The sequence below is a fragment of the Populus nigra genome, chromosome 17 (genome assembly GCF_951802175.1).
Source record: "Populus nigra chromosome 17, ddPopNigr1.1, whole genome shotgun sequence".
NCBI lineage: Eukaryota > Viridiplantae > Streptophyta > Magnoliopsida > Malpighiales > Salicaceae > Populus > Populus nigra.
The window spans coordinates 12,736,534-12,872,314 of NC_084868.1; the positions used below are offsets into that span (position 1 = coordinate 12,736,534).

Genomic DNA, 135,781 nt, shown 5'->3' on the forward strand with positions numbered 1-135,781 from the left:
GATTACAACAGTAATCCACGGTGTATTCCTTTTTTCTTTTCTTTTTTTCCTTTTTTTTTCATTTTTTTGTCACTTTTTCATTTTTTTACTTTTTTGTTGCACTTTTTTCTTCCCTTTTTTTTCATTTTGTTTTCCCAAAATTATTTTTGTTAATTTTAATTTTTTAATATTGAGCTGGTTAAAAATTTCGCTTTGTAATTTTTTTTCTTTAAAATACTGTGGATTGCTACGGTGTTTTTCCAATAGGTTTTTCTATTTTATTTTTTTATTTTCCAAATTATATTTTTTGATTATATTTTTTTAATATTTAGTTGATTGAGAATTTAGTTTTATAATTTTTTTTCTTTAAATCATTGTTAATTGTTACAGTGTTTCTTCACATAGTTTTTTTTATGATTTCCTCTAAAATTATCTTTTTCAATTTTATTTTTTAATATTGAGCTGGTTAAGAATTACAATTACAATATGTAAGGGAAGCACTGTAGCTTTTCCTTACAAATTACTGTGGACTGCTATAGTGTTTTTTCCACATAGTTTTTTTTTTGTTTTTTTACATTTTTTTTCTAAAATTATCTTTGTAAATTTTATTTTTTTAATATTAAACTAGTTAAAAATTATAATTACAAGTAAATACAAGTAAGGCTAAATCATGTGGGGAAAACACCGTAACTTTCCTCACAAAACACTATGGAGTGATACAATTTTTTCTCACATGATTTTTTTCCAGTTTCTTTTTTTGTAATATTTTTTTTAAAATTATCTTTGTCGATGTTATTTTTTTAATATTGAGCTGGTTAGAATTTAACTTTGTAATAAAGCTTAATCATGTGAAGAAAGCACTGTAACTTTCATCACAAAACACTATGGATTGCTACAGTGTCTCTCCACATATTTTTTTTTCTTTTGATTTTTCTAAAATTATTTTTTTTAATTTTATTTTTTTTAATATTGAGCTGGTTGAGAATTACAATTATAAGCCATTACATAAGGCTAAATCATGTGGGGAAATACTGTAGCTTTCATCACAAAATACTATGAATTGCTACAGTATTTCCAGCATGGTTTTTTGTCCCTTTTTTTTGTGTTTTTTTTTAAAAAATTGTCTCTGTCGATTTTATTTTTTTAATATTGAGCTAATTGAGAATTTAGCTTTGTAATTTTTTTTCTTTAAAACTTTGTGAATTGCTGCAGGATTTTCTCACATGATTTGTTTTATGATTTTTTTTCTAAAATTATCTTTGTCGATTTTTTTTTAATATTAAGTTGGTTAAAAATTATAATTACAATAAAATTAAATCATATGGGAAAAGCGTTGTTTTTTCCTCACCAAACACTGTATATTGCTACAGTATTTCTCTAAATGATTTTTTTTTATGATTCTTTCTAAAATTATCTTTGTCGATTGTATTGGGGAAAACAATGTAGTTTTCCTCATAAAACATTGACAATTGCTATAATATTTTTTCTCATGGGTTTTTTTTTCCTTCCAAAATTATCTTTGTCAATTTTTTGTAATATTACGTTGATAGAAAATTTAGCTTTGTATTTTTTTTTTGCTTTTTCTTAACAAAAAAGCTAAATCATGTTGCGAAAACACTGTATCTTTCCTCACAGAACACTGTGGATTGCTACAAATCATTTTGTTCAGTCTCTAAGCTTTTTTTTTTTTATCAAATATTGGCTCCATCATACATTTAGTTTCTATTACTTATCTAGCACTGGTTCATAATTATAACATTATTAAGTACATTTATTTTATAAATCCATAGCAGCGCGCGAGTATGCTATCTCGTATTAACTTAAACTTAAAGTCATTTAGTATAGTTGTGATTCCGACTCAAGGAGAAAGTTTGAAATTAGTTGTAAATCCTATTAATTCTAATAAAAAGAATTTTGGTCTTTTAATCCATGCTAAAAACGAACCATGGTTGGAAGATGCACCAGACTCAAGGTTTGGGATGTGAATTCAGCATGTTAATTTTTGGGTTAATAGATTAATTTTAGTTTTATTTATAAAAAAAACCTAAAACAACGTAATTTTATAAGTTCTTAAAAAAAAACTAAAATAATATTATTTTAATATAAAAAATAATTTGATACAAAACTCAGCTAAAACCAGACCTCGAGACAATAAGCCATTAAGTTTACTCACAAAATCCAAGTCAGGCCACACTTTGCAAGCATGAATTGAATCACTCTTATGTGTTTTTTTTACGAGTGTTTGAGAATGTAATAGTATTTATTTATTTTATTTTTTTATTTAAAAATATATTAAAATAATATGTTTTTTTTAAATTATTTTTGATATCAACACATCAAAACAATAAAATATATATATATATAAAAAATTAACTTTTAAGTTAAAAATATTAAAATTTATCCAACTTTTATTTGAATACAATACCAGACAAGTGCCAATGTAAAGCATGAGCTGAGAAATGGCCAGATAAGAATGGCTACAAAAGAACCCAACCAATTGTACCACAACCTCAGTTACGCATAATTTACATATGTTAAAGCACTAAAAATACTCGCAATGTGAAAGAATTCATATAGTCTAGGTTAAATAAAAAACTAGCAATTCTCACCTAAAATATCAGTCGATTTTTTTATTAAATTATAATATTTTTAAATTGTTATAAAGAAAAAAATCCAGAAAATTTTATTTATTACATTTTAGATATTTAATTTTAATCCTTTTTATTCTAAAAAATATATTTTTAGATTAATAAAAGCATAAGTGTTAGACTTTATATGATGATTAGCTCAGGAAAGAGCATGAGCTACTAAATCACTGGATTAACCCACAGGTTTTTGGGTCAATCATTTTAATTAAAACGACAATTTTTTTTTTGTTCTAGCTATTGACCCGACCTAGTTCGATTAAGTAAATCAAATAACTAAGAACCTAACTGGATCAAACAGATTTCACAAGTTAATATTTTGTTTGTTGAGTTAAAAAACCTAAATTTGAGATTGTGATGTTAAATGTTTTTTAAAATATTATATACTTAAAAATATATCAAAATAATATTATATATATATATATATACACCAACACTGTATCAAAATGATTAAAATATATTAATTTGATTTTTTTAAAATAAAAAACTAAAAAAAATGGCACTCACAGGCAGGAAAGGAACAACTAAACATGTCTTCTTTTACCGTAAATAATCGAGGAAAAAATCAACAGTAGGAACCTGATTCATAAATCATATTATGCACTGTAGATTTTGCAGTCAGGCCCAGCACTGTAAGGCTCAAGACTAGAGACAGGCCTTCGAGGATTAGTGGTCAAAAAACTATTTGGAGCTTCTATCACCAAACTAGTACTGTCAGAAAGTACTGAAAACACTTTATTGGGTTTTGAATTTCAGACCCAAACAAAAGGACTAATGAAAGAAGACAAAGTAAAACAAAAAGGTCCAAGCTTTAGAGTTGTTTTGGGTTCTGTTTTTGGTCCTTGTAAGAAATTCAACTGATGTTCATTCAAAACAGCAGAACCTAAGATTTCAGGTAATGATATTATTAGCTTGGATCCTTTGTTTGTTACATCAGATTCTGTCTTAATTTTAATTTACAAGGTTTATTATTGTCTGTGATATGCTAATAAAGAATCTTCCTTCCTTTTTTTGTCTAAAAAAAATTCCTCTTTCTTAAAAGGGGTAAGCTTGTTTTGTCTACTGATTTCATTTTCAAACCCTTTAAGGTGAAGATTTGAACTTGATCTGTTCTAGCTCAATCTCTAGAAAAATGGAAAACCGGGTCACTTTCAATTTCATGTTTTTGTGCTGTTTTATGTGCGAGTCTGTTGAGTCCGTGTTCACTGTTTTTTGGATACCAAATATTAACCCTTTTGTTTTAGGGTTTTTTAGTGAATTGTTGTTTGTGTTGGTTGTCTCTAACTTGGTGCATGTGCTTGCATTCTGCAGAAATATAAAGGTTTAGCAACTTTTGCAACATTTCTGTGGAGATCTTGCAGTTTTTTGGCATGGAAGTTTGTGTCATTTGAATCATTTTCATTCTGCAACAAAATCCTGTTCTCTTTGTAGCATAGGTAATTCCATCAGATTTTTCTGCAAGTTTTGGTTATTGTTTATGAAGTGAAAGATATGGAAGAAGGGAAGCCATGTATGCGGAGAGAGTTGTGATTCACAGTGGGGTTTGTGTTAAGCTAAAACTGTGATTTTGCGTATTCAGAAGTAATTTTAATGGAAGAATCACCAGGTGAAGGCTCGATAGATAAGTCCAGGGTTTTGAATGTAAAGCCCTTGCGGACTCTTACTCCAGTATTCTCCGCACCACCAAACTCCAATTCTTTTCCTCAAGGTTCTCCACCTTTCGTTTGTGTTCCACCAGCAGGTCCTTTCCCACCTGGAGTTTCTCCTTTCTTTCCATTTTCCGGTATACCAAATCAATCTGTCCCTTCTGGTGACCACACCCCAATATCATCAGCAGTTCCAATCAATTCATTTCGGTCACCTGAGCCTCCATCTGCAAGGGCAGCAAACGGAAATGCTGGGTCATCAAGGAGGGCTAACAGAAACAACAGGGTTGTGGAAGAAGATGGGTACGGTGACAACCAAACTTGGAGTTCACAGAGTATATCTCAGAAGAGGACAAGAGGCAAAAAGGACAAAATTGTCTCTCCTGATGTTGACATGGATGTGATGGTAGAAAATATTTACCAATCATATAACCTCGTGGAATTTGAAGAAGCACGACGATATAATGGTGATAAAGATTCTGTAGGATGTGTACTCCTGGTTTTCAATCTGCTCCGAAGACAAATCGTACAGCTTGAAGATTCAAAGGAAGCCACTGCAGGACAATCAAGGCGCCCTGACTTAAAAGCAGGCAATGTTTTGATGACCAAAGGAGTTCGGACTAATGCCAAGAAGAGAGTTGGAGCTGTACCCGGTGTTGAAATTGGAGATATTTTCTTTTTTAGAATGGAATTGTGCACCATTGGACTGCATGCTCCGATCATGGCTGGAATAGATTACATGTCTGTCAAGGTCAGTCAAGATGAAGAACCAATAGCTGTTAGCATTGTTTCATCTGGGGGATACGAGGATGATGTTGAGGAAGATGATGGCTTGATTTACTCTGGCCAGGGCAAAGAAATGGATCAGAAGCTTGAAAGGGGTAACCTTGCACTGGAGAAAAGCTTGCATCGTGGTAATGACATTAGAGTAACCAGGGGTATAAAGGATGTGGGAAATCCAACCGGAAAGGTATATGTGTATGACGGTCTATATAGAATCCAGGAGTCATGGGTGGAGAAAGGAAAGTCTGGTTCCAATGTTTTTAGATATAAGTTGGGCAGGTTACCTGGCCAGCCTGATGCATACAAAATGTGGAAAAAAATTCAGCAGTGGAAGGATGGTATTATTCCTAGGATGGGGATTATACTACCTGATCTTACTTCTGGGGCCGAAACTTTACCAGTTTCTCTTGTGAATGATGTTGATCATGAAAAGGGGCCTGCCTATTTCAATTATTCTCCAACCCTAAAGTATTCAAAACCAGTATCGAGGGATCCTTTTGTTGGCTGTGCTTGCAATGGTGCTTGTCTTCCAGGAAACGAGAATTGTGATTGTGTTCAGAAAAATGGAGGCTATCTTCCTCATATTGTGAATGGGGTTATTGTGAGTCAAAAATCTGTGATATATGAGTGTGGTCCTCCCTGCCAGTGCCCTCCAACTTGCCGCAATCGTGTGTCCCAGGGTGGTCTAAGAGTTCGTTTGGAGGTGTTTAAAACTAAGGATAGAGGTTGGGGCTTAAGATCCTGGGACCCCATACGAGCTGGAGCATTTATATGTGTATATGCAGGAGAAGCTGTCGATGATTCTGAGGCACAAGAGCTTGCAGGTGAAAACGAAGATGATCACATTTTTGATGGTACCCGCATTTATCAGCCAGTGGAAGTTTTGCCTGGTGATTTAAATAATGCTCCAAACCTTCAATTTCCTCTTGTAATAAATGCCAGAAATGCTGGGAATGTAGCTCGTTTTATAAATCACAGCTGCTCTCCAAATCTGTTCTGGCAGCCAGTTTTACGGGGAAATAGCAAGGAGTTTGATCTCCATATTGCATTTTATGCTATCAGACACGTTCCTCCTATGACAGAGTTGACATATAGTTATGGAATGGTACCACCTGAAAAAGCAGATCGTGGGAAGAAAAAATGCTTCTGTGGATCACCAAAGTGCAGAGGTTTTTTCTATTGATGGTCCATTTACTGGAGCATTTGGATAAGGATAGTCCTTGCTAACTCATGCTTCCAGAAGAAGGTTTGTATTCCAACTTCATCACTCAGTTTTTGCTCGCTGGGGGAAAAATATTTATTTTTTCCTTGTTTTTCCTCAAATGCTCATAAATTTACTGGACTGTTTCAATGCATAACAAAGTGCTATGTGGCGGATTTTTAAGTTATTTACAAAATGAATATGACTGATTATCCCAAGTGCACTAAATATTCATGTTTCTTTCTTCCCTTCATCTTGCAGCCAGTTTTATTCATACCTGTAACATGTTTTCCAATCTGGATGCTTCACACTTTGGAAATCATGCATTTTCTTTATATATGCACTTGATTAAATGTAGACCTTGTTTGAATTTATTTTGGTAAAAATTCTTTCAAAATATCCCATGAAGTGATGTTTTAATACGGGAAAGTGGTTTATAGAACTGCAAGGTCATTTGTATGGCTATAACTCTTAAACAACTCTTTTTTTTTTCACTCATGAAGATGTCTGAAGCAGGCCTCCACAAGGCCATCAAAGGGGGACTCTTTTAATGATCCTCATATGTATGCGTTTGAAAGAAGGTAGAGCACTAGATTCATCCTGCAATGGGCTAGAGAACAGCAAATCCTGCATCTTACTGCCATTCATGGTTTAAGAAATCTTAAGATTTTGAATTTCCAAGTATCAAATCTCATATTTGTGTTCATGATTGGAGAAGATTAGATACTGGATCACACAAGTTATATACTCTGGTCCAATTGTAGATTCAGTTAGAACATTTTGAAAATATATCAGAATTGCTTTGCTGCTTCTATGTATGAATGTGTGCTTTCTTATGTACATGAGAATTTTGGTGTCCATACTTACCTTTTGAAACTGAAGACTCACTTCTGCTTTTCCCTTTTCCACCATCAGCTATTTTTGCAGTCCGTGGCGAGAAAAGCACCAGGATGTCTCAGTAAATGCCTGTATTTCCAGCAGCTGTTGGTGGTAATTCGGTCATTGTAATATGAAATATTAGGATGCAGACTTGTAACTTGGTTTAGTTGTTATCCCATCGAGTAGTTCTCGCCTAGTTTGTGAAGTTCACTCGTATTTAATAATGATTGATGTGCCCAGAAGTTTTCCTAGTTGCACTCATTTTTTCAGTCATTTTATACGCGCGTAGTTGCATTCATTTTTGTTTGAATAGGAAAAGGAGTGATTTGTAGTTGAATACGAAGTGAAGCTTAGGTTTTGATGGCTGTTGTTCTAAGACCCCCGACCATTTTTGCAGCAAAGAGGTTTGCTGTGGTGAGAAAATGGAGGGTTTTTTTTTTTTTTTTGAAATTAACACAATGGTTAAAAAACTTAGCCAAAATAACTCAGCTGGAAACTTATTTGTGAAAATAGCAGAGTCACAGATCTCACATGTGTGACTTTAAAATTGCATGGCAGAGGCATTTTTCTAGCCTTTCAACTCACAATTGGTCATGCTTGTGAGACTATGTGTCTTGTGTTATTTTTATGGATAAGTTTTCGGCACTGCTATTTCGATAATTTTTTTCTCACTGTGCTAAGGTTTATTTAAAAAAAAAAAAAACTGGAGAGGTCCTCCAAGAACACGTGCAACTAAATAAGTTGAAAGCAAGAGATCTGCATTTGCAGTTCAAAGTAGCTGGAGGGTTTTTTTTTGTTACAAAGACTGCTTTATCAATAAGATTCAATCACATGAAAAGAAAAAATTAGTGAAGCAACTCATTCTATTTAACAATGGTATTTAGAAGGAAATCTGAGGCTACTTTATGGTTGGAACTATTTCATTTCAGAGGGCATTAGATTTGGCAAATTAACCTTTCATCACTGATTTTAGTAGCCCAAAAATAGCTGGCTGCTACCAAAAACATGGCCAGCATCTCTTTTTGCAAGAGACAAGTATCACAAGCATGATATGTTATTAAACTTTGAAACTATTTGGCTGGGAAGTGGATGTGTTCTCTACCTCTATCCAAGAATGGCACCTCAGTGTCAGATAAATAATGCTTAACACAGAGAGATAAGAGATCGTCTGGTCTTGAAACTTTAGTGAACTTAGGGGTGTCCAAAGTCTCAAAGTTTGGACAGAGACAATCTTAAAAAAACAAAAACCAGGGGCTTTATTCTAAAATTGGACCTTATTTTAACTACTTTAGCCCGCGAAAAAACCGTTGGAAATCGTTGTTTGGTGGGAAAAGTTGACAGCAAAGGTTGCAAGAGAGAGAGACAGAGATTGGTAATAGGATTGGTGTGCGTGATCTGGGAGGTTTTTGTCATTTTTTTTTCTTGAAGAGAGAAGAATGTGACAAAAAAAACCCACTTTTCTTCTGATTTCAATCCAAAAGAAACATTTTTTTTCAAAAAGTTTTTTTTTTTTGGATTGATTTCATGTGGGTTTGATTTTGAAGGAGCTTTTGTTGCTTAATATTTGTCAATAGAAAAGGAACAGGTATAAGAGTTGGAGATCTTCTTGTAATAAGGGAACAGCGATGGACCCTCCTTCCACACCAAAATCAAGGAGGCTCTATCAAATTTGGAAGGGAAACAATGTAATCCTTTTTTCTCACCTTCTGCATATCATCATTCTCTCTACTATGAATCTATTGATTTCTTTGCTTACTGGTTTGTTACTAATGATACTTTAAAGGGATCTAATCAATGTGCCTTAAACCAATGTTTCTTTATAAAATCAAGGGATGTGCCTTAATCAAATGTTTCTTTATAAAATATCAGCCGCAACTATTAGTACGACTTTAGTTAATCAGAGGAAAGAGTCCCAGAATTATAATCGGTAAATGTGTTTCGAAATGAGTGTTGCTGGCTCGTTATTGACACGACAATCTATGAGTATTTTGCAGTAGTTAGAGATGGATTTGATGAATTTGATGGGAAACTGCAGTTACAGATTGTTATGTTCTCTAATTTCTGGACCAGGACTAACAAGCTTCTTGTTCTGATATCAGAAATTTCTTTGTGGTGGGAGAGCAGTCTTTGGTCCTGATGCATCATCTCTATTCTTGACAACATTTTTAATTGGAGGTCCTGCAATAGCTTTCTGCATAAAGATGCTGCTGCTGATAATCAGAAATGATGATCCACAGTATGACTATCCAGTACTAGTCGGGGGAATGGTCCTCGCTATTATGGTTGGTAAATTGAAGTTTCTTGGTAATGATAGACCTCGTGCAGCCAATAATTTTTTAGTCTGACCTGATAAAATATCACGCAGGACTTCTTATTTCTCTTCTTGACGTCAGGTAGAGATCCAGGAATAATACCTAGAAATTCTGAGCCACCTGAATCAGATGAATCGGTTGGCATTGCTACCCAATCTATGGAGTGGGTTAATAACAAAATTGCCGACTTGAAATTGCATCGTACAAAGGATGTAGTTGTTAATGGCCACAGTATTAAATTGAAGTTCTGTGACACTTGTCTGTTATATCGTCCGCCACGAGCTTCACATTGCTCCATCTGCAACAATTGTATTCAGAAGTTTGATCATCATTGTCCATGGGTGGGTCAGTGCATTGGACTGGTAAGTTACTTCCTGGTATTCTTTAGGATTTGAAGATCTCTTGAATATTTGAATGTTCTGTGCTATCTGAAACCTGTGGACGTTTCTGATAATGTATGAACACATTTTTTAACTTGGACTATATACAATCAAACCATCTCTTCTTTAGGTTATAGAAGTTGATTGAGGTTATGTACATTTATATGATTGGTTTTGCGCATTTGAAAGTTTTACAGACAGACTTCATGGAGTGTAAAAGTTATTGATAATCCTTCATGTTATTATGGCACTCCAAGCCAGAGAAAGTTGCATTTTGGACTTCGCTCATGATTTATCATGCACTCTATTGAATCATTCCTGCTCATGTTTTGAAATTCTGAAATTTGCTGTTCCTGCTTCAGAGAGCCTGCAGAGTTTTTTTTTTTTTTGACAGGCACTAACCAGCTTCTTCCGTGTTGATGCCCATTTGCAGCGCAACTACCCATATTTCATAGGCTTTATATCCACATCAACCACTTTGTGCATATATGTGTTCGTGTTTTCTTGGTTCAATGTTCTCCGGCAACAGGGAACTTTGTGGAGCATTATGTCTCATGACGTTCTATCTGTTGTTCTCATTGCGTACTGCTTTGTAGCTGTCTGGTTTGTTGGTGGGCTTACGCTTTTCCACCTCTACCTGATTAGCACCAACCAGGTATGGCATTTACAAATGATTAACAGAATCTAATGTTTGTGCTGCCGCTTTCTTTTTTATCTCACAAGGTGAACAAGGCAATTCAATCAATTTTATTTGCAGCGAATATACTTTCTTAGCATTCAACTTCTGTTTTGGCCTTTCATCATATGCTTACCTCTAGCTACAATCCGTGCGTTGTTCGCCACTCTTGTATCTAATTCTGTTGCCTCTCATTCATCACAGACCACTTATGAAAATTTCCGGTACCGCTATGATAAGAAGGAAAACCCCTTCACCAGAGGGATACTAAAGAACTTTAAACAAGTATTCTTCTCGAAGATCCCAGCTTCAGCAATCAATTTCCGAGAATGGGTGTCAGAAGATGATGATTCTTTAATGGGTAGTTCAGACATAAATGGAAACTTCATTGGGAAAGGGAAATTTGACATCGAAATGGGAGGTAAATTTGGCAAAGATGGGGCCATACATCTTCCAACTGTTTTGCAGAATTTGGATTATGGCAGTCTTAATGATAATTTGAAGAAAAAGGGAGAAGGAAAAGCCGCATTTGACCCCTTTTTCTTTCCTGCTGATCAAGAACAAACAAATTCACCACAGACCTCCAGGGATAAAAGCAGTGCTGCTGAAGATAAAAGGAAGCAATAGCTTTTATGATAGCTAGACGTTCATCCAAGGTAAATGTAGTTCTTTTAACCTGTCCATGACGTATGCACTGATGCTTTTATGAAAGAATAATGTGATCCAGAACACTAAAATCATAGATAATCCAGTAAACCAATTCTGCATAGAACTCAAACACCTTGGCAGCTTTGAAACAGTGCATCGACGTCGCATAGCAGTTGACAGATTAATGAACTTAAGTTTGGTGAAGATACCAAGTAAAATGAAAGCTTGTTGTTGTTTCAAATGCTGTATAGAAACAATGAAGTAAACAATTTCTTTTTGTTGAATTGAAATTCAATCTATTCCATGTGTACAAAAACAAAAAGTTGAAATGGAGGTGTTTTTCGGCAAGTCGGATGGCTTAGAACATAGAAGAACTGAACAGCAATTTGCTTGATTTTTTGTTGTTTTATTTTTCAGACTCAATTTTTGAGATGTTTTTATATCTGGTGTACAAATTGTTCTTATGAATAAAGTAGATTAGAGTGTAAATAGTGAACTGGGCAGTCATTATGGGAAGAGTAGAGGTTGGTCCATGAATATACTCTGCATTAGACTTTGCAAATGCTACAATGGCTGGTTTAGATTATTGTTGGAAATTCACTTCAAAACTGTCATTAAAACAAAATTATTTTATGTTTCTGTCTCTGTCCTAATACACTAACCAAAAGCAACTGTTAACCAATGCAAGATGTGGATCAAACCAAACACATTAGCAGAACTCATTGGAGCAATCACTAATAAATCAAGATCCACCGCATCAACCAACCAGACAGTTTTCGTTCACGCTAATATGACTTATGTAGTGATTTTCCAACAAATCTTTCTGTTCAATTGTGATAAACTTACGCATAATCTTACGAGTTCTATATACATATAAAATCTTTGTTAATTGTTACAAAACAAATGTGGGGATAAACACTTGACAGTGATTTTGCCAGCTCTATTCTAGACACACATAGCAACAAAAAGAAGGGCTGGCTAAGATTTAAAGCCAGATGGTAGCATCGGTATATCTCGATGATAAGCACTAAAGCTGGAACCCTAGAATGGCAGGTTTTGTCTGGCCTGTTTGAGCCCATGAGAGGCTTGTTGAAAGAAATTGCCTCACGGCATTATCAACGATAAGCTGACAAACAAACCCTGTTGATGCCTTGTTTCGGCTTGTGCCGACAAGTCTAAACAGAAGCCTTCCATTTGTCTTCTTAGTAATTTCTAGGCTCTTTAAAATGTGTATCCCTCCTCGGCAAGGCTAACAGTCTTGCCAAAAGTCAAGTGTTGTAATTTTTTATTTTTTTGTATTTTTCTTGTTATTATTTTTTAAAGTATTTTTATTTGAAAATATTTTAAAATAATATTTTTTATTTAATAAATTTAAACATAGAAAATCAAGAAATATGATAATATATTTTTAATCATTAATATTTGATCTAACAATAAAATCACCGGGAATGAGTTTCCAATTCATAAATTCTTAACACGTTGTTTGTTGCACGATTTGGATAAACAAACCTATCCTTGCCTTGCTAAATTACGTGCCAACTGCTACCATTTTAATAAATTTATTAAAACAGAACGAAAGATCGAACTCAATCAACAACAAAACATTCAATAAAAAGTTAAATTAAAGGCAAACATTAAAAACAAAAAATAATAACAAATAAATTATTAAGGTCTATCTTAATTGGTCAGATTCTAAATTTGTTTTTTAAAGATTATCAGTTTAAATTCTATAAATCTCGAGTCAATAAAGATTTACAAGTTCATTAATTTCAGAACTCGTAAAATTAATTGAGGTACATGTAAATTATCTAAATATTCATGTTAATAATAATAATAATAATAATAACAACAACAACAACAACAACGAATGAATAAAAGGAAATGCGACAGAGACAAACAAAGGAATGCGTGTAGACCACTTCAAATTTGCAAGAAGATGTTGTGCCATCACGATGGTTGACGTTGAACATGGCTGGACACTCCTCTTGCTGGCCTATCAAATTCTTTTTTTATTAGATTATTCAATAATAATAATAATTGAAATAAAATCTAATTATTTTATTGATAATATTTTTTCTTAGCTGAAAACCAATATTAAATAAAAGGGTTACGAAAGGAATTCTTTTATTATTTATGTTGGATATGGTGAGTCAATTCATTCAGTTTAATAGATAGCCAACCTTCATCTTTTCTTTTTTTTTTTAAAAAAGAGAAAATTAAGTTACTAAAATTTAAGATTTATGAAAATAATTTTCCTTTTTATTATTAGGCATGAGTCTTACCTCAATATTTAAAAACAAAAAGCAATCTTAAAGGGTATAACTCAATTAATTAAATTCTAAATTTGCTTTTTAAAAATCATTAATTTGAGTTTCACAAATCTCATGAGTCATAACTACTGGAGGCTTACATGGTTGTTAACTTCAGGACTGTTAGAATTTGTCGAGGTACATACAAGCTGACCCGAATTAATATGAAAAAACATACTTTTTTATTAATTAAGTCAATTTCTAATAATTTTACCACACATAACCTGTTTTTAATGGATTCATTTTATGAATTTAGCTGTGATACATAAAAGCAGTATGAAAATATTTTTAAATATGAACTTTAAAAATAATAATTTTAATATATTAAAATGAAAAATTATTAAATGGCTTAGAAAATCTTAGAATCACAGAATCAACTTAAGCAAATATAATATAATTTTAAACATATTTGTTTATTATTATACATATATTTTCAATCATAAATAAATTTTATTTTTACGCTCTATATACCTTCCACGTGATTTATTTATAGATTTTATGGTTAAAAAGAAAAGGAAAAAGGTACATTTCCCGGCATACTCTATAATTCCTCCATTAAAACTAGTCCTCGTATTGTTTTTTTTTTTTAAAAAAAATATATAAAATGACGAGCATAAAAATTAATTTGAATAAGAAAAGAAAATAATAATAAGGCGTAAACGTATAATAAATAAATAAACAATAATACAGGCGGAAAAGCCGCGAGAAATTGAAACATCCGCCCCGAACTCATCGTTGCCAGCAGCTCTCTCTCCCATCCTCTATCTGTAACAGAGTCTTGTCTAGACAGACAAAGAATCAAACAAACCCAAATAGTGTTAAACTAAAGTTTTAATCTTTACAAGAATTAATAAGAGAATCTTTGTCTTGGTATAATCACCCCCCCCCCCCCTCAAAAAAAAAAAGAAACCGAAAAGAAAAAAAAGAATAACACAGAGAGAGAGAGAGAGAAACTCTTGGTTATGCAAGAAGAAGCACCTGGTTTTTGATCCAAAAACCTCTCCACCTTCCTTTTCTCTCTCCCTCTTTCACATTTCTACTCCATTAATATTTGCAAATCTTGGGTTTCTATTACATTTCCAAGAAGGAAAGAAAGATTGGATCTTTGTCGCTGTGACATGTGTGGATAGATAAAAAGAAGGGAGTGTGTGTGTGTGTGTTTAGAGGTTGGTTAATATGAATCCAAACTTGGGTTCTTCTTCTTCTACTGGTGCTTCTCCTGCTAGAGGAGAAGGACGAGGAGGCGGCGGGGGAAATGGAGGGATGGACAGGGGTTATAAGCCGAAGAGGTTATATCAAGTTTGGAAAGGAAGCAATGTTAGTGTTTCTCTCTCTTTCTTTGTCAAGTTTGTTTTTTGATTTGTGTAATGGGGTTGTTTGATCATTCGCTGAATTGGGTTTTGATTATTCTCTTTGTTTTGGATGTGTGTCTTGGAAATTTGGATTTTTACTATCAATTTGATTTTGTTGATCGTGGATGGAGGTTGACTTAGTTGTGTTCAATACTTCAATGTGGAAATGAATGCCTTTGATCTTAATTGTTATGTTTGATGAAATGTTTAGATGCATTCTGGACTGGTAAATTTTGAAGCTGTAAAAACTTTTAATTTTGTTTGGTCATAATTGAAATTGGTTCATGAAGTCGTTTCTTGTTGTGTTGAACTTGGTTAGATTTTGTAAATAATTTCACCCTGCAATTTTGATGCGTGATTAGCGGCAAGAAGTTTGTTCGGTTTCTGTTAGAGTTCTCCAACATTCCGACTTTTTTTAATCAATTTAAGAAAATCCGCCTCTGGTTCATTGTTCTTTATCAGTGTATCAGTGTATCAGTTAGTTACTTAGTTTGGTCTTGGATTCCTTTTGAAGTTTCAGCTGACCATTTCTTGATTCACTTGATCAACTTGCGAATTTGCTGAGTATTTATCATGTTGCATTTGAAATGCACACATCCTCGTGGCACTTTTTATAAAAAAAATTCTTGAATATTGTTTCCTTTTATGGAATTGTAGCATTGATGAGCTCTAGTTGTTTTTTGTCTTGGTTTCATCAGAGATTTTTCTGTGGCGGGAGATTGATCTTTGGTCCTGATGTGGCATCGATTTTTCTATCAATGCTTCTTATTGCTGCCCCTGCTATTGGTTTTTGTATAAAAGTCTATAACAAGATTTTGGACAAAGGTACCAAAAATCCAGCTCGGTGGTATCCTGTATTTTTCGTGGGCTCGATCCTTACTGTATTAGTAAGTATTTCATTTTCAATTTGGCTTCAAGCAGTGCTAACAATAGGCAGAGTTGCAATTTACTTGTTCTTAAGGAAGCACAGCAATTGAATGAAATGCAATTATTATGGGATTTGGCTGTTTGTTTTAGCTTCTTTATGGGATTTTTCTTTTGCAGCTTATGATGTGAGTTTTTCAACTTACTAAAAATTTTCTGAAAGATTTGTTGTTAAATGACTAGCAAGTGAAAGTTGTCTGACATTATAGTTTCCATTAGTAGATCTGCAGTCAAATTTTCTGACAAGTGTTTCAGTAATTTCTGTGCAAAACCACCTCTTCTTGCAAATAATGAAAAATTTAATAATAAAGTAAACTTTTTCTGTAGGATTTATTGTTTCTCTTCTTAACATCTTCTCGGGATCCTGGAATAGTCCGTAGAAACACAAGGCCTCCTGAGTCAGATGAAACAGGTGACGTAACCCCATCAATGGAATGGGTCAATGGGAGAACCCCCTATTTGAGATTACCTCGGACAAAAGATGTGATGGTAAATGGCCACGCAGTTAAAGTTAAGTACTGTGACACCTGTTTGCTTTATCGTCCTCCCCGTGCTTCTCATTGTTCAATTTGCAACAACTGTGTTCAGAGATTTGATCATCACTGTCCATGGGTTGGTCAGTGTATTGGAATAGTAAGTTCAAGTTCCTTGTGAAGCAATTTTTTTTTTCCAAGCAAATAAATTTAGATAACACTGTTTTTTTGTGGGACGAGCAACAAATGCAACTTTTTTGGAGATAGCCTGCATGTTCTGGAAAGAAGATTTATTAAGCATTGAATAATAATTTGAAAATTTTCCTCTTTGTTTCAATTAAACTGATATGTCATGGAGATCATTACCAAGTACAGTTATGGGAATACTATCATGGGAATGAATAACATATCTTGTCATTCTCATTGCTTGTTTGCTTTTCATCAGATACTGGATCCTTTTCTATTGAACTTGGTGCTCCCTGATTGCCCAAATAACTCTATTAACACTGCATCTAGACCTTTCCTATAATTTTAGTGCCAAAATTTGGATGTGCTCAAATCTGGTCTTATTGCATCCATTTGCAACCTGTTGTAAGATGTCTACTTAAAAGGGTAGGCATATCTGGTCACCAAAAAGTTGTGTGAATTTTAGCTGCTTTAAATTTTGTGATGTTTTCATGATTTCTTCTATGGATATTTGCTCTCATCCAAATTATGCTGCATTTACTTTCAAATAGTAGTTTGATGTCATTCTTTTTCTCCTTTTATTGGAAAGAAAGAAATAAAGATCCTTGATGTACACTCTTACATCAATTGAATTCTTGATACCATAATTTCTTATTTAATACTGATCACTGTTTTGGACTATTTAGGCAAAGTTTGGTCTCTTATTCTGGAAAAGTTTTGGGCGTTGAAATGTTAGGAATGACATGATTTATTGTTGGTATTCATATCATGCATGTTGCCAATTCTGTGGCATTTTAGCAGTATTCTTGCAAAAATCACACTTACAGCTTACCAATTAAAATCCTGACTTCACTAAGTTAAAGTACAATTGAGAGGCATGAATGTCCTTTACACTTTTGGGCTATATGTTTTCAATGGAGAAATGGCGCAGACTTCAATTAGTAAGCCAAGGAAGAAAAACAAGATTAATTATTTGTGATCTCAATTTCTGTGAATAAGTAAAACAACCCTCATCGATTCATACAGTTCATAATATGATTGTATCACACACTGTTACCTTTCTGTGGGGAACTTACTGTATTATCATGTCTTGATCTGGTTTGCAGCGTAACTATCGGTTCTTCTTCATGTTTATATCGACAGCAACCATCTTGTGCTTATATGTTTTCGGGTTTAGTTGGATCTTCATTCTTGAAGGGAAGCCAAATGTATGGAAAGCTATATCACATGATGTACTCGCTGATTTTCTCATAGTCTACTGCTTCATAGCTGTCTGGTTTGTTGGTGGCCTCACAGCTTTCCATTCCTATCTGATTAGCACAAACCAGGTGACATTTTTATCCAAAAATAAACTGGGCCAACTAGTTACTCTTTAAAATCTTATTTGACTTTTCTGGTCTTTTTCCTTATACAGACTACGTATGAGAATTTCCGCTACAGGTATGATAAGAAGGAGAATCCATATAATAGGGGAGTAATAAGAAATATTAGAGAAATCTTTTTCTCCAAGATTCCACCTTCAATGAATAAATTTCGATCATTTGTGGATGAAGATGAATTTATGGCAGTCGGCTCTCTGACGCTAAATCTTGGAGATAATTTGGTTAGCTCAAAGGAGAAAATCGATATTGAATTGGGAGCTAAGGTTGCAGGAGCTAGTAACTATTCCCTTCCAGAAATTTTGCGAAATTTAGATTACGATGATGATTCTGATGATAATTTAAAGATGGAGGAAGATGGAACGCCAGGCATGGACCTATTCTCTCACGATGAACTAGATTTGAAAGGATCGGTGCAAACCTCTATTGTTGGAGATGGATCAATAGAATCTGTACAAGGTCCAGATGCCTTGGATGGAGTGAGGGAATCTGCTAGAAGTTCAAGAGAATCAATTCAAATTTCCATTGCTGAAGATGGAGCTGGAGAACCTGCTCAAAGTTCCATTGCTGATAACGGAGTGGTAGAATCTTTGCAAAGCTCCATTGCTGAAGATGGAGTATTAATCAAGAAATCTATCGTTGAAGATGGGACAAACCTAGCCAAGGGAACTAATGACAATCACAATTCTCATCAAACCACAGCATCAGATCTTCAAGTATAGAGGTTTGTGTCTGACCCTTTTTGCCACCGGTGCATTGAAATGAACCGATTGAACTTTAGCGGGATATCCATCATGATTGTGCACTTATCTGAATGAAGTAATTCATCATCGTCATATCATATACAGAAGATTGGATTTGATAATGATTTGTGTGCATCCACATTATAACTTGATTCACAAAAGAATTATTCCAAATTCCGTGTGGGAAATTGGGTGAAGGAAATTTAAACTTCTTAGATTCTTTCTATTCTTCTTTCCTCTACCAACGACATTACTTGTTCTTCTACAGGTTTTGCTGCAGAATATCTTTTGCTTAAATATTTTGAATCATATACGAGGATAGCTTGTTCCTGTGATTGCACTAGTTGGTAGCTGCGGGGCTTCGAAGGGCTGTAATTTCAAAGGTTGAATGCTAGCTTATCAATGCTGCTTTTGCTGGAAAAAAGAACAGAAACTGATAGTACACTTTCATCTGTTCGTTAAAAAAATGCCGACTTAAGTGTTGTTGCAAGTTGTAAAGGTGACATTTTGTAATAATCCAGATACCTACAGACGAGCGAGGTATCTGTGAAGGTAAAATTGTTAAAGATCTTTTTTTTTTCTTGATAGGCTTGTTCTCTCTCTTTTCATTTTACGAGCTGTAGTATGATTCCTTCACTTTTCACTCTCCTCTTCCTCTCTTCGTGAGCACGAGCCCTGCATGTCTGAACTAAAGAAGCTGAGATCATAGTAGTAATTTTAATCCTAGTTATAAGACACGATCTGGTTTAATACTAGGTTGCGAGTTGGGTTTAAAATTAGATCATGAGTTGGATGAGTTAAAATCAAAACGAGGGGCGGGGAATAAGATTTCAGTTTCTCATTTGATTTCACATTTTCCCAACTTGAAAATGCATTATAAAAGATTCCAAAGCTACCGCATTGCCAAAAGCAAAAGCAAAAGCAAGCAAACCAATAATCGGCCTAGAGCTTGGTTGATTACTGTTTAACTGCCAAGTAAACATAAAGGTAAGAGGAAAAAAAATCAATGGAACTCGTTAATAAGAATTTTATGTGGTGAAATACAGACCACAAGCCATGGTACAAATGGCATTATCACAATTATCATAACCACTCAAACAGGCCTATAAGAATATGAAACGTGTCAAGTTCCCATCTAGATTCATAGATTTCGTTGGATGAGATTGAATCTCCTGTCAACCAATTAGAAATCACATGTCCTATCCTTGTTCTTCTAGTCTCTGCTTCCCCCGCTTGAAAGCTCGTTGCTTTCCACCACCATTGCCACTTCAAAGCAAGAACCTTTCTCCAAGAAAAAATGGCTGCAGAGATGGCTTTAGTAAAACCTATCTCCAAATTTAGCTCCACACCGAAATTTGGAAACCCAAGAAGTTTCTCATACCCCAAATTCAGTACCATCAAGATGTCAGCTACTGCACAAACAACAAGAAGTCCAAAGCCAAAGAAGAAAGGTAACAAAGGTGAAATCAAAGAGACCCTTTTGGCACCTAGGTTCTACACCACTGATTTTGATGAAATGGAGACCCTTTTCAATACTGAGATTAACAAGAACTTGAACCAGTCTGAGTTTGAAGCACTTCTGCAAGAATTCAAGACTGACTACAACCAAACTCACTTTGTGAGAAACAAGGAGTTCAAGGAAGCAGCTGACAAGATGCAAGGACCATTGAGACAGATTTTTGTTGAGTTCTTGGAGAGGTCTTGCACTGCTGAGTTCTCTGGCTTCCTTCTCTACAAAGAGCTTGGAAGGAGACTCAAGGTATTCCTCTAAGATCACTTTAAGTTATTGCTTGTTTTCTTGTGTTTAGTGAAATTTAATTCCTTGTTTTCTATCATTAACTAACTATTCTTAACAATTGATGTTGTAGAAAACCAATCCAGTGGTAGCAGAGATTTTCTCCCTCATGTCCAGGGATGAAGCCAGGCATGCTGGGTGTGTGAAAATATTGGCCTGCTTTTTCTCACATGTGAATCACTTTTCAAGAATGATTGAACCTTTGTATATACAATTGACTTTTTTTGGTGTTGCATGCAGATTTTTGAACAAGGGTTTGTCTGATTTCAATCTGGCCTTGGACTTGGGGTTCCTAACAAAGGCTAGGAAATACACATTTTTCAAGCCAAAGTTCATTTTCTATGCTACATATTTGTCTGAGAAAATTGGGTACTGGAGATACATAACAATTTACAGACATCTCCAGGAAAATCCTGATTACCAGTGTTATCCCATTTTCAAGTACTTTGAGAACTGGTGCCAGGATGAGAACAGACATGGTGATTTCTTCTCTGCATTGATGAAAGCACAGCCTCAATTCCTCAACGATTGGAAGGCAAAGCTGTGGTCACGTTTCTTCTGCCTATCGGTAACTTTCTTACACCAGATGCATTTTCACACCATATTTAGATTATCTGTAATGTTTCTGTAAATGCTTATGCGTGTACAATGAACCATTGGTCACTAGATATTCTTGAAAAATCTTATCCAATTACAATCAGGCAATCCCATCTAGTGTGCCTGCAATTGTTTTAGGTTTAATAATTGGGTTGCTTGTTAACCATTCAACCAAAGTACTGGCCTTGAAACTTAAGACTAATGCAAGGATTATCTCATGTCTATTTCCTCTCTTCTTACATCTTAGAGAATTTATTTTGCAGGTATATGTGACAATGTACCTTAACGATTGCCAGCGAACTGCTTTCTATGAAGGCATTGGGCTCAATACCAAAGAATTTGACATGCATGTGATTATTGAGGTGAGGCTAATGGTTTTTCCTGTCTGCTTTGCACATAGTTCTAATCTGAGTATTTTTTGTCATCTACTTCCATATCTATACTGAATTATTGATGATATGCAATCTTCCTTCGAATGGTATCGTATCGCTTGGCTTGGTTCCCTCATACCCCAATGTTATGTTTCATTTGATGCAATGTTAATTCTCCTTCTGCTTGCCTAGATGACCTTGAGAAGGGGATAACGAATTTATAGCCCAGACTAATGGATATGCGCTTGTGACTCTAACGTCCTAGATTTTCAATAATCATTGCATTGTTTCTCATTATACAGACAAACCGCACAACAGCTAGAATCTTCCCAGCTGTGCTGGATGTTGAGAACCCAGAGTTCAAGAGGAAGTTGGACAGAATGGTGGAAATTAACCAGAAGCTGATAGCTGTTAGTGAGAGCCAAGACAATTCCTTTGTCAAGAACTTCAAGAGAATTCCCCTTATTGCAGCATTAGCTTCTGAGCTCTTGGCTGCATATCTAATGCCACCAATCGAGTCTGGATCTGTTGATTTCGCAGAGTTTGAACCACAACTTGTTTACTAATAAGTTTTGTCTGAGTTTCATTTACCCCCTTTCATGCCCAGCTTTGGTAGTCTTGATGCACTATGTCTAGATTTACAGTATGTAACTAAGGAAACATTCATATAAAATGGTGTCCTTTCGTAATGTAAATTAACATAATTTTAGTCCCCTCACCTCCATTTCTCCTTTCACACCATGTTGCTGAGCAGATATGGGTTGCAAAACTTGTAATACACGAAGTTTGCAAGCGAATTGAGCACTAGATTCCACTAACGGAGGAATAATACTAAACAACCGAAGGTGGATTTTGTGCTTGTGACTTGGAATGACCGATTACAAGTGATATTTTGGAACCAATTTCTTAGGGCAAGGAAACATCAAATCAAAGTTATTAAAACCTGTCCGTGTTAATCCAAAACAATATAATTTTATTTAAACAAAAAAACTATGTTTTGTTCGAAAGGATTAAATCACACCTATTTAACTCTTGTATAATTTAAAAACTCTCTTCTTGTTTAATTTAAAAAGTTGCTCATGGGTCTCCCGGTCAACCTACGGACCTGTTTTCAATAACAATCATTAAACTTATTTGATAATTATTATCCGTATTTGTCTAGAACATCCATTTTATTTGCCATATCTCAAGCTGCGGTGTGTTGATGTCTACGTCGCAGAAAGCAGGAAAAAATTTGCTGCTGAACAGTGTTAATGCCATTTATCAACTTTTGAAATTAAAGGTTCAAAATAGTTCACGGTGAATAAACCTGGATGCTGTGACTAGCAAGTTAGAGAGAAGACAGTAATGGAGCAGATATTTCACAGACAAAAGCAGCAGATATTTCACATATAATGAAATGTAGTTACACTGAATTCCTTCAGCGAGACTTTCTTCGAATTTACATGCATTCCCCCCCTTTGGGGCTTGCAGGTGAGATCGTACAACACAATTTTAGCTGAAAAGTTCAGGGGCGTTTCTTCATTCTGTTTTGCCCTTTAACTTTTCTTTCTCATCTTGTTTTTGTGGACGAAATAGCAACTTAAATGTCCATACTGCCAGCAGAGTTCCCTCTATTGGGGCAAGCCAATATACGAGTATATGCTCCTTGGTTATATGATCTCCACGGGCATAAGCCCATCCCATCACCTACAGAGTTTAAAAAGGTTCAGGTCATCTCTATCCAACCTTCTTGAAGCTAAACAAACTTAAGATACATGCATTATGTTGTAACTAGAAGATGAGAACATGACTTACAGAGGCTGGGTTCATACAACCACCCGTTAGATCAGAGCCAAGTATGTGAAGAGATAACTTCGAGACACTTGAGATCCAAGTCTTCATGAAGAAACTTCCAGGGATCTTTCTTGCAAGCCCAAGAGAGATAGTAACAATTGCAAATGTCAGCAATCCTTCTGTGAGAGCTCCTTTATGGATGTCAACAGTCAAACGTGGTCCAAGTCCTATCTCAGGAAACGTATCAATAAAGAGCCTAACCCCGGTGATAGATCCAATTACCTAGAGAAAGAATTCCAATCAAAAGACATTATATTCCAAATAAGATGTCTTCAAGACCTTCAAATCGGAAATTTGATCAACAAAACCAGATAAATAAATGATAGATTAGTGCTTGTTTGAAGTGTAGTAGTGGTTACGTTTCAGAGTGTTTTTCACTTGAAAATGTATCTAAATAATATTTTTTTATTTTTTAAAATTTATTTTTGACATCAGCACATCAAATGATCAAAAAACACCAAAAATAAAATTTAAAAAATAGTGAAACAACAGTTCAACCGCAACGCCAAAAAAACTTTAAGAATAGCAAGCAAAGAATTTCCAGTAAAACAATCAAGTTACTTCTGAGCACTGTTGCTAAATGCTCAGACCAGTGGTAACTGATATCGGGTTTTTCTTGTCCAGTCAGTCTGTCTTCTAAGCCACAACATCTCCACGTTTGCTTAAGCAAACACTGTTCTACAAAAATGCATGCACCGTCGCCTTAAACAGGGCACAATGGCAGGGTAAGGGTGGTTTGCTTAATGCTCACGTGAATGAACTAAATGCAGAATCTTCTAAAGGCATCAATTCATTTCTTTTCCAAACGGATGGTAAGTTGCTAGGAGCCAAAGAAATGCATCTTTGGTGATTGATCACACCCAAATCCCGTGCTTTCACCAATCATTCATGAGCCACAAACATTATGCTTTCTTTAAAATTGAAAATCAGCACCAAGATCAGACCAATTTGAGATGATAATGATAATAGTTATAATATTAGAATTTAGAAATACCGAGACAAAATGCAGTGAAGGGGAAAACATTTCACTGGTCATATGTCACCATAATCAAGATCCCACCAGCATCCAAACACAATTTCAGCTATCTCATTCAAAGAATACACCAACCCATTCAAGGAACAGGATAACAGCTTTAATGAATTACCCAACCCAACATACTTTGTCAGTGTTGTTACCATATATTCAACAGGTGAGTAAATATCATATCCTTTATTGAAAAAGTCATGAAAAGCAATGCGAAGCAGCCATCACAAATTCTGCTCATAAGTTAATCAAAATACAAAGTTGCTTAACAAAACCCCAATTTGAGTTCATGTTGGTTGGCACCATGTTCTTCCCAATAGTATATTGACCTTTCTTTTTAAAATAAATCACAGGCCAAAAAATCTTGCAGTAATTGTTTAAGCTGAACCCCTTATTTGAATCCAAACACAAACAAGAACACAATAAAATATACAAACTACAATACAACCCATTTTCCTCGCATTTCAAGCAAACGAAACAAACCCAATTCACATCTAGATGAAACAAAACTAAGTCACACCTTACAGAGAGAGAAAATCTAACCTGAGCAGGGATTCTAGCCCCAATGGTGAAGAGAAACTGACTGAAATCCCCAGAAATAGCAGAAGACAAAATAGTAAGAGGATTATAAGCCCCTCCTTTAGTAACCTTACCCAAGAACGCAAAAAGAAACATGTTCATAATTGACAAAGAATTCTTCAAAAATTCACCTCTTGAATCATGCCCCATTCCCAAAACCTTGAACACAAAAATCTTTATCAAAGAACCTGACCATACCCACATAAGAGAAACTACAAAATCTGACAGAATTAAACGAGTCTTGGAAACCATTTTGAAAAAAGATTGAGACTTTGAGGTGGGTTTTTGTTTTTGGAGATGGGTTCTTAAGGTTTTTTATCCGGGATAATTGTTTGTGCATGCATGGCTATGGAAATTGCTCGGGCAATTTCTTGGGCGTTAATTGTGGTTGACCATGTTCCTTCCTAGTGGTTAATCTTTGTTGTCTTTCTTTGTCATATATCAATATCATATTATTAATCAAGACAATGACAAGGCCCGTTGATTTTTTGGAGGGAATGAGATGATAAGCCCATTGATTTTTCAGGGTTTCTAATTCAATGGATCATGTGTTTAATTTGACTAGTCTAAAGATAATCAAATGACAGATGAATTCATGTTTTGGATTGTTTTAGTGAAATCCATTTTCTAATTTCTTCGAATGTCTTTCTTTGACGGCAAAGAAATAGTTTTTAAATCAGGCATATAAAAATTAAACGTTTTACATGCATGTTCACTTACCCAGAACATTTTCACATTTATTGTCTTCCCCACTAAAATTTTTTAATTTGACTGGTTTTTTAAAATGATACAGTTTTGAAAATAATTAAAATGATATTATTTTAAAAAATAAAAATTAATTAAATTAATGGATATGAGTTGATTATGTAAACTCTCAAATGGTTTAAATTTAACATTATTGGAGCTATAGTTTTTAATATCTACATTATCCTTTAAAAATATAATAGTAATTGTTTTTAATTAAAAATTATATTAAAATAATATTTTATTTATTTTTAAAACTTTATATATATATATATATATATATATATATATATATAAGAGATAGGTGGTCCATCCCCTCGTTTTTCAGTCTTCACACCACAGTTTTACATTTTATTTTATTTTATTGCATTTCAGTCACTCAACTCTGTTTTACTTTACACTTTGGTTGCTAAACTTTTTTCTTTTCAATTTCATCATAGAAGGTTTTGTTGGCATGGTCATTTGTGATATAATATGCTTTGATTTGCATGATCTAGTGTGTCCCGTATTTTATATAATTTTTTGGTATTAAATTAAAGATTAATTTTATGAAATGGAATTTTAGGTTATTGTAAAAAAAAATTGAACAAACAAGGACCAAATTTAACAAAAAAAAAAAACAAAGTTGTTTTTAAGTTTCACTATTCAAAAGGCATATAAAACTTTAATTTTGATCCCTTAAGTTTTAAGATATTATGACTTATTATCCTCTCAAATAAATAAATAAATAAATAAATAAAACAACACGAGCATACGATGGTTTTAGACAGTCAGTTGAAAATCCTATTTGAATGGACAACTGCTATAAACGAATCACTCCCAATCTAATTTCTTGCCAGAACCATAAGCGTAGGGCTAGCTGCTGCTTCTTTATTCCCTTTAATATACATTTTAAAAGTCTTTTTTAAAAAATTAAAATTTTTTATTTTAAATTAAATTTTTTTTGATATTTTTATATTATTTTGATATACTGATATAAAAAATAATTTTTAAAAAATTAAAAATATATTATTATTTTAATATATTTTTAAATAAAAAATATTTTAAAAATCAACTATTATCCACTTTAAAAACTAATAAAAAGCAAGTTCTTATAATCAATGCATCGCCTTCTTGAATAAGCATAAAAAAACGCAAATAATTCAAGTATGCAGAGATATGATGATGAGATCCAACACATCTTATGCAGCAGAAGCAATCTAGCCTAATATGCCACATCCCGTAAGAATAATAATTTTTTTATTATTAATTTTTAAGGGATATAATTTAATTGATCGGGTTCTAAGTTTACTATCTAAAAATCATCAATTTTTTTTCATGGTCGTTAACTTCATGACGCATATGAATAGTCGAGATGCATGCAAGTTGGTCTGAACACCCACGTTAATAATAAAAATAATAATATTTTTTATTTTTAATATTAGCACATTAAAAATCATCAAAAAAATATAAAAAAATCATTAATTCAATATTTTTTCTAATTAAAAATTAATTTTAAAAAATAAACTAAAAAACAGGAGTGCCAAACACGTACTTCATCTTGTTTTTTCATTTTGTGCTGTTGCTATTTATAGGTTCTCTGTGTCGCTTCCTGGATCTTGAAGCAAAAAGATAAATGCAATGAATGAGCATGGGGTGAGAGTAAAGGTGTCGTGGTGGCGTTTTTTTGCAGAATTGAAGGGTCCTGAGTCCCATTTCGTGGTTAGGTTCGGACGCTGCAAGAGCACCTCTTCCAATTAATTGCATTTTCACTTACACTAAATAGAGAAATAAAATTACATTCCAATAACAAAAAGAATGAAGTCAGCTCCAATTGCCTGAATCATAGCTCTTAAACTGACTTGAAAAACTTAGAATTGAAAGCTTGAATCAAATAATAATTGAAAGGTGAATTAAGTTTAATAATTGATGGGTGAATTGAGTTTTGGTTTAAAATCTGGATTATCAGAAAGGTTGATCTAAAACTCGGTTAATCTAGGGTTTTGAATGATTTAGAAAGAAGAAAAAATCCTGCTAATTTATTAAAAAACATGGTTTGATTTATTGATCCGAGCTTAATTCAGGCAAAATCCAACCATTAACTTGTTAATTTTTTTTGAAAATTTGTTTTTATTAAAACAACATTATTTTAATTATTTTTAAAAAATTATTAGCATAAATCAACCCCTTCGATCTATGATAAATACCATAGCTTTCACGGTCATGTTATTATTATATTAAAACCAAAGTTTGTATCTTAAGATTAAACTATTTATTTGATCCAATTAAAGATAAATCATCCATATTTATTTAAAAGGAGGAGAATTAAATATCATTTAAATACTCGACCAAATTTAGTGGAATGGTTGAATAATTAATGTGCCTTCCAAGCAAACTTAGCCTTGATGATGATGATGATTGACGATAATTCCCTTCATCCAAAGCATCAACATTAAAAAATAATAATAATAATAATAACGAGACTAAGGTAAAGCTTTTGATTATTTGCTGGGAACCCACTGTGTAAAGATTAAATAAAAGGTTAAATATAAACCCGACCCGAGAGATATAATTTAACTGGTCAGGTTTTGAGTTTGCTTCACAGCGGTCATCAATTCGAGTTCCATAAACCTCAAGGCCACTGAAGATTTACATGGTCGTTAACTTCAGGACCCATGGAATTAGTCGAGATATGCACAAGCTGATTCATACACCCACGTTAATTTAAAAAAATAAAAAGTTAAATATATTTTTTTTATATCTAAAATGGCTTTAGATTACTTATTTTAAAAAATAAATTAATAATTTGAGTTTTAGAAAAAAAAATTATAAAACCCCAAACAAAAATAAACCAAAATGAAACAGCAAAATTGATGCTGTTAATCTACGAAAAAGATTAATCATGATAACTTTTTAATATATATATTTTTAATTTCTTGAGTTCTTTTCCAATTAAATTACCGTGTTTAAATAAAAAAAATAGGATATTTTAATTAAAAAATAATTTTCTATTAAATTCTTAAACTTTTTTTTGGATGGTGACTGTATTCTACAAGACCTCCACGTAGGATTAACACAACCATCTTGGAATTTTACACATGGCTTGATTTGAGCATGAATTTGGAATGCAACCAGATTTAATGGCATATTTTATCCCTAAACTATTAAGTTATGGCAAAATAAGGTCTTGATTATCAACTTGATTTATCATATCCTCGAAACTATTATTTATTAAGAAAATTAAGGTTTTTCATTGAATTTGACAATTAATTTTAATAATCAAACTTTAAACATTAGTCTATATGTTATAAACAATATCGTTTTAAAGTAATTAATTTTTTTTATAGGTAAAAAATATTAAAAAAATAATCAAAGCAATTATTGAGGATGCATGCATCATTCAATATTCTCTATTTAACAATCAGAATAGGGAAAATAAATATCATCAATTTTAAAATGGCAATACTAAATAATATTTTATTCAATATTTGTTTTTTCTATTTGTAAGAAAATCAAATTGTTTTGAATTATTTTAAAATTATATCGTTTTATAGTATTAGATGATCAAAACAAAATTTACTCATTAGTTTTAACGGTTAAATTTGACAATATGTCGAATAAATAATAATTTAAAAATAAAATAAATTATATTTAGTATTGCAGTATAAGATATTTTTATTTTTAAAAATTATTTAAAAATATATTAAAATAATTTTATTTTAAATTCTTATGACACTGACAAATCAAAATCATAGAAAAGCAATAAAAAATTAATTTGGTATTTTCATAAGATAAATATATTTTCAAAAAACAGAAGTTACCAACAAATATTAAATAATTCAAGTCGTATTTGCTTACCTATGCCTTCCTAAACACCATTCATGTCTCGAGAATGCATGTCCATTCACCTAAAATAGATAAATTTTTTAAATTTAAATAATTGATTTCGGAGGACATACCAGAAAGAGAGAAGAGCACACTGTAGATGAAGCTGGCACTGCTGCTAACGGCTAGTCTGGGACGATGACAGTCTAACGGTCACATACGCGTACCAGCCTCGTAAAGCCTCGGCAGCTGAGGCTGAAAATAATTCAAATTAAAATAAATAAATATATTATTTATTATTATTATTCAAATGTGGGACCCGCACTCGACAAGTTACCTAACCTCGAATTTCAAAAAAGGTCCTCTTTAATTTCGGCTTTTACACGTCATGTGACTGAATTGCCCATTCTTTTCCTTTTAAACTACTTGTTCTGCCATTCTGTTTGAAACATTTTTTATGAAGCATTTTTTTTAAAACCATAATTAATAAAAATAAAAATAAAAAACTTACCATCAACACATTCCAATTTCAAAAGCTTGAAAAAAGATTTTAGTCAAACAAAGCATGGCGCTATATTCTCTCTACCAACAAATATTTATTTCAGTAATATTCAATTTCATATATTAAAAAATTTAAATCTAAATCCTACACTAATTTAATAATCAATGAATTTATCTATTATATCATTAATGTTTTAAATTGTAAATAACTGTAAAAAAATATTATTTTTTATGTTTTCTTAATGTCGCTAATATCACGATTAACTACTCAGATAAACAAATCTAAAAAGAAAATATCCATCAAAGCATAGCATTTTTTTCAACTCATTTCAATTCCATCAAACCAATGAGCTAATATTTTCAATAATTTACTCAAGTAATTAAGGAGGAAGAAATTAATTATTAGAGTCACGATAATAATTATTTCTTTTGTGGGAGGCTAGATATGTGATTCCGTTTTTCCACTCACACCAAGAAAATATAAATAAAATCAAAATTACGAATCTATTAGTAATGTTAGATTTTACCTCTCTCCACTCGCAGATTAAAACATCTTATAACACGCGCGGGCTCTGCCGGTATTTCTCCTCAAAAAGAGAACCACACACGGAAACCAGAGCGTGGGATTGAATCTCCATCTAACGTCTGTATATCCTCTGTATCTTGTCTAGCGACACGTTATTACAAATAATTAAATTTTCAAAACAAATTGTTTTTATTTTTGTATTTCTTTTCACCAATCAATCATTGGTTCCAAGGAGAGATCTTTCTCTCACTGTACTTAAACATAAAGTACTCCAGCCTCTCTCTTTCTCTCTTGAAGAAGAAGGAGAAGGAGAAGGAGAAGATAAGGTAAATTACCCATCTGGGTTTGCTGTTTTTTGAACTTTAATCGATTCCTTTTCTTCTTGAAGCTTGATTGACTCGTTGGTTTCTAAAGTGAATATGATTAGTTTTAGATAATTCTTGTTGATCAGACAGTTGTATAAAAAAATATGCTAGACGCGCACAATTGGGTGAAATTTAAAGTTTTGTTCTTTATTTGGTTAGTAACTTGATTCTTTACTTCTTTGCTAATTTTTCTTTTCATAAATTTGATTGTTTTCTTGTAATGTGAGAGATTCTTTGGAGAGTAATGAGGGTTTTGGGTTCTGTTTTCTGACATGGGTTTTTGTTGTTTTGTTTTGTTTTGCATTTATAAGGTTGTTTTCTTTGGGTTATATCCAATGCTTGACTTTTAAAGTTTAAGGTTTCAGTTTTTATGCATTTTGTTTGATTTGGATAAGGGGGTAAGTTCTTGATTGGGTTGTGGATGGTCGTCTTTCTTGGGGTTTAGGGTTTTCATCGAATGGGTTTATTTTGCTTCAGTTATTCTGAGTTTTTTCTTGTTTAGGGGTTTTCCTTTCCCTGAATGGATTCAACACTTTAACTCATAATTGATGTAGTTGCTCTATTGTTTGATGCAAATCTTTAAACTTGGCCCCATTATTTTCGAAGTTCATAAGAAGATCAAGGTGTGGGAAATCACTTTTGTGCAACTGTTAGATTTTGGAGGAATGATTTTTTGAAAGCACAGTTCATGCATGTACAGATTATAGCTGATTAGGATTAGCTTATGTAGGATAGAGTTTTATGGGTTTGTAATTTATTGCAGCCGGTTATTTGAACCGCTGGCTTTTGTAGATTCAAATAGGAATCGAGGAGCTATGGTTGAAACCTTCTTTTCTTTTTAGATTTCTTTGTGTCTCTTAATTAAGCTAAGAGTGCAATTATTGGTTATCTGGGTTCTTTTTGCACTGAAAAGGTGGTGATAAATCATGGGCTTCCAAACAGGTCTCCATGAAACTGGGTTACTGGAAGTTGTTGAATTGTAGGAGCTCTGAATCCTAATTCTTTGATGTATAGGCCTGCAAGTGGGAATATGAGTTTCATATTTTAAACAGGCACACCTTTTATTGGCTTAGTTTTTTGCCACAATAGGAACCCTGAGACTTTAAACAATGCAAGTTATTAGAAATTCAGGGCGTTCAAAAGGGTCTGCAGGTTTCCATGACTTAGAAGATTTTTAGACACACGTGTTTACAACTTGTTTCTCGCATTTTCATTGAAGTGTAGCTGCTCTGAAACCTAATTCTTTGACATGTAGGTCCACAACTGGGATATGAGTTATATTTTCATTTGAAGTATTTTTTCTTTTTTTAGTTTTCTGTTGTTTCTTCCATGATATGAACTTTCAAAGTTTAGACCATGTAGGTAGTTGGTGTTTTGTTGGGCCTGTAAGTAGTTACTGTGGTACTTTCAATTGTCTGAAGGAGTAGTCTTTTTTTTGCAAGCAAAAAGTTCTTGAGTGGTGCCTTGGTTTGCATCTAAGGATCACATGTTCAGTTTTTTGGAATTAACTAGGCTCACCACATGGATATGAGTTTAGGAGCTGCCTATCGAAGTGCTAAATGTCATTGCTACAGGTTTTATTTTTGTTTGTGAGCACATATGCACACCCTTGGTCTTTGATTCTTCTTCCATGGAAATAAATGCGAGGGCTGAACTGCATTTGATTTTTTTTCTGAAAATTACCTGTGATGATTTTATTTACAGGTCATATCCGATTCGTTACTGTCAGCAGCAACTTTGGATAAGATTGTCATTTTTGAAATTTTGATTTCATACAAGCAAGAGCCACAAGCATCCTTGCAAGCATCCCTTTTAAATGGCCATGGTAAATCTATCTTTACTAATGCTACCCCCCCACCCACCCAAACCATCACTCACCTCACTCTTTTTTTCCATGATTTTGTAGAAAGTAAATTGTGCTTGATAAGATAAAAACTACTGTTTCCCTTTTTTTAAAGAAATACACCGGTAAAAGATAGGGTCATGATACCAATAAAACCAGAAAAAAACATAGCTGTTTGTGAAGGTGAGTTAACTGTTTTTGAAGAATTAACAAAGTAGAAATATTTGCTATGATGCCTTAAGAGTGATAATGGATCATGGATGGTGGAAACATGTTGTTGCTTTGAATTTTGATGAGCACTCAGCAATTTCTAGGTTAATGAAAATAGTGGTTTGCATTGAGTCAGTCCATGAAGCTTCTCTAAACCCTTTAAGATAATTATAATGTTTTCCCTCTACCTTACTGTTTTGTATTTTTTTCTTAAAAGGCAACCAATGAAAATCTTCCACCCAATGTAATCAAACAACTTGCAAAGGAACTGAAGAATCTTGATGAATCACCACCTGAAGGAATTCAAGTAGGAGTAAATGATGATGATTTTTCGATCATATATGCTGATATTGAAGGCCCAGGCATGAAACGTTTCCCTTCAAATTTACTTTCTTTAAGATATTCTTTTGGGGTTTATAATCAAGTTTAATTTTGGCCTTGCAGCTGGGACTCCATATGAAAATGGCGTTTTCCGCATGAAGCTGTTACTATCTCATGATTTTCCACACTCTCCTCCTAAAGGTTTGTGGATTCACATTGTTAGTTTGACTTAAAAAAAAATTTGATATGCAATTATTTCAATTCAAGGGCTTACTTCCTGTAGTGTAGAGGAAACTCAGGGATGCCTTTCTTCATGTTGCATTCCAGATATAATTTCTTGAGCTATTTTCTTTTGTCAGCTTGTGAATCCTTTAAACATTTATGTAATAGGTTACTTCCTGACTAGGATTTTCCATCCCAATATTGCTTCGAATGGTGAGATTTGTGTTAATACGCTTAAGAAGGACTGGAATCCAAGTCTTGGGTTACGCCATGTTCTCACTGTAAGTTCCATTGGCACTGTTATGGGGACTTTCATTTTCACCTCTTATTGGGTTTTATTGATATTCAAAGCTTGGTGATATCAGGTCGTGAGGTGTTTATTAATTGAACCATTTCCAGAGTCAGCTTTGAATGAACAGGCTGGCAAGATGCTCCTCGAAAATTATGAAGAGTATGCCAGACATGCCAGGTGAGCCATCCCTCCCCTCCACCTAGACTTTCATGTGGTGGTAGATGGAAGCAGGAGAACCTTATTCAATTCATCAAATATCATGGCATTTATTAATGGTTAGGACAGACCTGACAGTGGATCTAGTTATACAAATAAAGCAGGTGCCGTGGGACCTTTGGAAGTATTTAGAGCATTATGAAGATGGCAATCTCTTCAGTGTTAATAGACCACAACTTCTGAAACTCCTAGTTCACATGCTATTTCAAAAATTTATCCCGTGGTTTTGCACTAATGTGGAAATGATCAATAAGTACATATTTCTTCATTAAATTTCATTAGACTGGTCACACAAACAAAGAAACTTTGGAATATGTTTTAGAATTTGAAAGAAAATGCATCATGCTAAATATAAAAGAAACCTTTTTTTTCTTATTGCACACTGCTTATAGTTTTTCATTGCGACATGTCAAGATTAGAAAGTGTCCAAGTCACATGGGTTCCATATTGGAATGAAAACTATACTGTTAATGGCTAACATGTGTTTGCTAACTTGTTTTCAGGATATATACTGGTATCCATGCGAAGCCGAAACCTAAGTTCAAGACTGGAGCCATTTCAGAATCAACTACGGCTCTGAATGTTGACCAAAGCATTGGTGACCAAAAGAGTGTAGCTGTTGGTGCTGTCGTACCGTTGCAATCCCCACTGGCCCCTTGTACAACAGCGAGCAAAGGAGGAAATAGTCAGGATCAGCCAGCTGCTGTAGGTCCAACGCACGAGACAGGAATGAGTGGATCTGTGGCTGCACCAACACCCAGTACCCTGAAAAAAGATGTTGGACTTACAAAAGTTCAGGCAGGCAAGAAGAAAATGGATGCAAGAAAAAAGAGCTTAAAGAGATTATGATGTCAAACTGCCATGATGGATATGTGTCCAGCTTCTGTTGTTTATTGATGAACGGGCCCAATGGGAGTATATGATGGTGTGAGAAATATTTTCTTTGAGGGGACAAGTGATGGATTTTAATCAACTTGATCTCTTTGTTTGACTTGCATTATGATCTCTTTCTTTGTGATTGAACACTTCAATGCATCCCTTGAAGAATCCGGGTGTGCTCAGAAATTGCCAAGACCTCTATTTGATTTTTCCTTTTCCTTTTCTTTTGGTATGGTGTACAGTTAATTTTGAACCTGTGTATGTAAATGCAAACAGTTCATTTGCAGAGGGGTGGCTTGGTAGATACCGCTTTGCACACAGCCAAAGAGAAATGAGCAAACAGGGTGGAAATCTTTGCAATTACAAGTTATAAATCTACACGGGAATTACGAATAGCTTATGGAAACGATTCGATCTCCAGAAGATTTTATATTCTTTGACCTTTCCATGGATAACACCTTCATCTTCGCTTCTTCGGTTCACAAATGTTTTGATTGACTGTCCTTGAGACTGGTAAAAAGGAATTTATGCTATATTAAACTTTTTGACTAATCATGGACCAGGACCAGGACCAGACTATTCTTCGTAGCCTTTTCTTTTGCATTGAAAAGAGCCTCCTCCTATAGCAGCCATAAAGAAACAAGCAGCGAAGACAGAATGTTTGGCAGGTTGTCCAAAAAGACATGAGCCGGCGGAGCATGGACTTTTTGTATGTTAATCCTCCGACGACCTGCCAAGATTATCATTATCATATTCCAATGCTACGCTTCAAATAAGATTCGCCGACCTGTGCAAGATGCATAACCACAAGAGACACAATAACAAGAACTGTGCAATAGGGACTGATAGAATGGGTCATCCATCCAACAGGTTGCATTGAATCACTCCCATGTAGTTCAAGTTTACAAGAGATCAAACTAACAGAACGGGTCATCCATCCACAAGATAGGCATCGAATCATCCCAAGTAGTTCAAGTTTACAAAAGGATCAAAAAGGCAAATTATAAACTGGCAAAGACAACCAAGTTTCACAAGACAAATTAAAGGAAGAGTGAACATTCCAACAAAACCACCTGGATAAACCACCAACACCACTTCCTAAGAGCCTTGGTTTAAGAAACCATCGAATAAAAATTGTAAACAAGGAAAACTAGAAATCCCATTATATTAGCCACAACCCTGTTATCCCCTCCTAATTTAAATTTATAAAAATAAATTTCGGGTGGGGAAGGGGTTATCACTTAGCCATCATAACCTTGACAAATTCCTCGTAATTTATCTGGCCATCGCCATCCACATCGGCTTCCCTTATCATCTCATCGACCTCTTCATCGGTAAGCTTCTCACCAAGGTTAGTCATCACATGACGAAGCTCAGCTGCGGAGATGAAACCATTCTGATCCTTGTCAAAAACCCTGAATGCCTCTTTGAGCTCCTCCTCGGAGTCGGTATCCTTCATCTTCCTTGCCATGAGGTTCAGGAACTCGGGAAAATCAATTGTACCATTTCCATCAGCATCAACCTCGTTGATCATGTCCTGGAGTTCAGCCTCAGTCGGGTTCTGTCCTAGAGATCTCATCACAGTCCCCAATTCCTTGGTGGTGATGCAACCTGAAGAACACAAGACATGTGAAAAACCAATTAACCAATTGTTTGAATGTTCTCAACACACACCAGCACACACAGAATCCAATCTCCCATTCATATTATAATTTGTTTCTATGAATGTCGCAAGCAAAATGCAGTAAGATGAAGGAACTGAAGGGCCTTTCTGCTTCGGTATTCTTAGTATAGTTTTTGTTTTTCACAGGGAAAGCTTAATCCCATTTACCACTTGCATAAGTATCTCATAAAGTTTAAGAACCACCAAATTACCAAAACAATCCAATCACAAACATTCAAGAACCTAAGATACAAATAAACCCGACAGACAAAAACAAGCTGAACATAAAAACTGCTAATTTGATTGAAGACAACCATTTGCAAAACAGTAATCAGCAAAGAATCTCACTGAGCGTGCGTCACAATATAACTATCATCCGATGCAAAGAATCAAACGATTATTGCTAATTTGTTACCAAAAAGCCCTAACTTAAAGACCTTAGATTCTCCACGATAGCTAACAGACATCACATAGGTAATATGTTCCTTTGTTGATTGGATCATTGAATGCAACCTAAAATAAAGCAACCTATTTTTTTAATCAAAATTTCCAAATTTTAAAAAGAACTCATCACTCAAAATCACATATTTCACTGAGAGAAAACATCTTTCATCCAAAACATCAGTTTTTTTAATATCAACTTTTAACAAATTTCCAAAATTTAAAAGAACCTATCAATCAAAATCACATACTTCCATCAAAGAAACCACCTTTTACCCCCAAAAAACAAGGTCTAAAACAATTCAAGCTAAAATAAAACAAAAAAAACATAGAAACAAAACCAAAAACACCCCGAGAAGCAAATCAGAAGATAGATCAAGAGAAACAAACCATCGCCATCCTTATCGAACAAACTGAAAGCTTCCTTGAACTCAGAGATCTGGTCATCCGTCAATTGATCCGCCATTTCTCTTTTAAAAAATGAAACCTAGAAGGAGATGAAAACCTGAGAGATAGAGAAAACGTGCGTTTAAGAGAGAGAGAGAGTTTTGTTTTAGATTCAGACAAAAGATGTGGTGTTCTTATATGAGCTAAATTAGCCACCTTAAGCTTTCTTCTAGCCGGACGTGACCCATTTATCAATTCCAACTCACTTTTTCACTTCCTATTTTGCCCCTCTCATTTCTTTTCTTTCTTTTTTTCTTTTATGTTTTTTTAAATTGATATTGATTAGTCCATAAATAACCCTTATGCCCTCCCATAGTAAGCTTTTTACTTCAAAAGAATTTTATTCTCTTGAGCTTTTCCTTTTTAAACTTTTTTATTTATTTTTTCATGGTAAAGAACACAAGGTTAGTGATATTTAATATTTATGAATAATGGATCATGCATCAATATCTAGTTATTAATTTTATAAATTGAAGGAAGTCAAGTTAGCTTAATATTTTTTAAAAAATCAAGTTCAATTTAATTATTAAAATTAAATTTTTTTATATGTTTTAAATCATTTTGATGCGCTGATCTAAAAAATAATTTTTAAAAATAAAAAAAAATCAATTTGATGTATTTTAGCATGAAAAACACTTTAAAAATAACCACATTTTAACAGACACAATTGTTGTTTCTATACACATAATTTCTATACAAAAACATTAAAAATTCAATTTTTTTAATAGATGCCATTAAACTGCTATGGTAGAGTTTTTTTTTTTTTGTTGAAAAAATAGATTATATAGTACACTATTATTTCAAGGTATTTCAGTCATTTGCAAATTTGCAAAAATTAAACACTTATTTGAAGAGAATACCCTCTTGTCATAAACAATAATCAATAGGGGTAAAAGCGTACAGCAGCAGGAATCAAGTCCAAGAAAGCCAATCATGAGCAGAAGAGCTAGATCGACAGATCTGTAAATAACAGGACATTAATTACTAGCCATTATTAGTATCCCCCATTCACGCGACGCCACGTAAGCTTCATTAATCCTTAAAAGAATTTTTGCTGAATAATTACTGGCGGACAGTAATTTTCGGTGAAACGGGTGGTGAGTGTAGCGAATCATTAAAAATGGCAAAAAGGTAACGTACGCGTTTACGCGGTGTGGACGCGGAGGATGACATCACGTGTTTCGCGTTGACCGCCACGTAATCTCTCCATCGCCCTCACTATCGCACTGTTTCTAGGCGGCTTTGTCGAATCAATGTTAGCATGTCGTTTGCTGGTGGACTGGTAGTGATTGTATTTTCCTAGTTATTTAAAACATCACACTCACCATGTAACTTTTACACCTCAACTTTTATTATTTATTAATTAATTATTTGGTTAAATTCATTGGATTATAAGCTTTCAGATCTCTTGGAATACAAAATAACACGTATTCGTTCAAACCTAGTGTCTGGGTAATAGAAAATTTTAGTCCATATAAATATCAAAATTATTAAATATAGATTGACTGTAACTTTGATTATAAGTCACATGAATTGACCTGAATAAATTAACATAAAAATATTTTAATTAAATAAAAAATAATATTATTTTGAATAAAATCTAAAAACTTAAACCAGGTTTTAACCAAGTTAATTAGATAGTAATTTGTCCTAATAGGTTACCCAATATGAACAAATCAATTTTCATTAGTTTATTTTTTGGAACTTAATCCTAATTAAATTTTAGATCAATTTGTTAAGTAATATCGAGTTTAATAATACTGATAAATAAAAATAGTGGTTTATGAAACACAAATGTAAATATAAATCTTTTAATTTAACACTTTCATTCATATTTTTTTTATGCTATCACAAATTACACGATATTATAAAGAAAAAAATTCTAGATTACATCAAACAAGAAACAACACACTTCTAAAGAAAAAAAACGAAAAAACTTAGAAATAGCACCAAACGAAGAAAAAAATTATTTTGAACGGAGGCGGAGGTCAGCACAAAAACTATGGTAAGGGGGGCCTAAGGGAACTAGAAACGTAGTCTTTTCTTACACGATTCAAACGGTAGAGGGCCTAGTTGATAAATGCAGTCAAATCCCAATTCTTTAACAATCTCTTCAATCAAGTCCCTGCATATATAATCTTGCAAAGCCATCCCTATTCTTCCAATTTCCCTTCTCTCACCCCAAGCAATATCCTTGCACACCTCATTTACACTCTCTATCATGGCCTTGCTTGTCCATAAAGGTGATGAAACTACTCTCTCATGGCCCTTTCCATGGACCATATTCTCATAGCTCATGATCCTGTCGAAGAAGCTAATGTTGGTGATGCCCTCTTCTCCTCCTGGCTTCTTCTTCTGTTGCTGTGGCACTCTTCCTGCAACACAAATATTGATCCTCCCATCACATGATAAATTGTCAAGAACACAATTACAACATGAAAATATGAAAATCCCTCGATCCTTTTGCTGTTACTACACATACATATGTAAGTAATCTCATGCTAGGAGTTTGAAATAACCCTGTCGTCTCTCGTTTCATATTGGAATATAAAAATTGTAATAATATTCGTAGTTATAATTTTTCGCGTTTATAGTTGAATGAAATAAGATATTAATCCGGAAAAATCTGGTTAATATAAAAAAAAAAATCACACAGGAAATGAGACTACAAGCTGGTAAAAGATTTATATTCTTAAATATTGATGATGTTAATAGTTAGCCCCTATAGCTCAGTGGTAGAGCGTCAGTCTTGTAAACTGAAGGTCCGTAGTTCGATCCTGCGTGGGGGCAACCTAAAGGGGCTTTAATTGTGGGCCTTAATTGGGCCCTCGAAGTTTTAATTTTTCAGTAGTAAAAGGGTAATGACCCACGCACGTGGAAACGGCAAAGGCAGCATCAATTTGCTTTAATTTTGTTCTTATCTTTCTCTTTCGACTTCTTTGACTACATCATTAAACACCTAGAAGATAGAGAATTCATGGGCCCACCTAGGTTAGAAAAAAGCAGGCTGTTTTTTTATTTCTTTTTTTTTCTATGATTAATTGCTAAATCTTCATTTTATGCACTGAAATAGATTTTATTCCTTGCATGACGTTTCAATTTCGACATTTAAGAAAGCATAATTACAAATGCATTTAATAGTTATTGCTTCAATTAATGGGCATAATAAATTAACTCTCATCATAATTTTTTTTATAATCAATCGAATTAAAAATATTAAAAAACCATATAAAATTATTTTCAAAATATTCATCAAACATGCATAAAATATACTAGAATTTAAATAAATCACGACAATCATTGCAATGCCACCTACGAAAGCAGGGAAAATACAGAAATATTGATAAAAATCCCTGTTTGAAAATATGAACATAGCTGTGGTTGCATCCATGTTAGATGTTTTTGGTTTAAAAAACCAGGTGCAGTGTTTGAAAATGTTGTAATAGTTGTTTTTTTTAATGTTTTTTTAATTATTTGGAAAAGAATCAAGCAAATATTTTATTATTATTTTTTAAAATTTATTTTTAATATTAACACATTAAAAAAAATACTAAAAAAATAATTTAAAACAAAAAATGAATTTTTGATAAAAAGAAAATGAAAACGCACTCCCAAAACGATGCCGTAATCTTATACAAAATCCCAAACGGGCACTCGAACAAAACCAGAACAGTAAGATTAATCAGGGTTGTTACTTTGGATAAGCATTAAGCACCCGTAATTGTGGTCGACAGCTGGCAGCCAAATTAATGTGGTAGATAATTATAATTATTGATAATTGCAGGAAGCAGGGATGGTGCCTCCCACTACAGCAGTTATAATGCTCCCAACACAAGACGCCATGATTGTCAACTTTGGAATCCTAAACAGATGGCTGGCTACTGGTTGGGTGGTTGGTTGGTTGGCACTTCCCATGGGAGATTCATTGTTGTCTTCTCTGGTGTGGTTGTTTTTAAAGTTATTTTAATTTAAAAATATATTAAAATAATTTTTTATTTTTAATATTAACATGATATGAAATCATAAAAAAATTATTTTATTTAAAAAAATTTGAGTTTTAGCCGTTTCTGTTTGGGCTACTATCCAAAACGGTGGCGAAGTAACGGAAGTTCCAATAGCATTTTCCATGGAAATCGTTATAAATTAGGGGAACATTATCCCGTTGATTTCCCAAATTAATACCCATAATAATAATAATAATAATAATAATAATAATTGGTGAGTGTTTGCAGGCTTGACTAGCTAGCTGGAAATTCATGCACAAATTAAAGGGGCGGGTTTTCGTTTAATGTCAAGGGAAACTTTAGAGATTTGAGGTGGTATTTATTGTGAGGATGGTTTTTTAGATGGGATAATTGCAATATTATTACATCAATTTTACAATTTTTCTCAATTGAGTATGTAGATTTTATTTTTACTTTTGTTTTAGTGCATCGATTTTTTTTTAATTTCAATCAAGTACTTTCTTTCACATTTTATCAATTTTTTCTGTTATTTTATGGCATGTTAATTATTTACCCTTAAATCATCATTGGTGCTCTTAATTTCTATTTTATTTAAATTAAGTGCATGAACTTTAATGTTTTTTATTTCGATACACTAAATTTATTTGTTTTTGTTATTCCAATCAAGTACTCTAGTCAATTTGTCATCTTTTAATATGGAATTACTTTTTTCAATTTTTTTATTTTCTTATGTGTGTTTTTTAATAAATATAAATATTTCAAATTAATATAAATCTTTAAAAGATTAAAATAAATCATTTTAAGAGGTAAAACATCTATATAAAGAGTTAAAATTATTTTCTTAGTTAATAATTTTAACTAGATAAATAAATTATCAATGCAATTAAAATCTCTATTATTTGAACTAGATAAATGAATATAGTGTGGTTTTAACATGAATAGAAAGTTGATAAAATCATGATGAAGAGAATTACTTGATAAAGGAATGCAGTCAATTCAGAAAAGAGAATCGGTGCCCCATTAAGATATATACTAAGATATTTTAATTGTATTTAAAATATTTTTATTTTAGAGAGCACGTTTTTTTTTAAAAAACAAAATACCCACATAATTAGAAAATGAAAAATCAACTAAAATACTTGATTAGGACAATAAATTTGGTGTATTAATAATGCAATTACTAGACCGTTGGGGTATTTATCATATCCTTATGAGTTGTGAGATCTCACAGCATGTGATAATTATGATTTAGATAGGTACATCTTTTACCATCCTATTATTTAAATTATGATGTCTATGATGAATTAAATTAAAAATAATACTCAACTAGGTTCGAGAATTACTTACTACAAGAAAGCATAAATTATCCATGATGAGAACACTTGAGCTAAAATACTTGTTGGTGTTCGTATTTGATATCATAGTGTATGGTATTTTTTAATAAAAAAATATTTAAATAATACATATATTATTTTTAATATTAGTATATTAAAAAACATTAATTTAATATATTGTTAAACAAAAATTAATTAAAAAAATACTTTTATAAAAATTAAAACAGAAAAACAAACACTTATCCCAACAAAAAGTACGTTTTGTCTATCCCTTTATCTTAAATACCAAAAAGAAAAGGTTAACAAGACAAAAAGACCAAAGAATTAAGTAGAATATGTTTTACTTTGTCCTTTTTTCCCGTTAAAGCTGCTACACTAATTTGTTTAATCTGCACGATTAATTATTAATTAACCTAATCCAAAAAAGGATGCTTTTGCTAGAAAAAAAAAGTTGAGTGTTTTTACTATTTTCACATGGATTTATATGAAATAAAAATATTAAAGTTCAAAATAATATGGAAGCAAAGATCATAGTTAATAAATCTAAGCCGGAAGTCAAACCGGTGCAAGTTGTAGATCAAGAATTGAACGGGCTATCATATATATTTTTTTTTAAATAAAAAATTAAAAAAAATATATATTTTTTAAAACAATCAACATATATTTATTTTGACCAGTCAACTAAATTTTGGGATAATTTAAGATTTTAACTACATCACATCAATCAATTAACCTTTATTTTAGTTTTATTTTTTAAAAAAACTTGGCTTTGACCGACAGAACCGGTCTATGTTATTATGAGCAATCTCCAAACGGTAAAAAATTGAAACATTAACTTTATAATAAGCACAAAAAACAAACATGATCATAAAAAAAAAAGACAGGAAACGGATGAAGAACTTGGTGATTACATGTAAGAAAAATTAAGAATGAATCATGCAGGAAAAAGGAAAAAAATAATTTATTTTTAATCATATATAAAGTGTTTTCATGCATATACTTATGTGTGTGTGTGTGTGTGTATAATGGTCAAAAGAAAAGGCAAAGATAGCTAATAATAAAATTGTAATCAATGAAGAGAACAAGATCTTACCATTAATGGTGTAACGTTTGGAGAATCCACTGAAATCTGAAGGCGTGAACTCATCAAGCACAGACACAGGGCTAGGTTGCTGCAACAATGGATGGTCATGACCTTTCTCTGGTCTTCCCTCATCATCAGCATCATTACCAGTGCCAGCTACACTACTCTTCACTACATCGATTATTTTCTTTAGTGCTTTTAAGTCTTCATCACATTTTTCCAGTGCACCTAGCAGCCTCCTTCTCTTCTCGGCCACGGCCAATTCGGAGGTTGTCAATGGTGGAATATCACCCAGCCCCATTAGTCTTGCCACCAGGGCTGGTGGAGCCCGGAAACGTTCAGGGGAGTTCAAGGATTTTGAACGCCTTATTTCTGCTGGCAATGTTGGGCTTCTTGGTACTATATCACACGAGAATCTTGGGGAATCTTTGTTTTCTTGTTGTAATGAAGTGGAAGAAGAAGATGGTGAAGAAGAAGGTTGTGATGGTGATGGTCTTGGTTTTTGCTTTGTTTTTGTTGTTGGTGAAGAAACTCCATTTCTTTCATGCTTTTTCCCTGGAAAATAATGTAAGATAATATAATTAATTACAATTACTCGTCTACTTCCAACAGCCTAATTAAGCTTTTAAATTAAGTAGTTCGTTAATAAATTTACGAGCTTGCAATAAAAGAGAAATCAGCAAGGAAATTTACCAAAAGTGAGGAATCTACGGCGATTGTGGTACTTGTAAACTACTTGGAAAATGCCAGACATACACCCGATGCTCTTTGAACGAATTTTCTCGGGTGCCGGAGAGCTTTCTCGCCGGGAAGATGAAGAGAGCGAGGGATCTTGTCCCTTCATATTTCTCCAGCTCCTTCTCTTCCTGTGCTTTCTCTTATGGGGCAAACCAGTTGTGTTAAAAGAGGGATGTCGTGTAATAAATTGTGAGCAAGAAAAAAAATGTGGTCTTGTGCCTTAAAGTTAAAGCAATTGAGAAAACATTATAACACAGCAGGAAAAAAAGAAAAAGAAAAAAAGAGAGGCAAAAAGAGAGAGTGATTAAAGCCATGCACGTGGGTTTCTTTTTGGAAGAGCTCAGACCTCTGATGGTGGGATGTGGTGTGGGGGACTAGTTTATGACAGCCCTTTGATTTTCAGATTGCCAGGCAAAATCTGATGAGCTCAAGAAAAATAAAATGTGACGAGGCTGTTTTTTTGCATCTTGATTTGTTTATTTTAAGTTCTTGGTAAGTTGTAGTATTTGCTACTCAAGATATGAAAGATGGCATGGGGTTTCAATGGCTCTACTTGTTTAAATGTAGTGAAACGATTCAAATAATTAATTAAATGGCCCAGCTGATAAAAATAATTATTTTTATTTTTATTTTTATTGTTATATTGTGTTTAAATTCTTTTAAAAGATTCTACAAATCTAATTCTATAAAGAATTAATTTGTTATAACATCTCGAGATTGGAAAGGCATTCAAATATAAAATTTTTATTATTTTTAATTTTTTTAGCTATTTTCATATTTTAATTATTTTTCTTTTTTTTCATGTATAGATTATAATGTTTATTGCCCTTTCCAAATATATCAGATTTACTATAATTTTAGGATTTGAAAAACTCTATTTTTTTTTGGTTATAAGTTGCATCATTTAATATCATTATGTATTTTGGGTTTTTTTTTTAAGAGGATTGCAACCATTCTCATTTGATTTACTATTTGAAATTGTTTAGTAGTGCGATCTAAAAGTAATTTTTAAAAATTTTGAATGTTTTTTTACTTTGAATTAGTATGTTTTTAATGTTTTTAAATCATTTTGATGTGCTGATCTCAAAAATAATTTTTAAAAAATAAAAAAAATATTATTGACATGCTTTTCTGAATAAAAAACACTTTGAAAAACAACAGCAACCATACTCTTAAACACACTCTAACATTTACAAAAAAATATGTTTAGATCAACTTTTACATAGATTAAATCTTTCTTAACAAAATTTGTGTTGGTATATGTGCTGATCCAATTCAACCAACTAATTCTAGCTAGGTCTTGGGGTAATTTTTCGATATCTTGTCTGCATCCTCTCCCATTTTTGTCAAGGTTTAACGAGGATATAATCCTAGCCTTGAGACATGATCACTTGGAACCACCAAAACGTTTTACCATTGCAAATTCATGTGTATGTATACTTGCAGAATTGTACTCTTATCCTATAGACTGTAGCAGATACATGTATATCAGCTACGTTTTGTGATTGTCGGCTTCATCTCACACAAACATTACAGCTTCTATTCCTCTCTAGATATCTAATCTCTTAGCTTTCTCGTGTTTTTTATATATAGCTTTCAGAATTGTCTGCTACATTTTCATCTTTAATCAAAGTAACTAATAGCACTGTAAGAATCAAACTCCATAATCAATTGTTTTGAAGACAATGATCAGTACTCTAAAGCAAGCCTTTTGAATTGTCAAAAACTGGGTTTCGTTGGAGTTATGCTATCTTAAGAGCAAGAGAAAATGAAGAGAAATATCTCTTCATAATTTCCAAGAACTCCATCGATCTTTGATTGACCTGCAGGAACATTCCGTTTCAGCGTGGCTAAAGGAGGAAGTATCCAAGATGAATCACTTTCTCGTGTAATGTGCTGTACGCTTTAACTGGCACATAAAGGAAAGGAGTGGTGATGTGATGAAGGAGATAACGAGACATCATTTTCCAGGACTTCCCTGCCACCTCAAGCACGGGGCAGTATGCCTTGTCTTTTAACTACTACATGTCTTTGCTTTTATAAAAGTTACCCGTCCTCGCACCCCACCACAAAACAACAGTGCCGGGGCTCAGAGGCGGATGTTTTGGAGAGGATGGACGCGTTTTCTCTGCGATACTGTCAAATGTTGAGCAATGATGAAAGGGTTTTTGATGTTAGCTTATCTTGTCATTCTCTTCAGTACTCTCATGCTGCTGGATTCAAGACTTGACCACTTGACACCTTTCTAGTTAAGGACATAGTTGTGTTGATGTTCTGTGGCTTCTTTGACCTATGTGTTCATCATCTCAGTTAATTAAAGCCTATAACCAAGAACAAAGAGATGGTATATATGAGATTATTGCAGTCTCGAAAAAATATTTGGAGATTTTAGAAGTATTTAATTTTTTATATTGTATAATTAAATAAAAATGGTATTAAAAAATAAAGTTTTTAAATTTAATGAAGTTTATAACCCAGATTGTAAATTTTACGGGTCCAGTTGTGAAGTCCGAGTTGATTTAATATATCGCCGTCTTAATGTTAAAAAAATATCATCTTGAATTTTTTTCAACGTCAAATCATGTTTTTTTACTAGTCTTCCGGGTTGTTTCTACCAAGTTGACTAGGTCACGTCGAGTTAAATTCTATACAATTTAATTTAAATTCAGATTAAGTAAGGAGTTGAATTAAAAGAATTCATGTTATACTGAATTTAATAAAATAACAAATAATCCTTGCTGCCATGACATTTGTTTTACATTAAATTTGTTTTTATTTGAACCGACAACATAGTAAACTAAATAGAAATCTAAATAAAATGACTTAGAATAAACTATTTAAAAGAAAATAAAGTAACATATTTAATGCTTTATTGATAGTTGAATGTCTGAATCTTCAGTACTGGCATAACTTATTTAGAGGCCTCAATAAATAACGATTTTCTTAAATTTAGACAAATAATTGTTCGGATTAACAGCGGTCCATCTTTATCCGATATTGGTGGTTCAGATATTGAGAAGAAAACTGTGAGTGATTGGTAAGAAGTTCATCGATCAAATTAATTTCTGTTCACAAGACATTATGTAAGAATAAATGTTTGTCAAAGCTTTGAGGAGAGGCACAAGAACGTGAGCCTCTTTATTGGATGCCACCTTTATTGCAACAAGCACAAGGCAACTGACAGATCAAAGCACAGACAACCACCAGCCGACGACCTCATGAGCTTACCAACCTAGAATTCAGGCTGCCACAAGAAAGTAGCAATAGCATTCTGATCACTGCAATACAAGCAAGGATGCTGTTGCTCAAAACCTTGTGCCTGTAACACCTCCCTGGCCATTGTCACAAGCTGCTTATTACTCAGTTGACCTGAATGTTGCTTCAACACCATCTGCACTGCGTTGCTAAATGCCCCATATGCTTTTCCTCCACCCTCATTCGGGCTCATATCAGCGGAAGTCTCATTTGCTTGGCAACCACTAAGTAAAATTCCCTCGTCTGGTTTTAGTGAGTCAAATAAGTCCCATTCAAGTGGTGGCAATCTGTACTTGAGGCTGGCATCAGTTCCAAAAAACTCTAACAAGTGGGTGCCAACGTCAGATGTGTTAATGTTCGTTAGAGATATAAGGTGTTGCAGTATTGATTCAAATGGGATGGATTTAGGGTTATGAGAATGCAATGTGGTATTATTTGCTGTGATGGTTGCATTAGGCCCTATTTGCTCCTTCTCTTTGTCAATTAGGCCACCACTGTGGCATGAATCAGAAAGGATGGTTAAGCTTGCTCCTTTTGGCAGCCGGTTCACTAACTGCCTGAAATCCACATCTGCATAATAGAGAATAACATTATTCGCCGGCACCTCAATCCTATATGGAAACTTTAAGAACTCAAAATAATGTTACTGATCATAGTCATGCGTGATACAGTCGTCTAATCTTAATCTTACATGCATACGCCTAATCGTATGCGTGATACAGTCGTCTAATCTTAATCTTACATGCGTACGCCTAATCGTATATGGCCTGAATATTTAAGAACATTTACCAGTAATGAGATTAAAATCGCAGGGCACAATAGCCTCATCCTGCCTGAATGCATGGCCAGGTTTGTTGGATGGAATCCATGTTCCATGTCCACTATAATGGAAGAACAGAACATCCCCTGCTTCAGCTTGATCAATCATGTGACCAAGTGCCCTCTTTATGTTTGCACCAGTGGGAAGAACCACGGACCCTGGTGCATCAGTTAGGAGCTGGACATGGCTAGCATCGAACCCGAACCGTTTCACAAGCACTTCCTTCATGGCTAGCACGTCATTGATGCATCCATGCAACTCATTTTGGGTGTTTGGATAGTTGCACCCTACTAAAACAGCCATCCTCTTCTTTCCCATCTCCATTTTTGCAGGTAATCTGAGTACAAAAACAAGGCTAGGTTTCAGTTTCTTCTTTGTTAACACTGCTTGGATTGTGTTCTGTGGTTTCATATTTATGCGTACACAAATATTTCCTTGCACGTATATTTTGCTTGCATGTTGTTTGAAGCAACCATTATATTTTATATATTGCATAACTTTCAAGGGTGGGAAGGTTAGTTAATGGCAAAATTATTGAAGCAGCAAAACAAATAATGCTCCAGATTGCGTTCAAAAATCAGTTTTCTATTTGATGGCCGGCAAGGAAATAGGGTTTGCTTGTACTACTGCTTCTCTGACTACCTTGCAAGGTCATCTCCAAATAGTTAGGCAATAAAGAATAATTGGGAAATTTTCGTTAAAAATAGAATTAGCTGTGCAATTTAAAAACAAGGACTCGTCGTTCCATGGTGATTTTAGTGGTGGTTTATATTTATTTATTTTTGAAAAAAAAAAAACAGGAGCCATCTCTACAACTCCACCACCACCGCTGCCGTCAAAACCACTCTTCCAAGCTCCACAATCACCCCAAACCCATAACGGTATCCTGCAACCTCAACTTAGAGTTATAGCGAGATTTCAAAATGGGGTGGTGGTTGAGATGGTTGGCTTGATTTGGGGTGATAGGCGCTGCATCTTTACAAGGGTAATTACAATAACAAGAGAGATGATGCATAGACGAGAACATTTGTTACATGGGGATTATGCTCAGCTTAAAAAGGCAATTTTAGAGGGTTTTTTTTTTTAATGTGTTAACTGTTGTTTTTAAATTGGTTTTATTTAGAAATATATTAAAATAATATATATTTTTTATTTTTTAAAAATTATTTTTAATATGATCTAAAACACTCAAAAAAAATTTAAATAAAAAAGATAGTTTTTTTTTAATTTTTTCAAGAGCAAAAACAAACATGCTACTAATAATTATTATTCGAAGTCCACTGTGTATTTGTTTTGAGGCCAGATCATTAGCAAATGAGAAAAGATTATTGAACCAGTTTAGAGATTTTAAAATTTTGGACCAACTGGCCCATATGATCAATTATGTGAGACTAGACAGCATCACCATTTTTCCTGCTGCTTTCGGGGCTGCATTCTCTAAAGTGGTTTCAAACGTTTTACAACCCCACCAAAATCTGAAAATGAAACGTGTGTAATCTACATAAAGAAGAAGGTATTAGACGTTGTCATCACAGCAAAATTGTTTTAAACTATTACATTACTGTAAGCTGATAAGTATACAATACAAGGAGAGGCTGCTGGAGATGCAAGTTACTAATCCTTGATCCTTCCATGCTCAAAGAAAAACATGCATTAGCAAGGACAAGTGGTTCTTATTTGCTATTGTCATGAAGAGCAAATCTTCTGTGGTTTTCTGGTTGATTACATGGGGTTATACAGTTGAGCGTATGCCAAAGTTGAAGGATTGGGTTAGCTAGGAAAAAGAATTTGGAATCAGTTTCCCCGTGTTTTTTATTTATTTATTTGTTGGTTGATGTCAACTTTTGAAACAGAACTAAGAAATGTTGTCATCAGGAAGAGCTAGAAATGGTTTGAATGTCAAGAACAGTCCAATCACCTCGATCATGTTAAGGAGGAAGAAGACCATGTGATCACCTGCATTGCAAAATGGCAATCTAATTAAGGTTTTATATTAAAATGTCGGAGAGTAAATTAGATGAAGCGTGGGTTACTAGATGAAAAGTTCTGAGATGATTCTACCAGAAAATAATATAAGAAAGGGAGGGAGAACAACGTGGCAGATACTTTTTCTTGGGAAATTACAGTTTCTTATGTTACTACAGATGTGCTTCCTAAGATTGTTGCTTCATGGCATCAGAATCCTTCTTTAGATTATCTTACAGGGAAATTACTATCTGGTGAAGCTGTGGGGTCTAAGTACACTTGGGAGGATTATCACTTGCATAGGAAAGGCAAATCAGTAGTTGGTAATGATCTACAGCTTCAGAAGCATTGATTTTTTATCATGACTACCGTTGGAAGGCATTCTGGAGTTGCAGTTACTAACAAGAAGCTTGAAACTTTGTTTTACTGGAAATTTGTTACAGAGAAGATGAAATATCAAAAATTTTATGCCCACCACGTTCCATCTGTTAGGCATGGGAAGGTTCTCTGTTGGTTTCCTAGGTTATAACTTCCCTGACTAGTCTCAAGAGGCTGTTTCAACTTTCAATATTAAGGGCAATCAGATTTATAACCAATCTATCAATTCCAATTAGGTGTTCTGAACAATTGGTCTTGCCCTTGCCTGTCACCTAGAGAACTAGTCTAAGAGTTCTTTATAGAACCTGCATATCTTCTAAGGAATGGGAAGGAGCATTTGCAGAGTTTTGTACCTGGGAGAAAAAATGCACTCTGACGCTTTTGTGCCCAAGAGAAGCTGTAAATAAAGAAAGCATCGATCAGTGTGACATACTGCTGAACAAGTTTTTTTAATTAACAGATAATTTAAGAAAAAGGCTTATGATGCACACATAATTATCCCATGAAATCCACTTACAGGATAAATCGCATTGTCTATTTCCTTTTGCCCCAAAAAATTCTATAGGATGTTCCTGAATGTTTGGATGAACCAATAAGGGACACTAGAATGTTAGGAGTCCTTGGTGTTCTATGCATTGGTTCATGTTAGGAGTCCTTCTAGGTTAGCAAGGCACCTTGGTTGTATTCCAATGACACTTCAAGATATCAGTGTTGACCATGTTTGGTGTAATGCAAAATGATAATATGTTCTTGGGAGTTCAAGAAACTAGGATCTTTTCTTAGTTTCTTTTCCTACTCCCTCAATCCATCATAAAGACTTTAAAAATCCTTTAAGTACCCTTTTTTTGTACTTAATGCTGTCTATACTGCAGTTGAAGAGAAACATGCTGGCAAAATTACAATTTACTGACTGTAACTACTGTTTGTCTGTGACAATAAATTGAGACAGAGGAAATCAATGTTAGCGAACCCATTTAAAGAACACATATTTGGACTTGTTAGGCCTCCTTTCAATCGTAGGTGAATCCTTCATTTCAGTTTCTTATACATGAATAGCTCCAAAAGCTGGTATTCAGCTTGATTTAGGAATGGTGCTAATTACTGGCAAAAGGGAATAAATAGACCTATGTTCTATTTTCTCATGATTTTCCATCAGTCCTGCATCACTATGAAGGCTGAGGATAGGAGGTAGTTCCACAAGAAACCATGATGGAGAATTGTCACTAGCATATGCGGTAGATGCATGTTCTGGTTCGTTTTTTGAGCATGAAATATAACACCCTTCAAACATGCTTCATAGCTCGTAGCTTCTAGAACCAGATTAATATAATGCAGCAACGATTTGAATCTCACAAAATAGAACTAGCCATTTCATTCGATCGAGACTCAAAAGGATACTTACAGGGAACCTCCAGCTGCAGGACCAATTGCTTTGAAAAGGGACATGGCAGACATTGAAATTCCATTTGCGGCACCCCTTTGTTGTTGTGCCTGACATTAAGTTCAAGCAACACATTTTACAAAATGAAGTCATCTACCTATAGCCTATTGCTAAGATGCAAGATAAAGAGAAAAACGTTGAGGCAAAAGGAAGGTAAAGTTACCACTGATCTATTTTGCAGAAGGAACAATCCTGTTGTGATTGATACCTACACGAGTCATAAAGAAATGGAAGAGGTTGATGAAACATTGATTGATAATTTTAATAACAGAATGGATGATATAAATAAGTTTCCCTTTTCTTACCTTCCCACGAGAAAAATAAATAAAAAGAAAACTCCCATTTGAAGTTCAATGTGTAAACAAGTCTAGTGCTACAAGTCCATGGTTGAAGTGGCATTCATAGCATGCCAATATATATTCACATCTGAGCTTTATAAAAAAGAAATTTTCAGCAAAATGCTAGTAAAGTTGTTTAGATCCTTTATCTGGTGGAGAGAACATCGAAAAAGTTAGCAGGGAAGCTTGTGAACCCAAATTTCAGCTAAATGCTAGTTGAATAAAGTTTTCTATGTCCTTTTTTGGGTGGAGAGGACAGTGGAAAAGTTACTGGGGAAGCTTGTAGACCAGAATTAAGGACTAAAAATTCAGTAGGTCCATCAGAAAAATGGCTTACAATAGAGGCATCAATCTCTAACAAGAACAAATAGTGACAGCACACTAAAATAAGTATGTTAAGTGCTCAAATAAAAAGCACTTACAGAGAGCACGTTCTTCAGGATGGATGCGCAGTTGATCAGTAGCATGAGGGTGAGGCCTTTTAGCAGAGCTATAAAAGGGTAACTAGATAGCAACGGTATGGTCAAGACCTTCACAAATGACAAGAAAGTATTTTATGTAAATAAGAAAATATTCTTATGTAAATTATAAGAAGATATTTTATGTAAAGGAGGACTCAATCAAAACAGATGCAATATTATTTTTAAGCAGAAATTGTGTTAAGGGCATACTGCTCCTAGGCGAGATACCATGACCGGTCCAAAATTTCTCTCAGCCACTGGGTATATAAATAGCTGAAAGAGTAGCAGTCCAAAGCCTACATAAATAAGTGATGAAGTGAGAGATATCATATCTATAACATTTGATAACTTCAGAGTTGATGACCTCACAAGGGATAAAAAATTTATGAGCTTAATCAATTATATGATGATGCTGGCTGGTATCTACTACCTGAAAATGCAAGAACTTCACCGACATCTGCAGTGGAAAAGCTCAATCCCCCATTCTTCCTAGGACTAACAGCCCATAATGAGAAAATCTGTGGTAAGAAAATAACCAATTTATGATCAAGCATATTTGTTAACTAAAAGAAAAAATCTCCAGATGGGTAACATGCTCCAGGGCAAAAACATAGTACTCTATTAAACCTAAGCCTGGCTTGGCAATCAGGCATCCTTGAGTAAATTTCTGAAGCATGGGAAAGCTTTTTAATATATCATAACACAGAGGAAGCTATCATCTAATTTCATGGAAGATAGAAAGAAATCCAAAGGCAGTTAGTTGGGAAGGAAATGTGATTAAGTTGATCACATCAGTAGCCTTTGATTCTTCTATAACAAGAACATATCAAGTGATTTACAAAATAAAGGAGAAGGCAGGAGGGGGAGAAATAATCCTAAAATGAAGTTGCCAGTGTACTTTAGTGACCTTAATATTATAAATAAAAGAAATTATAGAAATTCATGGTTGGCACAGTTGATGGAAAGACAGAAGTATTTAAGAGAATAGGAGCATACATCTTGACTAACCTAAAATATGGTATTTATCGATGGATTCATGTTAGATGATATCAAGGGCCAATTCACAATATAACATGCATGAGCTAGGTTTCATGAGTGAATATTACCTCTGCATATGCCATGTCATGAAGTTGGAACACACAGTACGCGATAATAGATGATATCAAGGGCCAATTTTTCAGCAGGCTTTTTTGAGAAGAGTTGGACTCAAATGTGGTGGCCCCAAGTGCATCAGAATCATTGCACTCTTCATCATTTCCTTTATGGTTGTGTATCGTCTCCTGCAGAAATTTTAAGGCTCCATGTTAAACTATATAAAGCTCTTACAAGAAGAGCATACAAACATGCATCAAGAAGATCTAATCAACACATTTGAGCATCTGACCTCTTCTAAGCAGTATATAGTGATGCATTAATCAGAGAGAATCAAACAAGATACAAATTTAACAGTTTGTACAGTAACATACCGGAAGCAAACAACAAACCACCAATACACCGACAGAAAAGATTGATATCAGAAGGCAAGGTAACAGGTACGGAAACCTGTAATGTCATCCATTTGGAGGAAATTTAGCACAAATGAAAATCAAAAGATTACAACAATAAGGAATAAAATATGCTTAAAGTAAAAAAGTTGAAGGACTAATGCTTACCTTCCAAAAAGAGAATAAGAAGAAAATATATTTGGAAATTTCTCTGCAGGCTACAGTGTCAATATTTCCAAAATTAATTAATAAATAAGTAATTGTAGTTGAGTTAAACAGATAAATATCATCTCGGTGATATTTCGTTCGATAAGTAGTGCATTGAGAAATACCTGAGCAAGAAAACCTCCAAGTGCGGGACCAATAACTAATCCAATGCCCCATGAGGTGCTGATCTGAAACAAGTATAATCCATTCGATACTTATTAAACTACAATCAATCTTTAACAATCACAAAAGAAGAGGCTCTCTTACAATTGACATTCCTAAAGCTTGATATTCTTTACGGCAAACTTCTGAAGCATATGCCTGGGTCAAATGAGCACTCAGCATATTTAAATATAACAGACAGGAAATAAAAGCAGTGTTAAACATTTACATATCCATGAACAATAATCATATGCTAGGTAACCCTGCCAAGTAATACAAGAAGAAAGGCCAAATGATCAAATCAAACATCCAATGAGCAGCGGGCACTGTTTAACATTTGAAAACAACCACATGGTCCACAAGCCGTCCACAGAGTAGACAAGGCAGAAAGGGCCTTCAGCTTAAAAATCTTCTAGCAGTACACAGATATGGGGGGGGGGGGGTTCTCAGAGGATTACTGTTCAGTCAATACAAAGAAGATGCAATGATTTAATTTATACTTGGGATTGACACTGTATCCTATAGAACTTTCAGATAGCAAGCCATTTAAACATCTCAAAAGAGAAGTACCCTCATTGGACCAAGTATGCCGCACAGACTTCCAAGAAGAAACCTCGTAGAAATTGCCATCCAAAAGCTTGTGCTAAGGCCGAAAAGGGTGTTGAAAATAACCCTGAAATAAGAGGAAAGTTAGCAATACATAGATAAGAAAAATTCACTCTTAAACCAGCAGAACATTGCTGATGAACTCTTGAACAATCACGCATAAAATAGGCTTAGAGCAATACTAACACTGATACTGTGCCAAATATTATGACTGGTTTTCGACCATATCGATCAGCAATCATTCCCCAGAGCACAGAAGTTAAAGCTCTTCCAAACATAAAAGCAGATCCTTCAGGAAATGAATGATATCTTCAGAAATAAGGAGCTTGAACAAGATCTTTATGTAAAAAGACCTTGAGTACAAGTCACGTATAAAAATCTTTCTCACCCACATAACCAGCATAGTAGCCAATGTCCTCCTCTCTTTTTGCAATATGGAAGTCCCTTATCTGTAGAATTGCAAGATCACCACATAAGTAAGAGTGAAGAACATGAAAGAAGAGTAGATTGACAGGTCCATTATGATTCTGAGTTCTTTCATAATCATGGTCCAAACAGCAAACTGTATTAAAAACCACAAATGAGTGCTTCAACTGTTATCTTTGGAATGCTATGCAGCCATTGAACATTGGTGATACCCGTTAGAAAATGTGTCAGCTGAGTCCTAAGGCGCCTTAGTGCCTGTGCTTTTACTTAATTTGGATGTCAAATTGGCAACAAGGATTAACATGCCAAAAAGCAGCATGGTTTGCATGTCCTGCTATCAACCAACAATTAAAACCGAGTCCCCTTCCAGTATGATGCTGCATTATTAAAAAGTCACAATATTACCTATGGACAGAACATAAGCAATTTCATTGCAATCAAGTGTAAGAAAATGAAACTGTCCAGCACAGATGCTCCATTTATTCTGGTGTTATTCTTCTGTTAACCCCATCCCCTCCCCCTCCCCGCCGCTAATTAAACATTGGAAAAAATTCCACAAGCTAAAGGTATGTGAACCATCAGTCTCAATTCTCAAGTAAGCCTACTTTCATTTCAAGTAGTAATATAAATAAAACTTTCCAGAATAACATGCTCACCATGAAATAGAGGAAAGGAAAGAGAGATGATATAGGCAAAGCTGCAAAAGTCAAAACCACAAAACACAGATATTAGAGGGAAATTCCAATTTCTCAAAAAAAGCATATGATTCGTTGAAATTTTCAATGAACCTGCACAAAGAAAAACAATCCAGACATAGAGCAAATGTTTATAAGGAACACCAATGTTGGTTTCTTTGAAAAGTTAAGTCTTACAACCTGGGCAGTCCTCATAGTACTTCTTCTTCTTCTTCTTCTTCTTCTTCAAGAAAGACTCTCCAATCCCATTTCCATCCATCTTGACACACTCCAGTTGTTTTGAGTTCAGGTGATTTTTTTTTCCTTTCTTTTTCAGAGAAAACACATTTTTTATATAAAGAAAACTGCTCTTTTTCAGTCAGCTTTCTTAAATAATCATGGACCTAACCACCTAATTAGATTATGGACCAAATCATTACAACTCTTGACACATGATTATATTAGGCCACGTTACTCATGCCACAACAAATCAACAATTAACTGCTGCTTTTAACAGATGTTACTGCAAGATTGGATTCTGAAGATGTGTAAACTTCATTAGCAGCAAAATTGTGTGTAAATCCCTGACCTTCTAGAATATAAAAAATCTTGTTTCCTTGTAAACAACAACATTTGCCTGAACAATGTCTCAAAACAAACCATTTCATTGAACAATCACACGAAACAAATTGAACAATTGACAACGCAAATCAATTCAAGAAATCTCCAGATACCACCTCTCTCACGAAGAGAGTCTTTTTAAGACAACCCACCACAAGGCCATGATTCCAAGGTGGGATAATACCACTTGAGAGGGAAAATTATGATAATACCACTTGAATGGGCCAATTATGATAATACCTCTTGAGAGAGCCAATTATCCAACGGAAATGGGCAAGTACATATAGTTATCTCTACTTGCACAAATAAGAAACAAAATTTAAAAATAAACCAACACGAACAAGAAAAGATCTTAACCATAGAATGATGCTTAACCTGCACAAAGGACAACAATCCAGACATAGAGCAAATACTTAAAAGGAACACCAGTGTTGGTTTCTTTGGAAAGTTCAATCTTGCAACCTGGGCAGTCCTCATAATACTTGTTCTTCCTCAACAAAGACTCTCCAATCCCATTCTCATCCATCTTGTGCCCGCCTGCCACAACAGCTAATGTTTTGGCCCCTTATGAGAAAGTAAACTTCCTTTTTTATTCATGGCATCAGAAAGTGCTGTCTCATACTTGCCAGAGCCATCTTTCTTGATTGGAATTGTCGGCTACAAGTCAGTCGTTAACTGATATTTTAATGCCAACGTGAAAGAATTAGAAATCCTTCTAAAAATTTCTTCTCCTTTTCTTCTTCTCTTTGTGTGAGAAACGAACGTTGGAATAGTCTTAAAAATAGAAGCTGGATCACGGCACCTTTTATGATTTTTCTTTTTGGATTTTTTTTTAAAAAGAAATGTCTAAGAGATTCCTTGTACTAGATTTTGAGTGAGAAACGATGTTCATAAGAGCATAATAACAGTAAACCCCGACTGGAGCCATCAACTACTTTAAAGTTTCTTGAATTGATTCCCGTCATTTTAAACTGATATCTTTTCAAGTTTTTTTTAAAGTTAAAACAAGGGGGTCCACCTGAAGGGGACAGGTTAAGAAAGACATGTCGTTTTGCGAGTTCAAAATATATATAACCGCCAGCTACCTGAGAGCGGGTAAAAGTTTGGAAAAACAGCCTAAATTTGGCAAAAACTGGAATTTTTTTTTGTTTAAAATTAATTTTTTTAAAAGATTATTTTGATATGCAAATATTAAAAGTAATGTTTTTTAAATATTATTTTAATATAATTTTAAATAAAAAAATATTTTAAAAAAACAACAAAATTGCAGAGTTGAATCAATAGGTGACAAAAACATGAATTCAATTTCAAATGATCAACACATACCATTCAAATGATCAACACATACCATTCAAATGAAGTTAAAGGTTTTACTATAAAAAATATTGGTACAACAGGTTGCATTTGAATGACACCATCATTTCATTCCATCTTAACTGGACCGTCAGCTCTCCCAGCTGACTTGGAGCCTTCACGTTCAGCTTAAATGCTGGTCCAACAGCAAGAGTATGACCCAGCACAATCAACTCCTACGATATGCAAATGCACCAAGCTTAATAGACGTCCACAAACAGATTGATAGAGAGACCAACAGCTTAACGTACACCTTTCACCACCTTTCACCGCTTTCGTTCTGAACGCCACTTGAATACAGGTTTCGTAGTTGGACAGACAATCTCATCTTCACGCAGCTTGCGCTTTCGTCCCTTTTTCTGATCATTAAATGGAGGATTCAATTTCGAGATCTATATGAATAACCTAATACAGTGAAGTAAAAGCAAGAACTAGATACCTGCAATTCCTTCTGCAGTGCCATATCCATATATATTTTCTCCAACTGGTTTGCTCGGTTCTTCCGGGCCTCAAGCTCTCTGTAGGAACTGGCTATTTTCCTGCCCATGGAACAACGAGACTGATACAGTGGGACTTGAAACAAACAAAATATAACTGGCTTATACTAGAGTACAAAAGAACATACTGACTGGAAAAGTTCCATAGATTAACAACAAACTAAATGATCTAAACCACAAACTCTCCCGAGGAGATCGGTGGTGGTCAACAAACTAATAAATAAGCTTATGACAAAAAACTATACGACAGCATCAATAGTTTCTAGAAAATGGCACCCTCTGGTATCAACTATTAGCATGACATGTGTTTGAATTATCTTATATTTCTTAAGCCTCCAAAGTCTGGAAGTTTCCAGCAGCAAAAGGGGGTTCAACAAAGTTCAAGGCCTTGATGGCGGGAGAGGTCATATTCCAGCTCAAACTCACCTCCAGGGACATCGCATGTTTGCACATGCCTCGCATGCTTGACCCCAATCAGAGGACTGTAGGGTTGAAGGAAAACATGAGATGCTTGCATGTACCAAGGAGAATTACAGCCAAAAACAGGCAAGACCGTGGACAAGGTTCAGTGCTCCTAACACTTGGCTAACATGGTGAGTTAAATTCAAGAAAATTTTCTTCTCAGCCGCTATGTTTTACAAAACCAACAAAGTGCAACTCTTGGAAGATTCCAACTAAATTAAATGATAGTGCATTGGTATTGCAGCGGATAGTTAGGATTGTGAATAGTAATGAGTGTAAATTTCTATGTAAATGATTTTGTGATCATATCAAAAGAAGCATAAATCCTCTCTACCTCTTAAAATGATCAATCAAGTTCAGCAAGGGAAAAACAAACCCAAGATTAATTTGTCTAACAAAACAAAAGTCATCCTTTACCTTTTAATATTATCAGGGACGTCAACAGAAGTAGTTGCCATTTTATTTTCTGAAGATCGTGATCTTATTTCTTTAGCCTCCTCCCTGCAAGATACGAAACAAAAAGTAATGAGGATACATATCCAATGACGAATCAATTACCACAAAAAGAGAACACTAATCATGAATTTAGGATGAGGGAAAAAAACAAAGCAAGTTTGCATGTTGCCCTTGGGCTCTAGCTCGAGTTGACAAGAAAAACAGCAGGCTAAGTTTTATCACTGTAGAAATAATAAGCTACATCTCATCATTATACTCTAGCTTGTATCACTAATAGCATTATGAATGACAGAAGAGCATTGATTTAGTGAACTACAAACAATGGGAAGTCAGTAACCAAGCCAATTGTCACTTGGTACAAAACTTTATATATTGAAATGCATGATTTCCATTTAAGTTCAACACATAAATGCCTCAAGTAATGGTCTTCATCAATTTTCTTTGGCACTAAATGTCAGCAGCATATACAATTTTTTGGAGACAATAAGTGCCGGGAAGTTCAAACCTATCTTCAGCGAAGTAAATATGCTTGCTCGAGGGCCGGCCATCCAGCGAGTGCAATGTGGCAGTTAGCTTTTCAATTTTCTGCAGCAGCCATTACATTTAAAATGATCGTGAGAAGAAAGCATTTAGAAAACGTTAAGTAACCAGAAACAGAATGTAAAACTGTGACTGAATCATTCACCTTTTTCTCACTTTGTGCTTTTTGAAGGATATATCCAATATCTTGCGTCTTCATCAACAATAGTTCTTCTTGAGTGTATTTGTTAGCTTCACTCCTACAATAAAAAAATTAAAAATTAAAAATTAAAAAAAAAAACACAAAAAAATGTAAGCAAATAACAAAGAAGTATTGTATTACTGTGGCCGATGAACTCCATCAACTGTTTTACTCTTAATCATTCCGAAGTAAAACTCATCAGGATTTCTCGATGCTGCTTTCTCTTTAAGCCTCTGTAAAGAAACATGTCGCAGCCATAGCCATAGCCATAGCCACAGCCAAGAATTTAGCAACATGAACCAAAACATTACAAATCATCAAACCTAAGAAATCAGAATGTTCGATCTAAATTAAGTCTAACCCTCAAAGTTTCCTCTTTTTTGTGAAAAGCTTTAGCACGTGCAACATAGTCTTTATGTTTCTCAAGCAGCCCAAATTTCTTCCTTGCTTGACTGGCATCCAAAAATCAAATCAACAACAACAACAAAAAATCACCACAAATATAAGAATCGCCAAGACTGGAAAACAAAACATGACTCACGGTTGCGCTCTCTCCTTGTGAGCCTTTCTAGGGATAGCATTCCTTAAGGATGACATTTTGTTGCTGTTCTTCCTGTTTAAGAAAAAAAAAATCAAAATTAAACAAATCAACTGCCATCCTTGCTCTTAAAAACACAATAATTGGTCTTGAAAATCACATACTTGTTAGCGCGACAAGGCAAGCGGAAAAATTATCAAAAAAGGCAATAAAAACCAGAACTTTAGAGTCAAGAACAGTGAACATTCAGAAGAATAGAGATTTCAATATGAAAAGATTGAAACTTTGAATCAAAAAAAACAAAGGGTACCTGAAACTTCCAGAGCTAAAATCTTCTTTGCTTTGAATAAACCCTAGCTGATATCAAAACCCACTTTCCGGAAACGGGTAGAGTTCAAAAAGCTCCAATCTTTTTTTATTTTTACAGATTCGTTAATCAAAGCAAAGCCCGACGTGAATGTGCAGACGGCAATGAGAGACGAGGGTTTTAGACCAAAACGATACTGACAAGGAAAAACCTCAGCTTAAACGACAGTGAGTAACTCGGGCCAGCTTAGGGTCTTGGGCTTGTTTTAAGGGCTATCTATATATATTATATCTCTTATTCTTATGACGAGCCCAGAAAGATGATTGAAATTGTTCTTTGAGGTTAATGTTAATTGTGAGGTTGGAACTACATGTCATCACCATCTTTGATATTATAATATTGTGAGTTTGATTACATCAGCAGCTTTATGATATCGTTTAGATTAAAGTATTTAGTAAATCTCATTAATTTGATTTTTAAGCAAACAAACACAAGATTAATATTTGGATTTATGATGCAGTAAATATCATTTAAATATTGTGATTTAGTTTTTAAAATTAAGGCTGCATTTGTGTTTACAGAAAGTGGTTTCCGGAAAATCACTTTCTAGTTTCCTATGTTTGTTTTCTATTAGAAAAGTTGGTCAACGAATAACACTTTTTTATCAATGAAAAACACTTTCTTGTCAAAGAAAAATTTGGCTTAGTTTTCAAGAAAGTGTTTTCCTTTTATTTTAGGCGGAAAACACTTTCCGGAAGTTGTAAAAAAATTAGAAATGTCATATTATTTGCTGATTATATCAAATTTGATCCTCAAACTTATGATTGTTATATATTTTTTATTTTGAATATTTGTTTTTCAATTTCAACCCTTAGAATTTAATTTTTATATTTAATTTTGTTCCTCATTTTTATAATTGTTATTTGCTTTTCCCTTATCATTTTTAATTGAAATTTTTTATCTATCAAATTTGATTTTTATTTTTTAATTGTTACTTATTTTATTTGAAATAATTTATGCAATGTTAATTATTATTATTTTATTTTTTTCATCTTTTAATTTTTTATATTTGATTTCTGTTATTTTGATTATTATTTATTTTATCGGAGATAATTTATGAAATTATATTTTTTTTTCAATTTCATTCTCATTCAACTTTTTAATTTGTAAGATTTGTTTCTTGTTATTTTAATAAACTTGAAAAAATAAAACATTAGTAAGTTATTTTTCGGTTTATTTTCCACGGCATAATCAAATACTAAAAAATATTTTTCAATTTATTTTTTATTACACTACCAAACATTGAAAAATAATTCACTTTTTCAGAATACACTTCCTAAAAAAAAAATATTTTCTAGCAAACAAATGGGATCTAAGTGTAAAAACTCATGTGATAAAAGACATATCTATAAATATTTGCATTTGATTAGTGTTTTGGATAAAATAAAATAATTATATAAAATATAAAAATATGCTTGATTGAAAAAACTAAAGTAAATATGACATTGACACACACACGTGTGTGTGTATATATATATTATTTTTTATTAAAAAATAAATAATGATAAAATATGAATTTTCAAGATAGAATAAATAGTTTATAAATATTTAAATTTTTTATCTAGCAAAAATTATAAATAAGATATAGAAATCCTAATCCTAGAACTAACATTTATCCAATGAGCTCAACAAATGATAAATGACAGGTGGTAGTTGCTGGTGTAAGAAGCTCTAGGATCGCTAGACCTGTCTCCACATCACTCTGCTTTATTGCCAAAAGAGGAAGAGACAAGAGTACAGCAAGTGAGCTCAACCGACCATGCTCTGCATACATAGCAGGGTTGATCATGGTGCATCTAGCCCTCTAATTTCTATTTTCTTTTGTTTTAGTCCCATCTACTCCTGTTTCTCAATATCATCCTTGTAATCCCCTGTTTTGTAATTTTTTTCAAGTTAAAATATTCTTAAATGTTTGGAGTTCAAACCTTGTAATCTAACATGTGTATATTAATATGTATTTAAAATTAATTAAACATGAATAAGAAATTATTCTAAAAACCCTCTTTCAATGATAAAAGTCACGAGCTCGGAATAGTTTTGTGAATTAGACAATGAACTTGATTAGTGAAGAATGTTTTCTTTTATTATCAATTCTTATTTGATCACTAGCTTTTAGTCCATGAAATGTTTTGGTATATAAACCAACACATTAATTTGTAACGAGAATAAATATATTTATTAATATTCATAAATTACAAACATTCATGAATATTTATTAAAGATTTTTCATTGATTATGAACATTCACTATAATTAATAAAAAATATAAGCGATTAATATTTTGATTCCTGAGTCCTGTAAATAGGTGTATTGAATAGATAGAAATAGAACTAAGAAACTTTTGAGTTTTTTTCTTTATTTGTTGTTGGTTTTTTCAATATTTGTTTTTCTATTTATTTTTTCTATTCTAGATCTTAAGAATATGTATTTGAAGAGAGATACCGGGTACTGATTTTAAAAAGAGATATTGGGCATAAATTTATTTGAGTTCGTTAAACTTTATTTAGTAATGTACATAAATAAGATGGTATTATTAAAATTCTATGAAGTTTTTTGAAGGAAATCTTTTTATATAAAGTGATGAAAGACCAATGGTTTGTTCTCGACAACAACAATAGCAAATTTTATATTTGATATATGCTAAATACTTTAATAAGTAAGTATTTTTTATTGATTTTTAAAAATATATTTTTAATACATACTTGTAACGTGTGCCAAGAGTTAACTCATTCTCATGTGCATAATCTTATGTATAATAAATATTTATTTTAAATTAAACAAAAATATTACATTCTCATAAATTATATTATGAACAATCACATTTCATAAAAATATCTAAGAATTCGCATACCAAACGTCTCCTGAAGATAAACTCGATTGATTGATCAGAAAGATATAATCATTCGTTGTTTACGCAAGTAAAGCGCGAAGCCCCACCGTCAAGTTGTAAAAATGATGAGATGACATCAATTTTGAAGGTATACATAGCACTCAACAGCGAGGTTAATGCCGCTACGGCCGAAAGGACAAAACAGGGACTAAATGAAAGTGAATGAATCAAACTGATACAAAATTTAAAATTGAGGGATCAAGTAAAATAATTAAACCATACGATAAACAGGACAACAGTGAAGTCTCTTCGTTTACCCTGTGATGTGACCGCTGCTCTGTCACTGATTATGTCCCTGCTAGTACTTTCAAATTTTTCCCTTATTTAGACACAAACACCCCTAAGTTAGGACCCGGTTTTCACTTATCTGCTAGTTTCCAAGCTTTGAGCTCTGGGTTTTGTTTAGCTCTTGCAAATCTGGGTCCTTTTCAAGTTTCCAGGGATCTTAGCTAGCTATCATCAGGTAAATAACCAGGAATGTTTGATTTATTTTATGGGTTTGACCATGCATTCTATGCTAATTACTTTGTTTTTCTTTTTTGATTTGCTTCAAGTTGTGGGGTTTAAGGGTTTTTTTTGGTATCCCTTTCCCCCCTTAAAGTTTGGGTCTTGGTATTGGAAACGCACAAAAAACCACCATCAGCTCAAGACATGCATTGTCTATTTTTTGGGTTTTTTTTTAGTTTCTGTTTGTAATGTGTTCTTACATAAGTTATGTTCGTGTTCTTACCTAAGTTATGTTCGTGTTTGTGTTGTTTAAGGTTTCAGTTTAACTCATGGGTTTTATCACAGACAAAGCATCTACATTTCCCTGGTCTAAAGATTCTTGTTGCGACCAGCGTGGATACCAATTTGGTCTTTTTTCGTCAAAAGACATCTACACCCTTCACAAATACTACTATAGTCCCTGGTTCATGTGTACTGTGTGTGCACATGTTCATGCATTTGTGTTCAGAGGTTCACTTACAAAAGGTTGAGGGGCCATGAAACTGAAATGGGCACTAAAAGCACTGACTTTGCTTCTTTAAACACCTGTTCTATGTTATTGATAGTTATTTCTTCTTTAAATGTTGGTAAAATTTCATTTTTTCTGTTTCTTATTCACTATTTTAAGGAAAATGGGTTTCCTTTTTTCACCAATAAGTGAAATAAATAATTTTTTGTTGTTTTTTTAAGATTTTTTTTCTTGCCTTTTTAAACTATAAAGAATTTCTTGCCATTCTGAGTTTCTGGGTTTTTTCCCAAAAAAAAATGTTGTTAAAACCTGGCTTGTGTGGTAAAGAAAGGAAAAGGTGTTTAGGATTTTAAGAGGATAACAGAACAGACAAAGAGGTTTCGTTCTCTCGTATGTATGAAGGTGTCTTGATTATCAAATTACTGGTACACCCTTATCTTTCTCATGAAAGTATGAGCTCCCACATTTTTTGTCTTGTATTCTCTCTGTGTTAGTTTTTCTACCGTGTTTTTTTTTTATGGATTATTAGTATTATCGTAATCACTTTTTGCTGTTGTCTTAGATTTTATCTCTTGTTTGATATGTTATCAAGTATTTGATATTGTGATTGAATTCGTGTGTCAGATACTCGTATACCTTCTTTTTTCAAAATGACGCCCATGTCCTCCACTGAACCTGTGGGGGGTCCTCGTGTTTCCTTTGGTAGGACATAAAGTAGAGTTGACTAGGAACTTGGCCAAGTTGACTGAATCCACAAAAGTGACTAAAATTGAAATGGTTGCTCAATTGAGCTGATCTTGTCAAGTCACTGTGAAACATTACCAGAGGACTTCCTTTTTCTTTCTGTTTGTTTCTTCGAAAAGAAATCTTAAGAAACATAACTGCATTGCTAAAGTTATGCAGTGCATATGCAAGTTTGTTCAGTTGCAACCTCTACAATAGTTGATAGCAAAACTGATGCGTAAAATTCAAGCCAGCAAAAACAGAAATGCACACGTTACAGTGTCTGGTTTCATGCAATCACTAATAACATTCCAAGACGAGACATGTCTTAGTAATTTTGGTCATTTCATTTTAAGGTTGACCAAATTTGGTTATTTCTCGGTAAGGTTGTTTTAGTTGGATTATTTCAATTTTGGATGATGCCTCTATATAGAACTTGAATAAGTGGACATCTGTTTTCCATACTAATTTATATATGGATATCATGTCATGTCGTAACAATGCCAATTGAGTTAAGTTGAGTTTCTTGTGAAGCAATCGTTAGGTTTTCTTCAACTTTCAGGCATATATGGAATGCAAATAATGGCAAGAACCTACCTTTAAACCATGTCCTATTTATATATAAAAGCCATTACCCAGTTATAGTCCCATAAATGTGGCCTTAGGGCAGGGAGTTCAGAGATAGCGTACCTTGCAATGATTAGGTGTGACGTGGCCACTCTCAAGACTTGAATCTGCACCTTTGTGGTTGCAAGTCTAAAAGGAAGCATTTCACAAGCAATGGATGAAATTTCTGGGAATCACCCCCTAAGACTTGTTAGGATTCTTAGGAATCCTCCGTGGAATTTACATGAAATTGGATTACAATAATAGTGATGAAGCTGCTTACTTAAAATGTGAAGTTTTTTTTTCTTTTCTACTCAGCATCGTGCTATGAGCCACAGGCACGGTTCTCTTATTGACTTTCTGTAATTGAATGTTTTGCTGTTTATATGGCTGCCTTTGAATGAACATTTTGGTTTCTATATTTCTGATAATTCAACTTATGTTTTGTTTAGTAATGTGTGCATAGATTCATAGCTTACCTATGCTTCATTTGATGCCTTAGTATGTTTGTCTCTTTAACGCGTCAGGCACCAAATGGAGTCTAATGAAGAGCCAGAGGCCCTCACTCCTCCACCTGATGCCCTCCCTCCTCCTCCACCTGAGATACCACCAAATGTAGTTCCTGTTCAATTGACAACAGACACTTTTCTTGAGGAAACAAAAAAGATATCAAAAATAAAACGTTCCCCGATTACCAGGCGTGGAGTTGGGTCTAGAGGGCAAAAAATACAACTAGTCACAAATCATTTCAAAGTTTCTATCTCTAATACTGGTGGCCACTTTTTTCACTACAGTGTAAGTTTCTTTGTGCATGTAATCTTTCTGTCTCGACTCTTGTTCTTTTCTTCCTTGTAATTTTGTTCTTCATTGAATTAGGTTTCCTTGTATTATGAGGACGGTCGCCCTGTCGATGCAAAGGGCATTGGGAGAAGATTAATTGACAAAGTTCATGAGACTTATGGGTCAGATCTTGCCGGGAAGGACTTTGCATACGATGGAGAGAAGAGCTTATTCACAATTGGTGCTCTGCCACGAAACAAAATGGAATTCACTGTTTTGCTTGATAGTTTCTCATCAAATAGGTATGTAGATGCATTTTGCCTCTTTGTTAGGAATTGTGAATGACAATTGGGATTATTTTGTGTGCAGGAATTCTGGAAATGGAAGCCCTGTTGGCAATGGAAGTCCAAATGAGACTGATAAAAAGAGGATGAGGCGGGCATTCCAGTCCAAAACATTTAAAGTGGAGATGAGTTTTGCTGCCAAAATCCCTATGCAAGCTATTGCAGCTGCTTTGCGTGGTCAAGAATCGGAAAACTCTCAGGAAGCCTTAAGAGTCTTAGACATCATTTTAAGACAGCATGCAGCTAAACAGTGAGTACAAATCTAGCTATCATCTTCTTTCTATCTTGGTTTACCCTATTTTATTCCATATGCTTGATTTTCTTCCAGGGGTTGCCTTCTTGTTCGCCAGTCATTCTTTCACAATAATCCAAAGAACTATGTTGATCTGGGAGGAGGAGTCCTTGGATGCCGAGGATTTCATTCGAGCTTTCGAGCTTTGCAGGGTGGATTATCCCTAAATATGGGTGAGTTTTATTTTATGGCATAGTCCTTCTCAAACTGTTTCCCATGTTACCTATATGTGCTCTTCAAGGCAGATGGTTCGACTACAACGATAATACAGCCCGGGCCACTTATTGACTTTCTCATAGCCAACCAGAATGTGTCGAACCCTTTTCAGATCGACTGGGCAAAGGTACAGATTCTGTTTACACCAGCAAAATTCACTTTACCAAATTCATGTGGCTCACTGCATGTTTTCAATGATAGGCAAAGCGGACAATGAAAAATTTGAGGATAAAGGTGTCACCTACCAATCAAGAGTACAGAATCACTGGCCTAAGTGAAAATAGTTGCAAAGAGCAAATGTTAGTCATTCTCATCTCATGTTATTTCCACCCAGTTGCCATGTTACCTACACGTAACTATGCCAATCCATAATTAGTTTTTCATGTACCTGTGCCTTTTTTTCCAAGCAGGTTTTCGCTGAAATCAAGAGCAGCTGATGGAAATGATGTTGAAAGTTTTGACATTACAGTTTATGATTATTTTGTTAATCATCGCAGCATAGATTTACGTTACTCTGGAGATTTGCCATGCATCAATGTTGGCAAGCCTAAAAGGCCTACTTACATTCCTGTCGAGGTGGCTCGATCCTTTTCCTGTTTTCATGGCTCTATGCTGCTATACATCTTTCTTGTTGGCCTCTGTCTGTGCTAATGTAATTTCTGAATATTATCCAGCTTTGCTCACTGCTTTCCTTGCAACGCTACACAAAGGCACTGACTGTCCATCAGAGATCGCAGTTAGTAGAAAAATCAAGACAAAAACCCCAAGAAAAGATTAGGATCTTAGCTGATGCAAGTCTTTGTTCATTGGTTTTCAATGAGGATGATTTCTGTTTCTTATATTGCTCCCCATTTAAGAGAAACTGCCGCTTTTTGTCAGGTAATGAAAAGCAACAACTATGCTGCAGAACCAATGCTGCGTTCTTGTGGCATCACCATTAGCAGCCAGTTTACTCAAGTTCAAGGCCGTGTGCTTCCTGCTCCAAAGGTGTCTAGTCTTCTATTCTTTAGTACACTGTAATCTGTTACAGATTTTTTCTAGTTCTCTTTGACTTGTCAGCACTGTCCAGGTTGAAGGCTCTGAGTCATTAGAGTTATTCTTTCTTTCTTTTTCTTTGGTAATAGTTAAAAGCAGGAAATGGTGAGGATGTTATTCCAAGAAATGGGCGGTGGAATTTTAATAATAAGGTGCCTTTTGGAATTTAGTCTATGTTGCTATTTGCCTTCATTTTTTATCAGTGGTTGTAATAACAAAGTTGCCTCTTGTGCAGAGATTTTTTGAACCTTCTAAAATTGAAAACTGGGCAGTGGTGAACTTTTCCGCCCGTTGTGATGTGCGTGGTCTAGTCAGAGATTTGATAAAATTTGGAGAAATGAAAGGGATTGTAAGTTTTTTCAAAATTTTGTGCAATGTTTCTTGTAATATTCATTTGAATCTAGTTCCTTGTCCTAAATGCTATTCCTTTTTCTGCTTTGGTGCAGCTCATAAGTGACCCGATGGATGTTCTTGAAGAGAATGCTCAGTTTCGACGGGCACCACCTCCTGTTCGAGTGGATAAGATGTTTGAACAGATACAGACAGCTTTTCCAGATGCTCCTCCTCGCTTTCTCGTGTGTCTTCTTCCTGATAGGAAGAACTCTGACATATATGGTTAGCTGATTTATCATCATACATGATCCTTGCTGTTGTGTGTATTGTTCTTTTGATTGATAAAACTAGTTAATGTTATGTGCAGTAATTTCTGTTCTTGATAAATTTGGTAAATTTGTATTTTAAGGTCCTTGGAAACGAAAGAATCTTGCAGAATATGGAATTTTCAACCAATGCCTGGCACCCACTAGAGTTAATGATCAGTATATATTGAATGTTCTCCTGAAGATAAATGCTAAGGTGAGATAGCATACCAATATTGATCATTTGAAATATTCTTCCTTTCTTTTCTACTTACTCACAGCAAATGCAGCTTTTTTTTTCTAACATACCAAAATTTTCACATCTGGATAGCTCGGTGGTTTGAATTCTTTGTTGGCTATGGAGCAATCACGAAACATCCCTTTTGTTTCAAAAGTTCCTACAATAATATTTGGGATGGATGTATCACATGGCTCGCCTGGTCAGTCTGACATCCCATCCATTGCTGCGGTAGGACATATCTGGGTTGAATTCTTCTTAAGAGATTGTCTTTTTATTACAATCACCCCTTCAGTTTGTTCAAAGTCACAAACTATTATGTGATGCTTGAATTTTTTTTCTTTTCAATTCCATAGGTTGTCAGTTCTAGAAACTGGCCTCAACTTTCTCGTTATAGAGCTTCTGTGCGGAGTCAGTCACCAAAAGTTGAGATGGTAGATTCTCTTTTTAAACTAACAGCAGATAAGAAAGATGATTGTGGGATTGTTAGGTGAGCAATATATGCCAATAATAATTTAAAAAATGTTTTCCTATACTAAATTGTTGGACCTGGTCTTTTTTCTGTACCTGAATGCCCCTTTGTATAATAGAGATTTGAAATCCCTTCAATTTCAGGGAATTGTTGTTAGACTACTATAAGAGTTCTGGCCAAACAAAGCCAGCTCAGATAATCATATTCAGGTCAGTTTCCTTTTCTTCGAACTGACTTTCTTGGTCCTTGCACTGTTGGTTATTTATCTTTCTTCTGTATTCTGTATTGTTGCAAGCGAGAGGGCCTTGTTACAATGAAAAGTAATGAGGCAAAAGAGATCCGGTACTTGTTTTCTGAAAGCATTGAATATGTGAAGTCTCTGCTTTATATGACAAGGCATTTGAAATGTTTTGGCATTCTTGTCAATTATCACCTTTTCCTTTTCTTCCAATTTTGAAAGAAAGTTACTAAGCTGCACTAAATTTATGCTTTAGCTATAAGCTTGTCTCCTAAATCTTTTTCCATCACTGAAAGCCCACAAATTCATGCTCATTTTTTTTTCCAATGTTGAAAAAAGGGATGGAGTTAGTGAGTCGCAGTTCAATCAAGTCCTCAACATCGAGCTGGATCAAATCATTGAGGTTTCTTGCTATTAAAATACTATCAAATGATAAAAGGTTATTACTTATTTGTAACCAGAACATAAATACGCTTTCTTCTAAGTAACTTTCCTCTTTGTGTTCGTCAGGCCTGCAAGTTCCTTGATGAAAGCTGGTCACCCAAGTTCACTGTAATTGTTGCACAGAAAAATCACCACACTAAATTCTTCCAAGATGGATCTCCGGACAATGTTCCTCCTGGTTGGCATTCCCAAATTCTAATCGAACCAGCAAGTTTAATTAATTTTGGTGATATTTATACCTTCTTTTTCCCAATATGCAGGAACTGTTATTGATAATGCTGTTTGTCACCCACAAAGCTATGATTTCTACATGTGTGCCCATGCAGGGATGATAGTGAGTTGTTTTTAACTTTTTATCATTCAACTGACTTTATTTTCTGTTTATACTTGCTGTAGTTTGTTGAGGACATCATTTCTTTCTTGAGGTTGGAGATTGCATGTATTAATGGACAAAACATAAATGGCTGATTGCTCGATTGAGTTGGGGGGGCATTAGTTTTTGTGTAATGATCTAATTTTCTTACCATTTTGATGTTTTAGGGAACAACTAGGCCAACACATTATCATGTTCTTTTAGATGAGATTGGCTTTTCAGCTGATGATCTACAGGAGTTGATTCACTCTTTGTCTTATGTGTAAGTTCATATTGGGTTGCTTTGTTATTTAAAATGGTATTTTGAAGCGCATTTATGGTAATCTGTTAAAAAACTTTGCAGGTACCAAAGAAGCACAACAGCAATATCCCTAGGTAACGAACAGATCCCTGTTCTGTTATGCTTATGCATCCTTACTTCGAAATTAGGAATTGAAATGCTCGGAACTGGCCATTTTTATTTACTTTTGCTGCTAGTTTTTATATTTTTACACGTTGCTTTTCCTATCTGAAGCAGACAAGGGAATGACTGTTACTAGAATTTTATTGATTTCATGTTCTGCACCAAATACCTCTTATCCACACCTGTTGAGCTATTTTTATTGCTATAACACCCTTGCAGTTGCTCCAGTCCGGTACGCACACTTGGCAGCAACTCAGATTTCACAATTCTTGAAGTTTGATGACATGTCAGAGACATCTTCGAGCCATGGAGGTCTGACTTCTGCTGGGCAAGCACCTGTGCCTGAGCTTCCTGAGCTACACCACAATGTCCGCAGCTCTATGTTTTTCTGCTGAAGATTGCGAAACTCTGTGAACTACAAGTATGGCAAAACTGGATGATCTTTTGTGTCGTGGGCTCTAGTTTTTGTATGTATATAGCAAGGGGCTAGTTATGTATATAGCGTAGGGCTACTTCCTGAATGTGGTTTTAGAACAGCTTGTTTCGGGTTAACCTTTGATGCTCATGTCTATTGACACTATCCCTAGTGGACGTGCAAAAAGGGCTTAACCTATCAACCTGCTTTCAGTTTCAACAACCTGTTGAGTGTTTCTTTAACCAATTGGCGTGTGCATGAGCAATTGGTGTGCCCATTTTCATGGATTTTTGGAACAATGAATTGAGTCACAGAAAAGGTTTGGAAAGGACTTGCTAATCGATGGGCTAATCTTGAATCAAGGTTCGATTCTGTACCATGTAAGATCTGAATGTTTCTAAATTTTTAGCAGAAATATGTTAGGAGTAACATGGGCTTCCCTGTGTGTTTTTGCGAAAACCTCATTAAAGTCCTCAAACTTCAAGGCCAGTCTTGATTTGGTCTTCAATCTATTTTTTTTGGTTGTCTCAATTAGATCTCCAATAAATATAGTAATGAACTCTAAAAAAAAATGGATTTTTTACTCGTTTTTAGTTAATAAAATCCTCTGAACTTGTAACCCTCTTTCTCATCAAAATAAAAACCATCAATACCATCTCTAAACTTATATACTGAATTCCTTGAATAAACATTCCTTGTCAAAATATATTCATAGGGAGTAATAACCCCTAACGTAACTCGAAGAGAAGATATTTTTCCTGTTTATTTTTATGTTTAAAAAGTATTTTTAAAAAAATTTAAATTTTTTTTATTTTTTTTATTTCAAATTAATATTTTTGATATATTTAAATCATTTTAATGAGCTAATTTTAAAAATAATTTTTAAAAAATAAAATAAAATTTTTTTTAATACATTTTTAAATGAAAAATATTTTAAAAAATAACCGCAACCACACTTTCAAAACTGAAGATAAAATGATCTCTCACCCAATAAAATTTTGCATCATTGGATCAACTATTTTTTATTTAAATGACAATGTTTTATTTATTTATTTTTTAAAACTATTGATATGGGTTTAACTAATTCAATTAAATCAGTTAATTAAACTGGTTAGATCGGATTAATGTATTATTTGGTTTAACTAGAAACCTGATATGAATTAGATGTTTAATTATAAACTTGATATGAGTTAGGTTTCGAGCCTAGAATTTCCTAGCAATTTGTCAAGCTGAGTTTAACAAAGACCTTCTTCAACAAAGGTACGATAGATAACCGATAACCATGCATAAATGCCGACATCAATTTCTGCATGTTTCCCCACAACTTTTGCCGCGACAACAAAGAAAACACTCACTTCTCTTGCAAAGGAAATCAACACATAACCTGACCAAAACATTACAAGTAGACAGGCTTTCAAGTGTACAAACAACATCAATCCATGTAGCAGAATCAGCAACGGTCTTTCTTTTAGTGCAAGTAACATAATAAAATCACATAAATTTGCAAGGAAAATCTTCAAGAAGCAACCCTACCTTCACCTCCACCAGTGATACCATCAAATTCAGTTCCTATTCGATTCACTGCAGAAAATGTTCCTGAATAAACTAAAAGGCTATCAAGAACAAAACTGGTTCTGATGGCCAGGCTGCGTGGTGTTGGTACTAGAGGAAAAACAATAGAATTGCTATGCAACCATTTTCAAGTTGCTGTAAATAATGCTGATGACTTCCTTTATCCCTGTAGTATAAGCCTTCTTTGTGTAGTTATTTAATCATTCTCAGATCTTATTCGATTCACTGCAGAAAATTTTGTTCTTGATTGGACTAGATTTCCTTGTCTTCTCGGAATGTTCGACCTGTTAATCAAAAAGGAACTGGAAGAAAATTGCTTGATAAAGTTCGAGAGACTCATTACTCGGACCTCGCTGGGTAGGATTTTGCTATTAGGTTTAGTCCACTAAATAAGACTGTTCAAATAAAGCCTAAATAAATAACTCATAAATTAATAACTCAGAAAAAAATACAATGAAATAGATTGTATGAGCTTATTCTCTCAATCAAAGAGTGATGGGTCAGGCCATCCTCATCTCTGTCCATATTACCCGTGTAATATATTGTCTAGGTCTGGTGTCCCCACCATGTTACTTGACACTGCGCTTGATTGATGATGGATCAGGGATGAAGAAGAAAATTCTTGCTTTCAGGAATCTGGAATGCAACTATGACGTGGGAACGCTCTATGAAGTTATTACAGACGTGCTAACTGAGTGGAAAATTAAAGAAAGTATGCTTCTCATATTTGCAGGTGTCGGTCCTCCAAATCCTCACATGGTTGGAGACTTAACAAGTAAGCTTCTCGATTGGGATTTGTGTTATCTATCTTGTTATGCACAAATTCTCAATCTTCTTGTTCAAGATGGATTTTATGGGATAAAGAATGTGCTTTGCAAGATAAGAGAATCTATTGCATGTGTGTGTTTAGAGACTAAGTATGAAATTTCTTTTAGCTTTTTGTGTTTAGAATACAAAATCAAAAGGCCAATACTCTCTGCATGCACGTAAGGAACTAGGTTGGAAGTTTACTATCGTGTAGTTGTATAAGCTAGCAACAACTAATAAGATGGAATTATTTTTCGATTTTACTGGAACAAGTAGGCTGACATTCAAATTTGGCTTTCCTTCAATGGTGCAATCTTGATCAATTTCAGTAATCATCCGTTTTTTCACATTTTTCTTTTTAAACTTGAGTATATGTGATGATTGTGATGTGACATTACTCGAGAGGTCTTTCTATTTGGTGCCCTTTGTTGTTTCCATTTGGTAATGATCAATTGCTGGTTTGCTTATACTGATATGGCCCGAGCCTTTGTTGAAGAGATTAATATAAATTATATTTTGAAGTCTCGTCAGCCTTAATAACAATGATCGAATCTCATCACCCTTGGGATTCATCACCTTTGGTGCAAGTTTAAAGCCAAACTTGAGGGGGGTGTTAACAATAGTATAAATAACTTGGTCCTCAATTAAAGCTTTCAAATGGTTTTTGACAGGCCTGAGCATGTGTTTTGGATTTTGATGCTCTTGCTGGTTTGTCACAACGAACTCTACGCGTCCAGTACCAGTTTCTTCAGCTTTTATTTCCCATGGACTGCGGCATTTTTTCACCTTTTAGTCCTGTCTTTTCTCTCGTCGATGTTGGAGATATTCTCTCTCGGCATTTAAAAAAAGCGATGCGGTGATGAAACTGTGATGTTTCTGGTTTCTCATCTTATCATAGACTAAGGAGTGCTGATGAGAGCAAGGTAAGTAAAACCTAGTTCATTTCAGGTCTCTCCAAATCCCTGGAGTGCAAGAGCCTGGTTATTATCTCGGTTTGTTTGAGGTTGTCATCATACCTATGAATCTTCAGGATTTAAGGTTTAATTCAGTTTGTGTTGTTTCTGGTAACTTTCCTGGGTGAGAGGTATGGTTTTTTTTCTCTTTATCGTTAGGTAGTTCTATGAATTTAGCCAAAAGAAAACTACCATGTTCACATTTTTTACTCTAGAGAGCACATGAACAGATTTCCAAGATAACAAACAACAATGGAGAACTTTGAAATGTACATTCAAGACACTGGCAAAGGCAAGGAAAATTGGCAGTTGAAACCTGTAACATTATAATCGTCCAGCCAGATTAGAGATTCGACAACTAAAGTTAGCTATTAGAATGTCATCATGTCTTGCCACTTGCCACTTTCCACTTGCATCACCACATCAGTCATATATGAATAACAGATATCAGAAACTGGCTGAGCTTGTTCTGCGCAGCTGAGACTTGGGCTCCGGAGGAGGTGCACATGGCAAAACCTTCTCCACCTCCTGCAACAAAAAATCCCGTTGTAATATAAAAATAAATGGAAGGAAATGAAATTTTATACATTTTAGGGCCATAAAATCAACAGCATAGAGGAAGAAGAGCAACAAATTGTTCCAGTTGCCCCATCAGTTAAGGCTATTCTTTGCCTAATCAACTGTAGATCAAATAGAATGAAAATAGACGACGCATGGTCTTCTACCTTGATATGATCACAAGAGCCAACAGAAACACAAATAGTTCATCATAGAGTTTTTAAGGAGTTTCTCTCTAAGCCTATGGAAAGTCAAGATAGACTAAATCGATACAGAGAGTACACTGGATATACCATGGGACAATGGCTGTATGCAAGACGGGAAGCAGAATTATGGGCAAAAAGGAAAGTTAAAGCTCGGTGAAGAATGGTGCAGAGAGAACATATAGGAATGTATATGAAAACAATTCAGGATCTGATTGAAAGTTGCATTTCGATAGATAAGAAGGGTTCAGAAAAAGAATCTTAAGCTCTACTTTCCTAACAATTCCAAAAGGTGCCATCCAAGATAGAAGCCATCTGCAAGAACGAAAAAACGACACCAACAAGGAGGAAGGCTTGGCCATTGTGATAAACAACAGCGAGGATGGTGATGCATTTGCCAGATAAACCCTGAATCTGAAAGAATCTCGGTTGATATCATTTACTACAAAAGATGACTATAACACTGGAAAAAAAGAATATCATTTACTGCGTCATTTAAACTACTAAAGATGAATAACACAGGAAAAAAAGAGTGGCACTAGGCAAGCATGAATCTTAGAGAAGTAGACGGTACAAAGATAAAGAAGCCTACCTTCTGTCTTCTAAGTCTTTCGTTCTCCTCTTCTAGATGATATACCTTGATCTCCAGTTCGTTTGTATAAGCCTGTTTTTCATTTCATCAAAATATTTAAGACCGTTTACACATAATTAAATCAACTATCAACCTGTTTCATGCACAAAAAACCTTCCAAAGAAAAACCAACCTGCCTCCTTGCCCTCGAGCGGGCAGCAGATTCCCGGTTCTTAATCATCCTCTTCTGCTTCCTTTCAACAGTCTTCTCAGCTACATCTCCCGAAGCAACCCTTTTCCTCCCAGGAGTCTGCGTGTCCGACAATGTACCCATCAAAGAAGATGGAGATAAGTTCATTTGGGAATTCGGATATGCTGCATCCGCAACAGGAAGGGATTGCTGAACAGGGTGTCCTTGCATAAAGCCTGTCATCATGTTGTTTTGATATGGTGGCTCCTGCACTGTGGGGTTCTGGAATTGCATCCATTGAGCACTTTCCTGTTGTTGCAGCGGAGCCGACTCTGTAACCACCCCTGCTTTAACCAAGAAGTCCTCAAGAGTCATCTCACCAAGAGGAGCATTTCTCTCTTGATTTTCAGCATCTTTCTTATTCTCCTGCTGTATATTTCTCCATACCTCCTCAACAGTCTTCTTGCTCAGGCCCCTTGACAATGTTAGGCTCCCTTGTCTATGCACGGGTGAGGACCAAGAACCCTCAGTGTCCACACTCTTGAGAAGTTCATCAAGATTCATGCTCCCCAATGGTTTCCCCAAATTCCCCAACTGGTTTTGAACCTCATCAAGTGTCAGGCTGTACAATGAGCCTTGCCCAATCAATGACTCTGGATTTTCTTCTTCAAATGAACCAACTTGAGATCCCATTGGCTGTTTTCCCTTTCACTATCAATCTAATCCAGTTAAACCTGTCATTCATTCCACTCAACAGATCAAGAACAGTTTAAAAATCCATCAGCTTATGTTGCAGCAAGGATCAAACAACAACATTGTCTTGCAAAAACAACAAAATCCCAGAAAGGAAAACAAATGTATGTGGAAAGAGTGAGCCTACATTATCAGTTGCAAGGCTAGCTATAAATCAACCAGTATGAAACTTAAAGGGCAAGTAAATTTTATCCTAAGGACAACAGGAGACAATCCAAAATCCTGACATAGGGAATTAAGACAAGAAACAAAAGAAGCAAGAAATCTAGGAAGTTTTTAAGGTTATGTACTTACATTCTGCATGATCTGATCTGAATCTACAGAAGTGACATTTTATTTGGCAGTAAGTAGTGGTGACAGACTGTCACTTTCCTAAACTGATCCCACATTCCTATGGTTGGCTGCCTTTTTCTTTCTTTTAAAAACTGCTTTTTCTTCTCCTTTTCTTTTTAAAATTATTTTTTTTCTTAAAAAAATACTTTATACTTTCCATTTTCAGGTCTGAGCACAGTTTTCAAAGACAGGTGGAAAACTAATTAAAAAAAAAACATAAATTACCTTGTAAGTAACTTACTGGGATAACTTGGGTCAAATGTTTTTATTCAAATGTTGTGGTTTCACCTTTTTTTAAGGGAAAAAAAATTCTTTTGATGTTGTTTGGATAATTTGAATAAATCAACTAAATCATTAATAACTAGATTGATTTACCTTAAACTTAGCCCAGATCAAGTCATAAATGGTGTATTCCCCCGATCAGTATATTAAAATATTTAATATTGTGGTGTGTAGATTTTTTAAAAATTTTAATCATAAAACAAAAAAAAATCTTTTTAATATTTTTCATATAAAAAATAATTTAAAAAACAGAATATAATAAAAAAGAAACACCCACTAACAACTATAGTTATAATTGCCTTGAAAAAAGAAATAGAAAGTATATTTTTTTAATGTTATCCAGAACTAGAAGGGAGAGAATTGTGCAGATCATGTGGTCCAACTACTCCCCTCTACAAGCCACTGTACTAAAACATATTTAATAAGCTTTTTAATCGCTGGAGCATTAAAACTATGGAATTAGAAGCATGTGTTCCATTTTACTCTCAGTGATTATATATTATTTTATTATATGGCTCTAATTGTGTTAAGCTAAAGTTTCCGGCCCCTGGTGATGCTGAAAACTATTGCCCGTATTACCATTTCTTTTTTCTTTTGATGTTAGGAACACAAATTATGGATTTAGGTGTATAGTTGCGTTTTCAATTAAGATTGATCGGGTGCATAGTTGTCCAGCTCGATTTAATTTAGGTGTATTTTTTTTTAATCTAAAATAATATTACTTTTTTAAAAAAATAATTTTTTGATTTTGATATGTTCAAATCTAGAATGGATTTGATTAAGTTATTCATTAATCCATTAGATTGAATCAAGTTTAATAACTATCATTTACAAGGTTGAGTTTATTCTTTTTACTATAAAATTTCAAAAAAAATTCGAGTTACATCGGATATCCTTTATCATGTTATAAAGATTTATTTTGTGTGTATTTGTTTTTACATTACAACCTGCATTTTAAATTGTTTTTCATTTGAAAAAACATATAATTGATGTTTTTAGGTGTTTTTAGATTGTTTCGTGTAATAATATTATAAATAAAATAAAAATCTAAAAACATATATTATTTTAATATATTTTCAATTAAAAACTACTCTTAAAAAACATATAATTAATGTTTTTTTAAGTGTTTTTGAATTATTTTGTCTACTTGATATTGAAAATAAAAGGAAAATCTAAAAAAACATCATTTTAATACAATTAAAAAATACTCTTGAATGTCTCATTATACCACAATATTAAATACAAAAATAATCTCAACATCTTGATTATACCACTAGAGGGAAATACAAAAAAAAAATAAAAAAATAATAAGGCAGCAGCAGTGATCCTGGCAAGGTGGAATATTCTTAGCTACAGTGAGTGAGGTCGGCAGGCAAATCACACAAACAAACTCATTCATAAGCACATGTTTTGAATATGCATCCGCCGAGGAGGGCTGCACGTGCAAATGTTTCATCGTTCTTCATGCACTGCTCGCCAGTTTTTCTATGAAGCGCACCAAAATATATTTCTTCACCGGAAATCAACAAACGAGTCCCCGATGTGTGCTGTGCTTCTTAATTTCATCCCTTCCAAATTTTTTTATTTTCATCAATGTTGACCTGAACCTATCAACCCTTTTTTTTTTTTTTTGGGTTAGTCAATGCTGTTTGTTTTCAGGTAATGGAACCCATTACCCAACCCATTTATATTAGAAAGTTAATTGCTTCAATATTACAATAGAATGACATCGTTATTAAATTCGATATAGTTCCACGTATCAATTTAGAAACTTGTAAATTCAAGATCTAATTTGAATTGAGTTTTATATCAAACTAGATAAAAATTGACCTAGTTAAACTTAGTTGACTTAACAAGTCAATCTGTAACCTGATTAATGTGGTCAAATCTTGAATAAGATCTAGTTTGATTTAAAATAAATAAATTATAACAATATTTTTTTATTTAAAAAATATATATATCTTAAAATATATTGTTTTAAATTGATCTGGATTAACCTATCGAACCTATGACATGAATCTTGAATCGAATAATAAACCCGGTCAAGTTTTATAACTATGCCAAACAAACATCGCTAACTTTAACAAAATAAAAAATAAAAAAAATCCCTTTTACAATGTAAATCAATCTCCTAGTAGTACATTAAATTGCGAATTGGTTCCATTAACTAATATTATTGATTGGACTTGGATGGAGGAGCAAGAACTCTAATGAAAAATGAAGAATAAGCTCATAGGTGTTATTAATAGAATTTTTTTCACTTAGCAACATGTATACACACACACACACACTTGTTTTTGCCGTCTCCAAACAACCAAATACAACTTTAAGATTCAGACATCCCACAGCTAAGATCAGCTGATTTCAAGCTTTAACATGATCTCATGGCTAAACGATTTCTTTATTGATTATCACTCGATTTATTCTTTTTTATTACATAATTTAAGAACTGCCGGCATCCTCATTGAGCAGGCAAGCATCTGCTTTAATTGTCTGGTGGGGTACAGCAGGCCATGAGCCCCTAAGAATTTGCATGTACAAGTTCCGATAACATATGGAGGAATGCTTTTTAAACAAGCATGCACGGGACACCAACTCTGTGCCCAACAAACATTTCCTTCTGCTGCTCAGACATGACTGCCGACTTCACAGACAAAGATCAACACGATCACACTACAAATCTTAAATACAACTTGTTTATTTGTGGTTTTCTAAATAAATAACTATCTTAGTACAGTAGTTGTGTGGATCAATGCAAGGAAACGAGTCTCCATGGCTGATGAATATAAAGAAACGAGTATCTCCACGGCTGCTGAAAGAGTGAGGAGATCAGCAAACCCAAAATGTTCAGTGACAGAGCTGCTACAGGGTTCGATATTAATGGACTTCCTTTCAAGAATGCCCATCAAGTGATCCCTCGTTAACTTTAAGTCTGTTTGCAAAACTTGGAGTGAAGCTAGCTAGCACCTCTTGCATGCCGTCGAAAACTTCGACTTTTCAAGTTTTAGGGTTTCAATTCTAAACTGGAAAACTCTTATATATTTTGAAGAAAAGTTAATAATTCATAATCCATAAACTTATCTGCAAAACGTTCCATATTACAAACAACAAGCTAAAAAGTTATCTCTAAAAAAGCCATTGATTCGCCATATAGCAGCTCATATATATAATGAATGAATTCCAAATATATAGTTTAAACATTGCTAAAGTATAGCAAGCAAACAAGTACTGACCAGTGAGAATCAAAGCTTATGGAAATCCATATTTCGCTTGATGTTAATGTAAAACTATTTTAGAGATCCCCCAATTTATATATTTTCATTATATTCTGGAAATAAATTAATTTATTGTTAGTTAATTTTACGTTGACTTATATAATTGAGTATATCTGTTTTTTATGAGAATTTTTATGCCAATAGAAGCATAGAGATAGTAAAGCAATCACGGAAACAGACATGTTTGATGAGCGAAAAGAAGTGCAAGCTAGTTTAAACTCTAAATTTACTATTTAATTATTATATATTATGAAATAAAGTTTAATGATGTAAGCCTTCTAAAGAGGTTTACAATGTTTTTTATAGGCTAGAAAAACCACCCTAAACTAAACTAGGTTATAATATCATAATCCAAAAATATTAAAAAAAATAATGTAAAAATTAAAAATAACATAAAATAATCCGGGAATATCAAGAGAAAATGAAAAAACTTATATTTCCAGGCTTAATTTTGTGAAATATGTGTAGTGGATTAACCATAAAAGGTTCCATGTGGGCTTTAAAAAACTTCTGGAATATTTTTAGATGATTGAATTATCAAATAAAAAATTATAGTATTTTTTAGATATTATATGGTTTGATGCGACCAACTTTATTTATAGATCTAGTCTTATTTTACTGTTTTATAAAAGTGTTTGTTAGAATATCTACATGGTTTATTTAGAGCAAATCCATATCTAACTATGACAGATACTCACCTAGCTTTTTAAAATTTTCAGTCTGCTGTATTATTTTTTTAAAAAAAAACAATGTAATTTTTTTTTTGGATAATTAAGTAACATTTTGGGATATAATTTTAAACTTTAAATGTTCATCCTCTCTCCGTCTAGCGGTCGTAAATCTCACATAAATGAGTTGTAGTTCAAGGTAGAATGGTTTTTTTTTTTTTTTTACTAATATTGTTTGCTTCGCAGATTCATGTCCTTGATGGTTTTATTTCCCACTATTGTTTGCTTCGCAGATTCATAACCTTGAAACAATTATTAATATAGCAGGTTGAAGCTAGGCTGATTGAGACTTAGTTACCAGACTCCTCGTGGAAAACTGATCTGAAAAAAAACAAAAGAACCCTAATTAACAGGTCAATTTCTAAGTTATAGAGTTAATAATTTTTATTAAAACTACATTTTTTTTTAAGAGAATCTTTAAAGTTAACTCAATAAATCAAATTACAACTCAACCAACCAAATAAAAAGAAATCATTTGAGAATAAAATATTAATTATTATTATTTTAATTTCTTGATCTCTGAAATAATTTATAAAATTATATTTTTTTTAATTTCATTTTTATTCAACTTTTTAATTTGTAAGATTTATTCCTCATTATTTTAATAAACTTGAAAAAATAAAATATTAATAAATTATTTTCCAGCTTATTTTTCATAACATAACAAAGAAAAATGTTTTTCAACTTATTTTTCATTACACTACCAAACATCGAAAAATATTTTTTTAGAATTTACTTTCCTCAAAATTTATTTTTTAAAAAAAATTACTTTCCAGCAAAATAAATTATTTTCCAATAAACAACCAGGCCATTTGAAAAATTAAATAAATAGTGATTTTTTTTGTTTATTATATGAAATACTCACCCGGGGGCTTGGGCTTCACGTTGTTTAACATTGTCCAAGACAGCGGTAGGCTTGATAATACATGGGCCTGATTTGTTTTAATTTTTTTCTTCTTTTTTTCGAATAAAAAAACTGCCCTAATCATTCTATATAAAGAAAAATCAACAAAATCATACTTCCCAAAAGGTGCAAGTCAAACCAATACTTACAAGTTAGGCCTGGTAACATCAATACTTACAAGTTAGGGCTTCAGCCCACTCCGAAGAAAGAATTTCTACATTGAACGACAACCTTCTTGGTTGCAAATGCATGCCTTGTGCCGGAACCCTAACTCCACCCACCAATGACACTCAGAAATAGGGAGGCCATTGGCATCTTAATCATTCATCCTGGTCATCTCGCAGCCATGCCTCCTTGTTTGAGAGCACTTTGCGCTCCCACGGTGATCAAAATTACTCCCAGCTTCAACACAACCCATCCAGACTACACAATCGCATTCAAGCTCTTGAGAGTAGAACGGAGTGAAAAGCATTAGGGAAGAAACTCAGATTTGCTCCAAAAACTGTCCCCGTGTCCCGGTCTAAACTTGTTCTGTTTTTTTTTTTTTTTTTTTTTTTTTTTTTTGTGGACATGAGAACTGTCTATACTTCTTAAATCTTTGTCATAACACATTTAGGACGGCAAAAGAGAGAATTCCGAGAGCCTATCGGGTACATAAGGTGCTTTAAAGCCGAAGATCCAAATGATGATAACAGGCAAAAAGTTTCTGGAGTTCTCAAAAGACAAAGGAAGAAATTCCATGAAAATAATGCTGAAAGTCTGGAGTGGAAAGGCAACGAAAACTTGGGAGATGTGACAGATGTGAAAAAATTGCACATTGAGAACCATATCAAATCCATTCAGGATCAAAATATGAACACAACAAAGAAAAGTAACTAGATCTTTGAAACCTGTGGTAGAACATAATAACTTTCAGCTACCTCTTGTTTTCAGCGAAAAATGCTGTCACTCTGTTTAGTCCATACTTTTTTTATTCATATATTTGTGAAAATGGTTAGTGAAATAACAATAAATAAATATTATTTCTTTTGCAAATAGGTAGAGGGTTATAACATGTGACCCAAAAAAAGTTATCCTAGATACCATTAATTTACCCTTTCAAGCACAAATTCTCTGTCATTCACAGAACACAATATATTGTCATTAGCAAAATGTAACAGGATGATGAAAATGATGAGTAAGAAAATGCAAACAAACCATATAGAGGGCATGATTTCCATGCGAGCAGGCACACCAAAAAAAAAAAGAACCAAATTAGTGTACCTTATATTTCCTATTATACATTGTCAAAGGTAATAGGTAAAATGCTTTTGCCTCGCAAAATTTAACTCAGCGGAACTTAATCAAAATCTAACAGGGTAACTCCATGATTTTTTGACAGGGCCAATGCAATTCTATGTACTTGTGTACTAAGATGTAAAAATAATACTAACAGTCTTCATTAAGAAAATTAGAGAACTTGATTAGGACTAATTAAAGAGCTTGATTAGAACTAATTTATAATCTTCTGACTAATTTGCACACGTTATTTCCTTTTATTACATTGTTATAAGGTTGTATGCAGAATGCTTTCAACTTGCAATTTAACACCACTGAACTTAATCAAAATCTAGCAGGGGTTGAACAGCATGGCTCTAGACAAGGCCTGTGCAATTCCATGTAGTTCTACAATGTAGAGAATTAATAGACTTCATTAGGAGAACTAAAGAATTTCATTATAACAAATTTCTTACCTTTTAACTCCCTTGCAACCACCCATTTTTCTGTGGCTCAGTGACCAGCACATCCATAAAGGCACACCTTGGGCCTCATATGCAGTGGTGTTCATTTATGTGAAAGCAAGTTTAATAAAATAACCTATGCAGACCGATCATTGAACGGTGATAGAAACAAATCTCAAGCTTATCTCAGGTAACATCTCTCCCGGTAACAGAAGTTATTCAAATGTTTTGATTTCAAAACTGGCAAATTTTAGACAGTGGAAAGCATTACCCAAGGGAGATCAAAAAAAGTATGCCGCCTTCAAAAGCATTTGATCTCAGAACTATTTCAAAACATACACGATAACTTTGTTGGAGTTAAACCACAAGCTAAACCACTCCCACACCATAAAAAATAAAATTTTTCTAAAACAACATGATTCTGATGGAAGGGAGAGGAAGTTCCAATTCTTGGAGAAGTTGTCAAAACCAGTTTTCAATAAAAAATCTACGCTTCTATTATAGACTATGTGAGTGAAACAATTCGATCAACTTAACATCCCAATACCATGGAAAACCCACAGTTAAAACAGTTCCGCATCATAAAACCACTGCTTCTAAAACTGCCCGGTAAAAAATTGTCAAACTATTTTGCATCACAAGACAATTTTACAGATTTCTGAATGATCAAATTATGTTAAAAGTTTCAAAAAAATCCCCTCCCCCCACAATTTCCACCCAACCACGTAACATTACTGCAAGCAACGCAGCGAGGACTAGAGCTCTTAACCTGCACAGAAAGATCACTTCCAGAGAGAAATTATAAGCAGCCTGTGTTACATTATCATATTCACCATGCACATCAGATTGTTTTCAAATTTAAGTTGAGAGTGGCATCACAAGAAATTGCACCAATAGATCACAGCAAAGTTCTGGTTCTAATATACATCATTTCAGTGCAAATGGATTCAGATAATAAAAGAGTTGAAAGTATTCATTTCTAATAAACAAAACCAAGTACATTGGAATATTTAAAGAAAAGCACCACCTGAAAAGTAAATAGTTCAAGCAACATGTATTCCTAATGATAGAAATTTCAAAAGACATTTTTGTTCAACAACATTGACTCCAAAGAGTATACAGAACTTGAAATTAGTCAAATTGTACCCAAAGCTTTTAAACCAAATACTGAATCTCAAAATACATATTTTAAAAATGAAAAGGAGCAGCAAATGGAGAAAATAAGTAGAGAAAACATAAACATCATTTGACATTTTAAGATTCTGGCCTTTGCAGCAAAGAGTAACTTTTGGTCATATTTATAAAGACTTCATTTGCATAAGCTCCATAAACTTCAGAAGAATCAGCAGGCCAGTACTTAAAAGACTGATGCACCTATTTGGGATCTGCAAAATGAATGAGAAAACATAAAAAACAATTTCTCAAGAAAAGGTTTCGGGCCAGAATCTTTCACAAATTGGTTAAAAGAATCACGGAAATATCTATTTAAATGCTGAAGCATGTAAAGAGTTAAACGTAATTGAATTTAGAGGCAAAAAAAATTTCTTGCGAGTATGGTTCGAACAAGACCTTACTCACCTCCAAGTGGAAAAACTCGTCTGAAAAAACTGACTACAAAATAAATGTTAGCATTCAAATAGAGCGCATTAAAAATGCTAAAAGTGCATGGATTGATCGTTAAATGCATAAGAAGCTACAAAATGAACAAACTGAAAATGGCTTCTTGATGCATAGTGCTACAAACCCTGCAATGCCTCTATTGCATCCTCCAATCGTTTGGAAAATGCATGGTAAAGGCAGAGTTGTAACTTTCTTATATGATATGAGGGTTAAAAAACAATAATCAAGGTGTGAAATCACCCAAAAATTCAGCAAGTGCGGAATAACTATTATTATACCTGAGGGGCACCTAGTGACCCATATAAGGAGCATATTGCCCATGTTGTCCTCTCCCAGAACCACCCTGTCCCGTCTGCTGATTTGGATATCCACCCTGCATAGCTCCCTGATTCGCATAAGTTCCCATCACTCCCGGACTTATGCTTGCCTGGTTCCCATAGGCACCCTGCATTCCATGACCTGCACCAGATAAACCACCCTGATTCACAGCTGCAGCAGACCCCAAAGTCCCAAGCAAATTAGTCAGCCCCCCCAATCCAGCACCCTGAGTTGCAAGCAATGCGGTCAGTGCCTGTCCAAGTGCAGGGTTCAAGGCAGGACCAGCAGCACCCTGATTAAACCCAATCCCAGCTCCAGAAGCAGCCGGCGCCATTAAATGACCACCACGACTGCCACCACCAACATAACCACCACCATCATTCCTCTGGTAGTGCGAGCTTTGCAAATTATGATGTTGCTGCGGTTGTTTCTGAGCTTTCCCCGGTTTCGGCCCATCTATAGCCTTCTGACAATGCAACATATGCCCTTCAAAACTCTTATGTGGCTCTTCCAACGCTTTCTTAGCACCCTCAGAACTCTTATAAACAAACAAACAAAACCCTTTCGGCTTCCCAGTCGCCTTATCAAGCCCTAAGGGTCCTTCCTCGATCTCTCCAAACTCCGAAAAGAAACTATACAACTTCTGCGGATCCAAATCTGCCGCCACGTTACTCACATAAATCTTCCTCAGCGTATACTCCGAAACTGGCTGCTGCGCTTGCGCTGCCGCAGCAACAGGCCCAGCCTGGCCACCACTCGACTGTGGAACCGGACCAATAGACGCCAATTGACAAGCTGTCATCCTATTCCCTATCTTCTTCTGCGGTTCCTTCAGCGCCTTCCGTGCCCCACTCCTTCTCTTAAACAAAATAAACCCATACCCCTTTGATTTCCCCGAAACCTTATCGCACACAGCTTTACAATCCTCAATCTCTCCATAAGGCTTAAACGCATTCATCAAAGCCTCAGCGTTCGTATCCCATCCAAGCCCATGAACAAAAATCTTCCGATGGACTGGATCTTGGTCAGCCACTTGCCGGATTTTCTCCGCAACGTCCCGGTGAGCATCCGCTGCTTCCCGAAGTAAATTAATCAGCTGGTCTTTTCCAAACGGTTCAAGAAGTTTCTCAACCGGCTCCTCATCTTCATCTTCGTCGTCGTTTTGAATCTCCCCAGCTGAGATCTGAGCGTTTTGATTGTTTTCTTCATCAGCTTCATCTTCGTTTTCTTCTTCCTCTTCGACTTCTTCGTATTCTTCTTCTTCCTCCTCTTCAACTTCTTCTACTTCTTCTTCGTTTTGCTCTTCTTGGAGCTCTTCTTTTGGCGGTTCTTGTTGTTGCTGCTTCTTCGGCGGCTCTTCCGCTGGCTCGGTGGATTTGGCGTCGTGCTTTCGTTTTTTAGCCATCGATTCTTTGAGGAGGAAGAGAGAGTGTTGATGATTTGGTGGCTAGGGTTTTTGCTCGCGTCGGCCGCTGATAACGAGGGGGGAAAGCATTAAATACATAGGAAAAACCTCGAAATGACCCTCAAAATACATTAAGTTTCAATTTAGTACCTAAACAAAAATATTTTATGTCGAAATTTATGAAATTCTCAATATAAAACTTCTATCGAAAACAATTTAATATCAAGTTTTATTTAAATTATATTTTTTTGATAAATTAGCTTATTTTGTATATTAATTAAAAAAATCAGTTTGTTCTAAAATAAATCCTAATTAAGAAATAAAAAATTATTTAAGGAAATAATGAAATAAAAAATAAAGTAAGTGTAAAATTGGTATTATCCTAATAGTTGAGGAATATATTTTAAATTCTCCCTTATAAATATCAACCTGACTTCTTAGATTTGTTATCTGTGGCTTTCATTTGTTATTATTTTTTGTTTATTTTATTTTATTTTTTCACGTGGAATTTTTCATTAATTTGGTTCGGCGTTGAAATTTAAAAAAAAAAACAAAAAACAAAATTGATATAGAAAATAAATCCGTACAAGACATGATGAAATTTTAAGGACCAAGGAATTGTCAATTCCTTGATCTAACGCATCTAACGTAGCTTTAACTTGAAAAGGATTAAAGTTAAAAATCTCGAGGAACTAGAATATTATAATCACGAGAAGACAGTTAAAATATTTAATTTTTATTTTATAATATTTCACTTGTTAAAATATTTTATATATATATATATATATATATATATATATATATAATTCTTTTTGCATAGTCTCCTAAAGTTAGAAGAACTCATTCTCAAGTTCGAGCCTTAGTTAAAAAACCATAGAGTTCATCCCTCCTACTACTTTTATGTAAATCACAATACCTTTGTATTTTACCATAAATCACTAACACAAAATCTATGAATCATCTCATTATGGACCTCATAATAACAATATTTGATATAGATAAAAATTAACTAAAACATGTAGGGTGAACATTATATAACCGACATTATTCATCCCCTCATAAAACATTGCAGATAGCATTTAATGTTTTTGTATATTTTATTTTGGTTATTAAAGTTTTTTTATGCGATTTGATCCTTATTTAAGGTCAATAGTTTTTGAACATTTAATCAAGGGTGAAATTGAAAAAAGTGAGACCAAATTGAAACAGACACAAAAAATAGATGGTGTGTCATCGAGCTTTAAATATAACGCAATATATACCATTTAGATCTTTTTAATTTTTCAAAAAATCAATTTTCATACTCGAGTTTATTTGTGCTAATTTTCAGTTCCTAATTAGACAGATGAGAGAAAGAGGGTTGTCAAATTCCAACAAGAAGAGAAAAATTCATTGTTAAATCTGTTTTCGGCCATTAAAATAAATTTTCTTGTTGTTCACGAGTTCCGTGAGATGAGAGGAACTTCATAATGGTTGTTAAGAGCTTTGATGTTATATGAAAAACTAGATTTTAGCTGAGAAAGCCAAAACTAAACCGATTTGATTTCGGGTTTTTGAATTATTTTTCAGCTATTTGGAGTTTTGATTGAATGGTTTCGTGGGTGTTATAAAGGTGTTAGTAAGATGTTTTTAAGTTGAAATAATTTAAAAATTGGATTTTTAGAAAAAAAATATAAGTTTTTCTAATTTTTTAATTATCATAGTGGTGACCAGAATTTAAACTTACAAATGTCACATTATCTAGCGAGCGACATGTTTTCTACTTAAAAAAAAATATATAACTTACTATTTTTTAAAATTATTTTAAAAAATAATTTTTAAAAGATAAGTTGAAGCTTCTGAGTATGGGATTAAAGACCTGCCAATGCTTATGGGCTTTTTATTTCAGTGGCCCAAACATGTTGGTAGACTAAATTTTTTTGACCCTTTTTTTTTTTTAAAAAAAAGTGAAATATAAATTTAAAGAAAACAATATTGAACTCGTTTTTACAGGCGTACAGTAATTGTTTCCGGTGTATATGCATGTACAGCTTGACTTTTTCGTTTTTTCTTTGAATTTCATATGCTTCGCCAGCATATTTGGTCATCAAATACACCAAAACTAAATATTAATTCTCTTGGATTTCCTTTTCTTTTTGTTGGATTTCCATTCTCCCTTGACAGAGAAACTCATTCACTTGTTTAAATTTCGAAGGTAAATATGTCAATGGAACCACTCTTGTTGTTGATGGAGGACTTTGGCTGAGCCGTCCTCGCCACCTCCCAAAAGATGCAGTCAAGCAGCTTTCTCGAGCTGTGGAAAAGAGATCCAGGAATTCACAAGTTGGGGTTCCATCTAGCAATCTCTAAGTAAACGCCCTGTAATCATTTGTGCCTGGCCATTAAAACACACAGGTTGTTAATCTTTGTGGGTTTGACATTCTTCCCACTCAGAGCAACAAAATTCAAGTGGAGCCCCAGCTCTTTTCCCTTGAAGAATAAAATAACTGGTTTCACAGCCAGTCTGCAGGTTTGAGATATCTCAAGGTGTAATGGAGCTAATCCATTAGCATTGACAGATTGGCAACCATTCAAAACAAGCACTGCAAGATGTTCCCAGAATGCTATCAATGATGCTTAGTTGTCTGTAAAAATGGTACTGGTGAAACAGAACGGGACAGAAAATAATCCTTGTTTTGCCTAAAAGACACCAGCAACATCCAAGTGATTTGATTTGAAGCAATTTGCAGGTATATGCGGGTTCAGAGGAAGAATTTTACATTTTTCACAATCTTTTGACAGGATGTCAGAAATTTCCATGTTCTTCTGTCATGATCATCCAAAAAATTGACAATTGCCTTGAACCAAAAGGGAGAAACCATCGGAAAGTATTGAAAGAAGCATTCATAATATACGAAATATTCTTCAATAATTGATAGGACCATAATTCAAGACTAACAAGATAAAGCTTCTCCAGAAAGCCAAAACAGCTAGGTAGAGCAAGACATGGAGAGACATAGAAGCGCCACATACAGCTCCCAAAAAGCTCCCTTTGACCTAAAACTGCAGCAGAGATCAGAGCGAACAAACTCTCCACTGCATGAATCCAAAATAAAGACCGCAGGAGGCAGAGGAAGAGGAAGCTTAAACCGCAAGTCTACCAGACATAGAAGACTTGCAGAATAAGGAAAACCTGATTATGTTATAAACTTATTAGCTGTAGAGTTTATTCTAGTTAGCTGTAATGTTAGTTCCTAGACAAATTAAGATTAGATTAAGTTTACGTATTGAATTATAATCCTTAGAGAGTATTTAAAGAGGAGAACAGAACAAAGGGGACATCATTGTTTTCTTTTGAAACCATCCATTCTATATAATAGAATTCAAAGCGATTCCCTTTACAGAAAGATTCTGTACTGTTAATTATTTCGTGCTGAGTTCAACGAGAGGTTGAATCAGGTGGCTTTACATCAGGGAGGGACAATTCCATGAGCAGCAGATGAACTGACGACGCAATTGTCACGACGGCTGATCATGAGCGACAGTAAGGAGTTGCAGATCCAAGAAGACGGTTTGGCAAAGCTTTCGCTGCTGGTAGTTCTAGCAGCCACATCACTCGAAGGCTGAGTTGATTCACTTTCTGACTGACTTCATCTCTCTTCCTCCATAGTCAAATCAAGATTTTCACATCCGGCAATACAGAGTGACTCTCAAGTGAAGTCAGATATTCCATACTTCGGGGCAAAGATCACAGGCTTTTACGACCTACGATCTTGAATTTTCGAAGGCTTTTAAGACCTGGCATATCTTGGCACAAACATTCAAGATTTTCACAATCAATAACGAATAAAGTAGACCCCAAACACACTATTCCACCCTCTACCCTTCTGCTTGGTGGTTAGGTATAAACATCCAAGGCTGATCATTTCAGCAACCCTTCGAATCCATCAGAAAGTATAGAGCTTGCAAATTTTGTAACCTGCAAACAGAATTGGGGAGTCTTAACATCTTTTTATCCCATGAAATATCGAGATAAATGCTTACTATGATGGAAAACTCATCTCGAGACAACGATAATGCAAGATCATGCATCTTGAAGGCAGAGATGAAACCCATGTACTCATAATCTTGGAAAAAACATTTTAATAGCAACATCTTCCAACTTTCCATTTCCGTTTGAAGAAGATTCAATGAGCCCTCGTACCATCAAAAAAAATAAATGCCATCTTTCTCCTTTTCTTAATACAGATTTCCATTCAATTCCATTCCTTGTCGAGGAAAAGCTGCGCACCCAAATTTATCTTTGCTGATATAGAATGTTTAGCGGATTTGTTCACGGGAGGATGGAGAAGCTAAAATCTAAGGAAACATCCCAACGTGTCAAATGAGTTTTTTGTAACAAAAAATAATTATAATTTTTAATCCAATAATTAAATCGAATCAGCTAATTAAAGCAAGTTGCGGCCAGGAACATGCCTGAATTTAGCCTAAAGATTATATTATTGAACTTTCTTAGTTATTTTTTAATTTCCTTTTTATTTTTCTAGTTGTTTTGAGATATTCTAAAAATGTTAGAAATATATAAAGATAATATAAGAATAAATTTTTATTTTTTATAAAATAAAAATGATAGAAAAGTTTCCGTATTATTTTTTATAAAATCATAACCAATCGTGTTAGCTTAGCATGTTTTCAAGAGGTGTAGCGTGATGATAAAAAGTTTGAGATTTATACAGCAGGTTTTAAATTCAAGTCAAAACATGTATTTTTTATAAAAATTTAAGATAACTTATTCACTTATCTAAACCTATAAAATATATTTTTTTTAGAGTGCGGTTACTGTAATCTAAAAAAAAATGTTAGCTTAGCATCATTAAAACGGAGAATAATCCTATTTTTATTATTAAAAAAAACCTAATGACAGTGACGTGGCATCATTCTCAGAGACAAAAAGAACCCGAAAGAAAGACCCAATGCGGAAGCGACTAGTGAACAAGCATGAGCTCAGCCAGTGAAAGCCCAGATAAGGCCACTGCTAACAACCCTATAAAGCACCCAAACAGCCGTATCGCAGTCTTGACTTCTCACTTCACCACCACCATGTCCTCCGAGAAAGACGCCGCTCTGGCCGCCGCTGCGGCGCCTCCCTCCGCCGATTCCCCCACCATGTAATTCTTAAACACCGCCTCTCTCTTACTTTAGTTAAGGTAAAATGAATTTGAACCTGGTGATTTAATTTTGACCTTTTTTTTCCTTGCAGATTTGACAAAATTATCAACAAGGAGATCCCAGCTAAAGTTGTTTATGAGGATGATAAGGTACTTATTGATTATCCTTTGATGTGTTAAATTAAGGGTTTGTTTTGGTTTTTGCTGGGGTTAGTAGAGATTTTACCTTTAGTGGAAAAATTTGTTCTTTGTTAAGGGATTGTGTGCACATTGACCGTTGGACTATTGCATGATTAGTGCAAAATTGGGTTTAATTAGAGACTCTAAACACTGATTGCTGTTTATCACAAAGTGGGTTTGCCTGAAAATGATGTTTTTTAGTAGGTTTGTAGCTTCAAATTTTGGCAATCTTGATTAGCATGTTATTTTGCCTAGAAAATGATTGTTTAGGTTGTTGGGATCGGCTATTTGTTTTCTGTTTTGATTTTTATTGTCTGTTTCTTTTACTAGGTTCTTGCTTTTAGGGACATTGCTCCTCAAGCACCTACGCACATTCTACTTATTCCAAAAGTCAAGGATGGTTTAACTGGACTATCCAAGGTAATCCTTGCTCGCTGTAGATTTCTTGTATCGTGTTGGTTTAGCTTTGACAAATTTCTACATGTGTTGGCTTTATCTTTATGTAGTCGCCTTGTTTTAGATAACGATTTATAAGTGAGCTAAGGCATATTGTTTAAATCCTCTCACTAGCTAGCTGCATGTGATAAGGCAAATTTCATTGATGCCTAAATTGCTAAACTTGATGTCCGTGATCGATCAGCTTAATTTGTTCTTGCACCGAGTAATATTTTTGGATAAGTATGGCTACCTGCATATTTTTAGTTAGTTTTGATTCTTTCTTTGTTTTTGTGCTCTAAAAAATTATTGACTTATGGATTTCACAAAAATATACCGTGTTAGAAATTTCGTGTGGTATGAAGTATTGATGAATGCTAAAAATGAATTGTCTTCTTTGTGGCCATGAAACGGAAAAGGATTTGTGTTTCTCTCTGCGTTGGTAGTCTTGTAGGATAGTGGAATAAGGAGAGAATATTTTCTGCTCTCTAGTAAATGACAGGGCAGAGACAGAACCATAATATAAGCATACTTATTTCTTGTTGAAGAAAAAATGCCATCATCTTTTGTTGCCATATTAGTCCCACAAATAAACTACGAAATTCATAATTTTTTTTTCTAGATTATGACAATAGCTTTCTAATTATACCTTGTGGACTTTGTACATTAGGCTGAGGAAAGGCATTGTGAGATTCTAGGCCAGCTGCTCTACACTGCCAAGCTCGTTGCAAAGCAGGAAGGGCTTGAAGATGGTTATAGGGTTGTGATCAATGATGGACCAAATGGATGTAAGTGGCCTTTCCCTGTGCTTAAAGTGGAACTGCTTCTAATTGAAGCTCAATTTCAAATATTCAAGTGAATTATTTTGGATGCTGTTTTCTTCCTTTCTGAAGCAAGCACATTTTCTTGTAGGCCAATCTGTCTATCACCTTCATCTTCACCTCCTAGGTGGACGTCAAATGAACTGGCCTCCTGGCTAAAGATGGACTTCGAGCACAAGCAGCCAAGCAGCGGGTGAAGATTTTCAATTTATGGCTGTATCATTTGTCTCATTGGGTAAAACCCAAAAACAGATTTCAAGAACCAGTGTCTGGCAATTTATCTAAATAATGTTGAAAGATATTGTGATGGAGTTGTGCTAATCAGCTGAGCTACAATGGCAAAAACTTATTTATGGAATCCATCTCGACTAAAAAATTCTTTTAGATTGAAGCTAAAGAGCTCTGTTGCTGCCAAGGCCAATCTGATGGACTAAGCTGCTTGCAAGTTTAGTTTCTCCTCCAGATTTCGGGGGGAAAAACATTATGCTCTCCGAATTGAATTTGTTTAATAATGTTGAAAAAACATTTCGCGTAACAACGTGGTTTTCTTGCAAGACCAACCACGTACAAGAATACGAAAATCAAGTGATCTTATCATTGGTTCTTGTAATGGTTTAATATCTTTAGCCGATTTAGATGGTGAGACTTTGTAATCCATGGCTACAGGAACATAAAAAGATACCATCTTTTTTTTTTTCACACACCACTGGTATTATAAGAATGTTTGCACCGAATGGGGATATGGTTTTCGAGACGAGATATGGGTTTGGTTACGATGCAGTTTCTGATGACTACAAGGTTGTTAAGATTGAGCAATTCTGATGCTTATGGGAATGAATCTGAAATGACAATTTACAGCCAAGGAAGGGTTTACTTAGGGTTATTAAAATACCTTACCTTGTGCAGAGTAACCATGCTGCGGGTGTTTATGCTGGGGGAGAATTGCATTGGATTGTTAGTAGCAGGTTCGATAATGTCAGTGGTTCTCAGATGATGGTTTTCAAATTCACTTTGTTTAGAAAAATCATGTATTGATTTTACCTGTAGCAATGATGAACACATGCTTTTATACGATGAGCATTCAGTATCTTAGTTTACATCTAATGTAATTAGATCTGCTCTTCATAGGCAAACATGGGATTTGCGATCCCTAGTAAGATCGGTTCAGGATCATGGGATTGTTTGCCAGAAAGCTTTGCTGTCATTCCCTGTGCAGTTTATTGTGATGATTTCCTCTCAAAAGGCTTCAAGCTCAAATTGTAGGAAACTAGAAGCAAACAAGAATCGAGCATGGTAAAGAGGTAATTGGATGACTTTTGCTGTGCCTCATAAAATTGAAGCTTTATCTTAATGTTTCTAAAATATGATTTAATTGTTATGCAATGAATTTGAGCTAAGCTGTAAGTTAAATGCATCCGCAGTGCATTGTGTAATCTACTCGATACTACCATGTCCTCATAGGCAATTGGTTTGCTCTTTCTCAAAACCACAACAATTTACTCGGCCCTTCTTGTCACCGTTCCTTGCAGGGCGTACACTGCCGTTGTGGTATTGAAATCGAGTGCATGATGGTGGAGAAACAAGGGTTAGACTGCATTTCCGGTTAGTGTATTTGTTTTCCAGGCATGAGGTACTGTAGGATGCAATATGAAGACAATAGTCCTGCCTTTTGTGTTATGAAGTCTTTATCATGCTTGGATATGTTGAACTGGTAGCTATATTCCTTTCGAATTTCTATTAAAACTCCCACCACTAACTATTTCAGAACTTTGCTCGAAGAAATTATTGATCTTATCTCACTATTTGGTGTGATGTCATATTCATTGTTAGCAGAAAAGAATCGTGTTATTGCAGTGTCAGATTTGTTCTGTTCAACTTAGCTGTGCAGCATCCCTTAGGGTTACACCTCGTGGTTTGGTTGATGGAGTGCATCAGTTCTACTTATGATAATCGTTGTGTGAGCATTGCTTGGGTTAAACTTTCTGCTGAAATCTTCATTCCCCTTGGTAAAATCCTGTTCAAACTCCAGTATTTTAACCAACAATAGATCTAAAATTTCACTAGATTTGGTAGCCTGGATCTTGAATATTTTCATTTTTTTCCCTGAATTTTTCAGTCAAGATCCAGCGTCTCCCCTTCACCATAGTGATTCACATGAAGCAAACAAATAAAGAACAAATTAACAAGCTCTATCTAGTAGGAGCTGATGCAATAACATTTGATTATAAGAGCTCAGTATTCAGACATTAAGAAAAGAAAAGAAAGGAACTGGAAAACTCTTCTTTTCTTACACAACCAGCCCTATATAACTGGTGACATGTATGCTTGAGCCATAAGCATCTCATTCTAGATGCACTGCCAAAGGATCCTCAGTTGCCCTAACTTGAAACAAAAAAGTGCTACCATTTTTGCATGTCTTGATGAATCCAATCTTCATCACCTTCATCATCACTGCTGATCTTGCTAATCTTTCCCATCATCAGAATTTCTTGCAGTGGACATCTAATGGAGCCCATGAATGATTTTTCAACGAGAATGAATGAAGGAGAGACGGTCGAATTTTGAAGGCCAAAAAAGTAGACTATGTGTGAGGGGATCTTCCAAGCATATGCTTGAAGCATTAACTTGCTGGTCCATTATTCCTTTTTCTCAACTTTAGTTATTTTTAGGATTAGGATTAGGATTAGGATTAATAGTAATCACCATGGGATGTTAAAAGTGGGGATTTGTGCCCCTCACCCTTCTGGCTGTTTTCTGGCGCATGTTTAATTTGGACAGCTAGACACCAACCCTTTCCTCTAAGATGACATTTAGTAAGCGATCCAAAAAATATTTTTTCAAAATTAATTTTTTATATTTTTAAATTATTTTGATATATTAATATAAAAATAATTTTTTAAAATAAAAAACACATAATTACTATCATAATATCAAAACAAAACAAGTAGATAAGCTGTGTTTTACATGTTTATTTGAAAAATCTACTGTTTAAAATCTAATTTTAATTGGAAGCCGTCAAAATTAATCACTTATAAATTGACCCACAATCTAATTATCTTGAAACTAAGGAATTAAAAAAATAAACTCAAAAATCATTTCAAATAAATATAATAAATCAAAATTGTTACTCATATACAGCCCTTTTCTAAGACAGGCTCGACCATGGTGGTGACAGCCGTGGTTCGCACAAAACACCATTTAATAATAGTGTTCGTGCAAAAAGCATAAAGCATCTACCACCACTTTATAAAGATGAGAACACAATAAAAAACTTGAATCCAGTATAATTACTGGCAGACGATCCTCGAATTCTAATAATCACAGACACACACGACTGCTTTATTATATCTGCATTGCATGTTTTAAGAAAATTGTTTTTATAGCAGTATAATATTTTTATACCCTTGAAAACCCTATATACAAAGTGAAGTAAAATGCAGTCAGCATAGGAAGGTCCCCAGTTATTTACAGTGTAGCTAGGACCCCAGTTGAAACTTCCTAAAAGTTATCGTTCTTGTGTGCCCTCAAGACAGGGTCATCGAATAAATCCTCGTCATTGGCAGGTTCATTCAACTCATCAAGTATTGATTGGTTAATCCTTTTTCGAGACTGTCTTCTATGCTTCTTGGGCTCCAGGCGTGGTTCTTCTTGCTGGACACCCATGTCTCCAGCCTTGTACCTGCGATGCTCAGAATTCAGATAACTTGAACAAGAATATGGGTAAAAGTAGGCTACACTGACAGCAAACCAAGCCAGAATAATGGAAGTCAAGCCTAAATTAACAACGATAACAAGCTAGAGGGGGCAGAAGTATAGAAGAAGGTTCCTTTGCTATTAGTAATTAGGTTATCAACTACTGGTGGGCATTCATCGTAACAAAAAAATTTGCCAACTTACGATGCTTGTTACAGCATCTACACACTGTAGCGGTTTTTTCAAAACACTTTGTAAACTGAACACGCATTACAAGCAAGGTCCCTTACTCATTTACTATTGAAATAGAGTTAGAGTTCGGTTAGCAATGTGGTTGGGGTGTTTTTCAAATAATTTTTCATGCTAAAATACATATCAATGATATTTTTTTATTTTTTAAAAAATTATTTTTAACATCAACACATCAAAACGATCTAAAACATACAAACCATATTAAATTTTAGCAAAAAAATAAAATAAAAAAATTCAAATTTTTTAGAAACGCCGCAGCACAGCCGCAATCCCAAACGTTGTGGTACCTTACGTTATCCTCCCTTTTGGTTCCAAATGTCCTTAACTGAAATTCCTCCCTGATTTTGATCTCATCAAGAAGCTGAAAATACAAGGGATACCTTTCCCAATCCCCTTTCACTATGCACCCAGGTTCGCCAACATGCAAGCAATCTTTGAATGTGCATTTAGCCGGTTCATTGACACTAAGCACTGTCCTTATCTGTAATAAACAACATCAACGTAGAAACCAGGTGTCAACACAGCAACGATTCAACAAACACAAACCAAGCAAAACATCTAATGCAAACAATCAAACAGCAACGACCAACTCAAACCTCAGGAAAATACTGTGCAAGAGATTGCTTTGTTACTTTCAACAAACTAGGCTGGCTAAACCCAGGAGTATCAGCGACATAACCTCCTCCACCAAGTGGAAGCAAAGAAACATTACGTGTAGTGTGCTTCCCTCTACCATTTCTCGTCGAAACTTCCCCAACACGCTGGTCTTCAAACCACTTGCTACCCATTATCTAGTAAAACCACATGAACAAAACAGAGTCATCAAACACATGCACAATTCGCACATGCGCAAATTCTACTTAAAGATCAAACAAACCTACAGGATCAAACCAATTATCTGCTTCATCATGGGAATTGGGTTTATTCCTCAAAGCATTAATCAAGCTAGATTTCCCAACTCCACTTGGACCCAAAATCACTGTCGTTTGATCTCTCAAAACAGAAGCCAAAGTATCAAGCCCCATTTTCGAATCAACACTGCAAAAGAGCGGCTCATAACCCCAACTTCTCAACCTAGAGTTCCAATCACTCAACACCTGCACAAATCCAAAAAACAAAAAACCCATCACAACCAATTAAAATCAACAACATGAAATAATCATTAACAACTAAACATTCACCATTGACCATCTTCATAAATAAATCACAAAAATCAGATTCCACATCAACAAAAGCAATTACACCAACCATAATGATCATTAACAACACAGCACCTACCACGTTCCAAGATACTTACACATCATGATCAACAACATCAACAAAAACAAACCAAACTCCCTATCCACAATTCAATCAAACACCAACTTAAAAAACCATTAACAACCCAACGCCAACCAAATTATCGAACAAACCCAAAATCACCAGATCACCAATAGCCAAACCAAATTCACAACCCACAATTCAACTAAACCAATTACAGATCATCAATAACTCCACATCAGCCACATTCCGAAAAAATCACACAAGATTCGAACCATCAAAATCACCAATAACCAACCTCTTGATCAACAAGTTCCACTTTATTTAATGCAAGCGTTATCGGAATCCCAGTAGATTCAGCCTCAATCAAAAACCTCGTCAACACAAATGAATCCAACCGCGGCTTCTCAAGCGAAAAAAGAACCAACAAATGATCTACATTCGCTACAGGAGGGTCTAAAATCTCCGAACTCCGTTGAAAAACATTCTCAATCATTCCTCTCCTATCTGCCCAGTCAATTGACCCAACCACCACCTTATCACCCACCAAAACTCTCCGTTTTATCTTCTTCAACACCGCCCGAACCACGCATAGCAATTCACTTCCATTTTTACTAGAATCTTCTATCTCTCTACTTCTAGAAGGTCCGGCGGTGACAATCACGCGCATAAAGTTCGCTTGGGAGGCGGCGACGGTGCCGATGGCTTGAGAATCGGAGAGCTCGGCAGGGGTGTGGTTAGGGGAGAGGATCGGAGAGAGAGTGGAGAAGTCTTTTTTGGAATTTAGGATTTGTTTGGCTTTGAGGAAGTTGTTGTTCGGTGGAGGTTTTCTGGAGAGATTGGGCTGGTTTTGGTGTTTGGATGAGGTGATAAGGAGAGAGTGGTGGTTTTGGTGGTGGCTGAAGGTGGTTATGTGGCGGAGGAAGGTGGGAGTGCGGTGGCGGAGGAGGGACAGGGAAGGGATTGGCATAGGTGGAGTTCGTTAGACGTGATTTTGGTGGGAAATGGAGCTTGTTATGGATGTTGGGGTTTTACAGGGGAGGTTTAGGAGGTTAATTATGGGTTAATGGTGATTGATTAAACTGATGAACACGATGATTAGTTTACTGAAGAGTGAAGAACAGTCTGGTAGCAGACTAGCTGTCAGGCTTTTATCAGGTAGATCAAGGAATTGTATTGCAGTGCCTTGATTTGAAGTCAAGGACTGATGAAGTTAAGACACGTGGTTCCATCAACTTAAGCCATAACTGGATCTCAACTATTTTCGAGCTTGATTAAGATGAAATTTAAGAAATAAATAAGTTCACTCAATATTTTCACTTAATTTTATAAAAAATATTGAAGTTAAAATTTATTAATTCCCAAACACCTTACATGACTTTTTTACGAGTCAAAAGTTAAAAATAATTTAGATTAATTCGCAAAAATAAAATATCAAACAAATCTAATTAAAGTAGATAGGATGTGGTAAAGTAATTAAAGCGGATAAAGGCTTCGATTATATTAAAAGTATAGAGTTACACAAAATTGAGAAAGTTTTACTGAAAATAAAGTTAATTTTACTGAATATTCTTCCTGCTAATGATTTCCATAATCTAATAATTGAAATATTGTTTAGAAATTTTTTGCAAGAAACCTTAAAATAAAATAAACATTATTTTGTTTTAACTAATAACGCAAGATACATGTCAACTTACATCTATTTGATACCAAAATTTATAATAGAAAACTTGTAACTTGGAATTTAATTAGAATTAAATTAATTTTAAACATTAACTTGGATAAAGTTGACATAGCTGGGTTAACAAGAATTGTTTTTTTAAAAAAAGCAGTATTATTTTAAATAAAAATAATAAATCTAATAATTTATGAGTTGATATAACAAGATTTCTAATATTTCTATTAAATTTTAAAAATATTAATAATCAATTAAAAAAATATAAAAAAAGAATATAAAAAAAAACTATATTTAAAAAAAAAATCAGATCTCGTCCGAATTTATCCGGTTCATGGATCGATCAAGTTTTACCAAGTTATTGCATTAATCAATTTTTAATCTTACCCAAACCGATTTAATTACTGGATCAACCGAGTCTTAGATTAATCTGCCGGATGAGTGTGGGTTTAATAGCACTATTTAAAATCTCATGCATTTATAATCCTTTAAAAATCTCGTGCACAAAAACATTTTCAAATTGTACCAACAAGTTTTTCTACGTAGCAACGTTTAAATTCTCATGATAAATTTGGTGTTTTTTGAGACGTCCCGCCTCATAAATACATTTAAAGGAATGGACTAGATTGGAGGAGAAGTACAAAAATGGAATTGGTGGTCATCTGCCATGGAAGCCCAGATGGTAAATAACTATCAAAACCGCTATCACATGGCTCATTCAACAAAATCCAAATGAAGAGTTGTTATCATCACAATATGGCCATTGGCAGCAAGGCTCATGTCTGATCAAGTTTGATGGGCAGTTATGATGAATGTTCGGATGCCATGGATCCATGAAGTGTCTGAACCGATCAATGAAAGCTGCAATGGATCAACAATATTAGCATCCCAGTAACAGCTATCCTAGCTATGAAACAATAACATGGACTGAAATGATGAAAGATCATGTCAGGAGGGGGAGAGCAAGATACATCAGTCAACATGCGTCGTCACCATCTAAGCTGAATTACGGTTTAGTAGTTTGTTCTCCAGTAACTGGCGCCTCCGGTGGCGAAAGTAGGCGAATTGAAGCAGTATCTAGTCAAGACATTAAGGTTCGACAGAAAATAGAAGACAATCGGACTCATCTTATCCAGGTTGACAATCAAGAAGGGAAACAAAACAACTATGAGTTAACAAGGATACGCAAGTGTCAAGCAGCACACAACCTCCTGCATCCACCAGCCATGGCAGGTTTGCTCTGATCTTTGACCATGCCACGCTATCGACTAGTATGCTATTGAAAAGGTGATAAATGCCAAACCCAAAAATGAAAAGGCAGAGATTTAGATAAATATGATAGAATTCACTGGTGAGACCATACATTGCCAGCATGAAAGTTCAAAGATGACTTGAATCAACAAGACTGAAATCAAAGATGGTAGCAGGATGGGAAATTATATGCACCTTGCTACATATGTGATATTCCCAATCAAAGCGAAGACGAACATTAATGGATTAAGCCCCTGAATAGCATGGAAATATAAGTTGACATTTTGGGCTGGAGAAACATGTTAGAGATATATAGACCGCATAATTATGCTGTCGAAAGTATATCAGTATTTATTGAAGAACACTGAAGTTACAAAAGTCAATATGCTTTACCTCAACGTTGCCCCTCTTGATCTGCAAAATTGATAAACCACGAAATATGATTCAGTTGTAGACATTTAGAAGACAAGCATTACTAGTTAAAATTTGATCTAGAGAAAGCAACAATACACCACAGAAAGTGCAAACATGCCAGGAAAATAAAAAGGTTGGGGGGGGGGGGGGGCCGGCGATGTATTTCTGTCATAGTTCAACCATTTCTAACATATTTTATCTACTATTTCCTGTTAAATGATAATGACCTTCTGGCATTGGGTAGGAAAAAAAAAAAAGAACACTGAATACCGATAATACTGGTATATTTTGTTGGGAAGATCATCTCACATTTAGGAAAATTTGAGGAAGCCGTCCACCCATGTAAATAGCTGCCATCGACCAACCAAGGAACGTTCCAATTCCACTTCCCTCACTATAATTTTCATGTGACATTCTGCTACTCGCCTGAAGTCCGAAAAACAAGATAAGAAGATATCAAAAGAGACTATAAAGAACATATTTTTTTAGAAAAATTATCTGTAATTAAGCAACACATGAAAGCCAGTGACCGACTCTAGAATTATGTTTTACTATCATACATATATACCATCCTCCATCTCACATGTCATCCTACATTTGGTGAATCATCTCTGATGCACTACAAGCATCTAGCTGGATGACTAACTCAGAAAAAGAAAGAGCAGGAAAAGGGGGATATTACATTGGAGAGACCAGTAACAGAAAGACATGAAATCATCTTTTCTCCACAAAGATTGATAATTTAATTCACCAGGATTACTTAAATGAAACTAAAATTTAATTTGGAAAATACCTGCAAGATCTTCCGTCCTACTTGAATCACAAATCCTTGATGTTTATTTTCAAAGGCTCTGGCAAGCCTGTTGTTTGCTGATTGATGAAGATTAAGTGTTCCTAAGAGTGTGACTACAGACACCTGAAATAAAAAATAGTCCGTGATTATCATAGAAAGTCATTTTGTGTAGAGTTTTTCAGTAAACATGACTGCAAGATTGGTATATATACTAACCACACATAGCATGGTTTTGGTGTTCAAATTCGGTGCAGATTGTGTGGTTGCATCTCCACCAAGCAGTGGCTCTTCAATCGAATTCCTCATCGAAAATGATGGAGAAGCCACTCTTTGTGCTAAAAAGGATCCTACTGCGGGAGTATGGCTGCTTGAAAGAGATCTTGCTGACCTGAAAGAAAATTACATTTGAGACAGAACCATATTGTATTGAGGTCCTGTTCATAAATCTAAGGCATAACAACAAATTCAAGAGTAGAAGTTTACATGTAGTATAGCTCTCTTCCAGGGGAACTTTTTTGAAAAAGTGTTGGAAAAGGAATTGGTGAACTCGAACCATTTGTGGCATCAGGAGAGGCAGTTTCATTTCTCTGTTTACCAGCATTGTTGACTTGTGCTCCAGCATCACTATTTCCTTGTCTAATTCTTCCAGCCTCTTCAGTCTGACTAGAGACGGGGGCCTGGATCACAGTGAAAAGCATTAGCAGTGTATTACATCCTTTTGACTCTGTCCAAGAAATTTGATCGTTCACTCAATAAAATACGTCCTTAATAGTTGAAAATTGTTGTTTCATTATAAGAAGAGAATACATGTAGATAGAGATTCTTACCTTGATGCATCGTCTGTTACGTTTCAGTCGATGATAGATGTGACCATAGTAAATAGTTTGTGCTGTCAGAACTGAGGTAGTAATTGTATACAACTGCAAAACAACAAAGCCATGTAAACGAATCGTTCAAGGACAAGAAACTAGATCAAAAGGCAAGTTGGCCATGCAAGAAAGCTTTGGTCTTTTGCAGATATCCTTACCACTGCCATGTAGTATTGGGTTGGAAGCTGCAAAATCAAGCACAAAACTTCAGTTAAACCATCAATGAATTCAAAGTGAGCAGGTATGATACATAACCATTGTAGCTTTGTGCAGACTTAAACCTCATGATTTCACAAGCTAATAAATCCTAGAAATTCAAACAAGAAATGCATGTACAATCATCCAGCACAGCATCATTTCATGGGAGTAAATAACATAATAACAGGTTATTCGAAATTCCAGAAAGGAAAATGGATAATCAAGACTAGCAATTAGCAGTACTAGAGATTAAAAAAGAAGAAAAAAAGACCACTTACAGTAGCTGGTTCCAACATACAGCCAAAAACATTGAAAAGATCCCTAAAAATCAAAGCATTAGAAATTAATATATCATCTAAAGGTAAAAAACAAAAAAACAAGAATCTAGCAAGAGAATAGATATATCTCACCCTATAATCCATGTCAACAAGAAAGCAAGGGAAAGTCCTTCAGTGGATTTCTCCTTATGGTTTGTGATGATTTGAGGTATCTCAGCAACTCCCCAACTCAAAACACTAATCACACCTAAAGTTAAAGAAACCCCATCTTTCATACTGCAGAGACAATACTTTATGTAAATTCTAGCCCATTGTGAACAATACTGGGGGCACGTTGGCATGGTGCTTTTGAAAAGTTCCAGTATTGGTCCCTCTCAATCTACAAGAAACGAGAGAGAGAGAGAGAGAGAGAGCAATGAAGAGAAATATCAGAACCCAATTTACTGACAGATTTGAATGGTATATTTATAGAAAGAAGATCAAATCATACTATTTTCTTAAGAATAATTTATATGAAAAGGAAAACAAAATCATATTCTAATCAAAATGCTTGTCTCGAATCAAAAGCATAATGAGCCAAATCAAAATAGAAACCTGAGCTCTATACCTACCGTTATAACTTAACCATTGTCGAATAATACCACTCCACATTGTTCTATAATTAACTAATTCTAATTTAATTAAAAGTTCTTTCTAAAAATCAATACTTTACAAAACAAAACAAAACAAAAATCAATTCATTGAGAGAGAAAAAATCCCAGATGGTTGAAACATTTTGCAGACTCTTTAGGGTTGTTAAAGAAAGGGAAGGTTCGGTTCCAATACCATGTCACAGCCATTAGGACTCAGAAACATGAAAAAAAAAGGATGCATGAACGAAAATGTCAAAGAGCCCATGTCATGAAAAGTTCCAAAAACAAGCATCACGTGACACAAAGAGGTAAAAACTGCAGCAGAAATCGTTTTTCAAAATAATTTTTTTATTTAAAAATATATTAAAATATTTTTTATATTATTATATTAAAACACTAAAAAATTATTAATTTAAAACTATCTATGGAACAGAGTTTAAGTGTTGCAGGTGTCCTGGGCTTGAAAAAGTAGGTTAACAGAAGCCTAAATTGAACTAATGTAAAACTATGTTCAATTATAGAAAATATAATCTTGATAATAGTAAGGTGCATACAAAGACAAGGAAACCTACACGCATTGTCAGTCTCAAACAAACAAACAAAAAAGCATTTAATTATAGAAAATATCAAATAATTTCCATGATCTAAGAAAACAGAATCCTGGACTATCTTTTAGTATTTTTTAAAATATAAGATCTGAAAATATTATTTAATCATGAAATAAAAAGGGAATGTATATATACGTTAACAAATCAATAAACTTACCGTCACCTGTCACAGCTACAGATGCAACACCAGAAATAGGTTCAGGAATTGTTGATTGGGTTAGGACTTAGGCGTGGTGAGGGAGAGGGAGGGAGGGAGGAGGTTTCGAGAAAACCGAAAGGGAGCAGGAGGAGGAGCAGCAGCAGCAGCAGAGGGTAGACGTGTAGTGTTATGCTTGAGTATGAGAAGAAAAAGAAAAGGTCTTTCAGGATTTCTATGGCCGATGTTGTTTGAGTGGCTGCTTACCTGGCTACTACTTATTTAACCATGTAAACATGAAAGATTTATAGCTAGGGTTGATATTTATACTCGGCCAAAAGCTGAGTCATAGATTGACTATTCATGAAATCGTTGTGGTTTTATTAATAAAACAAAGTTATTTAGATTTAAAAAAAAATTATTAGAATATTTAATCAACCAAATATCATCAGAGTTTAGTTATTATATTATTTAAACTTCTAATTTGATTCGAAAACAATCTCAACAAAACATATCTGAATCAATGAATCATCGAATCAATCTGCTAAATTAGGCAAGGTCTTATAACTTGATCGGAGATCTGCTGGAGGGAACCCAAGATTTCAAGCGTGTTCTGTTCTGTCTTCTGAAGGTGATAACCACATCTTATGGGAAAACAGCAGCTTGCTGGTGCCTCGGCCTTGCGCAGCTACTCCCATGCATGCAAAGAAGCCTGAGACATGAGTGGGCCTGGAAGCGGTCAATTTGGGGCCATTTTCAGTCATGGTCAGTGACAGTGAAGGCTTTGTCTCTTAATAATTATTACTATATCATTCCCCGCTTTACACAGTACATCTAATTATTTTTAATGTAAACTAAATTAAAAAAATTAAAAAAACTCGATCCGAGTATGAAATCATAATAAATTTATAAAAAAATAAATTAAAAATATATAAAAAATATTATTTCAATGAATGACATGTTTTTGAATTAAAGCTATGGTGATTTAGCCACTTTGTCAATTGAGAAAAGAAGAAGAAGGGATTCAGTCACGACTCTCTACAGTACCTTAAATGCAATGTTTTGCTTAACAAATCAGGAAACAAAAATTATGTCAGAATGCCTTCTTTTCGAAGAAAGGAAAAGAGTAAGATAATTTCTTTGAAAAGCACTTCACCTATAAAAGTGCTTGGCGTGCTTTTATGGAATCTTGCGTCAGTGGATGGGGTTGATGATAATCTGACAAACAGATCGAGCACTACCGCTGTCATGGCGCCGCCTGAGAAAGTAGAAAAGGCTGGATATTCTCCTCAATCATTGCTTCTTGTTTCAAAAAATCTCAGTCCATGCCAACTCGATTTAGCCCCACGAAATGACTCATCGGGCGAATCAACTCGCCGGGTGAGTTGGGTTTATTAAATATGAAAAACACACGATCCTTTCAAAACAGTGATAATTAGCAGAATTTCCTGTTCTTTTACCTTAACTCTTAAGTTCAATTGCCGAAAACAAGGAATAGTTGACAATGACCATGTAAGAAAACTCCATCAGTCTAGCGATACAATCTTAAGACAACATGCTTCTAAAAACAACACAAGTTGACTTAAGCGGCATAATCTGGCGAACAACATGCCAGATCTAGAGTGAAACAAGGTACATGCATGGTGATCCTGCTAGGAATGTTGTAGCAGCAGCATTGCCGCAGCATTACTCTGTATTACCTGACTCCGTTGTCTGGAGCATTGGAGCTGTGACCACTGCCAGTGTAAGATCAGGGGGATTATGATTCACCAGACCTTTTACGAATCTCCCTGTACTCTTGGCAATTAGCACACAGATGGCAGAAAAGGCTGGTAACAAAGTCACAGCATTGCACTTCCTGCACATATATAAATGGCTTTACCCAAAGCAGTTTATTATCATTTGCAGCAAGAAAGCAGTTAAAACACCGAAATGGCTTGCTTGTCTTCTTCTCCTGAAGTATGTGGCTCAACTGAACCACTGGTAAGTCTCAGATCACTGAAGAGTTAGCAAACAAATTTTATTGTTTGATGATTTTTTTTAAGCAAAAGGGTCATCTTTTTTTGTTAATTATGTGATTTCTTCTCAGTGAACATTACCGAGTGTTTTTGATTTTATAGGTGGGAAACAACTCAAACAAGGATCTAGGCTTAGCTCAACTCGAGGACATAGAAATGGTATATACTTTGTTTTGTTAGTTCATTAAGTGTTTAGGTCAACTTTTCTGGGGTTTTGTTTGTTTTTGACAATTGCTTAGGGGATTTGCTATTCACTTGCCTTGTCGGTTGCTTTACTGTGTTTTGTTACTTTAAGAGTGGAGCTTGAATTGGAATGAAAATCTTGACTAGAAAATATTCATTTTTGTTGGCTGTAAGTTAGTAGAAGTAATATAGCAAGAGAAAGAGAGATCATTGCCACCATTAGAAAATTGAAAAACGCCAACATGATATTTTGTCGGCGAGTAAACACCTTTCCGTTGAAAACTTTTATCACCGATGGATCACCAACTGAAACACGTTCTCGGACAAAGTTTTGTTTGGAATTTCTATCCATCAGCATTCTTCACCCGGAACAGAACAACTGATGACATATCACATATGTGGTGATGTATCAACCATCATGTGACGCAGTATCTGATCTCATGTTGGTCCTAACTTCCACCAGTTGTTAATTAATTGGTGAGATTACTGTAGTAAACATGTTCAAAGATGCAAGTGAAAACGAATATAATTTTTTTTAAAAAAAAAAAATCTACTTTCCTTTCTCCTTATGACCAGTTCTCTAGCATTTGCTTGCGTTGTGTGTCAAACAATTATTTTTAACTCAAAATCAGCGAGGTGATACCTCAATAATGGTTTTATATTAACCTCTAATAAATATCCTCAGATAACACTTTCTAAAAACGTATCTTCTGGTGAAAATCAAATTCGTACTTGTGTCATCTGGTTATTAAAATTCGATATGTTTAATTAAAAACTTAAATTGGTAGATCAAATTTTAAAAATAATTTTATATTGCTCTTTAAAATTAAGCTACATTAGATTAATGCGAACTTGAGACTGCTTAATGAATTTGAAACTAGCAGTCCTGCTCTTTCAATCTGTAGAACATATATTTCATCGTAGCATAAAAAGCATAGGCCACAAATCCAAGTATTTTTTGCGATTGATGTTTCCTTCATAGTTAAATTCCTTTTGTCCTGTTCCCGTCAACAAGCTCGTTTAGCTCGTCCGGACTTCTTTGAGGTTTAAAAATATAGCCTGAGTCTTCAAGTTGTCTTTGTTGCCAGAATAACTAAGAAACTGAAGTATCCTTGTTTCTGTGATGGTGCCATCCACATCATTGCCATTGAATGTGGTAACTAGTCCATTTGAGCTATGAACTCCAAGCCCTTCATTGCAGTTCTCATAATCTCTGCATGGCCTGACATATTTTCCTACTCAACTTCATGGTCACCAATTTCGAAGTGATGAATCTCTTAGCGAACAATCAATGGCTGCACAACAAAACATAACCATGTCAAGTGAAAGAGAAATGCAGGAAATTGATCATCACAGTTCTTTTGCAACTGTAAGAATCCAGTTCTGTCAAAAAACTAAAAATAAAAAACCTAAATTTCAGCAGCTATGATCTGCATTACGGTAGAGAGAAAAAAGGGCTCGTCAGATCCCAGGCACTAGGATACGTTAAGTTTTCAAGTTTACTCCAGGTGTAACGCACATCAGCGTAACAAATTCCACGTAGAGTTATTCTTACTGCATAAAGTCAAGTTTGGAAAAACTGGTTACAGAATTCTTGATTAAACAGGAGAAGCAATGGAAATCGATATAGCACAGATGACACGAGTTGATCCATGATCCATCATGTGACACATTGTCTGATCTCAAACAATTCCTAACTTTCACCAATTGTTAATTAATGCTGGTGAAATCACAGTTGCAGAATGTCGAAGATGCAATGAAAGAAAATTCCCTGTTATATGTTCCTGAAACTAAATCAGATGAGAAAAATCTGTTCTTTTGTTGAAGAAATTTCAATCTGTTTTTCAGATTCTTGTCAGTGCCATTTCCTCTGCAAAATACTATCAGATCGAATCACAAAAAATGGCTCACGGCCAAAGTTTACTACATTAAGAGAGTTCTTTCATAATTGTTTTCTTGAAACTCTCTATTGCCTGCCCATCATGTAGAATTTGAAGCTGATCTCGACACTGCTGAAGCCATTTGAAAATAAATTACAGAGATTTTTTTATTTCCTTCATTGGACAACATAGCAGAGACAATAACATGAATGATTCTGATCATAGGCTTCAAGATGAAGCTGCAGCTACCCACAGGAAACTAACAATAGCAGGGATCGCTATCAAAGGTGATTTGCTTCTATCTGAATTATTCATATGCTCTAGTAACATTAAAGGTCTGCAAATTAAACTGCATAAACCATTCATTTAGGTGGTTTCTTTTCCAAGTTTGGCCTCGCGCATGGCAATAAACTTGTTAACCAGCTTGTCTCTATCCGGCCAGTTCTCATGGATGATTGGAGCATTTGCAAATTCCTGCTTCCATGCCGCTAAGGATGGAAACTTTTCCTGGTCTATCAGTTTTAGACCTAGTATCTCCTCAAAGATATCAAGGTAATAAGCAAGCCATCCTAATGCAATATCCGCTAGCCCAATAGTCTCCCCACCAAAGAATTTCTTTCCTCTTATCTCTTCTTCTAAATATTTCAAGTTCTCCAAGGATGCAAGGACCCCTTCTTCTAGCTCTTTTCCCTCCTTCGTAAGCACACCCAACACAAATGATTGCAAAACCTGCAACCACGCGTAAAGCAATGTTGCTTCAAATCAATTCATGTTTGATCAAGTTCAGGCAATTCAATCATATAAAAATCACTGATTATTATGAAAGAGACAGAGGACCTAAACAATTACCTTATCATCACCAAACTTGGCCCAGAAACGAGCACGGGCTTGCTGGTGAGGATCTTCAGGCAACAGAGGATTTTGCTTCCATGTCTCGTCGATGTATTCTAGAATGACAAGTGATTCACAGATGACTTTACCATTGTGGACAAGCACGGGAACCTTCTTGTGGATAGGATTGTATTGCAAGAGTAAAGGGCTCTTGTTGGAGAGATCTTCATATATGGTATCAAACTCAACACCCTTCAATTTCAGTGCCCAGATGACTCTCAGAGCAAATGGACTTGACCATGTCCTAAACACCTTAACTTCTTCTGCCATGTTGTGTTTTCTTTATTCCATCGAACATAGCTCGATGCCTTTATAGACAACACTTTAACTCTTGCTTTTGCTATGTGGCCACTGCACTTCAGCAAAATCTCACTTTCTCCCTGCTTTTCTTGCCAGTTCTTAGGCTCTACCCCTTATTTTCGGACAACCTTTTGTTTTACTTGTTTTTCCTACTAGTTTTGGGAGGGTTGGAATACAAATTGGAAGGCAACATTTTGGGGCAGACTCAAAAAGCTTAAAGCTCAAGGACTGCTTTGACAAAATCTCTCTCTGTCTACATTTATTTATATGTATCACACGTAAGCGATGACCTATGGCTGGGTGGCCAGTCCACGCTGATCTTCGTCTTTATTAAGATGCGGTTTGGTAATGCGTAAACCACAGTCTCTATGTGTTTTGTTTGGTTATGCAAAAAAATAGATTTTATTTTAGTGGGATTATAGATTTTATTTTAGTGGATTCATTGTAATTGTGGCTGCACTTGTGGCTGATAAGAAGTTTGAAAATTATGCTTTCCAACACCAGCTAACCTTATTTTTCAAGATCCACTGTACTAAGAAAAAAAAGCCAACTCAATTATTCATCTTTTGTCTCTGAAATTGCAAATTCTATATGCTGTAGTTTGTCTTCCCCAAACATTAGAGATCATGTAAAAGATGACTTCCTGGAGCTTTTCCACTGTGTGGAGAACGGAGTAGCACTGTTTCGGCCGAATCAGGTTGGTACAAACCTAAATGTAAATAAAAATATATATATTTTTAATTGTATTTTATTCAAAAAAACTAGTGTTTAACATTATTTAATGACACTAGATAAATTAGAAGGATATCACATAATGATGTAGTATTTACAGAATTTGATCGCAATTTTAATTTTATTCCTGATAATATTTTACCTGATGTTGTTGCACGCTCAATAAACCATGAAAATTGTAGTCCTTATCAAATGAATTTCGTACGTTATTCCTGATAATATTCTGTACGTTACGCTCAATACCAAACACACTCTAATTGAACTAGTGACCCTTGGGTTACATATTTTTATTTTTTATAAGAAAATTATTTATACAAATTTTTTAATGCATTTTGATAATTTATAAAATATAAAAAATTAAAAATTATATATATATATAATTAATTCAAAAATAGAGATATATGTGCGCTAATAAATCAAAAAAAAAATCATTAACGACACCTAAAAATAAAATTTAAAAACTGATAGATAAATATAGATTAAGATATTGAATCTCAAAAAATAAAACATTAAATTGATTGAATAAAAAAAAAGCATAACATGTAAGGCTACACATATTAAAAATATCATCTAAAAATAAATATTTTTTATTTTCAAAAACATAATTTATCTATATAAAAGATAAAAACAAAATTATAGATGAACTAGAAAAATCACTCTGAAAATTAAACACATAAAAAAAAAATCAATATTATTTAAAAGAGACCATCTAAACAAAAAAAAAAAAGAAGTTTTGTCTATTTTTTTTTTGTTTTTAGTTTTTTAACTAGTCACGTCACTTTAATTTTTTTTCAACTGCATTCTTTAAAGTTATATTTCCATGATAACCATAGTTATCAAACCTGACCTGAAGGTTGACCTGACCAGGGAGTCAGGTTCTGGGCTACACGGGTTGACTTAAGTCAACCCAAAAATTAACAAAAAATATTTTAGGTTTTAATATTTCATATGAAAAAATTAAGAAACAATCCATATGAATATTGGCTATACATGTTGTAAATAATCAAGTTTAAAAGATTATTTTAAAATATTTTTTATCCTACATTAAAAAGATACTATCTTATTTTTTTAAGTTAAAATATTTAAATGAAAAAGGTTTTTTTATCTCACATTAAAAAAACATAATTTTTTTCTTGTGAACATAGAGTATATATATTGAAAGATTTCAAATCCCACATTGAAAAAATAAAACATTCTTCTAATATTTATATAGTGAACTTTGAAATGAGTTAGTAAACTAACTACAAAATATATATATAAAAAGAAGGGTTTCTCGCTAGAAGAAAAAACACATTTGAAAAAAAACGGGTCTCTACCAAGTTTTGAAGTAGTGCTCGAGTTCCTAGTTGACCCGGCAGATTGACTGGTTTTCTCTGGACCAATTGCAGGCCCAGATTTTGAATGAAACAGACTCGCCCAAAGCCTTGAGTTACTCAGGTCTTGGGTTGACCCATCAGGACAAGCGGGTCTGATAACTTTGATGGCAACCATGTCAAAACCAAGAATTATGAGCCTTAAATCTGGTGGCTATACTAAATTTAATAGGCTTAGATCTGATAGTTATACAAGACCCAAGGCAGTTGGGTGTGACGAGCGAGCAGACCAAAGATACTTGAGTTTATTAGCAATGCATGACCCAAGAGTTGTGAGTATGACAATCAAACCAGACCTAAAACACTTGGGGTTGGTGATTAGTTTTGAGTCTGGCTATTAAAACCAAACTGATGAAATAAATAAAATTTTACACAATAAATGCAGTTAAAATCACGCCTATTTTAGTATATAAATAAAAATAATAATAAATTCTTCTGACGTTGTTCAAGTCTCTATGATAAGGGGTCCTCGTAGTTATTAAATCTATTGAGACCAACAAATTAACCCATGAATAAAATTTGTGACTCAAAGTTCGTCCAGTTTGGGTTTTAAACTGCTTTAGAAAAAAAAAATTTGGTAGTGAAACTTGATTGATTTAACTAGATTTTTAGTGATATATTTACCCTATTAGATTAACTTTAAGAATATTTAAAAGAAAAAAAACACAAAACAACACTATTTTAACTAAAATAATTAACTTGGATATTGATATTTTAGTATTTTATTAAAATCAATCATCGAGTTAATAATTATACTATCTTTCAAATTCAAGATTTTATAAAATAGAACTATTATTTTTAAATAGCCTCAAACAACATTTATATACTACAAGGAAATCCAGCCGAAACATAACAAGATTGAATGCTTGAAGAAATACAGAGAGTGGGCCGTTGGATTTCTCCTCTTGTTTCTTGGATCGCATAGTGTATAGGGTCTCTCCCTTGTTCATACAGGCTACGCTTGAAGCCGAGCAATATCAAAACTACTCATTCACCAATTTAAACTTTTAGAGTGGAGTTGGTATTAAATTATTTTTTTTTATTTTTAATACTATCATAAAACATTAAAAAATTATTAATTTGATATTTTTTTCAAACCAAACATATTAAAATATAATTTTAAATATAAAAATAAATGATTTTTTAATGAGTTATTCTAACCTGAATATTATATCCATAAAATTTATGATGTTTAAATGTATCCCTCTGATAATAATAAAGGTGAGATTTAAATTATATATATTAAAAAAATTAATATTATTCAAGAATTTGACTATGATATTAATATCAACACATTTAATTTCAAAAGCTATTTATTTTAGTATATGTATATGTGTATATTATTCATATGACTTTGTGAACAAGCCGATATTTTGAATATTTAATTATTAATGGATTATAAGTAATGCTTGTAAGGTTATAAAATCTTCAACAATATTAGTAGATTGACTTGCAATAAAAAAAATATAATCAACTCTTCATCAATCAATCTATAAATATTCTATAAATAGAAAAATATAAAATAACAAAATAATCCTAAACTTCACCCTTTTTCCCTTTTACTTGCAACATTTTTAATCTCTACCCCTCCATTTATTGATTGGGAATTTTTGTAAAAAAAAAAAAACTTGCACAAAATAATCCTAAAATTCACACCCTTTTCCCCTTTATTTATAATATTTTTAATCTCTACCCCTCCGCTCAATTCATTCTTTTTCAAGGCAATTAAAATCGGCCCCGCTGGAACTTTTTCCACGTGTCAAAAACCAAAATGATATTGCACCAACTCTTAAACCCTCTGAATACCACATGATCAAACCATCGTAAATATCTTCCCTATCGCTTCACTCCCTCGTAAAACCTTGGCAAACCCCTCTCTCCAGTCTCCGCCACTCTTCGTTCCTCTTAAACCCTAAGAAATCCCCGAATCAGATTTAGGGTTTCTCACTCAAATTTCCAAAACCCTAAAAATGATATCAACAGTTCTAAGAAGAACATCTTCTTCTTCTGTACTAGCCCCAAATCGGGCTTTAGCCCTCGCAGCCCTTCTACAACACCAATTAACGACCACCGCGTCACCAATTCCTCTCAGAAACGGGTCCCTCTCCGGTGAGATTAGACCCTTTTCTTCTTTTCTTGTTTCTCTAATCAAAGCTAGAGACTTTCATGTCAAATCTGGGCCGTTGGATTTTAAGGCGAGTTCGGTGACTGAAACTTTTAACGCTGTACCTGATTATGGCTATGATGAAGGGAAAGGGAATGAAGAGGGGCTTGAAATTTCAAGATTAGGGATTTCTCAAGAGATTGTCGGCGCTTTAGCTAAAAAAGGGATCACGAAATTGTTTCCCATTCAGGTAATTTTATCATTTCCGTTTTAAGGAAATGAAAATTTGGGTTTTTGTAATATTAATTAAAGTTTTGGTTTTTTCTTGTGATTAAATGAAAATTTGATTAACTTTGCGATTTTTATATTTACTGGGAAATTTATTTCTTATAATTTTTTTGTGAACAATTACATTAAAGTTTTTTTAGTATTTTAATTAAATTTTGATACTTTGTTGGTAATTATATTATTTCAATGAATTTTTTTAGTTAATAATTGAATGAAAGAAGTTTGATTTTTTTTCCCTGTTTTCTGTTTTTTTTTTTTTTAAATGTAGAGAGCTGTGCTTGAACCGGCTATGCAAGGGAAGGACATGTTTGGTCGAGCTCGAACTGGAACAGGAAAAACACTTGCTTTTGGAATTCCTATACTTGATAAAATTTTACAATTCAATGCGCAACACGGGTTTGTTCATTTATTGTGTTAATTTACTGCCACAGGTGGATTTTATTTTGATTGAATTTGATTTCCTTGTTTTTTTGGGTTTTTTACTTGGCTGGTTTGCGTTGGGTTTGTGTAGGAGAGGGAGGTACCCATTGGGAATAGTTATGGCTCCAACAAGAGAACTTGCAAGACAAGTAGAGAAGGAGTTTCGTGAGGCTGCACCTAGTTTGGATATCACTTGTTTATATGGGGGTACTCCTATTTCACGACAAATGAGGGATCTTGAATATGGTGTTGATGTTGTTGTTGGCACACCTGGTCGTATTATTGATCTGATGAAGAGGGGCTCACTGGTTTTGTCAGAAGTTCAGCATGTTGTCCTTGATGAAGCTGATCAGATGCTTGGTGTGGGATTTGTTGATGATATTGAGACAATCTTGTTGAGTGTGCCTCGGAAACGGCATAGTATGTGCTTCTCTGCTACAATGCCAAGTTGGATCAGAGAACTTGTTAGGAAGTATCTAAAAGATCCTCTGACTATTGATCTTGTAAGTATGGGGATTTGCATGGAGAGTTGAATAGATGTATGTGGGCACCATAATTTCTTATGTGATATTAGTGTTGACCGGGTTTCTGCAAAGCCTGGGCCTTTATTTTTATCTGCATGGTTGAGTAGTTTCTGTTGTTGATGTGTTTGTGCGACATTGTTTCATTACTGCTTGCAGTTTCTAACGAATAAAATGTATTTTAGGTCGGAGATTCTGATAAAAAGCTGGCTGACGGAATTACCCTCTATTCAATTGCCTCAGACTTGTATGCAAAAGCATCGATTCTTGGTCCTCTGATTACAGTATGTCTCATGAGCTCCTATTGGTTGTCGTTTTTTTATTTTTCCTAAACCTCTTAATGAGCTTCTATCAGGCGAACTGCACATGATGGAGAAACTTAATAATGATTGTTCCTGTCAGTTTCACCCTATCAACAATTTTGCTCTCTCAACTTCGGATATGTATTTTCTTAGGAACATGCTAAAGGAGGAAAGTGCATTGTTTTCACTGAAACAAAGCGTGATGCTGATCGATTAGCATATGCCATGGCAAAAACCTATAAATGTGAGGCTTTGCATGGTGATATTTCACAGAGTGTGAGAGAAAGGACACTTTCAGGCTTCCGAGAGGGGCATTTCAATATTTTAGTCGCCACTGATGTTGCGGCACGTGGTCTTGATGTCCCTAATGTTGATCTGGTGAGCTATATTATTTCACATCGTACTGTTGTAGTTCTGGTACAAATAATTAGTTGATTGTAGAGGAGAGCTTTAGCTTTAATGTTATGCAACATGTAGCCTCCAAATTCTGTCCTTCTGTTGCTATACTTCTGTCTTAAGTGGCTTCCTATAACATCTGCAATTCGATCTCACAATTCCATGTATTGAAAGCTTTTTTTCTGATCTTCTAACTTAATTTGGTTCAAGTTCTTTCAAAACTACGAGACCCTAAGGCTTCATACCTTAAATTCTTGCTCCCAAGTCCCCAAATTTCTCAAACCATCATCCATAACAAACACAGAAGATCATATTCTTCGAAATATTCCATGTGTCAACTATATTTTGAAACCAATTGTAAGCAACTCAAATAGCTATTTAGCAAGTTGTCATTCCTTGGCCTGCCATTGCATTCTTATGTTCTCATTTGCATTCCCATCCACTGTTTGCTCAGATAATACATTATGCACTTCCAAGATGTTCAGAGACTTTTGTTCATCGATCTGGCCGTACTGGTCGTGCTGGGAAGAAAGGAACTGCAATTCTTATTTATACTCAAGATGAGAGCAGGCAAGTCCGTATAATTGAACGCGACACAGGGTGCAAATTTTTAGAGGTAACCATCAATCTCCTTTAACCCATCTTTATGTTTCAATTGTTTTGGATGTGTAAAATGCCAGGTCACCAAGTTTCAATTGTGAATTTTCAGAAAATGACATGCATATAGTTTACACCAGCATTTTTAGAATCAGACTCATGCAATGTACAGATCATGACAGGCTTTTTTATGTGATTCATGCCCAGTTCTATCTAATTGAGTAAATATACATAACCTGGAAGTAAGTATATGCTGATTGCCACATTAGTAGTGTACTGACCTCCATTCCACAAGGATCCATGCCATAACTTTTGAGAGCATCCTTTTTATTTTTTCTATTTTTGTTCAATACAAGTTGATGCACAACTTTGATGTAGCTGCTTCCATGTATGTGGTGTGGGAGTCCTTTGCAATGTGCATGTTCTGGTTTTTACGAGGTTCCACATGTGTGTTCAGTATGTGTGTTCTATTTTTGATTGACCTCGATCAAAAATGGTGTCCTGATTGTGGTGTTTTTCAGCTCCCTAAGATTGCTGTTGATGGTGAAAGCATAGACATGTACAATGACATGGGTCGTGGACGATTTAACTCATTTGGAAGTCCAAGAGGATTTGGTGATGGTGGTCGATATGGTGGTCAGGGGAATTATGGATCTGGGCAAGGCTTTAGGAATTCTGGTTTTGGCCGCTCTGATGGTCAATTTTCAGGATCAAGTCGCAATGGCTATAACAGAAACCAATCAGGGAATTTTGGCCGCTCTAGTAACTTTGGCGAGTCAAGAACAGACCGCTCCAGTAATTTTGGGGACTTCGGTTCAGGCCGTTCTAGCAGTTTTGGTGACTTCGGTTCAGGCTGTTCTAGCAGTTTTGGGGACTCTGGTTCAGGCCGTTCTAATGGATTTGGCAACAATTCAGGCCTAACCAATAGATCACAGAATGATTATCATTTTAGACAATCTGCGGGCTTTGGAGACTCCAGGAAGTGATGGCATGAACAGCAAGAGAATACAATTCTGACTTCATGAAATGGTATAACACTTGCTCCTACCAAACTCTTCTCACTGCTCCCTTGGTAAACATAATATTTTAACTTGAGTAGTTCCATGTGTGAATTTTCTAATAGATGCAATCCCAAGGAGTCCAGACGATGTGCCATTTATCTATTAGTTGAACACCTGCTGATATTGTGTCTTTCTTCAATCAACTACTAAAGTACTCCGTAGGACAATCTTGTACTGAGCTCTTAATACCTAAAGTAGAACTATCAAATTAATGGCTTTACACATCTGTAGTGCAAAAAACATTTGAGGTAAGAGGACTTGGAGCATTTCCCTTCAACTAGTAACCCTTAGTTGGGAATCCCATACACCTATTTGCACTGTGGTGGTGATCTCTGCCTCTCCATTTGATCATTTGAGTTTTTATGGGGATGATCATTTGCAGCCCCGGTCTCCTTTTGTCCTAATTACTTGTGGTTACGTGATAGAAATGCGTTTGATGAAAGGGACGGAGATAGAGACTAAATAAACCGTTTCCAAAATAGTTTTGAAGTGAATTACGTCTTTTCAAAACAAAAGTCATAGGAAGACATGTTCCTGTCTCTAAACAAACACAACCTAAGAGATCACCTTGTCAATTGCTTGCACTCGAAAGATTGGTATTCTATAACATCTAATGGCTTGCATCACAGATGAAGAGGCAAGAATTGCATACGAAAGAAAATGGAGATCAGGATACAGTTGTGTGCAGAAGAAGGGCTGCGTGTGGCAACTCTCTGGGCTTCAGTTGGTGAGAGGAATGGTTGCTAATAGGTTTAGCTATTTTTAATTTAAAAAAGCAAATGGTTTGCTGTTTATATTATGAAGTGAAAAACAAGGTGACTGTCATTAAGATAATTACAGGAGCTTTTATATGTAATCTAGCTTTCTAGTTTAGGAAATTTTCCCAGCTGTTTCTCTGCCTCACCATTTTTTTTTCCCCTGAGAACCACTTGAACCAATATTAACAGTTGCCGACAATCCTACTGTCAACTTTATTAATCTATTTTCCAGGAATTTCTTTCCATTCAAAAAATGTTTATTTGTAAAATATTTTATGATATTTTGAAAAATGCACAATCGTTGTTCGTTTTGTTGATCACCTTTTATCCATTGTATATATCACGTTTGGTTTGGTAACTATTTTGAGTCAGGAAAGATGAAGTATCGTTAATTTATTTAAAAATTATCAAAAATATATATATATATTTTTTTAAAAAAATTATCCTTGCATTTTCTTATATAATTTTTTTTGACACGTCCAATTATAATCATAAAATTCGGTCTATTTTCAGGCTACCTTTGGTGGGTCTTGGTTCCGGTAAAATAGAAGTGTTTGCCAAATTTTGGATCCTAAGACCCAGTGCAATCTGGGTCCAATTGATAAATAACTCAGGTTCAAATCAGTTATAATCATCCTAAAATAACTAGCAAAAATTTTTAATCATCGTCTAAGTATTTGATTAAATTTTTTGATTCATCTCTCTTATTTAAATAAGAGGAAAACAACGCTACGGATCTCGTGCGCGCGCGTGTAATCTTAAATCAAGAACCCTCACGGACCTAAAAGCCAATCTAAAACTATGACGAAAACTGCTGGTTTCAAGCTATGGAAGGAGACAAGTAACCGGTGGTGGCTCCGGCTGATCCCTCCTTGTCAATGTAAAAAATAAACATGATAAAAGGCCGATACCTAGACAGGCAGCTTGCGTGGTTTCCCTCCTGAGAGATGACAGAATAATTAGGAGATGAGTAACGGGTTATTTGAAACCAATTCAAATTCCTTATTATAATTTAATTATTGAATAATTAATTCAATTTGAATACAATTGATAAATAAATTTATATATTTAAAATAAATAGAATTCAAATCAATTTATTTTTTATATTAATTTCATCATCTTTTTTTGGAAGACAAAAAAAGAGGTAAATATTTTAGAAAAGCTAATTTTAATATTAAATTGATCTCTAATTTACTTTGTATCATTTTTAAAAATTAAATTCTATTTGAAATTCAATTATTGACTCTCAAGATAATTCTAAAAATGAAATTTTATTAAAACCTACAAATTTCAATTCAGAACCTTACAAACATACTGCAAGTTAACCAGCATTCATGCAGGGCAAAATATGGCTTGGCTTCAACTTTTACCTTATACTCTTGTAGCCGAAAGGGGCATATGGAGGGGAATTTTCTGAAGAACCGACTCTTTTCTCGTACACAAAATTTATAGGTAGCTGTTGACATCATTATGTGACCAAAAAGTGATGAAACCTATGAACTTACAGAAAAACGAAAGATGAACAAGTGCCTCATGTACATGTACAATATTGTGTGAATTTCATGCATTGAAGAGTTTCCTAAACGGGCCATCCTTCCGGTCTTTTGCTGCTTCAGTTAGAGCAAGGAACCGTTTGAAACCGGTTGTGGCGGCACCGCGTCCAAGTGCAGCAGCTCTAGTAAGTACATCTTCTCGGGAAGCAATAAATCCAGCTGTTGAGTTGGCAATTGCAGGAGTTGCAGGAACCAGGGGGGCAGCTGGTGCGACAGATGGTGCAATTGAAGGTTGAGTAATTGCAGGGCTGTGCTTGTTGAAGTCGTCAAGTATAGTCTGCTGATCTGCTTTTTTAAGACCCTGATCAACCAATCATGATGAAGAGTGCGTCAGAACAAAGAAATTTGATTTTAAAAAAATGTCAGACTTGCTTGAAAAGGTTTAACTACTGAGGTGTTCCAGAAACTTGAAAGTCGTTGGAGTAAACACAGAATTTGAACCTGTTGATTTTTATAGAAATTGCGTTACCACACAACTAGAAAGCAGGAATTGCCATATACCGAAATTTGACAGGTAAAAGTATCCATGATTGTGGAACCAAATATGCATTCCTTTCTCATTTTTAAGTGGAAATAAAACTTGTGTTCCTAATTAAGCACGCGCATAAAATCACGCAGTTTTACTTCCTAGAGAAGTAAAAACCAAATGAAAAAAAAGTTGAACCGAATCCACACGAGGTTAATACCTTTTGGCCTCTATGCGGAATCAAATTGCATTAGTCTCTTCCCAAGGGGGAAAAAAGGAAATGAAAGAAAAGAGCGAGAGAACAAGTAACCTTTAGCTCCAGAATTCGCTGAAACTCCATTGGTGTTCCCTCTGGTAGCAGTGCCCTATATGTATCTGCCACAGAATCAACTGGGGAGAGTATAACCTGTAAAATGAAAATTACTTTGTATTAGAAAAAAAAAATTACTGCAAATGAGCTGTAAAGTAAAAACCATCATAAAGTTCATTACAAACCTTCAAAAGTGCTTCAGCTTTACTCATCTCACGGCTCACAAACTTTGAATAGCTAGCGGCACTTGATGTCTGTTTCAACAAAATAAAACAGAGAAAAACAGTTTAGTTTGGGCAACAAGGCCCATAAAATCATATTCTGTAGATCTGGGCAATAAGGCTCGATAAGAGCTATGGTTACTGAAGTATAGCACCTTCCAAAGCTGGAAGGCTTCAATCCAAACAGTATCCAAATTCTTAAATTCTACCACTGCTCTTTGACCATGCGTAATGTACAAATGTTTATATGGGAGAGCTAACTCACCTGTCGACCAAGGGAAGGAACCTCCAGAAGAATTGTCTTGACAGCTTGGGTATCTAGAAGCATCTGCAATTGCATCATGCCATTTGTAATATCTGAATTACATTAAACAATAAATAACATGGTTCCAAGGATTTTTTTTTAAGCCATTATTTTCTTACTTGTATAATCTTTTCAAAGGCAAGAAGCCATTAAAAAAAAATCCAATCTCACTCATCTGATTGTATAGAAGTTTTCTGATAAGATAGACTACAACATAGATTTAAAAAGGAAAAATAGACAGCTAAATCAATAAATAGCAGACTAGGTGCTCCAGCTTAACAAACACCATGCAAATCTTTTATACAAATTACAAGCTTAAATTGTCAACTAGTTTGCATGCACTAATGCATAGACCAAGAAATTTGAATTTCATAGAAGAAAAAAATATTCAAGACAAAAATAAATTTCAGTTGGTGCATGGGATGCAACCCAAATGCCAAAACAAAGAAAACCTTGCATCCCATAATGTAACTAACAGCTGTGTTATTTGCTAGATGCATGAATTACCAATCCTTGAATTTTAGTCATTGAAGGCAACAAGCTAAATCATGGAAGAGAAAAAAGAAACAATCAAAATAGTCCTTACTTGTTGGGCTCCAGTTTCTGATATTTGCTTGCATTTGAAAATGTTGGCAAAGAAGCGAGGGCCAAGGGATGATGCAAGCTGCACAAAAATTTCAAAATGATCACTTTGTGTGGAAGAGATGTATTAACCATGCAAATTCATGGGATAACCAAAGCAAAGGGTGGCATCACCCTCAATAAATGATGCTGAATGTGACATTAAGTTAGATAAAAAAACATAACGTGCCATAAATGGGAAAAAGAAAGCAAATAATGATCTACAGTAAATAATGCACTAGGTTTCTAAGACCATGTTCATCATGAACGCTCCCACTCTAATCACCTTGTCCAAGAAGTACTGGAAATGTATCGGTGAAAGAAGTCTTCCTAGTGCTGGAATGCTGCTTGAGAGGATCATATTTATGCCATTCACATACCTGCAGAAAGATAGTTCTGTTATTTATGGAATTTGTATCCAACACAAGTATTCAAGATTAGAATTTTAAACAATGCAGATTACTCTGATTGGTCGCCAACACTTTCAAGTGTTGCCCATGGAACACGTGTCATTGCAGCCATTTCAGCATCAAATTTAGTTTCCAGGCCATGTACTAGGGTCATTAATGCCTCTGTAATAAGCCCTGAAAATTCTTCCTGCACAATCGAAAGACTCCCGTGCTATATATATGAAAAGCAGAATTTCTATGACAGAATCTATAGATGGATGGGTAGTACCTCAACTGCTGACATATCCACTCCAGTAGCTAATTGATGATCGATTATTTTGGATACACTTTCAGCCAGTTCACCGGACTGTCAAGAAAATTAAAGCAAGATTATGAAGACTTCAAAGTATCACCTGTAGCAAGGACAAATGAATAGCCAACTTGATGCTGATGGTACGTCCACCACTTCCAATCAGAAGAAGCAAGCATCAAACAAACTTAAATGTTTTTGAGAATAGGCTTCATTAATAGCATTTACATGCTGCCTGTATTGGAAAGCATGACTGAACACCCAATATTGCAGTTTGGTGCATCAGAAAAACACAGTGACGAAGCTTGGTAAATGTACAATAGCACATAGGCAACTGACACTTCAATTATGATGAGCCACTCGAATCATAACCGCTGAAACATCTTTTCCTGAAACTTACAATTAGGTCAGCTATAAAGGCCAAATTCTTGTTACTGATTTTGATACAAAACATGGTTTTGATTTCAGGAAACTAATACCATCAGTATCCATTTTGATTATTATACTTTTCAAACTCAAAGTCAACAATTGAAATGCCTCTAGTCAGACCAGTTGACTGTTGTTCATGGACCACGCTTTGGTATCACCAGTTGAGAAAACTCCTTTGTCCACTTCCATTTACTGTTTCTTTTTTAATTCCTATTCAAAAGGTCATGCATTGCAAATCTACTGAATGTCATCATATAACTAATGGGGCTTCAGATATAGAGTTGTAAATGTTGGTTCATGATTTATTGCAACCTTGGAACTTATTTTTCTTGTGTAGGTGGCTTTGCTCTAACTAGTTAAAGAAAATGGGAAAAACAAAAACACCTTAGATAATGAATTATGGTTGGGGTTTTTCTGGAGATTCAATTTTTTTGTCCTTCACATATACTTCTGCCAACCAATGACATGGGAAGATAGACAGACATGCAATACAAAACAATTGCAGAGAAAAGTAACAAATAGAGAAACTGACTGACCGTTATTTGGCAGTATTCAGCTGAATTGACAATGAAACAAATCACCCTTTCATCTCTGTCAGATGTCTGTCCAAAGTGAAATTATAAGCAAAAAACAAGTAGTTTATGTAAAAGATAACCTGATTTAAGCAATTATGAAATTCTGATATGTATGCTGATACCTTTATTTGTCCATCCATACCCGTGGCTGCTGCAACAATCCCCATACCACCCTTAGGTAGTCTTGCTTTAAGCTTTGCTGCATATGCTTTGAGAACTCTTTCAAATACCTAATGATGTAAGGAAAATAGGATAAGCTAACTCCAATATTTTCTATACTCATATGACAGAGGCCATCTCATCAGCTTCAAGGTCAGTTGAACACAAGACAATCTGTAGAATCCATTTTACAATTAAGATATGGTTTAAAACTTGAAATCACCTATTCTGCAATAGCAACCACACAAGTTCCAACCTCTTGGAATGCCTTGCTGACTAAGAGAAACTATTTGAGCAACTGAAGTCTGAATTGTTTTTAACTGCTTTCACAGCTTCCAATGAAATTAATCATTAGAATTGTTATTGTTTCTTGTTTAGTATGAAAGCTTTAGGAAACTAACCTAAAATCATAAACTTTCCAAGGTACATTGATGGGATAGAAAAGAGATTTTTCGTGATAGTTTCCAAATGACATGTATATGTTACATGAAATTAGAAAAATTCTCTTTAATATCCTGTCACCACCCATGTGCATATAAATTCAAAATGCATTTCTATATTCAAATATTTAAGATATTGAATTATTACAACTGTAACACTGACAATAATAAATGAAAACCAAGATATGGATTCAGATGAGGTACCTTGAACAAATTTAATAATGTCTGGTTCTTTGTGAGATTACTACACCTCTTTAAACTCCTCTTGATTATAAGAAACAACTGAAAACACAACAGGGTTCCATGTCATTGGAATACAAAGCTACAGTGAAATTCTTAAGCAGACATGCATAGGCGCAGGATCAAGTGTTAAGGTAACCATTTCATCGCCATTTCAGCACCTTGCTTTGGCAAGAGCATGCCTTTCCAGATACAATCCAAATTGCAGATCTGTAAACACATGATGCATGGATCGAACACTAAATGGCAAGCAGAAATGTTGACAGTTCATACAAAATATTCCTATTGAGACTACAATAAGCAATTGAGAGAATAATTCAGTTGGCTGTCTGATAACCTGGCCCCGTTAACATTATTCTTCCACTATTAATTATTATAATCGATCAAAAAATAAATTGAAAAGGAAAAAACACTGCCACTAAGAAAAGGCATCTAGTCAATTGCACATTTAAGAAAAACTAAGATTACAAGAAATTCTATCTAGAAATGATTGAGACTTCACTCGTAATGCAAAATGAACAGTATAAGAAGCATTTAAATGACTACAGCCTGAAAGGGAAGAATTTTGGAGATTGATGCAAGGCAGATAACACTAGCATAATAAGGTATATGCTTGTTATACCAGTTATGCTTCACTAGCAACCTAATATATGTGTTTTCCATCTACACTTCCACAATCTGGAGAAGTAAATTGAATGCAAATAAATGCATAATGATTAACGATTACAGGAAACTCACACCAGGAAAATAAGTCAACTTGTTCTAAAAGAGAAAACAACTAAAAGGGTGTAATATTTAGTTAGCAGTGCAAAAAACATGCTAATAAGGTATATTAACTACCATGGAATCATCTGCCAGGTATCTGTAAATTATATATAACTACTGTTAATACATTGTGGTTACAGTAATGATGAGAAATACAATTTATGTCCAGCTGCTTACCTGCATGCTACTTGTTAAGACATTATTCTGACCACCCTCCTCGATATCCCATGTTTCCTCCTGTGATAAGAAATTACAGTTCATTGAAAAATAAGCACAAGGCCATTTCAAGATGCATATGTAGAGAAGTGATATAGCCAAACAACCTGAACAAGTTTTTCCAGATTCTCCATCAGTGTTTTCTGTTCCAGTTCGATATATACTATCAAATGAGGTTCAAAACAAGATGATATGATTCCATGGAAGTTAAACTGCAAAATCAATGAGCACAGACAATTGTCAAGAATTTAGAAAATCTGTAGCAAGGTAAAAAAATGTCAATATCAAAATTGAATCAGAAAGACCACATGAATATCCTAAGATCCGAATATCAGAGAGCTGAAAGGGAGATATTTATTGAATTAAAATTTCATGATGCATCCAAGCAGAGGATCTTTTTTATCATTCTTGTAGCCCTGAATAATAGTCAATCTACAATCTATTTTGGCTCAACAACTAAGAGACTTCATAATAAGATGTTCCTAATGGGCTTGGAAATCACCATCAATTTCAAATTTTTGTCCAATGCAGCATATGCATTAATAGCCATGCATATCATAAAGCATATTTAATTATTAAACCATGTGTAATGGAAACATATAAGGAGAATATCTACCCCAGCTCCTGGCACTGACAAATCTTTATTTCCATCCTTCTCCTGCAAGCACAGAACACCAGAAGGGGAGACAATTAACTTGATAGCCCATTTTAACTCATTTTAATTACTTATCAGGCAGTATTCAATGCATACTTCAGGCACGCTCCCTTGGTTTGCAGCAAACTTTTTTTCATATTTCTTTCGAATATCTGACACATTTTGACCATTATTTTCTTTACCAATTTCTTCAATCTCATTTCCAATCTCTCTACTTCGAGTGCCTCCTCCAAATTTCTCGGCCAATTCGTCCTCAAATTCACGAGTTCTTTGTAGTGCCTTTAGACAATTTTCAGAGCATAGATAACATCAGGAGAGGTCAAACTGTCATAAAGAAATAAAGAATTGACAAAAAATACATGCTAAAGAAATTAAACATGATTAACATTGCCAAGGAATTATCCAAGATATTAGATAGAGCAAAATGAAGGTTTTGTGTGGTGACGCAGTCTCTTAGGGATTAAAGCTTGATGGAGCTGCATAGCAATTCAAGTAAAAACTTGCTACAAATTGCTTAAAATAAAGATAAAATTACTCAAAACAGAGCCTGAAAAATAAAAATCAGCAATACCAGAGAAATCACTATGAAAAAAATTTCTTTGGCATGGAAAATGAAGAGTAAAGTAACACTCAATACAATATCTACTGCTATACTGTGACTTGTTTCAAGAAAAAATCAGCAACATGTATCAACAAAAGAATGGTTACCATCAACAAGGTTCCAACATCAGGCTTCTCTTTGAGATAATCAAGTATAACCTCAAGCTGCTTTCTGTAAACACATTGAAAACAAACTTTATAGTTATCTACATTATTATCCTACAAATAAAGCACTGCTGTTATTCCATAAAGATAATGTTACTCATACTCGAAAAAAGTTTAATGCCAAAATACAATGACCCACCTTGTCTTCTTACAGAATTGGATACAGAGCCGGTAAGGAACATGCCATGAGGGAGGAAAGATCTTCCATGTATCCTCATTTGTTCTTATCCGACGTTTGATCCACGCATATCTTCGTTCGGTTTTATCCAGCTTAGCTAGTTCTGGTCATATAGAGAACATGGAAATTTCAAAATTAAGGATATACAAAAGCATGGCATTAAAAAAAGATACGGACATAATAAAATGGCGCAACAGAAAAGGATTATAAGAGCAACAGACCAGCTCCTTCAAAGATCTGTTCGTAAGAAGTGAGCTCCCTGCTGCAAAAATTATTTACCAACTCTTCCCTCACAGATGGCTCTAAAGCATCAACAACTAAGCATGCATCAGATAAATGCTGAAGTAAATTAGCTTCCTCTGTTTCTTTTCCAGTACCTAAGCTGAGATAAAATAACACAGAAAAAGAGAAATAAACATAGATAGTGTGTATCTCAAGAGAGGTAGACAATGGAAAAGTACTTGAAACATGAATATGATTAGTTGCTCTTCTTTCTATTTATCAGCCTTTTGGAAACAGCTCGCTCTCTTTCATTTTACTTTTTTTCATTGGTTTTGTCTTCTAGAGAGCTCTAAGTCAAAATTTAGGTTATAAATGAGATGAACTGTGCAAAAGTTTTAAACATCCACAGCAGTTAAAAAAAGTTGAAAAGCATATTATTCTTCAATTGGATATAACATGATGGGTGGGTCAGTTAGCCGACTTGAAAGCCAGAAAACAGTCACCATATATTTTAATTACAAAAAGAAAATTACTCATTGTATATTAATAACAAAAATATATGCACATTAAAACAGAACAAAATATAAAAGCAAATTAGTGTAAGAGAAACTCAGCTTTGAATATTATATTATAACAGCTCACATATCTTTTACAAACACGGGGGGGAAATTACAGATTAAAATCAAGATGCACATCATCTACAACTTTTACATAATGCACAAAAGAAATATCAAATCACATGCATAGTTTAAAACCATACTTAACTGGTTTTAAAGCGCATTATGTGTACCCAGAAATCAAATCACAAACCTAGTAGGTATTAATCTCGAGTCCAAAATCCTACTGGTTTGTAATAAATTCTTGAACATAGATACTTCAAGTTCAAGGCATGCAGATAGAAAAGGCAAGCACAACAGCAGAGGATAGGCATTCAAATCATTATCTTTGAGTAGCATACCCAGGCATTGGTTGTCCTGTTCGCAGGCAAAGGTTAGGTCCTATCAGGTTTGTGTGGTTTACTTAAATTTGTAATCCCTGCTAAAAATCTCCAATTTCTCATCGTGAAAAACAAGTGCATCAATCAAGAAACAGAAGAGCATACCTTGAGAAATCAGAAAATACATGTGACTTGAGTAATTGCTTAATATTTTTGAACTTCTCCCTGAGCTCTGTGATCTTTGGTATATCCCTATAGGCTTCAAAATGACTGCATAATTGATTTACTGCCTGGAATTCATCATGAACCAGTGTGTTTTAAACAAAATGCAAATCAAAAGAGTAACAGCAAAGAGCTCCAAAAATATTTGAAATACATTCAGATCCATAGACAATACATCATACAACTGAGACAGTAGAGACCAGATATAAGACATGAAATTGATAATCAAAAAGCTTCAGTTTCCAAGGGTGTTCGCATGGTGAAGATTCAAATGGGTAAACAATGGGCCTTCTAAAAAAATTTCAAGGATGTCGATTCATTTATACTGAAGTTTATGAGAATTACAAGTCTCCTATGTCTCAATGTTGTGGTCCCAGTAAGTTAGTAAATGACTGCAAAGGAGCAGTTCACTCATTTGCACAAGTCCTAAGATATTCACATGTTCATCCCCAATGGAAAGCATTGAGCCAAAAAAAAGAAAAACTCATTTAAGCAATGGAAACATACATTAGTCTCTATCTGAAATCACAGAAATAAGAGAAAAGGAAAATCATTGAGATAATGTTCAACTGGATACACAAAAAGTAAAGCACCTCTTAATCACCAAAATAGAAAAATAAAATGATGCCCTAGCAGATTAGGTACCTCCAGCTGGGCAGCTGCCTCCTTATATTGCCGTTTGGAAGCCATTACTTGAAGCTGCTCAACAGCAGACACTGTCATAGAACCGAAAAACATATGTTATATCACCAATTTATGCACTAAATGTTCAAATAAAATATTAAAGGATTCGTCACATTTTACTTTTGCTTTCTCTAGAGTGAAAAAGGTGTTGCATTTCACAATACTGCATCTCCCCTAAGGATGGGACTTTTGGAAGTAAGACAAGGTGTGATGCTCAGAAAGGTGCACCAATGTGCTAGGATATAGATGATGAAAAATTAACATGTTTTGATGAAAACAAGCATTTGCACATGAGATCGAAATACCAGTTTTCCAGGGATTTTTTCACGTTTTATTTGATTCTGTTTCAATAAAACAACTTATACATGAAAGGTAAAGTTTACCACAATCAGAAGTTCCACCAATACTTCCGATCTATATAATGCTATTTTTTATTTTTCAAGTTTAATTTTTCCTTGCAATAAAATATCATATTGATCAACTTGCAAGAACTCATCTCAACACCTCTACCAATCCAATTTGAATGACTTATTCCAACAAGCTTGATGTAGTTAATAATAACAATAAAAAAAATCACCAGTTATTGCATACTAATAGTTCCAATTACAGCAATGGGTTTTTATTGGCATGACCAACCTAACATGGTGAGACGATGCAGAGCTGTAATTGTGGTTGTTATATGCTTCTTTGCAAAATCCAACTTCTTGATGTCACGACATATTTCCTGAACCATTGTCTCACTCTGCTCAGCCTTGGATTTTATTTCCCGAATCTTGTACATGAGTTCCTACTCATCAAGGAAAAATTTAAAAACCATTCACAAGTGTCTACCAGCAAGAATAACACATTTATGAAACATAAAGTGTACTTAACCCACAACTCACCTCCACAGCATGTGTAGCAGCAGCAAGATCTTCCTTCGCTTTTGTTCTCGAATTGCTCTAAATCACATCAAAATGCACATAACCGCAGCCATCAAAAACAAACACAAGCGTATTTCTAATTTCTAACCTCTAATTCTCTATTTCCTCAATGCATAACACATTTACATATAATATTCCTTCATCTAGTACCAAAAACAAATAAACAAAAATCTCGGCCGCAGCAATAGTTCAAGACTTCACAATGCCAAGGCAGATGCATAACTACCAACAATTAAAACGCACAAAAGATCACAATTCACGACCTGTTGCCGAACAGCAGCCAGTATTCCAGCATCTACGCGACGAATCTCACTATGTATCTTTTGCATCAGCGGCTCAACTCCAGATAAAGACGCCTCTGCGTATCAATTTACGAATCAATCAACAAATCATACTCCGAAATATAAACATCATTTCCACTAAATTTAACACATGAATTACTTAAAAAGAAAACCTGTAGGAAACATCTGGTTGATATACTCCAGTGCACTTGACTTGTCCATCTTTGACAAAATCAAACGCCAGATTTCTTCACGTCGCCGAAATTCACCTAAAAAGAAGAATTCGATTACCAAAATCTTAATAGATCTACATTTCTGAGAGTGATTGTGAGATCTGAGTGGTGGGTGGTGATTTACCTGAAGAGAAACGACTTGTCGTTTGGAGGAATGATCTTCTTCTTCCTCTCGACCACTGGACTCTGTCTGTCTTCTAGTTTTTGCTTCAACCGTTCAACGTTCAATTTTTCTTGACGAAAGGGAAAATAAAAATATACTATGTATTTTTATTTTTATTTTAACATTTCATTTTCATGAAGTAGTTCTCCTCTCGGCTTGTCGTTTCACGGGTTTTTTTTTTTTTTTTATTACTATTATTGTGATAGTTCTCCTCTATTGCTGAGATCATGAAGGGTCATTGTCATTGGTCAATTTTACTACTTATTTATTTTTGTTTTTTAAAAAATTAAAAAATAATTTATTTTTTAAATTAATATTTTTATATTTTTAAATTATTTTAATATGCTATATTAAAAATAATTTTAAAAAATAAAAAAATATTATTTTAATATGTTTCCAAATAAAAAAACATTTTAAAAAATAATTACAACCATATTTTTAAACACACTTAAAAGCTCTATAAAGTTTGATTTACATATACTTTTAGAAGTTTTAAAAATATTTAAAAAATTAATATTTTTTTATTTTAAATTAATATTTATGTGTTTTTTAATGTATTGGTATTAAAAATAAATTTTAAAAAATAAAAATATATTATTTTATTATATTTTCATATAAAAAATATTTTAAAGAATTAACTGTAAATTAAATGAATAATTGACAAATTAATTTTTATTTTATTATTACATAGTGTTGATAAATCATTTGAATCTGTTTGGGTTAGTTGAGTTTTCATGGTGAGGCTCTATTTAATAATATATAATAATTTTTATTTTTCAATTTTATTCTTTGTTTTCACGTTTTTTTATAAGAAACTTATAGAATATGTTTATTTCTTAAAGTTTGAGAACAGTTTTCATAACACTATAAATTATGTTCATATTATATAGTTTTCTATTTAAAAATGGCAAAATAAAATTGTTTTTAAATTAAACCTGATTTCTATGATATTTTTTACATTTAGAGAAGTAAATGCTCTTATCACTTTTTTAATATAAACATGAATTTTTCTAAGTGAACGTTGAGAAAATATTAAAATATATCTTTGTTTGTTTTCATGATATAAAACATCTACTATTACTAATACATGAATTCAAAGTAAAATATATAGATAAATGTTGATCGATTTTACATGTTTTTGTTAAATATTACAACCTCAGAACGTACACACAACAGCCACTAAGTAAACCCGTGATAAATATTACTAATTTTTAAATTTTTTTAATTTAATTCTCAATTTTATTTTATTTTTTGCAATTCAGCCTCATTGATTTTAATTTCTTATAAAAGAGTAAAGAGTGGGATTAAAAAAAAGGGACAAAAATAAAAGGGGGTCAAATATAGGTGGTGCACTGTAAGTTTTAAAAAATATATTTTGGTCCTCAAAATTAAAAAATAATACAAATTATATAATTTTAAGTTTAGTCCCTAGTTGAGAGAGGTCGTTAGATTTCAGTAGAAAGAAAAACATGTCGTTAATACTGATTTAGGCCACCAAAATAGATGATATTTGTGTCAAATAGTTTCATTTGACGGAAAAAGTTTATGCTATATGTTTTTTTTACCTTTAAAGTTCGTAAAAAAAATATATGAACCCAAATTGATTTTTGATTTCAAATTTATTTTAGTTTTTAGGATGGTTTTTTAGGTTTTTTAAGTTCATTGATAGGTTTATTGCAATTTCTAAAATATTTTATAGGTATTTTGGGTCAAAAATTGGTTGAAAACGGGTTTTTAGAAAAGAAAACTTAATCTTTGATTTTGCGTCCACCAAAGTAGCCGGAATCTAGGCAAATTAGACGACCCATCATCTGATTTTCTTAAAAACAATTGGGGCGGATGATTGCAACAAAAAAAAATGAGACCAACGACGCCTGAATTTTACTTTTTTAAAAAAAATAATGGTTTTTTCTCTAATTTTCTCTAATTTATATTAATATTAATATTCTCTTTTATTTTGTTTAGAGTGCCTCTTTTAAATGACTATAATTTTTTTGGTTATGTATTTAAATTCGAAGAGTTTTTTTTACTTATCTATATATTTTTTTTATCTTTTGTATTGATGAATTTTATTTTATAAAAAATAAAACGAAAATTATATTCAGATGATATTTCTAATATATCCATCCTTATATAGTGTTTTTTCCCCTTTTTATTTTATTAAATCAATTTAATTTGTGTCTCTATTTCTATCATCGCTTGCTTGAATAAAAAAATATTTAAATAAATAAATTTAGCAAATATAATCGAGTAAAT

General features: G+C 34.2%; 20 protein-coding genes, 1 long non-coding RNA gene and 1 other non-coding gene across 39 annotated transcripts; 10 read left to right on the plus strand and 12 right to left on the minus strand.

The window, feature by feature from the left end:
• Window positions 1–3,358: 3,358 nt before the first annotated feature.
• On the plus strand, window positions 3,359–7,384 carry LOC133677354 (histone-lysine N-methyltransferase, H3 lysine-9 specific SUVH1-like). 3 transcript variants are annotated; one of them, XM_062099343.1, is made up of 4 exons: window positions 3,359–3,519; window positions 3,936–6,299; window positions 6,758–6,835; window positions 7,170–7,384. In XM_062099343.1, exon 2 carries the CDS (start codon window positions 4,215–4,217, stop codon window positions 6,234–6,236), a length of 2,022 nt encoding a protein of 673 aa, XP_061955327.1. In that variant the 5' UTR covers window positions 3,359–3,519; window positions 3,936–4,214; the 3' UTR covers window positions 6,237–6,299; window positions 6,758–6,835; window positions 7,170–7,384. The 3 variants fall into 3 exon arrangements, with proteins under 3 accessions (XP_061955327.1, XP_061955325.1, XP_061955326.1); XM_062099341.1 differs by lacking the exon at window positions 6,758–6,835 and having other exon boundaries at window positions 3,360–3,519; XM_062099342.1 differs by lacking the exons at window positions 3,359–3,519; window positions 6,758–6,835 and adding an exon at window positions 3,567–3,712.
• A 728-nt stretch (window positions 7,385–8,112) lies between these two features.
• LOC133676505 (probable protein S-acyltransferase 1) lies at window positions 8,113–11,719 on the plus strand. Its single transcript, XM_062098178.1, has 5 exons — window positions 8,113–8,818; window positions 9,233–9,415; window positions 9,499–9,807; window positions 10,259–10,480; window positions 10,706–11,719. Exons 1-5 carry the CDS (start codon window positions 8,759–8,761, stop codon window positions 11,126–11,128), a joined length of 1,197 nt encoding a protein of 398 aa, XP_061954162.1. The 5' UTR covers window positions 8,113–8,758; the 3' UTR covers window positions 11,129–11,719.
• Window positions 11,720–14,156: 2,437 nt separating this feature from the next.
• Window positions 14,157–19,100, plus strand: LOC133677611 (probable protein S-acyltransferase 4). The gene is made up of 6 exons (XM_062099713.1): window positions 14,157–14,775; window positions 15,509–15,697; window positions 16,062–16,367; window positions 17,500–17,721; window positions 17,808–18,496; window positions 18,784–19,100. Exons 1-5 carry the CDS (start codon window positions 14,635–14,637, stop codon window positions 18,492–18,494), a joined length of 1,545 nt encoding a protein of 514 aa, XP_061955697.1. The 5' UTR covers window positions 14,157–14,634; the 3' UTR covers window positions 18,495–18,496; window positions 18,784–19,100.
• Window positions 19,101–19,703: 603 nt separating this feature from the next.
• LOC133677410 (magnesium-protoporphyrin IX monomethyl ester [oxidative] cyclase, chloroplastic-like) lies at window positions 19,704–21,996 on the plus strand. 2 transcript variants are annotated; one of them, XM_062099462.1, is made up of 5 exons: window positions 19,709–20,274; window positions 20,384–20,448; window positions 20,551–20,878; window positions 21,171–21,269; window positions 21,581–21,996. In XM_062099462.1, exons 1-5 carry the CDS (start codon window positions 19,813–19,815, stop codon window positions 21,842–21,844), a joined length of 1,218 nt encoding a protein of 405 aa, XP_061955446.1. In that variant the 5' UTR covers window positions 19,709–19,812; the 3' UTR covers window positions 21,845–21,996. The 2 variants fall into 2 exon arrangements, with proteins under 2 accessions (XP_061955445.1, XP_061955446.1); XM_062099461.1 differs by having other exon boundaries at window positions 19,704–20,274; window positions 20,384–20,878.
• A 641-nt stretch (window positions 21,997–22,637) lies between these two features.
• LOC133676766 (probable aquaporin SIP2-1) lies at window positions 22,638–25,146 on the minus strand. The gene is made up of 3 exons (XM_062098499.1): window positions 24,682–25,146; window positions 23,076–23,336; window positions 22,638–22,967 (listed from the first exon to the last, which is right to left on the minus strand). The coding sequence occupies exons 1-3, from the start codon at window positions 24,967–24,969 to the stop codon at window positions 22,800–22,802; spliced, it is 717 nt and encodes a 238-aa protein (XP_061954483.1). The 5' UTR covers window positions 24,970–25,146; the 3' UTR covers window positions 22,638–22,799.
• A 5,315-nt stretch (window positions 25,147–30,461) lies between these two features.
• On the plus strand, window positions 30,462–34,854 carry LOC133677379 (ubiquitin-conjugating enzyme E2 22-like). Of its 3 annotated transcripts, none has more exons than XM_062099402.1 (7): window positions 30,462–30,618; window positions 32,362–32,482; window positions 32,928–33,072; window positions 33,155–33,232; window positions 33,422–33,534; window positions 33,619–33,722; window positions 34,265–34,854. In XM_062099402.1, the coding sequence occupies exons 2-7, from the start codon at window positions 32,474–32,476 to the stop codon at window positions 34,608–34,610; spliced, it is 795 nt and encodes a 264-aa protein (XP_061955386.1). In that variant the 5' UTR covers window positions 30,462–30,618; window positions 32,362–32,473; the 3' UTR covers window positions 34,611–34,854. The 3 variants fall into 3 exon arrangements, with proteins under 3 accessions (XP_061955386.1, XP_061955389.1, XP_061955388.1); XM_062099405.1 differs by lacking the exon at window positions 30,462–30,618 and adding an exon at window positions 30,663–30,811; XM_062099404.1 differs by lacking the exon at window positions 30,462–30,618 and adding an exon at window positions 30,932–31,055.
• A 704-nt stretch (window positions 34,855–35,558) lies between these two features.
• On the minus strand, window positions 35,559–37,355 carry LOC133677380 (calmodulin-7). Its single transcript, XM_062099406.1, has 2 exons — window positions 37,135–37,355; window positions 35,559–36,251 (listed from the first exon to the last, which is right to left on the minus strand). The coding sequence occupies exons 1-2, from the start codon at window positions 37,208–37,210 to the stop codon at window positions 35,878–35,880; spliced, it is 450 nt and encodes a 149-aa protein (XP_061955390.1). The 5' UTR covers window positions 37,211–37,355; the 3' UTR covers window positions 35,559–35,877.
• A 1,633-nt stretch (window positions 37,356–38,988) lies between these two features.
• On the minus strand, window positions 38,989–44,538 carry LOC133676863 (uncharacterized). Its single transcript, XM_062098643.1, has 3 exons — window positions 44,268–44,538; window positions 43,584–44,129; window positions 38,989–39,566 (listed from the first exon to the last, which is right to left on the minus strand). Exons 1-3 carry the CDS (start codon window positions 44,416–44,418, stop codon window positions 39,217–39,219), a joined length of 1,047 nt encoding a protein of 348 aa, XP_061954627.1. The 5' UTR covers window positions 44,419–44,538; the 3' UTR covers window positions 38,989–39,216.
• Window positions 39,910–39,981, plus strand: TRNAT-UGU (transfer RNA threonine (anticodon UGU)). Its single transcript has one exon. It is a non-coding gene; the product is annotated as a tRNA-Thr (tRNA).
• A 2,805-nt stretch (window positions 44,539–47,343) lies between the features above and the next one.
• On the minus strand, window positions 47,344–48,798 carry LOC133677060 (metacaspase-9-like). The gene is made up of 2 exons (XM_062098900.1): window positions 48,357–48,798; window positions 47,344–48,137 (listed from the first exon to the last, which is right to left on the minus strand). Exons 1-2 carry the CDS (start codon window positions 48,796–48,798, stop codon window positions 47,545–47,547), a joined length of 1,035 nt encoding a protein of 344 aa, XP_061954884.1. The 3' UTR covers window positions 47,344–47,544.
• A 1,065-nt stretch (window positions 48,799–49,863) lies between these two features.
• LOC133676899 (protein ZINC INDUCED FACILITATOR 1-like) lies at window positions 49,864–58,064 on the minus strand. 6 transcript variants are annotated; one of them, XM_062098692.1, is made up of 18 exons: window positions 57,526–57,625; window positions 56,512–56,552; window positions 56,068–56,232; window positions 55,783–55,878; window positions 55,616–55,696; window positions 55,394–55,496; window positions 54,929–54,982; window positions 54,787–54,849; window positions 54,623–54,672; window positions 54,437–54,512; window positions 54,077–54,250; window positions 53,401–53,488; window positions 53,181–53,266; window positions 52,932–53,039; window positions 52,335–52,379; window positions 52,133–52,221; window positions 51,084–51,127; window positions 49,864–50,343 (listed from the first exon to the last, which is right to left on the minus strand). In XM_062098692.1, exons 4-18 carry the CDS (start codon window positions 55,830–55,832, stop codon window positions 50,243–50,245), a joined length of 1,212 nt encoding a protein of 403 aa, XP_061954676.1. In that variant the 5' UTR covers window positions 55,833–55,878; window positions 56,068–56,232; window positions 56,512–56,552; window positions 57,526–57,625; the 3' UTR covers window positions 49,864–50,242. The 6 variants fall into 6 exon arrangements, with proteins under 6 accessions (XP_061954676.1, XP_061954672.1, XP_061954673.1 ...); XM_062098688.1 differs by lacking the exon at window positions 56,068–56,232 and having other exon boundaries at window positions 55,616–55,718; window positions 55,818–55,878; window positions 57,526–58,064; XM_062098689.1 differs by lacking the exon at window positions 56,068–56,232 and having other exon boundaries at window positions 55,616–55,718; window positions 55,818–55,878; window positions 56,731–57,668.
• Window positions 58,065–58,500: 436 nt separating this feature from the next.
• On the minus strand, window positions 58,501–61,728 carry LOC133676844 (probable U3 small nucleolar RNA-associated protein 11). 3 transcript variants are annotated; one of them, XM_062098622.1, is made up of 10 exons: window positions 61,488–61,728; window positions 61,181–61,252; window positions 61,001–61,091; window positions 60,781–60,872; window positions 60,604–60,697; window positions 60,424–60,503; window positions 59,880–59,963; window positions 58,943–59,042; window positions 58,767–58,862; window positions 58,501–58,679 (listed from the first exon to the last, which is right to left on the minus strand). In XM_062098622.1, exons 2-9 carry the CDS (start codon window positions 61,234–61,236, stop codon window positions 58,770–58,772), a joined length of 690 nt encoding a protein of 229 aa, XP_061954606.1. In that variant the 5' UTR covers window positions 61,237–61,252; window positions 61,488–61,728; the 3' UTR covers window positions 58,501–58,679; window positions 58,767–58,769. The 3 variants fall into 3 exon arrangements, with proteins under 3 accessions (XP_061954606.1, XP_061954604.1, XP_061954605.1); XM_062098620.1 differs by having other exon boundaries at window positions 58,501–58,862; window positions 61,488–61,726; XM_062098621.1 differs by lacking the exon at window positions 61,488–61,728 and adding an exon at window positions 61,342–61,480 and having other exon boundaries at window positions 58,501–58,862.
• Window positions 61,729–64,693: 2,965 nt separating this feature from the next.
• Window positions 64,694–72,827, plus strand: LOC133677593 (protein argonaute 4A-like). The gene is made up of 23 exons (XM_062099675.1): window positions 64,694–64,896; window positions 67,245–67,512; window positions 67,594–67,799; window positions 67,867–68,091; window positions 68,170–68,306; window positions 68,379–68,476; window positions 68,551–68,648; window positions 68,760–68,925; window positions 69,024–69,140; window positions 69,229–69,336; window positions 69,474–69,536; window positions 69,620–69,733; window positions 69,831–69,999; window positions 70,127–70,239; window positions 70,354–70,491; window positions 70,617–70,750; window positions 70,876–70,941; window positions 71,310–71,373; window positions 71,481–71,592; window positions 71,675–71,748; window positions 71,955–72,049; window positions 72,131–72,162; window positions 72,410–72,827. Exons 2-23 carry the CDS (start codon window positions 67,252–67,254, stop codon window positions 72,583–72,585), a joined length of 2,766 nt encoding a protein of 921 aa, XP_061955659.1. The 5' UTR covers window positions 64,694–64,896; window positions 67,245–67,251; the 3' UTR covers window positions 72,586–72,827.
• A 3,341-nt stretch (window positions 72,828–76,168) lies between these two features.
• LOC133677643 (ABSCISIC ACID-INSENSITIVE 5-like protein 2) lies at window positions 76,169–78,592 on the minus strand. Of its 2 annotated transcripts, XM_062099759.1 has the most exons (4): window positions 78,507–78,592; window positions 77,463–78,193; window positions 77,291–77,362; window positions 76,169–76,465 (listed from the first exon to the last, which is right to left on the minus strand). In XM_062099759.1, the coding sequence occupies exons 2-4, from the start codon at window positions 78,150–78,152 to the stop codon at window positions 76,385–76,387; spliced, it is 843 nt and encodes a 280-aa protein (XP_061955743.1). In that variant the 5' UTR covers window positions 78,153–78,193; window positions 78,507–78,592; the 3' UTR covers window positions 76,169–76,384. The 2 variants fall into 2 exon arrangements, with proteins under 2 accessions (XP_061955743.1, XP_061955742.1); XM_062099758.1 differs by having other exon boundaries at window positions 77,463–78,525.
• A 7,891-nt stretch (window positions 78,593–86,483) lies between these two features.
• On the minus strand, window positions 86,484–88,886 carry LOC133677438 (UBP1-associated protein 2A-like). Its single transcript, XM_062099496.1, has 2 exons — window positions 87,354–88,886; window positions 86,484–86,840 (listed from the first exon to the last, which is right to left on the minus strand). The coding sequence occupies exon 1, from the start codon at window positions 88,796–88,798 to the stop codon at window positions 87,365–87,367; it is 1,434 nt and encodes a 477-aa protein (XP_061955480.1). The 5' UTR covers window positions 88,799–88,886; the 3' UTR covers window positions 86,484–86,840; window positions 87,354–87,364.
• Window positions 88,887–93,754: 4,868 nt separating this feature from the next.
• Window positions 93,755–95,739, plus strand: LOC133676661 (14 kDa zinc-binding protein). The gene is made up of 5 exons (XM_062098376.1): window positions 93,755–93,945; window positions 94,038–94,095; window positions 94,456–94,545; window positions 95,231–95,348; window positions 95,473–95,739. Exons 1-5 carry the CDS (start codon window positions 93,776–93,778, stop codon window positions 95,538–95,540), a joined length of 504 nt encoding a protein of 167 aa, XP_061954360.1. The 5' UTR covers window positions 93,755–93,775; the 3' UTR covers window positions 95,541–95,739.
• A 2,722-nt stretch (window positions 95,740–98,461) lies between these two features.
• LOC133676566 (small ribosomal subunit biogenesis GTPase RsgA 1, mitochondrial-like) lies at window positions 98,462–101,762 on the minus strand. Its single transcript, XM_062098253.1, has 5 exons — window positions 100,885–101,762; window positions 100,208–100,423; window positions 99,923–100,117; window positions 99,614–99,807; window positions 98,462–99,060 (listed from the first exon to the last, which is right to left on the minus strand). Exons 1-5 carry the CDS (start codon window positions 101,554–101,556, stop codon window positions 98,880–98,882), a joined length of 1,458 nt encoding a protein of 485 aa, XP_061954237.1. The 5' UTR covers window positions 101,557–101,762; the 3' UTR covers window positions 98,462–98,879.
• Window positions 101,763–102,760: 998 nt separating this feature from the next.
• On the minus strand, window positions 102,761–107,727 carry LOC133677121 (uncharacterized). 3 transcript variants are annotated; one of them, XM_062098955.1, is made up of 14 exons: window positions 107,462–107,727; window positions 106,197–106,443; window positions 106,065–106,107; window positions 105,747–105,773; window positions 105,547–105,639; window positions 105,203–105,396; window positions 104,936–105,107; window positions 104,720–104,842; window positions 104,236–104,352; window positions 103,906–103,926; window positions 103,708–103,766; window positions 103,447–103,537; window positions 103,233–103,338; window positions 102,761–103,122 (listed from the first exon to the last, which is right to left on the minus strand). In XM_062098955.1, the coding sequence occupies exons 2-13, from the start codon at window positions 106,403–106,405 to the stop codon at window positions 103,258–103,260; spliced, it is 1,230 nt and encodes a 409-aa protein (XP_061954939.1). In that variant the 5' UTR covers window positions 106,406–106,443; window positions 107,462–107,727; the 3' UTR covers window positions 102,761–103,122; window positions 103,233–103,257. The 3 variants fall into 3 exon arrangements, with proteins under 3 accessions (XP_061954939.1, XP_061954940.1, XP_061954938.1); XM_062098956.1 differs by lacking the exon at window positions 107,462–107,727 and adding an exon at window positions 106,890–106,968; XM_062098954.1 differs by lacking the exon at window positions 107,462–107,727 and having other exon boundaries at window positions 106,197–106,859.
• Window positions 107,728–108,885: 1,158 nt separating this feature from the next.
• On the plus strand, window positions 108,886–109,802 carry LOC133676642 (uncharacterized). The gene is made up of 2 exons (XR_009835640.1): window positions 108,886–109,423; window positions 109,561–109,802. It is a non-coding gene; the product is annotated as an uncharacterized LOC133676642 (long non-coding RNA).
• A 1,860-nt stretch (window positions 109,803–111,662) lies between these two features.
• On the minus strand, window positions 111,663–112,801 carry LOC133676674 (probable glutathione S-transferase). Its single transcript, XM_062098393.1, has 2 exons — window positions 112,371–112,801; window positions 111,663–112,250 (listed from the first exon to the last, which is right to left on the minus strand). Exons 1-2 carry the CDS (start codon window positions 112,680–112,682, stop codon window positions 111,888–111,890), a joined length of 675 nt encoding a protein of 224 aa, XP_061954377.1. The 5' UTR covers window positions 112,683–112,801; the 3' UTR covers window positions 111,663–111,887.
• A 3,832-nt stretch (window positions 112,802–116,633) lies between these two features.
• LOC133677330 (DEAD-box ATP-dependent RNA helicase 53, mitochondrial-like) lies at window positions 116,634–121,384 on the plus strand. Of its 2 annotated transcripts, none has more exons than XM_062099304.1 (8): window positions 116,634–117,171; window positions 117,478–117,605; window positions 117,721–118,132; window positions 118,336–118,434; window positions 118,606–118,830; window positions 119,303–119,464; window positions 119,967–120,474; window positions 121,136–121,384. In XM_062099304.1, the coding sequence occupies exons 1-7, from the start codon at window positions 116,788–116,790 to the stop codon at window positions 120,429–120,431; spliced, it is 1,875 nt and encodes a 624-aa protein (XP_061955288.1). In that variant the 5' UTR covers window positions 116,634–116,787; the 3' UTR covers window positions 120,432–120,474; window positions 121,136–121,384. The 2 variants fall into 2 exon arrangements, with proteins under 2 accessions (XP_061955288.1, XP_061955289.1); XM_062099305.1 differs by lacking the exon at window positions 121,136–121,384 and adding an exon at window positions 120,569–120,910.
• A 1,132-nt stretch (window positions 121,385–122,516) lies between these two features.
• Window positions 122,517–133,689, minus strand: LOC133677314 (vacuolar protein sorting-associated protein 53 A). Of its 2 annotated transcripts, none has more exons than XM_062099264.1 (25): window positions 133,487–133,689; window positions 133,303–133,377; window positions 133,112–133,206; window positions 132,810–132,866; window positions 132,562–132,712; window positions 131,887–131,957; window positions 131,185–131,309; window positions 130,082–130,242; window positions 129,822–129,963; window positions 129,626–129,689; window positions 129,014–129,196; window positions 128,879–128,920; window positions 128,370–128,474; window positions 128,224–128,283; window positions 127,246–127,323; window positions 126,565–126,672; window positions 126,404–126,469; window positions 125,418–125,495; window positions 125,203–125,336; window positions 125,026–125,119; window positions 124,705–124,782; window positions 124,080–124,142; window positions 123,779–123,847; window positions 123,594–123,689; window positions 122,517–123,118 (listed from the first exon to the last, which is right to left on the minus strand). In XM_062099264.1, exons 2-25 carry the CDS (start codon window positions 133,349–133,351, stop codon window positions 122,825–122,827), a joined length of 2,463 nt encoding a protein of 820 aa, XP_061955248.1. In that variant the 5' UTR covers window positions 133,352–133,377; window positions 133,487–133,689; the 3' UTR covers window positions 122,517–122,824. The 2 variants fall into 2 exon arrangements, with proteins under 2 accessions (XP_061955248.1, XP_061955247.1); XM_062099263.1 differs by having other exon boundaries at window positions 133,303–133,398; window positions 133,487–133,688.
• Between the last annotated feature and the right edge of the window lie 2,092 nt (window positions 133,690–135,781).

Coding starts and splice junctions, on each gene's coding strand:
- LOC133677379 (XM_062099402.1), top strand. Junction 33,073..33,154: donor TGCTGATATTGAAGGCCCAG/GCATGAAACGTT, acceptor TTGGCCTTGCAG/CTGGGACTCCATATGAAAAT. Junction 33,535..33,618: donor GGTTACGCCATGTTCTCACT/GTAAGTTCCATT, acceptor TGGTGATATCAG/GTCGTGAGGTGTTTATTAAT.
- LOC133677611 (XM_062099713.1), top strand. CDS start 14,635: ATGAATCCAAACTTGGGTTCTTCTTCTTCTACTGGTGCTTCTCCTGCT. Junction 14,776..15,508: donor AAGTTTGGAAAGGAAGCAAT/GTTAGTGTTTCT, acceptor TGGTTTCATCAG/AGATTTTTCTGTGGCGGGAG. Junction 17,722..17,807: donor ATCTGATTAGCACAAACCAG/GTGACATTTTTA, acceptor TTCCTTATACAG/ACTACGTATGAGAATTTCCG.
- LOC133677410 (XM_062099461.1), top strand. CDS start 19,813: ATGGCTGCAGAGATGGCTTTAGTAAAACCTATCTCCAAATTTAGCTCC. Junction 20,275..20,383: donor AGCTTGGAAGGAGACTCAAG/GTATTCCTCTAA, acceptor TTGATGTTGTAG/AAAACCAATCCAGTGGTAGC. Junction 21,270..21,580: donor ACATGCATGTGATTATTGAG/GTGAGGCTAATG, acceptor CTCATTATACAG/ACAAACCGCACAACAGCTAG.
- LOC133676505 (XM_062098178.1), top strand. CDS start 8,759: ATGGACCCTCCTTCCACACCAAAATCAAGGAGGCTCTATCAAATTTGG. Junction 8,819..9,232: donor AAATTTGGAAGGGAAACAAT/GTAATCCTTTTT, acceptor TTCTGATATCAG/AAATTTCTTTGTGGTGGGAG. Junction 9,416..9,498: donor GAATGGTCCTCGCTATTATG/GTTGGTAAATTG, acceptor AATATCACGCAG/GACTTCTTATTTCTCTTCTT.
- LOC133676844 (XM_062098622.1), bottom strand. CDS start 61,236: ATGTCATCCTTAAGGAATGCTATCCCTAGAAAGGCTCACAAGGAGAGA. Junction 61,092..61,180: donor CACAAGGAGAGAGCGCAACC/GTGAGTCATGTT, acceptor TTTGGATGCCAG/TCAAGCAAGGAAGAAATTTG. Junction 58,863..58,942: donor CACTGCAGAAGGAATTGCAG/GTATCTAGTTCT, acceptor TTTAATGATCAG/AAAAAGGGACGAAAGCGCAA.
- LOC133677643 (XM_062099759.1), bottom strand. CDS start 78,152: ATGGGATCTCAAGTTGGTTCATTTGAAGAAGAAAATCCAGAGTCATTG. Junction 77,363..77,462: donor GCTCGAGGGCAAGGAGGCAG/GTTGGTTTTTCT, acceptor AATGAAAAACAG/GCTTATACAAACGAACTGGA. Junction 76,466..77,290: donor AAAGACTTAGAAGACAGAAG/GTAGGCTTCTTT, acceptor TTTTTGTTGCAG/GAGGTGGAGAAGGTTTTGCC.
- LOC133677593 (XM_062099675.1), top strand. CDS start 67,252: ATGGAGTCTAATGAAGAGCCAGAGGCCCTCACTCCTCCACCTGATGCC. Junction 69,537..69,619: donor GGTGGAATTTTAATAATAAG/GTGCCTTTTGGA, acceptor CCTCTTGTGCAG/AGATTTTTTGAACCTTCTAA. Junction 71,593..71,674: donor TCCGGACAATGTTCCTCCTG/GTTGGCATTCCC, acceptor CCCAATATGCAG/GAACTGTTATTGATAATGCT.
- LOC133677380 (XM_062099406.1), bottom strand. CDS start 37,210: ATGGCGGATCAATTGACGGATGACCAGATCTCTGAGTTCAAGGAAGCT. Junction 36,252..37,134: donor GTTCGATAAGGATGGCGATG/GTTTGTTTCTCT, acceptor TGTGTTCTTCAG/GTTGCATCACCACCAAGGAA.
- LOC133677314 (XM_062099264.1), bottom strand. CDS start 133,351: ATGGACAAGTCAAGTGCACTGGAGTATATCAACCAGATGTTTCCTACA. Junction 126,470..126,564: donor GTATGGATGGACAAATAAAG/GTATCAGCATAC, acceptor CACTTTGGACAG/ACATCTGACAGAGATGAAAG. Junction 124,143..124,704: donor CAGAAACTGGAGCCCAACAA/GTAAGGACTATT, acceptor ATGCAATTGCAG/ATGCTTCTAGATACCCAAGC.
- LOC133677438 (XM_062099496.1), bottom strand. CDS start 88,798: ATGGCTAAAAAACGAAAGCACGACGCCAAATCCACCGAGCCAGCGGAA.
- LOC133676863 (XM_062098643.1), bottom strand. CDS start 44,418: ATGAAGGGACAAGATCCCTCGCTCTCTTCATCTTCCCGGCGAGAAAGC. Junction 44,130..44,267: donor CCGTAGATTCCTCACTTTTG/GTAAATTTCCTT, acceptor ATTATTTTCCAG/GGAAAAAGCATGAAAGAAAT. Junction 39,567..43,583: donor CAAACGTTACACCATTAATG/GTAAGATCTTGT, acceptor TTTGTGTTGCAG/GAAGAGTGCCACAGCAACAG.
- LOC133676899 (XM_062098688.1), bottom strand. CDS start 57,676: ATGGATGAGAATGGGATTGGAGAGTCTTTGTTGAGGAAGAACAAGTAT. Junction 54,513..54,622: donor TCTTATTCTCTTTTTGGAAG/GTAAGCATTAGT, acceptor ATGACATTACAG/GTTTCCGTACCTGTTACCTT. Junction 53,267..53,400: donor TGAAGTTCTTGCATTTTCAG/GTAGTAGATACC, acceptor TTATTTATGTAG/GCTTTGGACTGCTACTCTTT.
- LOC133677121 (XM_062098955.1), bottom strand. CDS start 106,405: ATGCCAACGTGCCCCCAGTATTGTTCACAATGGGCTAGAATTTACATA. Junction 104,353..104,719: donor TAGGACGGAAGATCTTGCAG/GTATTTTCCAAA, acceptor TTCGGACTTCAG/GCGAGTAGCAGAATGTCACA. Junction 103,339..103,446: donor GTGTGCTGCTTGACACTTGC/GTATCCTTGTTA, acceptor TGTCTTGACTAG/ATACTGCTTCAATTCGCCTA.
- LOC133676766 (XM_062098499.1), bottom strand. CDS start 24,969: ATGGTTTCCAAGACTCGTTTAATTCTGTCAGATTTTGTAGTTTCTCTT. Junction 23,337..24,681: donor GGGCTAGAATCCCTGCTCAG/GTTAGATTTTCT, acceptor TTCTTTCTCTAG/GTAATTGGATCTATCACCGG. Junction 22,968..23,075: donor GTTGTATGAACCCAGCCTCT/GTAAGTCATGTT, acceptor TAAACTCTGTAG/GTGATGGGATGGGCTTATGC.
- LOC133677354 (XM_062099343.1), top strand. CDS start 4,215: ATGGAAGAATCACCAGGTGAAGGCTCGATAGATAAGTCCAGGGTTTTG.
- LOC133676661 (XM_062098376.1), top strand. CDS start 93,776: ATGAGCTCAGCCAGTGAAAGCCCAGATAAGGCCACTGCTAACAACCCT. Junction 93,946..94,037: donor TCCGCCGATTCCCCCACCAT/GTAATTCTTAAA, acceptor TTTTCCTTGCAG/ATTTGACAAAATTATCAACA. Junction 95,349..95,472: donor CAATGATGGACCAAATGGAT/GTAAGTGGCCTT, acceptor ATTTTCTTGTAG/GCCAATCTGTCTATCACCTT.
- LOC133676674 (XM_062098393.1), bottom strand. CDS start 112,682: ATGGCAGAAGAAGTTAAGGTGTTTAGGACATGGTCAAGTCCATTTGCT. Junction 112,251..112,370: donor CCAAGTTTGGTGATGATAAG/GTAATTGTTTAG, acceptor GCGTGGTTGCAG/GTTTTGCAATCATTTGTGTT.
- LOC133677060 (XM_062098900.1), bottom strand. CDS start 48,798: ATGAAACCACAGAACACAATCCAAGCAGTGTTAACAAAGAAGAAACTG. Junction 48,138..48,356: donor CGATTTTAATCTCATTACTG/GTAAATGTTCTT, acceptor TCTATTATGCAG/ATGTGGATTTCAGGCAGTTA.
- LOC133677330 (XM_062099304.1), top strand. CDS start 116,788: ATGATATCAACAGTTCTAAGAAGAACATCTTCTTCTTCTGTACTAGCC. Junction 117,606..117,720: donor CAATTCAATGCGCAACACGG/GTTTGTTCATTT, acceptor GGGTTTGTGTAG/GAGAGGGAGGTACCCATTGG. Junction 118,831..119,302: donor ATGTCCCTAATGTTGATCTG/GTGAGCTATATT, acceptor CTGTTTGCTCAG/ATAATACATTATGCACTTCC.
- LOC133676566 (XM_062098253.1), bottom strand. CDS start 101,556: ATGCCAATCCCTTCCCTGTCCCTCCTCCGCCACCGCACTCCCACCTTC. Junction 100,424..100,884: donor TGGAACTTGTTGATCAAGAG/GTTGGTTATTGG, acceptor GGATTTGTGCAG/GTGTTGAGTGATTGGAACTC. Junction 99,808..99,922: donor TTGCACAGTATTTTCCTGAG/GTTTGAGTTGGT, acceptor TGTTTATTACAG/ATAAGGACAGTGCTTAGTGT.